This window comes from Equus caballus, chromosome 1 (genome assembly GCF_041296265.1).
Source record: "Equus caballus isolate H_3958 breed thoroughbred chromosome 1, TB-T2T, whole genome shotgun sequence".
NCBI classification, from domain to species: Eukaryota; Metazoa; Chordata; class Mammalia; order Perissodactyla; family Equidae; genus Equus; species Equus caballus.
This window is the reverse complement of record NC_091684.1, coordinates 103492594-103593671: the sequence shown is the minus strand read 5'-3', so window position 1 is coordinate 103593671 and position 101078 is coordinate 103492594. Positions and strand designations below refer to the sequence as shown.

At 48.1% G+C, this 101078-nt stretch overlaps 1 protein-coding gene and 1 long non-coding RNA gene across 7 annotated transcripts; both read right to left on the bottom strand.

Moving 5' to 3' along the window:
* Window positions 1-873: 873 nt before the first annotated feature.
* On the bottom strand, window positions 874-87101 carry HOMER2 (homer scaffold protein 2). Of its 6 annotated transcripts, none has more exons than XM_023626132.2 (9): window positions 86902-87101; window positions 41836-41992; window positions 28889-29020; window positions 14206-14298; window positions 10162-10268; window positions 6252-6408; window positions 3759-3869; window positions 2987-3067; window positions 874-1768 (listed from the first exon to the last, which is right to left on the bottom strand). In XM_023626132.2, the coding sequence occupies exons 1-9, from the start codon at window positions 86904-86906 to the stop codon at window positions 1580-1582; spliced, it is 1032 nt and encodes a 343-aa protein (XP_023481900.1). In that variant the 5' UTR covers window positions 86907-87101; the 3' UTR covers window positions 874-1579. The 6 variants fall into 6 exon arrangements, with proteins under 6 accessions (XP_023481900.1, XP_070086358.1, XP_023481847.1 ...); XM_070230257.1 differs by lacking the exon at window positions 86902-87101 and adding an exon at window positions 75511-80469; XM_023626079.2 differs by lacking the exon at window positions 86902-87101 and adding an exon at window positions 74562-74683.
* Window positions 63795-66783, bottom strand: LOC138916768 (uncharacterized). The gene is made up of 2 exons (XR_011424167.1): window positions 66647-66783; window positions 63795-64288 (listed from the first exon to the last, which is right to left on the bottom strand). It is a non-coding gene; the product is annotated as an uncharacterized lncRNA (long non-coding RNA).
* Window positions 87102-101078: the final 13977 nt, after the last annotated feature.

The window sequence follows — 101078 nt, the reverse complement described above, 5'->3', positions numbered from 1 at the left end:
CCCCCCCCCCCCCCCCCCCCCCCGCTCAGAGAGACAGGCTCAGCTAGAGGAAGGGGAGCAGCAGGACTTGTGAACTCGCCCTGCGGCCCGGGGCACTTCCGAGTGTACCCCAGGCCCCTCCTCTGGCTGTTTTATCGTGTACCCAAATTCAGCAGGGAGAAATTCTAACCAAGTGAGGAAATCTTTCCAGAGGGGGAAGTTCTCTTAGTGGTTCTCAAAGTGGGTAAGGGGGCACCGAAGCCATCCTGTCCCCTGAAGGCATTTAGAAATGCCTATGGCCTATGGGATTCAAACCATCGTGCCCTGCGCGGGGCACGCTGATGACCACGGGCCCCAGTGAGAAACTCTTACAAGGGGAGAGGCTACAGCTCCAGCCCCTTCCTTAGCAGGGACCAAGAGAGCCTGGAGCAGACCTGGGCAGACCTTCTCTGTCACTAAGGCCACGGCTCAGGCAGCCCGAGCTGACTCTCCCCTCGTGGGCCTGTGTGACTTCTTTCTCAATTGTCCAAACACATCATTGCATCCTACCCTGGATCTCAAGCCCTGGGCAGCCCCTATACCAAGGACAGCCAGTGGTCCTGGAACCCCCAGGCCACAGGCCTCCATGCCTGGAGAAGGGTGGGCCCAGCGTCAGAGATCCCCAGGGACAGAGCACCATGGATGGACTCCTGGGGGACCTCAGACCAGCTCCTGCTGCTTCCAGTGCCACCCTCCCTGCCCTGGGTCACCCAACCCAGTCTGTGAGTTTGACCACATAGTCCGTTGCATTCATGTCTGGTAATTACCCAGCGCACCAGGACGGTGGCCTGCTCCATGGGGGTGCGATGGACTCTGCTGGGCGGCTTGATTAAAACACTAAATTCTCTTCATATGTTTGATTGAACAAATATTTATTAAGCACCTACTTTGTGCCAGGCACTGCTAGGCACCCTCACTGCGTGCTGTTCCCACAGCACAGCCATCTGCTCAGAAATGAAAACCAAGGAAAGGAACATTGTCGCAACCCTACAAACTGGGGTGGGTGGAAGGGGGCGGAGCGGATGGGCGATTTCTGTGCCAAAAAACACACCCACCGGAAACTTGTTTTCTTTCCCTGGACAAGTCTCTACTAAGTGCTTGATGGAAGGCATCTCAGTATTTACTGAGAGCAAAGCTGTCACCTCATGCCCCACGCACTGGTGCCTGCCTTCCCGGTGGACATTCAAACACTCTGAACGCTATTCAGAAAAAGGAGGTGTCAAGGATTTTCGTGTTTGGATTAGAAAATACTTTTTCCAGTTCGTAGGGTTGCAACAGCCCTTAAGAAAGATATAAACATCCCTGCCCTGACTGCGTAAATGGTTAAGGTAGACCTAGTTCTGGATTCCTGAGTCAGAATCTTCCAGTTGTCCACAACCTCGCGAGGCCAGACAAGCGAGAGGAGACTTCTATTCTGGAGAGGAGAGTGGACGGCACAACTGGTTTGGAAACACGACAAACCGCGCCTGCATTTACAGAAGCAACGCACACAGGAGAATGTCCTAGTCCTACTTCGTGTCACACACGCACTGGGGACTCACGAGCGGGGCCCAGGGCCGCCCTAGTTGTCCGTGCCCAGCTTGGAGAGGCCGCGGCGGAAGTCGTGCAGGTCGTCAATCTTGCCGTCCAGCACCTCCAGGAAGTTCTTGAGCTCCACCTTCAGGTGGCGCTGTCGGTATTTACTCTCCTCAATGTCGGTCTTGAGAGAACGCACCTTGTCCTCCAGGTTTTGATTGTCTCTCTCTGCCGCCTGCAGCAAAACAAGGGAGAAGGGTCTGGAGAACAGTGATGGGAGCCGAGGTCCGCTGAGACCTGCTCCAGCTGACCGTCCACTCTCCTGTGAGCCTGCCTGCTAGATGTGCCAAGTCCCCCAGCGCACGAGCTGGGGACGCTGATGGCGGCACGGAAGCAGTGGGCATTCCCGGGTGCCCCTCATTTCTTGCCAACTCCCTGCAGAGATGCCCACAGGCAGAGTGTACGACCAACATCTGGTCTGGGAAACGAAGTCCCCACACAGAATGCAGAATGTGGAGTCCTGCCCGGAGGGAGCCTGATGCTAATTGAGCCTTTGACCAAGTGCCCTGCAGAGAAAGTCTGAAATCTAGGCAAAAGGGGTTTTCAGCCTCAGTCCTGGAGTGGTCAGCAGAGGCCACCTTTCAGTTCCATTCTGAGAGAGAAAGAGAACCAGTGAGAGAGTGACTTGCTTCTCTAGGTCCAGGGGGTAGGCCTCCTTGGCCCCAGGGGAGGACTGGCTGTGCCAGACTCAGGGACGGCGGGTCTGTGCACCATGCGGCTGTTGGTATCACCATGGAGACGCCCAAGCTCCCAAAGGCAGGATGGCTGTGAGTGCCTACACGAGGCTTAAGCTTTGCACTCTTCACATCAAATAAGAGCTTCCGTTTTATGGGTGTGAGGCTTCTCTGAACATCTGTACAGGAGCCGGCTACTAATACTGGGGCCGCGTACCCGAATGAAGTGCTCCTAAAGGGAAGGGACCCTGGGAGGTGAAGGAGGATGTGAAAACCCTCCTTCTGTGGACCAGAAATCCGAGGCCAGCGAGGGGGGCCTGCCCAAGGTCGTGTCCAAGGTTACTGGCTGGGGAGTGGCGAGGTGGAACAGCACCCGGGTTTGATGCTCTCAGTGCACCCGCCCCACCCCCCCCGTCCGCTCCCCCCGCCTCACTGCCTCTGTGGTTCTGCAGGGACTTCTGTGGGTGGGAAATAGTCACTGACACTACGGTTATGCACAGGACACTTTCATACAAGTGGGAACTCAAGGGACACGCACTGCTGCGTCTGCACCGGGGGGCAGAGATGGCAGCTGGCATGCAGTTACCACCGGCTGTTTATGAACAGAAAATCGCTCTTGTTTACCAAGCAAGGTATAAAAGGGAGACGCCTCGGAGAAACGAGCCACACAACAAACGCCTTCTTGTCTGAGCCAAGACAGACATGCTCCTGGCCCTTACCTCTAACTTTTCCGAGACGTATTCACACTCTGACATGAGCTGAGGTATGATTTCACTTTGTTTTCGGAGGTCTTTCAACTCCTACAGGAGACAGAAATTCAAAAAAGAATGTGAAAGCAAGTCAGATAAGATGTGCTCTTGAAAATCCCCAACTTGTGCATACTCCAAGAGAAGCAGCTTTTGCAACCTGTACTGTGTGCATCAATAATAATGGTGATGAGGTTAACACTTAACACACATCAGATAACTCTGAGGGCTGGGTATGTTACACGCACTATCGCATGAAGTCCGTCCACCACCAAAACAAGATGGGTATTCTTATGATCCTGTTTTGTAAATGGGGAAACTGAGGCTGAGAGAGGATTAGTAACTTGCCCATGGTCTCGTGTCTGTGTACTTAGCTGTCTTGCTCCCCAGAAAATAAAAGACTGTATGACTGGTGGCTTTTGCTGCATTAATTTGACAGCAGAACTCAACTTCCGATGATAGATCATTTATAAAAGTTTCTGAGCTTTTTGGAAGACGTTCAGCTCCCTCTTGGATGGAGTGACTGACCATGTGATAAACACAATGAGGCTGCAGAGGGGAATGGTCAGGCCTCTGCTCTGCAGAATTTGTGCCTTGGTGTGACTCCTGGCTCTCTCTGTGCTCTGGCCAGGCAGCTGCCAGGGCCGGTCACATGTCCCACAGCCGCCTGCTCTGTCCTGGAGTGGAGATCACCCCACGAGGCCCAGAGGAGGCCGAGGGCTCCACTCAGAGCACTGTTACTCACCGTCTCCTTTTCTCGGAGTTCCGATTCCAGCTCCTCAATTCTTCTCTTCAACTGGGTATTTTTCTCCTTCTCTCTGTTTATCTCACTGCATTGTTCTTCCAGCTCGTCAATCTTTAACAAATATCACATGTTAAGGCATGGATGCTGGTTTCCTTGAGTCATTAAACAAAAGATTGCCACAGCTCTGGTTAGCTTTCTTTTAGAATAAACCATAAACTAACCCACTTAGAAATTTTTCCTTGTTGCTATGAACAAAGACCATGTGGCCCCCGTGAGGGGCTGTCGGTCCCTGCCTGCACAAGATGCCTTACTTAAATAAGTCACAAACCCTGGCTTCAGAATGCTCTGGGCTTCTGGTTTTCTCTCACGGGCACAGGACAGTAACTTCAGGTTTGCTTGAAGGATCCATCATAAGCAGGTGTCAGGTGTTCCAGGAATCTATTTCCTTCTCCCCAGAATGATTTTTACATGATTTTAATCATCTCCTGAATTATTCTGCTTCATCTCAAGGGTTTAAGCCAGCAGGGTAGAGAAGCGAGCAACTCTGTGGGACAGTGGCCACCAAATGGGATGCGATGACATTTCAAACGTTTTAAATCAAGATGACCTTTCCCTACTGATGCATGCAGAAGGGGCCTGGCCTGTGGGCCTCTTTCTGGAGGGAGGAGAGGTCCAGGCTGAACTGGCAAATGCCCAGAGTGCATCTTTCTCTCCTTCTCAAGTGTGACCCCTCAGAAGGACGCAGAGGCCTGAGACCCCTGGCACTGCCATCTGATGCTGAGCATTTCCTGGGGGCCGAGGTGTGTGTGCAGAGTGGATAGGAGGAGCCGAACCAACATGTAACACAAAAGCACTACATTGGCGGGGTCCCCACGGGCATTACAGCAGCAGCCTTCAAGGTGAAGGGCACTGGGTGGTTGCCATGAAGACACTTCTCAGAGGTGGCCTGTGCCGACCCTCGGGGTCTGAACCCCCAGCCACAGGAGCTGCTGGACATCCACCAACTTCTACCTCCTCCCTGAAAACTAAGCTTTCAATGCTTCCCATCCAGGGACGCTGACGTGCCTCCCAGGGAGGAAGTTCTACGAGATGCACTTCCTCCAGCCCCCAGCACTGAGGGCGGGTTCTTATTCTCAGGCACAAAGTCAGAAACTCAGCTCTTTGCTTGGGGAAAAAAAAAAAAACAAAGGGCAATCGATCCCTCCAGCAGGCACATCGGCCAGGCCTCAGAAGGGAACGTGCAAAGTCAGCACTTGGCCCGGTGCCCCTCACTGTCGGCACTCTTGGCACTGAAATGAAAAAACGACACAAGGCACTTTCATATGCCATCCGTACCGAAGTAAGATGGTGAAAGAGAGGAGTGGACTCTGGGGGCTCCACGGGTCGGGCGGGCAGGTTATAAATAGGGAGCAAGGGAGAGTGAATACCCACCTTAATGTGACCTGTTCCACTGAGACCCTGGCCTTACAGAGCAGCCTGTGGAATAAACGTGCTGACTATCAAAACAGGGCACAGTGACCTCAGGACCTCAACTGAGAATTCTCTGGCCCCCCCAAAACCACCTCATCAACTCACCCTCTGGATCCCTCTTCTCCAACAAGATCACTGAACCACAGCAAGTGCTGGGGGGGAGGGGCGGGGGAGGCCCACCACAAGAAAAGGCTGACCCACAACAAGCATCAGACGGTGCTCTTTGTAAGAGAAAAAGCTGAAATCTCTCATTTACCTTTTTCTCCGTAACAGAAACTATAAAACCTGGTTCAATAAAAGTAATAAATCAGCTATTTGCTGCACGGTTGCATTCCTACCAAGAGAGGCAAGGAGACAGCAGGAAGCTTGAGGGGGAGGCAGTAGGTCTCACTCCTGCCCATGGGAGGAGGGCAGCAGGAGCAGGAGGAGGGCTGGGAGGGAAGGAAGAGGCGGGAGCGGGAGGAGGGACTGAAGAAGAGGAGCCTGGCAGCAGCAGGAAGAGGGGCCAGGAGAGGAGGAGCATGGAGGGAGTGGGAGGAGCACGGCAGGAGAGGGAGGAGGGCCAGGTGAGGAGGAGTGTGGCGGGAGAGGATAAGCGCGGCAAGAGAGGGAGGAGGACCAGGAGAGGAGGAACATGGCAGGAGAGGGAGGAGGGCCAGGAGAGGAGGAGTGTGGTGGGAGAGGAGGAGTGCAGCAGGAGAGGGAGGAGGGCTGGGAGAGGAGGAGTGTGGAGGGAGTGGGAGGAGGGGCCAGGAGAGGAGGAGTGTGGAGGGAGCGGGAGGAGGGGCTTGGAAAGGAGGAGGGCGGCGGGAGAGGAGGAGCACAGTGGGAGAGGGAGGAGGGCTGGGAGAGGAGGAGCATGGTGGGAGAGGGAAGAGGGCTGGGAGAGGAAGAGCACAGAGGGAGTGAGAGGAGGACCAAGAGAGGAGGAGCACGGCAGGAGCGGGAGGAGGGCCGGGAAAGGAGGAGCGCAGTGGGAGGAGCCTGGGGGAGGAGGAGCAGGGTGCCCTCTCCGGGGCCCACCTTGTGCCGGAGCCGGTCGTTCTCGTCGCGGCAGACGGAGAACTGCCTCTTCCACTGCTCCGCGCTGGCCGCCGACTCCTGCAGCGCCGCCGTCAGCCGCGCGTTGCTCTCCCGCAGCGTCTGCAGCTCCACCTCCCACTTCTTCACGTTGGCGGCGCTGTGGGGCAGCGGCCGCGGGGTGACCCAGATGTCGGGGCCACCGGCCCGCTGCACACCTGCGCCCCCCCACCCAACGCCTGCCCCAGGGAAAGGGGCCCTGCCACCCCCTAGCTCACCCCTAGGAGGACCACAACCTCTCCCACTGGCGGCCTGGCTGCCACCAATGCCAAGAGGGACAGGTGTCTCTCTCCAGGGCACACATGTCACCTTGCCGGGATATTTCCTTAAAGAATCGCTTTAGAAAAGAACAGAATTCTTTGAGAAGGAAGAGACAAAGCTAAGAATGAAGCCACAGAGCGTGGTGAGGCCCCCTCCCTTCTGCTCCCTGACCCCTGCCACAGAAGGTTCTGTCACACCCAGTTTGCTCCTGAAACCAGCTCGAGGACAGGGGCTCTGAAGTGCGGGCAGACCAGGCCTCTGAGAATCTCAGGAAAGCTCCACGGACCTTTCTGGAAGTTCCAGACACCCCTCTATGGAGCCCAAGGACCCCAGGTTCAACACACACACAGCCTGGCTCCAGGTGACAAGGGCCCCACTGTAACCTGTGCCTCCTCAGAGCCTTTAAAGGAACCAGAGTGGAGAGCTGAGGACTTGGGGACACAGGAGTCAGTGACCGGGAATCCCCTGAGGGCAGAACTGGGCTTCTAACCACAGCGTGTGCGAGGGAGCCCTGGCCACGCCTAAGTCACCTCATCAGTGTGGGAAGAACACAGGTCAGAGGGACACCTCCACAGAACCACAAAAACCTCGGATTTATCTCATCCTATATGTTCAGTGAAGAAGTTTTAAAAAACAAACTACAACCAGGTTCCCCTCAGTTGCTGTTCGCCTCCAGCACTCCTTTTGTTTCCTTGCTTGGAGCCCACGTGTCTGTGGTGTTGAACGTGGTCTGAGGTGATGGAGCCCACATATCTGTGGTGCAGAACGTGGCCTGAGGTGATGGAGCCCACGTGTCTGTGGTGCTGAATGCGGCCCAAGGTGATGGAGGCCACAGGTCTGTGGTGCTGAATGTGGCCCGAGGTGATGGAGCCCACGTGTCTGCGGTGCTGAACGTGGTCTGAGGTGATGAAGCCCACATGTCTGCAGTGCTGAACGTGGCCTGAGGTGATGGAGCCTATGTGTCTGCAGTGCTGAATGTGGCCTGAGGTAATGGAGCCTATGTGTGTGCAGTGCTGAATGTGGCCCAAGGTGATGGAGCCCACATGTCTGCAGTGCTGAACGTGGTCTGAGGTGATGGAGCCTATGTGTCTGCAGTGCTGAACATGGCTTGAGGTGATGGAGCCTATGTGTCTATGGTGCTGAATGTGGCCCAAGGTGATGGAGTCCATGTGTCTGTGGTGCTGAACGTGGCCTGAGGTGATGGAGCCCACATGTCTGCAGTGCTGAATGTGGCCTGAAGTGATAGAGCCTATGTGTCTGCAGTGCTGAACATGGTCTGAGGTGATGGAGCCCACATGTCTGTGGTGCTGAATGTGGCCTGAAGTGATAGAGCCTATGTGTCTGCAGTGCTGAACATGGTCTGAGGTGATGGAGCCTATGTGTCTGTGGTGCTGAATGTGGCCCAAGGTGATGGAGTCCATGTGTCTGTGGTGCTGAACATGGCCTGAGGTGATGGAGCCCACATGTCTGCAGTGCTGAACGTGGCCTGAGGTGATGGAGCCTATGTGTCTGTGGTACTGAATGTGGCCCGAGGTGATGAAGACCATGTGTCTGTGGTGCTGAACGTGGCCTGAGGTGACGGGCAGAGCTGGCACTACAAGCCCATGAGAAAGTTTCAGGCTTCTAACAACACTGCCTGGCTGAGGAGAATTCTGTTTCTAAAGGCTTTTTCAAGTAAATAAAACTGTATCTGAATAATCTGCGTTATTGTTCATCCTGCAGCCTCAAGGACTTAGGAACGTGATTGGGAAATATATACTTTCAGTTTCAAATACCACAGTCTGAAAAAATAGTAAAATATTATTACTTGATTAATTTTAGAGTTGATGATTGAGAATTTAAGCTGATTTAGGGAAACGGCTTCATACTCAATTCTTGTAACTCGCTTCTTCGTTAAATTGAGATTTAAAAACATTTATTTTTAGGGTTGAAACATTTTCATTCAGGCAGCTCACTGTGACTTAAAACAACCAAAAATAGTACTTATAATTGCCTGATGAGTAAGAAAAGAGACTGGTCACAGTTTTGTCCTTTGAAGTACCTGACAAAACCCACAATGCTAAGAAGCTGGCTGGAGCCAAGGGCCACGTGTTCTTTCTGGAATTTCCAGGTCAGATCACAGGAATTAAGCTCCAAGAACAGGCCAGGCCAGCTGAGCTGGAGAGGTGGGTGCCAACCCTGTGGTGCCTCCCACTGTGGAATGTGACTGGCCACGTCAGGACGGTTCCTGTGAGACTGCAGCTGCGGCTGTAAGTGAAAGGAAGGTAGTATGGGGTGGTGGAAAGATTTAGTAGCCAAGTGACCTTGGGCAAGGAAGGACTCACTTTACCTCTTGGGACTCAGTTTCCTCATCTGTAAAATGGAGGAATCAATATAACACACCTCTTAAATGGGGCAGCTCTGAGGAGAGCAGTTTTTCAGCCACAGAGAGGCTGGGGGAAGCCAGGGGAACCCCCTGCCAGGTGAGCAGAAGGATTCCAAAAGGCAGCAGCTCTGAGTGCGCTCACGGGGCGAGCCCACCCCATGAAGTCCAGCCTAGACTTTGGGAGATGGGCCACACCCTCAACATAAAAAAACACAAGCACAGCTTGTGTGGTCACTGAAATTAAAATCTTGTTATCATTATGAGAACTGCAGTAAATTTACAGATCAATTTGGGGGAAAGTGATACTTTTTAAAACATCAAGGCTTCCTACCCACTTCCCAATAGAATACATCTATTTCTTAAATCATTCATTTATGGTCCTCAAAATCATGTTTTTTTATAAACTTTTTTTTTTTCTGCTTTATCTCCCCAAATCCCCCCGGCACATAGTTGTATATGTTAGTTGCACGTCCTTTTAGTTGTGGCATGTGGGATGCCACCTCAACGTGGCCTGACGAGCAGTGCCATGTCCGTGACCAGGATCTCAACCAGCGAAACCCTGGGCCGCCGCAGCGGTGCACGGGAACTTAACCACTTGGTCACGGGGCCGGCCCCATCAAAATCATTTCAAAGTTTCCTTCACACAGATCTTGTGCATTTCTTAAGTTTATTCCTATGTATGTTATGGTTCTAGTTCATATTGTAAAGAAAATCTCTTCTTCAAATATATATTCTATGTGATGTTTGTATATAGAAAAGCCATTGATTTTTGTGAGATTTTCTACTATTTTTAATAGTTTCTTAGGTTTTCATATGTTTTTCTGGATGTTCAAGACCTAATCTTATCATACACAAACAAATGATAAATTTGGCTCCTCAAAAAACAAAACAAAACACAAGCAGAGGGACACATCTCTCTCACACACAGACACACTCCTTCACACACTCATGTACTCTGCCGCATCCTACTAACACACGTGCACACAGATACACACTGTCTCTCTCACGTGAACACACCCACATATATGAATTGTGTATGATGTGGTCAGTCAGACAGAACAGCCATGAAACCAGTTGGTCTTCCTTTGGCCAGGAGACAAGACTGGATGACACTTGGAACAGAACCCAGTCTCCTTTCTCAATTTCCCGAACCCCTGCCCAGCAGGAAAGTCATCCGGGCAGTGCTGAACTGGGAGAAAATAGCAGCTGGATTTTAAGCACCCTTACCTCTGTGTCAAAGCGATCTTCAGCTTGTCATTCTCAGACTTCAGGTGTGTGTCAGCAGGACCCGCATGAGAGGCCTTCTCATCGTCCGTCCCATTGATACTGGATGCCTGAGTGGAAGATGGGGTTTCACGCCCAGATTCCTCGCCAAAGTGAAGTGACTTCACACATTATTGCTCATCCTCATGGCGCAGCAAAGCAGCCATGAGAAAGTGTGTTTATGAGTGCGGGAGACCCAACTGATCCAACCAGAAGGCAGCTAAGACTAACAACAAAGACGACAATCAAGAGCAAACGAAAAGGCCCGGAAGAGAGCACACGGAGTTCAGAAAGTGTGCACCTCACTGACAACAGAGCCACTGGCTGTGACTCTCAGCCTTTTCACTCAAACTTGACAGACAAACCCAACAAGCCTGGGACCCTGATCTCCTTCAATGACAGAGGACAGAAGTCACAGATTAAAAGGGGAGGGATTTATAACAAGGAACAAGAAACAGTGAATGAGGAGAGGAAAGTACTAGAAGGTGAGACAACTTAAAAATCCTGGGGCTACTGAGAGTTAGAGCAACACACTCGTTAAAAACCCGGGATCAGATATGGATGTTTGCTGTCTCCATGACTATTTAGCATTGCTATGAATATGCTGAAACGTTTTCTGTAACAAGTCATACCACATGGAGGTGAAATCTCATCTGGTCTTGGATAAAATCTTAGAAAGATCTTATTCAGCCTCCAATCAGCACAGAGGCAAAGGAAGGAACCATGAAGGGAACGATGCATAAATTTGACTAAATTTCTTCATTGCAAAAAAAAAATGCCCATAAACAACATTAGAATGCAAACAAAAACTTGGAGAAAATATTTGCAGGAGATACTAATAAACAAAATGTTAGTATCTTTCCTATATTAAAAACTCTTAGAATCCTCATCTTTTAGAGCTACACACTGAAATATTTGTGGATGAGATGATAAGATGTCTGGGATTTGCTTTAAAATATAGCGGGGAGGTAAGAACCTGAAATCAGCAATTCCAAAAGTCCCATGCACCCCTATGTTCATCGCAGCATTATTCACAATAGCCAAGTCATGGAACCAACCTAGTGCCCAGCAACTGATGATTGGATAAAGAAGATATGGTATATACATACAATGGAATACTACTCAGCCATAAAAAAGGACAAAGTCGTCCCATTCACAACATGGATAGACCTTGAGGGTATTATGTTGAGTGAAATAAGCCAGACAGAGAAAGACGAACTCTGTATGACTCCACTCATAGGTGGAAGTTAACATATAGACAAAGAGAACTGATCGGTGGTTACCAGGGGAAAGGGGGGGGGGGTGGGGGGCAGGGCACTAGGGGTGAAGTGGTATACCTACAACATGACTAATAATGATGTACAACTGTAATTTCACAAGGTTGTTAACTATCATAATCTTAATACAAAAAAAATATAGCGGGGAGGGAGAGGGAGCATAGATGAAAAGTTGGGTCACAAATTCCTAATTGTTACAGCTGACCCATGGGTGCATGGGCTTCATTATACAAGTCTTCCTAGCTTGGCATATCTTCAAAAATATCTATTTTAAAAAATAAAGTTCTTGGAAATCAACACAAAAAGATTAACACAATTTTTTTAAAAAAGGAAAAGAATATGCAATTGACATTTACAGAAGAAGAAATGCATAGCATCAATAAACATAAAAAATATTTAATATCACTAGGAAAGAAATACAAAATGAAAAAAGCCAATAAGATACATTTTTCTTCTGTCAAATCAACAAGGCTTTGTTGGTAAGGCTGTGGGAGGAAAAATCGTTCTCATTCACTGCCAGTGGGAGTTAGAATTGTACATTTCTGTAGGCTAAGTTTGCAGAATTTATCAAAAGCTTTAAAAATGTTCCTACCTTTAACCCAATACTTTCACTTCAAGAATCTGTCCTGCAGAAACCATCAAATGCACAAAGATGTACAAGAACATTGATCACAGTGTTATTTATATTAATGAGAAATTGGAAACAACATAGATGTCCCAAATTATAGGAGGTTAATGGAATAATACGTGATTCGAACACTGGAACACTGTCTAGCCATTAATTTTGAAAAGGAGATATTTGAAATTATGAGAAAATGATCATAACATATAAGTAAAAAAAAGATTAAAAAGAATAACATAAAATATACTAGAAAACTACATTAGGAAGATACAACAAAATGTTAACAAAATAGCTTTGAGTGGTATAAAAGCAGGTAATTCTTATTCCCTTCTTTATAGTATGGCATATTTTTGATTTCTGCAATAAATCTGTATTGCTTTTATAGTCAGAAAAAAACCCACATCAAATGATTTGTAATGAAGTTGTTCAAAATCTTCAAATACTTGGAAAACTTGGCCAAAGTGTTCATTTCCTAAGAGATTCGGGAAACCAAGCAATTGTATGATTTCTAATAAAAAGAAAAATAAAAAAGTACAATGATCTCTACGCCCAGAGAAACACAGAGAAAAGTAAATAAAAACTAAAGCTTAGAGACAAAAAAACATTTTTATATAATTAATATATACATACACGATAATATCTTATGGGTATGCTTGATATTTTTAAGGTTTAAAATACTTCTGGGAGGAAGGCACACATTAAGACAAAAAAAGAAATCCAAATATTAAAGTTTAAAGATATCGCTATAATATGTGATTTTCACAAAAAGATTATATATTAGAAACCCTTTAGACCATGGACCATTTTGGGTGCCCAATTTTATAGATCCTCAGAGATTACTCAGTACCGTAATTGGTATACTAAATTAACAGTATCATTTAGATTATATTAAAGATTATTTATAAAGATTCAGGAAAGTTCCTGTTCACCTGTAGTCTAACATACATTCATTTCCATAAATCTCTATGGGGCATCTTTTACATGATTCAGCTTCAGCTATGGCTGCTGTGAGGCTGACGGTCAAGTGTGGAGTGTCGACTCTGACTGCTCTGTATGCTCAGGCCTCCAGGTCCTCTTCCTACCACCCATCCCTGACTTCATCCCTGTGGCTGCCCTGGCCCAGCCGTTCTCCACCTCCAGCCTCCATGCCACCAGTCTTCCTACCCTCCACCACTCCCTGACTTCCTTACCATCTACACTCAACCCTCATGTCAAGTCCTGATCAGTAGTCATAACGCCTCCAATGTCTGCCACTTACCAGCAATAAATAAATAAAAAACTAAGAAATAATAAACCATGCACTAAGGAAGAAGTCCAGGTCCTTCGCAGTATCTCCAGTGTATCTCTAGTCTTCCCACAGTGCACCTCAGCCCGTCAGGCAGACTCCTTGCTGTCTTGCTACCACACCATGCTTTTTCCTAACCCCAAACCTTTGCTCTTGATGTCTCCCTTTCCCTGCCTCTCCACATATGACCTTGTCACTAGGTCAAGCCTTCCGCCCACCACTACGTACACCAATCTAGACATCGGGAATGCAGGTGTTTTTATTTCAGGTTAAAACAGGTCCCTCTTAGTCAGTTATCACACTTTTAAGCAGATGGACTACTCAATTCCTGGAAACGCCACCTCTCCTTTGGCTAAGCCAGAGCTGCTGGAGGACCATCTCCCACCTGACTTTGTTAAGACGGGAGGACTGAGACGAGGGCTCCCTGGCATCAATGGAGTTTTCTCTCTCATGGGCACAAGGCATCTGCATTTGTCAATAAGCATCCTGCATATGGACCTCACCTCCCAACAGAGAAGGAAACAGGCTGCCTGTCACTGAGACTTAAACACAGTGACCAGAGAATGCCTCTCAGAGGCCAGGGCCATGTGTTAACTCTAATCTCGTCAACTGCTTTCCAGCAAAAATACATCACCAAATCCTGAAAAATTCAAGAGCCTCATAAAAACGTGTCACCTCCATCTCACTGTGGGCAGGCTAATAGTTGAAAAAGCCTTCAAAACGTCCCACTGCTAAAATTCGCTATCTCTTGTCAAAAGTGACAAGAAGCAAAGAGTCTCAATTACTGGTCACACTCAGACGTATTCCACGGACAAATTACTCACTTGGGAATGATTACTCGAGGTCTCGATTTTCTCCTGGGACTTGTCTCTGGCTAGTCTGGCAGCTTCTTTCACTTCTAGGAATTTCTCTGCAAACTAAACACAAAGAAGAGTTATTAAGGTTTTTCATAACCTTATACATAGCTGATATTCGGAACCTACCTTTATTATTCTGCATTCGTTTTAAGCCAATAAGTTCTGTATAAACCCAGAAGAAGAATCTTCTTTGAGATTAGAAAGAAATGAGTCTAAGGAATGCTTTTTCCAGGAAACACTGTTAGCCAAGGTCAGATGTGAATCAATTTCCAAGCTACTGAAGCCAGTTTGATGATGAAGTATTAAAAAAAAACACTCCTGGTTAACAGTACCTAATACAAAGGCAAGAAAACAAATTTAGCTGTACCACAAAAGGAATCCATGAAAAACTTCATAATCTCTAGCAAAAGATCCAAGAACTCTTACAAGTCACTGTCAAGAAAAACAAAATATCCAAAAAGTTGGAGAAAAGAAACTGTTCCAGATTTTAAAAGCTTAAGATATAAAAATAGTAAAATGGAACATAAAACTTATGATTTAATCCTGTTTTGAACAGACCAACTATAAAAGACTTCTGGGGAACAATCAGGGAAATCTGAACATGGACAAGCTTAGGTGACATGAAGGAATTACTATTAATTTTATCAGAAGTGATAATGAGGCTGTAGTTATAATGGAAAATGTCATTATTTTTTTAGAGATAAATACTGAAGATTTTAGGCATGAAATGTTTTGATGTCTGTAATTTACCTTAAAGTACTTCAACAATAATAAAATACATGAAGAAATGTGGCGAATGTTAACAATTGTTAAATCTAGGTGATGTGTACATGGGTGTTTATTATACTATGCTCTCTAGTTTTAAAAAAGGTTTTAATATTTTCATAATAAAAAAATTCCTTTTTAGCAGCTTTTAAAAAAATTTTATTGAGGTCATAATAGTTTATAACATTGTGAGATTCCAGTTGTACATTATTATCTGTCAGTCACCATACATTGTGCCCCTTTACCCCTTATGCCCACCCCTCAACCCCCCTCCCCTTGGTAACCACTAATCTGTTCTCTTTGTCCACAAGTTTATCTTGCACATATGAGTGAAATCATAAGTGTTTGTCTTTCTCTGTCTGTCTTATTTTGCTTAACATAATACCCTCAAGGTCCATCCATGTTGTTGCAAATGGGATGATTTTGTCCTTTTTAGTGGCTGAGTAGTATTCCATTATAGATAAATACCACATCTTCTTTATCCAGTTATCAGCTGATGGGCACTTGGGTTGCTTCCACCTCTTGACTATTGTGAATAATGCTGCAGTGAACATAGGGGTGCATAAGTCTCTTTGAATTGTTAATTTCATGTTCTTTGGATAAATAACCAGTAGTGGGATAGCTGGGTCATATGGTATTTCTATTTTTAGTTTTCTGAGAAATCTCCATACTGTTTTCCATAGTGGCTGTACCAGTTTGCCTTCCTACCAGCAGTGTATGACGGTTCCCTTTTCTCCACACCCTCTCCAACATTTGTTGTTTCTTTTCTTGGTCATTATAGTCATTCTGACAGGTGTAAGGTGATACTGTAGTTTTGATTTGCATTTCCCTAATTAGTGATGTTGAACATCTTTTCATGTGCCTGTTGAACATCTGTATGTCTTCTTTGGAAAAATATCTGTTCATATCCTCTGCCCCCCTTTTTTTTTGCAGAGGAAGATTTGCCCTGAGTTAACTTCTGTTGCCAACCTTCCTCCATTTTGTATGTGGGTCACCACCACACCATGAGTGCTGATGAGTGGTGTAGGTCTGTGTCCAGGAACTGAATCTGGGCCACCAAAGTGGACCACACCAAACTTAATCACTAGGCTATGGGGCCAGCCCTTCTCTGCCCATTTTTTTGTTTTTTTGAGGAAGATTAGCCATGAGCTAACATCTGCTGCCAATCCTCCTCTTTTTGCTGCAGAAGACTGGCCCTGAGCTAACATCTGTGCCCATCTTCCTCTACTTTGTATGTGGGACGCCTGCCACAGCATGGCTTGACAAGGGGTGTGTAGGTCCACATCTGGGATCCGAACTGGCGAACCCTGGGCAGCTGAAGCGGAATGTGTGAACTTAACCGCTCTGCCACTGGGCTGGCTCCTCCTCTGCCCATTTTTCAATCAGGTTGTTTTTGTTGTTGTTGTTGAGTTGTATGAGTTCTTTATTTACTTTGGAAATTAACCCCTTGTCAGATATATGATTTACAAATATTTTCTCCCAGTTGGTGGGTTGTCTTTTCATTTTGTTGATGGTCTCTTTTGCCATGCAGAAGCCCTTTAGTCTCATGCAGTCCTATCTGTTTATCTTTTCCTTTGCTTCCCTTGCCTGAGTAGACATGGTATTTGAAAAGATCCTTCTAAGACCAATGTCAAAGACGGTACTGCCTATACTTTCTTCTAGGAGTTTTATGGTTTCAGGTCTTACATTCAAGTCTTTCATCCATTTTGAGTTGATTTTTGTGCATGGTGTAAGGGAATGGTCTACTTTCATTCTTTTACATGTGGCTGCCCAGTTTTCCCAACACCATTTACTGAAGAGACTTTCCTTTATTATATGTTCTTGGCTCCTTTGTTGAAGATCAGCTGTTCAAAGATGTGTGGTTTTCTTTCTGGGCTTTCAATTCTGTTCCATTGATCTCTGTGTGTGTTTCTGTACCAGGACCATGCTGTTTTGATTACTATAGTTTTGTAGTATATTTTGAAGTCAGGGATCCTGATGACTCCAGGTTTGCTCTTTTTTCTCAGGATTGATGTTACTATTCGCGGTCTTTTGTTGTTCCACATAAATTTTAGGATTCTTTGTTCAATTTCCGTGAAGAGGTCATTGGGATTCTCGATAAATTTAAGAAGATTGAAATCATCTCAAGCATCTTTTCCAACCACAACGCTATGAAATTAGAAATCAACTACAAGAAAAAAGCTGGGAAAGTCAGAAATATGTGGAGACTAAACAACATGCTACTGAACAACAAATGGATCATTGAAGAAATTAAAGAAATCAAAATATCTGGAGACAAATGCAAATGAAAATACCACATATCAGCTCATATGGGATGCAGCAAATCGGTCCTAAGAGGGAAATTCATAGCAATACAGGCACACCTTAACAAACAAGAAAAATATCAAATAAACAATCTTAAACTAAACCTAATAGAATTAGAAAAAGAAGAACAAACAAAGCCCAAAGTCAGCAGAAGGAAGGAAATAACAAAAATTAGAGCAGAAATAAATGAAACTGAAACAAAAAAGACAGCAGAAAGGATCAATGAAATAAAGACCTGGTTCTTTGAGAAGATACACACAACTGACAAACTCTTAGCCAGACTCACTAAGAAAAAAAGAGAGAAGGCTCAAATAAATAAAATTAGAAATGAAAGAAGATAAATTACAATGGATACCACACAGAAATACAAAGGATTATAAGAGAATACTATGAAAACCTATATCCCAACAAATTGGACAATCTAGAAGAAATGGATAAATTCTTAGAGTCATACAACCTCCCAAAATGGAGTCAAGAAGAAATAGAGAATCTGAATAGACCAATCACAAGTAAAGAGATTGAAAGAGTAATCAAAAACCTCCCAAAAAATACAAGTCCATGAGGAAATGGCTTCTCTAAAGAATTCTATCAAACATTCAATGATTTAATACCTATCCTTCTCAAACTATTCCAAAAAACTGAGGAAGATAGAATGCTTCCTAATATATTCTAAGAGGCCGACATCACCTTGATATCAAAGTCAGACAAGGACAACACAAAGAAGGAAAATTATAGGCCAATATCTCTGATGAACATTGATGCAAAAACCCTCAACAAAATATTTGCAAACCGAATACAGCAACACATTAAAAAGATCATACACCATGATCAAGTGGGATTTATACCAGGAACACAGGGATGGTTTAACATCCACAAATCAATCAATGTGATATACCACATTAATAAAATGAGGAATAAGGATCACATGATTATCATATTAGACACAGAGAAAGTATCTGACAAAGTCCAACATCTATTTATGATAAAAACTCAATAAAATGAGTATAGAAGGAAAGTACCTCAACATAATAAAGGCCACGTATGACAAACCAACAGCCAACATCATATTCAATGGTGAAAAACTGAAAGCCATCCTTCTAAGAACAGGAACGAGACAAGGATGCCCATTCTCACTACTCTTATTCAAAATAGTACTGGAGGTTTTGGACAGAGCAATTAGGCAAGAAAAAGAAATAAAAGGAACCCAAATAGGCAAAGAAGAAGTGAAACTCTTGCTGTTTGCAGACAACATGATCTTATACATAGAAAACCTTAAATAATCCATCCAGAAACTATTAGAAATAATTAACAACTACAGCAAAGTAGCAGGGTACAAATCAACTTACAAAAATCAGTTGCATTTCTATACTCTAATAACAAACTGAAAGGAAGAGAACTCAAGAATACAATCCCACTTACAACAGCAACAAAAAAAAAATCTAGGAATAAGTTTAAGCAAGGAGGTGAAAGACCTATACAATAAAAACTATAAGACATTACTGAAAGAAATTGATAATGACATAAAGAAATAGAAAGATATTCCATGCACATGGATTGGAAGAACAAACATAGTTAAAATGTCCATACTACCTAAAGCAATCTACAGATTTCAACGTAAACCCAATGATAATCCCAATGACATTCTTCATGGAAACAGAACAAAGAATCCTAAAATTCATATGGGGCAAGATGAGACCCCAAACAGCCAAAGCAATCCTGAGAAAAAAGAACAAGGCTGGAGGCATCACAATCCTTGACTTCAAAATATACTACAAAGCCATAGTGATCAAAACAGTGGTACTGGTACAAAAACAGGCACACAGATCAATGGAACAGAATTGAAAGCCCAGAAATAAAACCACACATCTATGGACAGCTAATCCTCGACAAAGGTGCCAAGAACATACAATGGAGAAAGGAAAGTCTCTTCAATAAATGATGTTGGGAAAACTGGACAGCCACATGCAAAAGAATGAAAGTAGACTATTATCGAGGCTGGCCCTGTGGCCGAGTGGTTAAGTTTGCGCGCTCCACTTTGGCGGCCCAGGGTTTCGCTGGGTCGTATCCTGGGCACGGACATGGCACTGCTCGTCAGGCCATGTTGAAGCAGCGTCCCACATGCCACAACTAGAAGGACCCACAACTAAAAAAAAGTATACAACTATGTACTGGGGGGCTTTGGGGAGAAAAAAAGGAAAAGTAAAATCTTAGGGGAAAAAAAAAGAAAGTAGACCATTATCTTTTGCCATACACAAAAATTAACTCAAAATGGATTAAAGACTTGAATGTAAGACCTAAAACCATAAAACTCCCAGAAGAAAATACAGGCAGTACACTATTTGACATTGGTCTTAGAAGGACCTTTTCGAATACCATGTCCACTCGGGCAAGGGAAACAAAAGAAAAGATTAATAAGTAGGATTTCATCAGACTAAAGAGCTTCTGCAAAACAAAGGAAATCAGGATCAAAACAAAAGACAACCCATTAACTGGGAGAAAATATTTGCAAATCATATACCCGACAAGGGGTTTATCTCCATAATATATAAGGAACCCATACAACTGAACAACAAAGAAACAAACAACCCAATCAAAAAACGGACAGAGGATATGAACAGACATTTTTGCAAATATGATATACGGATGGCCAATAGGCACCATGAAGAGATGTTCAACATCACTAATGATCATGGAAATGCAAGTTAAAACTACAGTAAGATATCACACCTTATACCTGTTAGAGTGGCTATAATCACCAAGACAAAAAATAACAAATGTTGGAGAGGGTATGAAGAAAAGGGAACCCTCACACACTGCTGGTGGGAATGCAAACTGGTGCAGCCACTAAGGAAAACAGTATGGAGATTTCTCAAAAAATTAAAAACAGAAATACCATATGACCCAGCTATCCCACTACTGGGTATTTATCCAAAGAACTTGAAATCAACAATTCAAAGAGCCTTATGCACCCCTATGTTCACTGCAGCATTATTCACAATAGCCAAGACGTGGAAGCAACCTAAGTGCCCAACGTCTGATGATTGGATAAAGAAGATGTAGTATATATACACAACGGAATACTACTCAGCCATAAAAAAGACAAAATCGTCTCATTTGCAACAACCTGGGTGGACCTCGAGGGTATTATGTTAAGCGAAATAAGTCAGATAGACAAAGACAAACACTATATGATTTCACTCACATGTGGAAGATAAACTAACACACAGACAAAGAGAACACATTAGTGGTTACCAGGGGAAGGGGGATGGGTGAAAGGGGTGAAGTGGCACATTTAGATGGTGACTGACAAATAATAATGTACAACTGGAATCCCACAATGTTATAAACTATTATGACCTCAATAAAAAAAATAAAAGCCTAGAACATCTCAAAAAAGGGAACAAAAAGCCATGTATTCTTGGCTCATAGGGATGAAAGAGGAAGAGTGGTTAGAATGTGGAGTCTTACTATGTACTCACGGTGAGCCTTAGGGACACCTGCTACTGTCAATATACAGATGGGGCACAGATGGGTCTCGTAACTGACCGCGATCACACTGGCATTGAACACAGGCCATCTGATGCCAGCAGTGGACACTACGGTGTCTATGATTTACCTGCTTAACTGCTACCCCAACTAAGATGCCCAACTTTGATCCTTACCAGCCTTTCAAATGCAGGCAAATGAGCTCTGAACCCTGGTTTCTTCATCTGTAAAATGTGGATGATGCTATTCCTCTATGGGTCATTGGAGGATGAAAGACATGGCTTTGCTAGGTGTCTGACGGGTTCAATAAAGAGAAGCACGGCTCCTCTGGCCTTGATTTGACTTGTTTCTTCAAGTAAAATGACAGCGAAAGCCTTAAAACAATGACCTTTAGTAAAAGAGATCCACAAAAGGGCAAATTCATTCATTCAAAAATATTTACTAGGGGCTGGCCCTGTGGCCGAGTGGTTAAGTTCTCGTGCTCCGCTTCAGCGGCCCAGGGTTTTGCAGGTTCGAATCCTGGGCACGGACATGGCACCGCTCATCAGGCCATGCTAAGATGGCATCCCACATGCCACAACTAGAAGGACCCACAACTAAAAATATACAACTATGTACCGGAGGCCTTTGGGGAGAAAAAGGAAAAATAAAATCTTAAAAAAAAAAAAATTTACTAATTATCTCTATGAGCTAGGGACAATGCTGGGGACACTGAAATACTTAAGAAAGACTTGGTTCCTGTCCTCAAAGAAACTCTGAGTCTGTAGAGGATTTTGTTTTACATTCAAACAGGTGATAGTCCAAAAGAAAATGAGTTTAAAATGTAATGAAGTAGGATAATATCAGATAAATTTTAAATAACTACTCATCTAAAAAGATGAGGTACTATTAGATACATGACGGAAATAGGTCCTACCATTTATATAAAAATTAGCTTATGACAAAGGAGGAGTTGCAAACTAAGAGAGAAGATTATTCCACATATAATGATAGAGATCACTTTACTAAACTGGAGAAAATGAACTTAAATTCTACCACAAACCAGTAGCCTGATAAATTATTGATGAATTAAGGGGGTAAGTATTTTTTTAAAAAACAAACCTTAAAAAATCTGGGTGCAAACAGAACTGAACACTTATCAAACTCATGCTTGAGGAGCGAGAGGGTAATTTTCTAAACTTGGAAGAAATGAAAGAAAATCACAAAAGTGACAGATTCGACTATGTAACAATTTAAAGCTTTTGATTACAAAAGGAAAAAAACTAAATCAGAAAGGAAGCAATAGCCTGGGGGAATATCTACCACAGAAAAAAAGGCTGTTACCTTTAATGCAGAAAGAGTCTGTACAAATTGCAAAGGAAAATATGAAAACCCCAATAGATAAATGGCAAAACTCACAAATAAAAAATACAACGTGTAAACAACTTACAGAAAAGATCGTTCAGCCTTGCTGGAAATGCAAATCGAAATGATGAGGTACCATTCTCTGCCTGCTAAATTAGCAAACACTAAATATAATTATAATACCCAGTGCTGGTGAGATGTTTCCGCAGCATTGGGTATGGGTACAGCCCCCCTGAGAAGCAACTGGGAAATATGATCATAAGCGAAAGAAATGTTCACAGCCACTGACCTAGGGTTATTACTTCTGGGAAACTGTTCTATGAAAATAATTGAGAATATGAAAAAAAAAAGGCTTTCGATATAAAGATGTTAATCCTAGCATTATTTACAATAATGAAAAACTGGAAGCAATCCAGAAGGATGGGAGAACATTTCCCCTCACGGGCTCCAGCTGTTAGAACAGCACCAGTCACTGCAAGAGGGGTCAGACGACTGTCCCCTGCTGAAAAATCACCTCTGTGGCTTAGGTTTTCTAATATATCCCCCCTTATTATAAACAAGCACATATGCTTGTAAATTTAGAAAGTACAGTGTAGAAAAAAATATTTTTTTAAACCTATAGTCCCGTCAACCCAGAGATAAGCACTAACCACATAAACGTCTATTTTTCTATCTGTTCATATGCATTCCTTACACACATTTCTTTTTAAAAACGGAATGATATCGTACATCCCATTTTATAGCTACTTTTGCAGTTAACAAGACATTAATAATCTCATGCAATAATATGGTTTTCTACTACACCATCTGAATTGCTGCACAATATAACCCTGAGGGATGTACTGGAGTTTATTTAACTAATTTCCTTACTGCTGGACATTTAGGCTGGTGTTTCTGTTTTTGCTGTTATAAAAGATGCTGCAAGGAAAATCTTTGTAGCTAGATCTCTACTCAGTTACAATTATTTCCTTAGAATGGAGTCTATAAATGAAACCCATGGATCTAAGGATAGTCAAACCACAGAGGTTTCTGAAATACATGCCAGATTCTCATGTCTTCACTTATTAGAGTCATTTTCTGCAGTTTTTAAACCCTAGTAATAATCTTAATCAAAATCATCATCTTCTTCACGATTACCATGATAGAAAATGAAAGACTATTGTTTTATTTTACTTGTGGTTTTTGTTAGCCTTGGCCATTGAGGAACCTTGTGGCAGACAATATTTGCATCTTCAAAATCCATTTCTTTTTTTTCTCTTAGCTCAACAGAAGCTCAGATTCACCTGGAGCAGGAAATTTCCTACGCGTTAGAGAATGAGAACTGGTCTAAGCCCACTATGGCAAGCTACTTCCCTGCCTTTTTTTTTTTCTGGAGGTGAGTGTGGGAGGGTGGCCTAGGGATCCAAGACTGACGATGGGACCCAAGAAGAAGTCTGCCGAGGGAGTTTACAGGGAAGCATTGTGGCACCATCCTTTTACCTCCTCCCTCTTGCCATGAATGCAGATGTGATGGATAGAGCTTGAGAAGCCATCTTATCACCATGAGGGAAACACTGACAAAAGAAACAAACAAAACATGCAGAGCCCTTGGACCCAACTTTATGGAGCCACTGTACCAACAATGGAAACCACCCGCTCAGGACTTCTCTGTCGTATGAAGAGAATAACTCTATTCGTTTAAGCACTGGGATTAAGTTAGCTGTTACTTGCAGCCAAGAGCTTTCTAACTGAAACATATCAAAAGAATGATTAATATCCCCTATTAAAAAATACATTGACCCTTGAATCAGGAGACAGAAAGCTATGTGACAGGGCAATGTTCTCACAATTACACTGAGTTAATGAACTGAACACAAAGATACAAATTCCAATTACAGATGAAATCACTGAAATGGGCCAACAGCAAACGTCACATGTGTATCGGGTTTAGAAAGATCAGTCACAGAGCACCAGCAACCCCATCCCGGATCACTCCCCTTCATGGCAGAATGTGTTTCCTTCCGTCTGCAATGATTGAGATGGAGCCGAACTTAGAACAGTGACATCTCAAGGTCAGATGCCACAAAGAATCTAAACTTTAACAACTGGCTCATTCTTACGTTTGGTTCTCCTTCCTTTTGTTGTTTTTCAGAAACCCTTCATGTTATCAGAACATGCAAGTCCCTTTTCCACATCCTTCAGTGGGCTGAGGTATCTGTCCTCTCCAGTGGATGGACAGACGAGGCCCAGTTTACCTTTGGGAATACACAGCTTCTGTTATTTTTGGAAAGCCCATCTAAAGAGCATACTGTGATACTTCTTGGATGCTGGTGTGAAGTGGTCCTTAGAACGGAAGCAGTAAAGACTAAGGCATCTATTTTCCTTCCCGGGGGGTAGAGAGTGAAGTGTGTATAAAGTGTTCTTAAATGAGAATATCCACAGTGGTGCTCCTTTTTCTAGCATAGTTATAGTGTTTGATTACCAATTCCTCTTTCAGGTCTGTAGGTGGTTGCTCTGTGGAGTCAGAAATGTTCAGCCACAGCTGTCCCCTCAGCAACACGCCTTGGGAACCCTTTGGGCCCGAACTCCTCTTTGCCAGCTAATTGCCACTTGTCAAGAGTGTCAGCCTCCCTTCATAGTAATTGATCAGTGTGTGGTTAATCGTTCCTTCAAAGAGAAGGGGAAAAGCTGATTTGAACATTTTGAACAAAGGAGACATCTGAGGGCTTATTTGATACGCCTTTGTGACAATGGCAGGTCACAGTCACAGAGCGGAGACTCCCGCGCTGCCAGAGAAGACTGAGCGACTCAGAAAGATGGGCACTCCTCCTTAATGACAGGACATCTCCTTCTGTTTGGGAAAAATGAGAAGCGGCCACACTTGGAAGCAGACGCAGCTCAAGGTCTCTCCAGTTCTCAGAGGCACAAAGAATTGAACTTCAACAATTTCTTCTGATTTTTCTTTGAGTTCTCCCTTCTTTCGATTCTTTTCATTGCAACTTTCCCCCTTTATCCTTCCTAGCTGCTTTGAGTCCTCCAAAGATTGAAGAAATTGTTCCAGGCAGCTGGGAGTGATTCTCTCAAACCATCCGGGGCTTCAGTGAAGAACTCTGGCCCCGGGCGGGATCGGGGCAGTGATGGAGGCGGCCCAGCAACACCGTCTTCCCCAGCTATTGGAGGCTTCCGACCCTATGAGTCTGCATATGAGGCAGGTGTGGGAAGGGGCCACTTGGCAGGGGAGGGGGTGCTCCCGCCACCCCTCTCCCCCTACCAGGTGCTTCTTCAGAGGGAAAAGGCATGCAATTCCCGCTGCCCACTTCAGAGGCTCTGGCACCATCCTTTCAATAAATCGCCATCACACTTGCCTCCTCTTTGTCTAAATTCTCTCTGACCCTCACAGCAGCTGTTCCTCTTCCTCATTTCAGAAAACGGCAGCACCATCTGTCCGTCATCATCCCAGAGTCTCCGCCTCCCACATCTACTCCCCGAGTTCTGCCAGTTTAGCTCCTCAACATTTCCTAGATCTCTCCAACTCCTACTCAAGCCCTCATCCTCTCTGATCTGGACAAAAACAACCTAATCTGTCTTGATGCCAGAAAAATCTACCTAAAATGCAAATCTGATCATTTTCCTTCCTGACTTAAAATCCTTCACAGCCTATAGGATAAAGCCCAGCAACTGGCATGATACCCTTCCGAGAGCCGGCGTCTATCAGCTTTACCCACCCCCCCCAAAACCTGGACCCCCTGTTAACGTGAATCATCTGCAGCTTTCCTCACCCAGTGTCTCAATTTTGCTTGTGCTACTCCCGCTGTCTGGAGGATGGTGGAAAGGAGAAGCACCCGCTGTGGGCACGACTTGGAACTTCTCCTTGCCCAACGTGCACAGGGCAGGTGCCTTGAGAAGCAATCTAGACTGAACCCTGGGAAATGGTGAAGGGCTGAGCCACATGGACAGGGAGTGGGAACAAACAGAATTGGGGGGTTAGTGACAGAGATTTGGGAAATGGCCTTAACAATGGGCCCAAATGGAACCAGAGCCTGAAAACAGTCACGTTCCATATGAATGCCTGCAATGGACTGAATGTTTGCGTCCCCCCGCAATTCTTACGTTGTAATCCTAACCCTCAAAGTGATAGATTAGGAGATGGGGCCTTCGGGAGGTGATTAGGTCTTGAGGGCAGAGCCTCATGAAAGGGACAGTGCTCTCCCAGAGAGCTCTCTTGCTCTCTTTCCACCAGGTGAGGACGCGACGAGAAGTCGGCAGTCTGCAACCTGGAAGAGGGTCTTCGCCTGAACCTGACCATGCGGGCACCCCGACCTCAGGCTTCCAGCCTCCAGAACGGTGAGCAATCAACTTCTGTTGTTTCTAACACCCAGACTGCAGTGTTTTGTTGCAATAGCCTGAACGACTAGGACAATGCTCTTCCAAAGTCTCCACCCTCCACAGCAAAGAGAATCCTTAAAACCAGGGGGCAGCAAGGGCTGCTCTCTGCACACCCAGTCGCTCTCCTCCTGCGGGCAGCCTGGCGCGTGCTCAACAGGCTGAGTGACACACTGATTGGCGTTGGTGCCAGGAAGAGAGGTGCCATGTGGCCTTGACAACACATACTCCCACTGAGTGTCGACTACCAACAAGAGTGACCCACCCTAAGTCCCCAGTTCCGCCTCACACCTCTTACTGACCAGCCAGCTCCCTGGTGGAAAGCTGATCACATCAGGCTCCTTCTTCAGAGCAAAGAGTGACTTATCCTCATTAGAACAGACACTTCCCATGGACTGTCATGCCCCTGCCAGCCCCAACACCCAGAGAGTGACTCAATGCCTTCTACGGCACACAGCACTACCTTAAACCAACCAGCTCACTTCCTGCAAATGAAACGAAGCACAAGGCTGATCACCACGGGACGCCCTGTCCTCCCACGTCCCTTATCAGCAGAAGCAGCGGCCTTCCAGGACTCTGCTGTGCTGCTGTAGGAACGCCACATCCTCCAGAGCTGCGGGAAGTGACGCTTCTCAGAACCACAGTCCAGGGACCGCGGGATCAGGGATGGAGAGATGAATCCAAGAATGATGCCCGACGACCCACCCTCAAGACTGCTGCTTCCTGCCCCACGTTTCTGGTCCCTGGTGAACTGGAGGATTTATACCCACGAAAGAACGCTCATGAGAGCGATGTGCAGAGTGCCACCAGACCATTGTGGGTTTCCTGGGCATCTAAGGGAACAGCATCCTCATGGAAGCACCTGGGGACGCAGAGGAGGACAGCCTGTGGGGTGTCCTCTATTAGGGGCTCATTTATGGCTGGGTGTAGGATGACTGGATCAGGGGACTGGAAGCCTCCTTAGAAATGTGTGTGTGTGCATGTGTGTGTGTGTGTACACATGCATATGCACACATGCTGGAAAAATGAAAGGTGCAAATTAGTAGGCTCCTGTCGGTGTGCTTCCTGACTCATCTTACCCTCCCTTCTTTGAAAACCGTCCGCAGTATACACAGGGAACCCGAGCAGCAGAATCTGTACTAAGAAACCCTGCCAAGTTCCCAGGAATCTGGAATCTGTAAAGCCCTCAGGGGATAGGACCACATCTCTGCATGCTCAGTGCCCAGCACGACATCGGCACAGCGGGAGGGCAATAAATACCTGCCCAGCAGGCAGTCGCTCATGGCAACAGTCTGGAGAGAAACAACCCTCGGCCTGGTTCCAGCCTTTCCCGAGGCCTGGATCTCCAACTCCCCTGGGATTCCCGGAGCTACTGGGACATTCTACCAGTAAGTGTCTGTGTCACGTCAACTAGCCAGTCTTGCTTTCAACCAAGACCTTCTTAATACCTACACGGGGCTCTCCCACCACCCTAAAAGGAAACCGATTCTCGTAAAACAAGCTTTCAGCCCCTTCGACCAGCTGGGTGAGGCCCCTCAGAGGCCATCAATTTGTTCCCGCAGATCTTGGGGCTCTCCAAGACTCTACTCAGTTACGATCTGCTCCTCAACACCTTTCTACTCATCCACAGGTGTGGCCTAGACCTCAGAGAATCGAATCAAAACTATGACCCCTCTCCCTAGAAAAAAACAACACACGCACAACACTGTGCGACATTTTAAGGGGCGAGGGGACTCCAGGTTAAGAATGGCTATTAAGGGGCCGGCCCCGTGGCCGAGTGGTTAAGTTCGCGTGCTCCACTTCGGCGGCCCGGGGTTTCACCAGTTCAGATCCTGGGTGCGGACATGGCACAGCTCATTAGGCCATGCTGAGGCGGCGTCCCACATAGCACAACTGAAAAAATATACAACTATGTACTGGGGGGATTTGGGGGAAAAAAGCAGAAAAAAAAAAGATTGGCAACTGTTGTGAGCGCAGGTGCCAATCTTTAAAAAAAAAAAAAAGAACAGCTATTAAGCATCACCTTACTCCCTCTCTCTAAGGGCTCGAACCACAGAGTCAGTGACGTTGACGGCTGTCAGAGACGCCTGGGCACAGGGAGCAGAGGCTGACGGGTGGGGAACGATCGACTGGCCAAGCTGCTTCCTGCTGCAGCAACCTCAGGCTCCGAAGCTGCATCTGTCAGATAGGTTTTCCGTCCCCAAATGACGTCACCACTTTCAAGGAACCTGCTATTTCTAAAGGTCATCTGGTTTGACAGCCCTGCGGTGCCAGAAGGGGTGGAATCGAAGTCTGGAGAGGAATCCTGCTCCATCCCTCAGCAGGGACCACTGAACGAGGACGCCATCCCGCCGTGGCACTGACTGTACTGCGACAGGGACCACGTTACCTTTGTCAGCTGCTGCTCCGAGGAAAACCCCAAACCGAACACGGTGTTGGCTCTGCTGTCAGCCCACTGCCCGAACTTCTGCGACGTTTTGGTGAAAGTCATATTGGGTGTGATTGTGCTGTTTATGATCACCTACAGAAAAACAGCCCAAGGAGGAGAAATTTAAACACTGAATTAGACACCAAAGTAACCCCTTACAAAGTCTTCTGTCGGCAAAGCTGGCACCCAAAGCATGCATCCCCACTCATTATATTTGGTCCTTTCTTCCTCTTCTGGCATGTCCCATGCTGAGTCAGATACACAACCATGATAAGGGGTAATTTCAGAGACTTAAAAACAGACAGTCAGCCTAAAATAAGATCTTACAAGTTATCAGTGGGAGAAAGTCTCTCCTAAGCAGAGAATAGTTTCCAAAACTGCTATTTATTTCCCCAAAGCTGCCATGCATCCAACTGCCCTTAATGGCAAGCAACATCGCACATTCTCTGAAGAACTGCATTGCATACCTTTTTAAGCATCCGGGGCACCAGCGTCCAGCTCAAAAAACTTAAAATCTCCCTAAGTGGTTGGGGCCTGCTGCTTCCCAACAGGAAGGAAAAGGTGCAGCCCCACTAGGACAATTGGTGGAGGATTAATTTACAAACAGACCGATTATACAGGCATGAGGTAGGTGTAGAGAAACCAAGGGACGGTGCAGGGACCTGGTGCCAGCTGTCACCACTCCTTGGCCTTAAAGGATGAGGGGATGAAGAGGCTACAGAACAGGGAAGGAGAGAGTCATGGAGAACAGTTGTCTTGACAAGGGAGGTGATCTTCTGCTGAGGGACACACCAGCCAGCACATGGTGACCTCACAGGACGGGGAGCCAGCAGAACAAATACCCTTCCCTCTTTCCCTCTGACCTCCCGCCACTGGGCAAACCCAACCAGAAGCTGGAGGCCCTGGGAGCCCATTGACGTCATCTGCAGGTCAGCCTCTCAGGAACCAGAGCAGGGTGAAGAAGGGCAGAGAATGGGTCTGGAGGGTAAAAGAGTGATATCCCGCACATGGTACATTCATTCACTCAACAAACATTTACTGAGTAGTTACTATATGCCAGGCATTCTGCTAACCAAAGGTACGAAGATGAGTGAGTCAAGATTCCTGGTCTTCAAGATGCAGGTAGTCAGGAAGAGGACAGACACATGTGAATAAATAATCACCAAACAATTGGTAAGTGTTATAAAGAATCAACAAGAGGCTCACGCTGGCAGAAATCCTTGGAAGTTCTAAGACTCTAAGAAACACTCAAGAAAAATGTCCTTGGAAATAAGGCATTCTGGCATGTTTACTCACAGGCAAGGGTAGCATAACCCGCTGACTACTTCCTCATCCAACAGTTTCTGATGATCCGAGCAGGGAACAGCAGCAGTGTAAGCAAATGCAGTGTCTACTAGCAGTTTTACTTATTAGGGCGGTGTTTATTCTCAACAATCAAGTCAGAATCCCTTTCTTTGAAGTGATACAATAGAGAAGAGAAAACATTTTTGAATGACATAGGCCTTGCTGATCTTGGTAGGAATTTCAGTCCATTATTTTGCTAAAGGACAAACCTTGTGGACACAGATCCTCATCTGAACTAATAAAGAGATGGAGGCGGTCAGTTATAGCTGTCACTGGTAAGAGAAGTGTCATGGCTATGTACATGTGCAAGAGCCTATCGAGTTTGCCAATGACGCATCAGCTCAAGAATAAACTTTAACTCAGCTGGGAAAAAACTTTTAGGAGTTAATATTAATTGTAGCAACTACTATTTACGGAGTAACTACTATTTATCGAGTATCAATATCAGACTTGTATCAGCTCACCTAAACCTACAACAAGCCTGTGAGGTATGACTATCACCTTCATTTCACAGAAGGAGAAACTGAGCTGGTAAGTAGCTGAGCCCAGATTGTCTGACTCCAAAATTCGTGCTCTGAATTTCCATATTACATCCTTCTCATCTTAGAACATGAGAACTTCTCTTCTTCCCTCACCTGTGAAGTCCCGATGCCTTCACTGCAGTCCAGGTTTCTCTTCCTCCTTCTCTGATAACTCTTCCACAACTACAGAGTCCATGGGAATTAAGACACCTGATCAAGTGTTTTCCAGATAACTGAATGTGGCACAGTTAGTAAAGCGCTCTGCCTGCTGTCACTGGACACTATCAGAAAATGGGGGCAGGAGAGTGGAAGATGCAGACATAAACCAGGGGCAGGTAAAAAGGAATGCTCTGGGACCTTGGAGGCTGGCTGGGGTCTGGCTCAGTCTTAGGCAGGACTGATGCGGTGGAACCAGGGCAGGCCTAGGGAAAGTGTGTGGCTGGGTGGGAGTTGGATCAGAGTGGATCACAGGATGCCAGAAAGCCAACTCTGGTCATCTCTCATTTACCAGGCTCCTGGGAGGACAAGGCAACGACCAGACCCATCCAGAAGCTTGATTCCTTCTAAATCTTTCTGCTCCTTCACAGCAGACCTGTGCCTCTGAGTCAGCCTCCATTCCCCCTCCTCGAAGTCCCCTTGAAAGGCAGAGGACAGAAGCTCACCAGGGTATGGGACACACCTCTGAAGCTTGCCCCAAACAGGCTGTCCCAGTGTCAGTCAAGCCGGAATAACAATGGTAATGTCCCCTGGCATCTCTTTAGAACCTAACAGTTCCTAAGGTGCTTTTTCATAGTCTTTCATCTTATCTCCATTTTCGCAGATGTGGAAACTGAGGCTCAACAAGGTCAAAAGACTTGTTCAAGGTCATAAAACGAGTAACAGGTTAAAAAGAACCTAACGTATGTATTTCTTATACAAAGCAATGATTAACTGATTTCGAGAGCTAAATCTGTATTTAGCCTGCTTAAGGGTTCATTCAGCTGCTTAAATCTGGGAGCTCATCAATTTTGGAAAATTCTCAACCATTCTATGAATGTGGCTTCTGTTCCATTCTCTCTCCTCTCCTTCTGGGACTCCAATTACACATACGCTAGATCTTTTAAGAGTGTGAAACATGATTTATTCTTACCAGTTTTTTACCCCCTGATTCTTGGTTCTCTCTGTTTCAGTTTGGGTATTTTCTATGGATCTGGCCAGTCCACTAATATTGGCTATTGATACACCCAATCTACTGCTAAACCCATCCATTGAGTTCTTAATTTCAGACTTTGTATTTTTTAGTTCTAGAATGTCCACTTAATTCTTAAAAAAAGAAATTCTAAGTCTCTTGGAATATGCTCCCTCCTTTCATCCGTTTTGTCCATTTTGTCCTCTATTTCCTTGAATATATTAATCACAGTTATTTGAAAATCCTTGACGCCAACTCTAATGTCTGGCTTATCTTTGAATCTGTTTCTATTGTCTGGTCTTCGTCTCCTGATTCTGGGCATATGGTCTTGCCTTTCTGCATGCCTCATAATTTTTTATTGTATGTTAGAAAATGAGTATAAAAGAACTATCAGGGCTCCATGTGATGTTATCATCTACCAGAGAAACGTTCCCCTTTCCTCTGCTAGGTGATAGGGCAGACAGGGAGTCCCTAATTCACTCAGGGACTGAGGTCAGGGCGCAGTCTTCCTCTGGTTCACCCTGTTTTTAGGGCAGGCCCTCTAACGCTTTCAGTTGGGAGCATGACAGGTCCTTGAAAGACTGCAGGAGATTCAGTTCTGTAGCCTTCCAAGTCCATACATCTTCAAGACTGGGCAAATCTTGAGGGAGAAACTAGCCACGTGTCTGGGGCCACTCAAGTCTCCAATTTTGTCACTCAAGCTCCAAAGATCTTTGCTCACTTCTCTGTTCCTCAGCTGCTTTCCCCAAGGGCCCAGGCTGGATTTCCAGGCTCTAACAGCTCCTAGAAGCAGTGAGTGCCCCAGGTGAAGAGGGTGTGTAGACGCCCAGTGTCCATTTCCCACTCCCTCCGGGGTTTTCCCACCTTTACTGTTCTCTTTTCAGGCTCTTTGGCAGGTCTTTGCTTTCTAAGCACCCTAAATATGATGGAGATCATACTCTGACTTTCAGAATGTCCAGCCTAACTCTTTACACTGGCACAGACTTGGAATTCAGCAAATGTCTTGTGGGGAAAACCGGTGATGGGTTTGAAACCCCCAAGTCTCCACTTCTGACACTCTAGCCCTGGGCACTGCTAAATGCTCTGTTGGTTTCTCTTTCTCCCATCAGTACCCGACTACCCGGGCCAAGCCCAATCTTCAGCCTGCACCCGGAATTGGCAAACGTTCCCAAGAGAGAAAAGAGCTGTAGATTGTCATCTCTGAGTGGTCCTCGCCTCTCGAGAATTTTAGTCTCTCTAGTCCCCATGGTTTCTACAGTTCTCTGATGCCTTTCAGCTGTATTTATCCAGCTTTTTCTGGTTGCTGTCAGAGGGAACACTGGCCTGCTGGAAATTATATATCTTACTCGAAAGCAGAAGTGCTGAGTCTGTAAAAGTTCACAGAGACACAATTTACTATGCGTCTCAAATGACATTTTTCTGTAATGTTTACGGGAAGCAAGCAACCTCTCATAAGGCCGCTGTTTATATCAAGATGCAAAATTGTACTTCGATACGCCAATCTAGTTTATTAGTATGACCTCAAATGGTTAGCTAATATTAGCTGCAGATATTCCCCAAATTCTCTCACATCTGGTACCCACTCTAAGCGATGATTCCAGACTTCTAACCATCTGCTGTTTCTTTCTTCCCCTTTTACATCGTGTGTGTGTGGGGTGGGTAACGAAACACCCAGCCTACAATTTAGTCCATGAAGCCTACCCCACCTCATTGCCTCCAGTCTCACAAGAGAAGGGTCCATTCATCCGCCCAGAACTAAGGCTGCCCTGGTGCCCTAGCTCCCATCTCCTCACCTCCACCTCTAGGATGCCCCTCCTACCCACACCACTGCACTGGGCACTCACCACCTTACACCCAGAGCAGACAGAAGGTCTATTCACTGCTGGAACACAAGGCGCTCGTCTTGCAGGAACTCTTCTTCAGAACTTTGCAGTGGGGGTGCCTTTGCCCCCTCATTCCCTCTGACATGTCTGCTCTGCTGGGGTATTGCTTTGATCCTGGTTCAGCACGGCTACCTCCCGCTCTGTCACCAGTATCGAGGCATCCAGGGATTTACCAAACATAGCTTAAAGGATCCCACAAGCTGGAGGTCAGCCAGGAGGGAGAAAAAGGAAAGCCTGCTCCCTTCACAGTGTTGCTCTTGCAATCCCTCAGGCTGGCTCCCTGCAGGCTTTGCAGTGCCCTGGCAATATCCTGACAGCTTACCAAAGGCTCTGGGACTTCTGGAACTTCCAAGAACCAGAGGGGAGGAGGAAAGGGGAGGGGACAGAAGAAAGGGGAAGGCAAGCCTTATATTTGTAAAATGTCCTACATTGCCACGACTCACCAGAAGTAGCTGGTCTGAATAATCGCAAGGCCGTAACAGTAAACCCATCTCTACGACTAGTGAGAAAACTGGCTGCTCTCCCAGGAGCTCCAGTGCACTGACCTTCTTGAAAGCAGCCAGACCGAAAGCAGGAGCAATCACACCATCAAAATGGTCAACCCAAAGCCTTCTCCCTTCATTTCCCACTAACATGGGAACTCCACCTGTGCTACACCGGGCTCAGCCCACCAGGATGAAGTCGTCCTGCGAGTTAGGCAGATACAAGCTTCTAAGGATACGCTCCTTCTGTTTCTGCTCCTCTCGGGCCCCCAAATCACTTCTGGCTCACTGCTCTGGTACCCAGAGTCCACCTGAAGGCTTCTGTTTCCCTCTGAGGCTCTGATTCACTTCTGACCTTCACCCACCTCAGGCATGCAGGAAGCAGGGAGAGAAAGTGGACACACATGACAAAACCTTTTACTGCTCTGGGTCTGCGGTGGTGAGTGCCCGGAGCAGTGGCGTGGGCAGGAGGGCCCTGCTGGGGTGGGGTGAGGAGATGGGACGGAGGGCACTGAGGGAGGCTTAGTTCGGGTAACTGAACTCCCCTTGTGAGACTGGAGACAACGAGGTAGCCTGAGTCTGACGGACATATGCTAAAAGCTCAATCTCACTAGCAACGTGGAAACTGCATTACCACTATTACCGTTATATACTCACCAAATTCAAAATATGTCTGATGACACCAAAGGTTGGGGTGAGGACATGGGGCAATGGGAGCTCCCACATTGGTATAATCACATGAAAAACAATGTGGCTTTCTCTGATAAAGTTTAAAATGCAGCTTCCCTACCACCCAGCAATTCTACTCCTGAGTACATATCTGAGAGGAACCTTTGTGTAGGTACCAGGAGAAACGGACAAGAATGTTCACAGCAGGAGTGTCTGCAGAAACAAACGTCCAGCAGCAGCAAAATGGGTAAACTGGTATGGTCATACAATTAGAGACTATCCAGCAGTGAAAACAAACCAAGGCTCATCAACATGGAGGAATCACAAAACTTAACATTGGAAGGCAGTCAAAAGGTACAAACTCCAGTTGTAAGACAAATAATGTAATAACTAGGGATGCAAGGTACAACATGGGGACCATAGCTAACGCTGCTGTACGATGTATAGGAAAGCCATTAAGAGAGGAGATCCTAAGAGTTCTCATCACAAGGAGAAATTTTTTTTCTCTTCTTTTATTGTATATATGAGATGACGGATGTTAGCTAAACCTACTGTGGTAATCATTCCACAATAGAGTATGTAAATCAAATCATCACGTTGTACACCTTAAACTTACAAAGTGATGTATGTTAATTATTTCTCAATAAAACTGTGGAAAAGAAGTTAAGCAAAAAAATAAAAAGGAAGTCACAAAAGGAGACACACAGTATGGGTCTCCAGTATGATTCTATTTATATAGAGGTCAAAAACAGGCAAAACTACACAATGTATTATTTAGGGCAAGGGTCAACAAACTATAGTCCTCAAGCGAAATTCAGTCTTTAGTCTGTTTTTGTAAATAAAGTTTTATTGAGACACAGCCACACCCATTCATTTACATATTGGTCTATGGCTGTTTTCTCGCGACAAGAGAAAAGTTGAACAGCTGTGACAGAGGCTGTACGGCTCATAAAAAAAATTACTATAAGGCCCTTCAGAGAAAAAGTTGGCCAATCTCTGTTTAGGGATATATACAGACACAGGTGGAAAAACTATAAAGAAAAGTAAGGGAATGCTTAACACGAATTTAAAGAGTGACAACCTCTCACGGGGTGGCCAGGAGGAGCATATAATTAGGGAGAGGCCCAGAAAGGGACTTCCGAAGGATGAGTAAAGGACAGACTTCCTCAACTGGGTGGTGGGGACAGGAGTGTTTGCTTTATTATCAGACATGAAATGGTACAGAGAAAGGGTTAAAAATAAAGTACACAAAAGTATAACAAAGTTGTGTAACCTTCAGGAGGAGCAGAGGCGTGTGAAAAAAGCAGGTGGTGGCCTGCACACGAGGACACTGGGAAATCGTCTTGGGGGTAGAGAAAGTGGCCGGACCTGTGGGTTCCGGCCTCAGTGGGGAGGGGGCTCAGCAGACTACAGGGTGAGCAGTAAGGGGGTTAGAGTGGAGGATGTCACCAGCAGGAGGAGACAGAAGGACAAGAGAAGAGGGCTGGGCAGAGGCTGACTTAGGCAGTACCAAGAAAGAGCCATGAAGGGGTGCAGAAGGCGTGGGGACAGTCAGGAGGGAACAGGAGGAATGCGGTCCTGAGAGTCGAAGGCGAAGGCGAGGGTATGGGGAAGAAGGGTAGAGACTCAGCAGGATGAGACCCGGCGCCTCCCTGGGCAGTGGGGAAGGCGAGTCTCGGGGGAGAAAGGGAAGAAGCTTTAACTGAAGCATCCTGGGGCATCAGCTTTAATGTGGGCTCCTGGCTCCTGTGCACGTCCCGTTCCTCCTTCGTGAATTCTCTCTGAAACTTTCATGGAGGAAAAAAAAAAAAAGACTCCCCAGTCAAAAACCCAGTTCCTGCAGCTCACTGGAACCAAGTTTTCAGAAAATGCAGAAAAGCTCATGCAATCACGAGCTCCCTGGAAGAAGCAAAAGGCGAAGCTCCTTCAGGCTCCAGGCCTGCGCTGGACCTCAGAGGAAGCTGCTCATCAGAAAATGGGAGACAGGCGCCCAGGCTTCCCCTTCACGGAAGGTTCTTTCCCAAACCCAGGGAGAAGGCCGTTGGAGGAACTCGGAAGTTCTCCACAAGACTCTGGGGCCAAGTTACAGCAATTAAAAGACACGCTGCCTGTTTCCAGAGTTGGTATTAACAGATGCTTTTTTCCTTTTTTTCAAACCACAGTCAGGGAAGCAAAGAAACCAACATTCATCGGAACCCTACTGTGTGCCGTGCTCCTTCCGCACGCTCACTTCCTTAACAGGAAGCGCTCTGTTTCATCCAAAAGAGAAAACTGGAATGGCAGGCGGAGGAGGAGACCCTGACTGTGTTCTTGAAAGCAGTTTCACATTGCCAGGAGAAAATACCAAATGAGTCAGGGTTTCTGATGCTCATATCCTCCAAACCGTCACAACCAGGCAGTACTTGCTACACAGCGGGTGCTGCTAAATATGTGTGGAATGGATGACCTCTAAGGCCTCTTCCCAGATAGGTTTCTGTAATCCTATAAATAACTCAGAACGAAGGGCAGCAGAGCCATCCAGAGCGCCTGGGAGAAACACCTGCTCCAGGCAAGTCTTGTCCGCGGGCACAGGTGACTTCTCCTAAGGATGGCAGTGATGAACTCATCTGCAGAGTGCCAACAGCACAATGAACTCAAGTGCTGGGGTGGCTCCATTAATAAATGCTCTGGAAATAGAGTTCCTGTACAGTGGAGTTGGCTGTTCTGCCCAAATTTCGCCATAAATCACATGGCTGTCGGTGTGCGGCGGCTCACATCAGCGCTTCAGGGAGCCGGGCCTTGGGAGATGCCCTCACGGGGCTCCCATCTGTCCACGCACAGGGCTGACCTTGGGGGACATCCTGAGCTTTTGATCCTGTTTCCCTCTTGGCAGTGACTCTATCCCTGCCCCCAGTCTTTCTGTGGACATGCACACCTGCTGCAGGCCTGGAGAGCAAGTACCCAGCCTGACATCACCCACTCGCTCCCCCACCCACTTCTGTGGTGTTGCCCACTCTAGCTTGGTGCTGGGACTTCAAAAGCAGCTGGGCCTGGACCCCAGTCTTCAAGGAACACAGTCTCCTGGTAGCCACATGCACAGAAACGGGTCCACATAACCCCCTAGGGTTCAGGGAACGCCGGGGCAACGTGCCTCAGTATTCCCACCACTCATGTCTTCAGCAGCAGCTGGGACGGACACATGAACTATTTCCCCTGAGAAGGAAACACCTTAGTGTTTCAGGAAGAATGAAGAACAGGTCTGAGCACAGAGTCTTCCTATGATGAGCAGCACCAGTGGCTCGTAGGGGAAGGAGAAACGTCTCATGCATCTTCCCCAAGTAGAACAGGACAAATGCTGGACGGGGCAGAGGGGCTTGCTGTGTCCTGCTGAAGCTGCTGGCTGCACCTCCTCCTCTGTGGGGAGCCTGTGCTCTGCGGGCTGCCCATGGCTGACTCACTGGCTGAGAGTCTGCAGCGGCCTTTGCTCACAACCACCTCCAAGCCCCTTCCACACCAGCAACTTGTTACTGAAGCCTGTCCACTCCTTCACCTGGGAGGGGTCCAGCAGGCTTCCCCTTCCAGCCCACCACAGCCTCCTGCTTTGCGAGGGACCCACAAGCACCAAGCAGAGGCTCGAGGTCACGGATGTGTTGTGTCCAGGCCAACAGAGAGAGGCAGGACCCGAGCCCTAGGCCTGCCCAAGGTCAAAGGTGCAGCCCATGAACCAAGACACAGCCCCAAAGGCTCAAAGCACCTGACCATGTGTCATCTCAGGTTGGATCAGCATGTGGGATCAAAGGCCTAAATCAAAGTGGGGTTGTCCCAATGTGGTGGAACACAACGATGGGGAGGCCAGGGGCGGGGCTGTGGGTGGGCAAGGGCAACAGACAAGAGCCCTGTAAGGGGAGGTATTGGCATCAGCTCGGCATATGGCGCCCTCTCCCAGTCCCAGGAAGGAAGGAGACCCATCTGGATATTCAGGCAGGGTGGAAGCTGGGGCTGGGGAGATGAGGAACTCGGCCATGGGTAGGGAGGGGGACTGCATGAGACCAGGTGACAGCAACAGCTACCACCATCCTGGGGAAATCACTGTCCTGGGGCCCTTCTCCGTGCCCCACCCTACCTGTGGAGCAGCCCAAGGCACAGGATCCCACCTAGACCTGTGCTGTTGGTTTTACACTTTGCTCACCAGCTTGAGGGATGGTCCAGCAGGGCTGGGTGGCGTTGGGACCACTGTCGGGTGTTCTGTGCTCCAGTTCTCAGGGCAGGAAACTTGCCCCCAACCCTTGGCCCCCAAGTGCCAGTCACAGTCATCAAACCACTGAGACTCGTCCCCACCCCCTACTCCCCTGGACCTTCTGCTCCCTCATGGGACACCTCCTTTGGCAGAACGAGACCCTGCAACAGCTCTGGTGCCCCAGGGGTAAGGCAAGAGCTCGGTGGGCTCCAGGACATCAGGAGGCTGGCACCATAGGAGGAGTGGCCTGAGACTCTCGGGCTCCGTCTCGGAATTCCTGTGGCGCCCCATGGCCTGGGTTTCTGATTCCCACTTTTCAAGTAACTCCATAACTTGATGGAGCCCCACACGGAGCCTGAAGTAGCTCTCCTCTGCAGCCAGGGGTTAGCCCACCCTCCTACACCCACCTGATTTCTTACAGCTGGCTCATTTGGCTTGGACCCCACCACACTGTCACAGCCTTCAGGAGCTGCAGAGCCATACAATACAGCAGCTGACGCCTTGACAAATTACTAAAATCCCAGCTAATAGGACTAAAGCACTTTCTCAAAGGAAGTCGTTTTATCTATGTTTAAGCCCAATATATCCTCGGATAACTCAACTGACAAAAGCGCAGACCCATCTCAAGGATGGGAGATGAACTGACAGACTCTGTAGATAAAAGGAAGCAGGTCAGTCTATTCACCAGCCCTACAGAACATCCCGGCCAGAGCTGAGGAGCTTCGAGCTCCACAGCACAGAGGAGGGAAATGGTAATTACAGCTGGGCATCACCATGTCTCCCAGAAGACAGAAGACAATGCAGGCGCCTTTCAGAGATTCTCTCATCGCCGATTCGTGCCAGGTGCTTTCATACTCCCTTACTGGTCACCAGACCCCGCCACATCTATCCTCCTGCCGGCTTAGATGAAAAACCAGTTCCTGCGTCTCCTTAGACACGTTTGTCAGACCAGCTGTTGCCACCCGGACACGGAAGGAGATGACACGCTGCCTGCATGACGTCATGGCAAGACCTGCGCCTCACCAGCCGGGGGGAACCTACTCCAACCCAGAGCTGGCAGCGGGGGTCTGGAACACCGGTACAGGCCCCAGCCCGCTGAGCCTCACCGTAAGTGGGAGCTTGGCCAGGTCCCAGCCTCTGCATGACCTCAGCTGTACACTCAGGACTTCTGGGCTCCCCTCCCAAGGAGGAAGAGGTGTAGCGGTAAGGGGAAGGAAGAGAAAGAGGATGAGGGGGCCAGGCTGCCTTTGTGTGCAGTCTCCAGGGCGCCGAGAGAACACGGCTGAAGGGAGAATCCTGCCTGGAAACAGGGAGATCCCGAGGCAGCAGCAGGCTCTCACGCCCTTCCTGGGCGCTCTCTCAATGGAGACTTCTCCATCCTCTTGCTCTGCAGTTGTGGGGGCTGTGGAGGAAGAAGCCTACAACCAGGCCCCAGTCTACCGCCCGGCCCCTGATGCCCCTGCTTCCCACTGCCTAGGAGCGCTGACCTAGGGGCAGAGGGCAGGAGGGACTGCAGGTGGGAGAGGAGGTTGCCAGTCAGAAGGCTACTGCAAAAGTCCAAGTAAGACTGTACTGAGACAAGAGTTATGGCCTTCAAACGAAACATTAGGCATAAATGTGAGACACTTGAACGCAGATTCGTTTGACCAACTAAAAAAGGAATGACGCTGTGCTCTTCTGTTCTCCTTTTTTCTTTTTTTAAGCCCAAATGATTGGGCAATGAAAATGAAGAGGCGGTTTAGAGAGCAAATAGGTAATACAGCTTCAGATACATTGAATTTCAGGTGACAGCAGATAATCCATGTAAAAACGTCCAGCAGGATGAACAGAGATTAAAGACAGAAAAGAAATTATAAAGCATCGTCTACTGTTTTTTTTCTTTTACAAACCTGGCGATAATTCTTTTGATATCCCTTCTTTATTCCACTCCTATAATAAGGTGGTAAAAATATCGAGGAAGACAGCAGAATAATGAAAGTATCAGGAAAAAAGTTATTTCAGGAAATACTCTAAAACCATTTAATAAAATTCGACTCCTGCGTCTAATAACACCGAAACCAGACTACATATAATACCCAATGCTGCCAAGGGTACACTAATCTGGCATTCTCACACATGCTGGAAGAAAGAACACTTTGGAAAGCAATTCGGTAATACCCATCAAGAGCCATAAAGTGTTAATATCTTGACCTATAATATCACTTCCAGGAATCTACCCTAAGGAAATATCCAAAAGAAAGCAATAGGCAGGTGATGAACAAAGGAGGGTATCTGTTGCATGAAGATGGTCATTACCTGTAACAGTCAAAAATTGGAAGCCACTTAAATATCTAACCATAAGGGGAGAGATTAAGAACATTATAGGCCCTTGGTGGAATTATTACACAGGCATAAAATGCCATTTTATGAAGACAATGTGTTAACAGGGAAATCGTTTCTTTTTTTCATTTGTCATAACTTTAAATGAAAGAAAGAAAAGCAGCATATGTATTTATACACGCATTACAACAATTAAGGTGGCAAGATTTGGGGTGCATCCTTTTCCCCACACTTTTCAACAGACTGTATTGCTTTTGATGAAAAGTAAGTGACCGTGAATGTTAACATCAGCCGGCGGGGTGGTACCTTGGCTCCGTCCACACTGATGATCCGATAGCTGTTCCTGGTGACATCATAGAAGTAGGACACCGTGACGGCCTGCTTGCTCGCAGGCACCCAGTTCTTCTTGGTGTTGGGGTCAATCTGGAAGACATGTGCTCGGGTGGTGAAGATGGGCTGTTCTCTGCAAGAGGAGAGACGGGTGTGTGAGTTGATCGAACACGACTTTATGCATAATTTATGACTTCTAAGCCACCTACTGCCCCCAAAGATTTTAATAGCTTATAGGGAAAGATACATATGCATGAGGACAATTAAAATAAGAAAAGGGAAGAGAGAAGGAAAAAGGGACACCACTTGGGTTACCGAAACCCAACACCCTGAGGCTGCAGGGCAATTGGCCTAAGGAGCAATTTGCTTAAAATGCAGCTGGACTCCTTGTCCAATGTTTTTGCATCCCGTCAAGTGTCTCATTCTTTTCCTGAGATCCTGTGGGCATTTTTAGGATTTTGCAACAAATTTATCTTGGGGGATTCTGCAACAATTTTAGGATCGTGCAAACCATCTGCGACTTCATATTGTATTTCTGTTAAGTACTCCTCAAATTCGCATTTTATGAATGATGCATTCATTCATAATTGACTGAGCCTTAAAGTTTTATGTTTCCAACTTATAAACCTTTTGAGTTTTACGTAAAATTCATCAAATCTATCTCTGTTGCTATTCTGGCCTCTGTATTGTTGGTTTTTCACTCCACATGCCTGTAAATTTTTATTGTGACTATTAGCAAAATTAGCACATTATCTATGTTTCTTTTTGTTGAGTGGGGAATTAATTAGATTTTGACAATAAGCATTAAGAAATAAGGCAGGTGGATAAAAATTGTAATGGATTTCACTGCATTTCATATTTTAAGGGAACTACTTCACAAAGTAATACAAAATGAATCAGATTCATTACAAAATAGACTTATTTTTGAAGAAAGGGCCTTCAGGAAAACTGGCTCAAAAATCCTTTAAAGTGTTCAAAATAAGATAAAATAGGAAAAAATGGCACCAGGATGTACAAACAATCCCATCATTCATAAAAATGCTACAGATTTAATAAGCATTTATTAGAGATAAAAAAATGAAGTCAAAAGGTAACTTAGACAAATTAATTTTTTTAAGTCCTTACAATGTCAAAAGAGATGACATAAAAGGATACCCAAGTGGATACAAAAAAATCAAAAGGGGGGCTGGCCCGGTGGCTCAGCGGTTGTTCGCCCGTTCTGCTTCTCGGTGGCCCAGGGTTCGCTGGTTCGGATCCTGGGTGCAGACATGACACTGCTTGGCAAAAGCCATGCTGTGGTAGGCGTCCCACGTGTAAAATAGAGGAAGATGGGCATGGATGTTACCTCAGGGCCAGTATTCCTCAGCAAAAAGAGGAGGATTGGCAGTAGTTAGCTCAGGGCTAATCTTCCCTCCCCTCAAAAAAAAATCAAAAGGCAAAAGTGAATTTTAAGTTCTGGTCTCTAGATGGAGTGGTTTAGGGCAGTCTTTGAATGCATCCCGACTACAGAAGGCTAATTATGGGAAAGAAAGCTCTTTCTTAGGAGAGAAACTTTTTCCTAGAAAAGCAATTTACTATTTCAGCCTTACGTAAGGGATAGTGAACAATACCAAGAATACCAGCATCTGCCATCAACTGTGGTTGCAGAGAAACGCAGAAACCTTTTTCATGACTATTTCTCCCAATGAATAAAAATCAAAGGCATGCTCTTCATGCTACCAAAATGCAACTGTTTCTAGAGGCTGGCTTTCCGGAAGAAGGGACAAAGGCCAGCATTCCCTACCTCCTGAATTGTCCCTTCTAGACCCTGGGAGTAGGACAAGTGACTCCGAGGCTATGGATTACAAGGATGTTTCCTTTCTGTCAACACAGATCAACTTCGCCCACCCATTGAAGCCCAAACTGACACCCTTCCAGTGGCAGGGCGACAGCTGCAGAAACAAAAGGAGTATTCTCACTGTAATTTCTGGCACCTGTTGTCACGAGAGGCCAGGCTGTGGAAGAGCATGTGTGTGCACATGAATACGAGCCCTCCTAATCAACTCCAGATGGGGACGTCTCACATCTGGATGCCCCAGCTGTGCTCCTGCCAGCCCAGGCACCCTGTTTCGCTAACCATCTCAGTACACCACCATAAAGGAAAACACTCGCTCACATGGTATTCTCCTGCATCTGTAAGAGGAGAGAGTGACCGAAAGGACAGCAATGCAGAAAGGGATCCAAAAGAATTGAATTATGCTACAACCTCTGCCCTCCCTGTACAGAGCACTAACAAGCTGGGCAGGGGTCCACGGGGCAAGGAGGGGCCCTCCCCAAGGAAAGGCTGGCTTTCAGGCCTCATGTCCTCCACATGAGGCAATTGGGTTTTCGCCCCCTGAGACCAGTGTCTCCCAAACCTCCAACAGGAAGTAACTGGGGCACTTAAACTAAAAATACAAGTTCCCAGGCCCCAACCTAGCCCCCAGGACCCTGGCTCTCCAGGGATGGGGCCTGAGAAGCTCTATTTCTAACAAGAGCTCCAGGTGAGTTTTATCCTCACGGAAGCTGGGGAGACTCACATTAGACATCATCAGAGGATCTAGAAAACAATGGAAGGGACCCCTCCAGCCAGCATCTCTCCTCCAGAATGACAGCTGACTGTGAGTGACAGATAATGACTCCAGGATGTCCTCCCACAGCCTGAAGGGGACAACATTGGGACCAAGAACAGGATCTTTGGGTGCACAGGATGGGGTGAGGGGTGAGATGAGGCAGAGGTGCTCTGGTCAGGACAGAGGACAGCTTGTGATGGCCAAGCAGCGACCTTCTGGAAGTACTCGATGTCCCCAAAGCCAAGAGGAGTGAGTGAGTGAAGAAAGCGAAGCCAAAGGAGACAGAGGATGAGGGACAGAGACAAGAGAGGATGGTGGAGCTCTCTGACCAGGGATGAGCAAAAGCAGTGAGTCACCTGCTGGACACATTCAGGTCAAGGGAAGCATGCAGACACAACGGCCCATCTCCAAATCCGCCTGCTTGGCTCTGGGGATGGACTGAAGCCACCACAGGTTGCCCTCAAAACCCCAACTGGAAATACAATTTGTCGGGAGAGCATGGTGGGCTCAGCAGGCCACACTGTCAGTGGCTGCAGCCCTGGTCACCATAGTCAGGCCTCTGCAGGGGGAACTAGCTGCTCCATCATGGGGAGAGGAGCCCAGGAGGAGAGCTTCAGGCACTCCTGCCAGCCCCATTCCAAGGGAGGGCACCCCAGGGGGAGCCAGGGCCCTTCTGAGGGCAAAGACCTGTGTTCCTCAGTCCTGAGGCCCCAAGCAAGCCAGGAAGGACCTGCGCAGCCAGTGTGGCAGCAGCTCTGTGCCCAGGAAATGACCCAGAGGACTAGGGTATCCACATGAGACCAAGTTTGATACCACTGGGGGCTCGATTTTATTCTTCTAAAATCTAATGGTATTTAAAGAAAAAGCAAAAAAAAAAAAAAAAGACAAGGATAAAAAGAAAAGCCAGTAGCTTATATTTACTGACTATTTACCATTCCGCCAGCCTTCACATGTGACCTCTCATTTAGGATCACAAAGAGGGACAGGGTCATACAGGTGGGGAAATGGGGGCTCAGGGAGGCCAAGGACCTGCCTTGGATTACAAAGTTAGCAAATGGCAGATTGGCAGATCTGAGATCTGAAGTCAGTTCTAAGTGACATGGATGGACACCCACCCTCTTAACCATTATGCAATACTCTCTTCCTAAAATAATAGCTGCCTATAGGAGGCAGCCTCTGATCTGTCTCCCAATGATCCCCAACTCCTGGTGCTCACATCCTTGTGTAACACCCTCCCTCTGAGCATGGCGGGGACAGGGGACTTGCTTTTAACCAACAGAACGTGGCAAAGGTGATGGGGAGTCGCTGTGCAAGTAGGTTACATAGGATTGTGACTTCTGTCTTGCTAGCAGACGCTCTTGATTGACCCTCTCTTGCTGGCTTTGATGAAGCAAGTGGGCATGCTGGGGAGACCCAAACTGCAGGAACTGGGGGTGGCCCCTAGCCCCCAGCCACCAAAGAACTGAGGCCCTCGGTTCAACACACCTCGAGGAACTGAAATTTGTCAACAAATGCCTGGAAGCTTAGAAGTGGCTCTTTCCACAGCTGGGCCCTCAGATGAGACCCCAGCCCTGGGTGACACCTTGGTGACACCTTCTAAGAGGTCCTGAAGCCGAGGACCCAGCTAAGCCACGCCTCCACTCCTGACCCACAGAAATGTGTTTTGTTTTAAGCTGCTAAGTTTGTGGCAGTTTGTTATAAAGCAGTAGATAACTGGTACACTGACCTTCACAGAAAGTTTACTACCCAACAAGCAGACTGTATATATTCTCATTTAATCCTCTGGACAGGAGCGTGAGTGGGCAGCATCACCCGCACAGAAAACCGAGGATCAACAGGATGATTTCAGGCAAACCGGACAACAAATCTTCACATCTTTCTGGACAAAAATCAGAGTACTCTATCAACCTTGCCACAAAATTCAAAAGGCAGACCCCAACTCTGAAAGAGTATCCTGCCTCACCTGAGAAAGGAAAAGAGTTGGAACTAGGACACAGAAGTCAGTTTCTCTAAGTGTGCAAATCGGTATAAATAGAAAAATTCAAAAGAAGCAAAACTTTCCAAGCCACGAGGCCACCGTTCCCTCCCAGCAGGGAAAAGCTGAAAAGAGTACGTGTCAAAGAACCGAGACTACCTTCATACCCAATTTTATTCTCTTCCTTTGGTGCTCAATGCTTAGGGAGTCCATCTGAAATAGACTCCCATTCTTTCTTCAGTGCTTTAAATAGAAAGCAGATGTTTCCGGATGGCAAAACGTTTCTTGAGGCAGACAATATAACCTACTGTTCCCTTGCACAGTCTTTTTAGAGCTGAATAAACACCAATTGCCGCTCATTGAACATATTTTGGAACCTGACAGTAATTGTCCCCAAGAATAATTAGACACTCTGTGCAACATATGTATGTTTGGAACATGACAACCACTCAGCAGAGAGATCATTCCTGCTCTGAATGATTTTTGGCTCCATGGAAAAGGATTCTGCAGAGAACTGGCATGACTACGCTTTGCAAAAAAAAAAAAGAAAGAAAGAAAAAAAGAAAAATGATGTTTTAATTTATCATAATCCCGCACTTGCAATGCTTCGCTCCAGGCTTTTTCTGATATGAAACCGTAAAACTTCACAATTCTTAATATTTCTACTTCTATTCAGTTTGAATGAAAACAAACATTCAGACATAACTTTCTGCCATTTAAACAGGGTTTCAAAGTCTCATAGGATGCCCTAACTCATTTATCTGCCTTCAATCTTAAACTCCTTCAAACATCATTCCCACAGCACCAAGAGAATGGTCTTCCTCCAATCCCAATAGGTAATGCACCACCCCCACCCAGCTTCAAAGCCTTTCACGGCTCTATCCCCCACAGGACCAGCCCCAGGCGCATCAGAATGATCCTGGCCCTGCCCCCTCACCAGACAGGCTTTGCTGCTTTTCTGTTAGCACTTCCAAGTCACCTGCATTTTCACATGATCATGCACATGCCCCTTACTGAGCCTAAAACATCCTTCCCCCTTGGCTGCCAGAAGAGTTCCTATTAGCCTCTCAAGTCCCGCCCTAGCATCCTGAAGATCTAACCTGTGCTCTGAGGATGCAGGTGCTGGACCGAGCACCTGTCACAGAGACCAGAAGCATGGGCTCACCTGGCTCCTAGCCCTTGGTCAACAGGTCCCTCAGCTAGCAGGATCAAATCCCCAGTGCCTAGGACAGAGAGCTGGGGAAAAAAGGAGATACGGACAAAAGGTTCTTCTCTGTAAAGAATCTAACTCATGAGCAAATAGTGGTTGTACTTTCAAACAAAATCCTCCATAATAAAGTTACTGTGTTTGCAGGCAATATGATTGCACTTGTAGAACACCCAAGAAAATCAACTGAAGAAGTTAAATATGAATAATAAAATTCAGTAAGGTGGTTAGGTACAAAATTACTAATAAAAAATAAAATCAATAGCCTTCCTCTATACACAAACAAACAGAGAGACAATGTAAGGAACTTTTTAAAGATCCCATTTATAGGGGATGGCCCCGTGGCCGAGTGGTTAAGTTGTAGCGCACTGCTTCGGCGGCCCAGGGTTTCGCTGATTCGGATCCTGAGTGCGGACACGGCACCACTCATCGAGCCATGCTGAGGCGGCGTCCTGCATGCCACGACTGGAAGGACCCACAACTAGAGATACACAGCTGTGTACCGGGGGGCTTTGGGGAGAAAAAGGAAAACTAAAATCTTTAAAAAAAAGAAAAAGATCCCATTTATAGTAGCAGCCAAAAAGATACAATTTATAGGAATCTATTTAAGAAGTGTGCAAAATCTGTATTAAAAAAATAAAGATAAGACCTGCTAAAGTAGACAAAAGAAAACTTTAATAAATAATACATATCCTGTTCTTAAATGGGAAAAGTCAGTATAAAGATGTCAACTATTCTTGAATTAATAAATACATCTGACACAATACAAATATCAACAGGATAACGTTTAGAACTAGACAGCGTTATTTACAGGGAAAGCTTAACATGTGAAGACAGCCAAGAAAATTCTGAAAATGAAGAGCAATGAGGAGGTTTAGCCATATCAGACATTGAAATATATTATTATAAAGTTATAGTAAATGAAATGAAGTATTAGCAAATAAATAGATTGAAACAGAATTCAGAAATAGAAGCCCAAGGAATTAAGTATATGATGCAGGTGGTATTACCCATGCACGGGGACACAGAAATCATTCCATAAACCCTGTTCTAACAATGGATGAGCAACTCGCTGGGGAAAACTCACACTGGCTGGACCGCAGGCAGAAGGCCATCTCCTCACTTGGTCTGAGCCCTTCAAGTGGGTCACAGTGGACCCATTCTATTAAAGTTATTTCCACCTGCCCCAAAACTGCTCAGATTAACCAACCTGATAAATGAGAGACTTCACCTAAGTCACATTTGTCACAAATCCTCCTACTCCACTGACTGGGGATTCCCTTTTTGGGTCACATTTCCAACAGGGAACGGAACAAGGCAGGCATGAATGCTGACAGGCCTCCCAGATGACACTGCCTGGCATTCTAGAGGGCTTGACGGGTTTTCAGGAGCTCTCAGCACACATCCTTCTGTGAGTCTCCTGTGACGTGAGTCTCACTAACCTCCGGGACTGGTTCACAGGCTGAGGGCCACCCCACAGGCCTATCGGTCCGTTCCCATGTGCTTTGGGGAAGGGTCCATACTCTCCAAAAGGGGTGGTGGGTTTGGGGCATCGGGTGAGGGTCCCGACAGTCAGAAGGGGGAAAGGCAGAGTTTCAGAAAAGCAAAACTAGGATGGAAGGCAAATATTTGCATGGGGTGGGGCAGGGGGCTTTTCTGAGGAAGCAGGATGGGTAAACGGATTACAGGAGGACGAGACCAAGAACAGGATCGAGAGAGAAAACACAACGAAACTCTCCAGCAATACTGCAATGCCATCTCATGTTCAAACGGCACCCTTTACCACACATAGAAACCCTCTCCACACACACAAGCCCCTCCACCCCAGCCCAGAGCCCAGCAAACAGGCGAGAGGGCAATGACTCTAGACCCGAGTGAGCGGTGAGCTCGGAGACCAGCAAGTGCTACCTGTGGCTACAGGAGGGGGATGGCAAGAGATGAGGCCCGAGGGAGGGCGAAAGCCAGATGGTCACGAACTCCAAATGCCATGCTGAGGAAATGGGTCTTTATCTTGGGGGCCACCATCTCCCAACCGTGCTCTGTGGAAAATCTATGTCAAAGCCATTTTCCCTTTCAAATACATTCCAAGAAATATAGGAAAAATGTTAAATGCACTTGGATAGTTGTTCTCATAATTATGTGATATCACCTTTAAGAAATTGTGTTCTCTAGCCAAGACTGCTGGGAGATCCCATAGAAGCTGTGTGACACACCAAGGTCCGTCATTCGAGCCGCACACAGGCGTGTGACTCGCACGTACACACTAGGCATCGTGTCGATGGGCACCTTCTCTTCCTGATGTTTCGTCTGTGGAAGGGATCTTGTCTTAGGATTTTCACATACATTCATGATTTTATTCCTTATGTGGCATATTGAACATTTATGCTAAAAAACTCATTTCCCCTGAATCAATGATGAAAAACGGGAGTTTTAAACAAAACAACAGTTTTATGAGTCACATACCGTGAGCACCAAAAGCCAAGAAACAGAATACAGCCAAGTGATGATTTCTAAAAAAACCAGGTGGCAAGCTGCCCAAGTAATAAGGATTAATGATCCCCAGGACAGCTAATTCAAGAGCACAAAGTATTGCCGAAGGAGCCGTCTGAGCTCTTCCTTTTGCTATGACATGTCTGCGCACAGAGATTTTCCTATTACACTGCAATGAAAACAGAATAAAGAAGACTTTATGCCATACCTGATATGAGTCTATGACTTGGCAACATCATTCCTAATACCAACCAGACATGATTTCCTTAGAGGACTGGAAAAACAATGTTCTCAATTTAAAATGTTGAGGGCTTCTGTATTCATCTATAATAAAAATAAAACGGGGAAAATGAGGAGTGACTGCTAATGGGTTCTGGGTTTCTTTGAGGAAGAATAAAAATGTTCCAGGGGCCTGCCCTATGGCTGAATGGTTAAGTTCGTGCACTCTGCTTCGGCGGCCCGGGGTTCGCTGGTTCGGATCCTGGGCGCAGACCTACACACCACTCATCCAGCCATGCTGTGGGGTTCCACATAGAAGAGCTAGAAGGACTCACAACTAGGATACAACTATGTATTGGGGCTTTGGGGAGAAAACAAAAACAAAAAGGAAGACTGGCAACAGATGTTGGCTCAGGGCCAATCTTTCTCACCAAAAAAAGCAAAAAAAAAAAGAAATGTTCTAAAATTAGACTGTGTTGATGGTTGCACAAGCTCTGAATATAGTTAAAAAAAAAACCAATGAGTTGTATATTTTATATAAGAGAATTGTGCAGTATGTGAGTTATATCTTAGTAGAGCTGCTTTTTTCCCCCTTTTTTCCCTCCAAGATCAAATGTGGACAAGGATAAGGGGAAAACAAGGCTCGATGAGTAAGTTTTCTGGCTTGGGCAGTGGAGAGGACATCTGGGTCACTCTGAGTGGGCCTTGCCTATAGACCATCTAGAGATGTTGGAAGGCAGGTGCGATCGTCCCTTTTTGGGGTGACACTGCTGGGTTAGAAGGCTACACTGGGGAGCCCATGGCAGCTGTTGAGTAGAAATCACAGACAGATGAAACCACTCAGGGCGAGTCAGCAGGGAGAAAGGAAGAGAGAGACGACAGAAGCAGAGAGACAACCAGGACAGGGGCAGGAAGAGGAGCTGGGAGACAGCGCTGGAACTCAAGAGTCTCAGGATCACTCAGGCTGACGGATCGTTCCAAAAACCACGTGACTACGTGTTATCTTTAAAGGCACTGCTTCACCCTGCCTTTCCTGGGAAAGGACAACAGTGTGAAGAGTCTCTGACACATACACATGCTGAAAAGATGTAACAGTCCTCATTTTGTCTCAGGAACATAACAGGGTTTGTTTTAACTCTAGTTTCTGTCGGGGCTCTTTCTACCCGTCAGAGACAAGTTGAAGAAGAGGAGGGCCGTTCCCCAAAACTGTGCTGTTTCTCTTCTTTAAGACTAAGGAAGGAACGGGGTCAGCACCCCGGAATAGTGGATGCGCAAGGTCCACAAGTCACTTCACTCTGTGAAGTGGGGACATTAATATAATCACCTCAAGGGGCTGTTAAGATTAAAAGTGATAGGGGCTGGTCCAGTGGTGCAGCAGTTAAGTGCACACATTCCACTTTGGTGGCCCGGATCCCAGGTTCGGATCCCTGGTGTGGACATGGTGCTGCTTGGCAAGCCATGCTGTGGTAGGCATCCCACATATAAAGTAGAGGAAGATGGGCACGGATGTTAGCTCAGGGCCAGCCTTCCTCCCCAAAAAGGAGAATTGGCAGCAGATGTTAGCTCAGGGCTAATCTTCCTCCAAAAAAAAAAAAAGATTAAAAGTGATAATGTGTACAAAATGTTTTGTTCTTAATAGCAATCTGTTAAAGGAATATTATGTTAATTACAGGTATAAGATGCCACTGCAGGGAAGACTGTCCCTTTTCCACCTTAGACAGCCCCACTACTCGCCCAAAGGCAGTCTAGCTCTCTCTCCCTGTTATCATCAGCCAATTAAAGAAAAAATCTTCAAAAAAGAATAACTGTATGATTTCACAATTTAAAAAAATTTTTCAAAAATTTAGAAGTCTGGGACTTGTTTTCTCCTTTACTGGTAAATTAGAACCAGTTGTGGCAAACTGGTTTCGAGGCTCACTTCTCCCTTCTGAGTTCCCGGGTGGCAGCAAGGGGAATTCTAGTTCAAGTTCTAGAAGCCCAGGCTTGTCAACTGTACGGCTACTGCTCGGAATTTGGGTTTGGGGGGGAAAAGCTATTTTTGTTTTCCTAAGAATCACTCTTGTTTAAAATTAGAAGTGCCTGGAGTGAAGAGGCTGGTAACTTGCCAAGTCAATTGCAGAAGGAGCAAAACACAAAACAAAGGTGCAGACGAACCTCAAAAGAGGACTTGAGAGGCTTGTATTACACTGTCAGTTGCTCTCTCAGGCTAAGTAAGTGACATTTCGTGTGTGTTTTACAATAAAACTTTATTTGTAAAAACAGGCAGTAAGGATAGACTTGCCAGATTTGGCAGAAAGAAAATAGAAGACTTCCAGCTAAAATTAAATTTCATGTAAACAATGGACAATTATAAAACTGTCTTTATTAAGTTATAATTCATACACCATTAAATTCACCCTTTTAAAGTATACAATTCGGTAGGTTTTAGTTTATTCAAAGAACTGTGCAACCATCACCACTATTGAATGGATACACTACATTTTGTTTCTCCATTCATCAGTTGACGGGCATCTGTACTATTTCCACCTTTTGGCCGTTATAGGTAAAGCTGCTGTGAACATCTGCACACTTGATTTATGTGGTCATATGCTTTCTTGGCTCTTGGCTATACGCCTAGAAGTAGAACTGCTGGGTCACATGGGAACTCCACGGGTAACTTTTAGCGGAATGCCAGGTGGTTTCCAAAGAGGAAAGGCCATTCTGCATTCCCACCAGCAATGTATGAGGGTTCCAACCTGTCCACATCCTCGCCAACATTTGCTATCGTCTGTCTTTTTGATTATAGCCTTCCCAGTGGACGTGAAGCGGAGACTAATGGACACTGAACTTAGCACATCTCCAGAGGAACGATCTTTACCTACCTGAAGGTGACCTACACCCCAAATAGACAGACAGAAAGTGTCCCCACTCTGGGCCTCCACTCACTTTCCCGGGTTGCCGAGGCCCAAGGAAGGAACCCCACCTCACACTAGGTGCCTATTTCAAGGTCTCTTATTAACAGGGGAATTTTTTAAATGCCTTAATAAATATCGAAAACACAGAGAACTGGGGTTTAGAAAGAAGCAAGAAAGGAGTCTGGTAAATAGCGAAGCAAGTGGTTTTGATGTAAGGCAACCTTGGGACAAACAAGCAAATCTGCAGACCATGGGGGAGCCACATTTCAAAGCCTAGGAAGATGCCCAGCGGGCTCTGCCATTCTGCGTGTCTGGAGCGGCCTGGACAGACTTAAAGCTCAGTATCCCTGTGCCCTGGGGAGAGGTGCTTATAGAAGCCCTCGGCGCCCAAGGATCACATCCATTTTGCTTACTTTCCCTCTAAGATACTCTGACCATCCCGCAGAAGCTTGGGCTACACGGAAAGGAGAGCTCTGGATCCTTCTAGAACTTCTCTTGTGCAGCTGGAAACCCTCCGGCTGCTCCTGGCCAACGGTGCCTGCAGGCAGCACCTGAAAGTCTGACCTCGTGCCCAGCACCCAGAGCACACAGCCTTTCCGCCCCCTCATCTTGGCCACTGTCCTTGCTTCTGTTCAGTTCATCCCAACAGCAGCATCCTCTCAGGGCACCTTCCCTGAGACCGCAGGAGCCACCGCTCAGAAGAGTAAACTACAGACAGGCAGACAGTCCATTACACAGCCAAGCTTTGCATGCCTTCGGAATGCCCTCGCCCCAGTCCCTCTGCCCGGATCCCTTTCTCCAGGCTCCCAGGTTCAAGGTCCTCGCAGGGCAATATTGAAAGAAGGGATTCACGCAGACACTGTACACTAATCTTCACAGCAGCACTATTCCCAAGAGCCAAAAGGTAGAAACAACCCAAGTGTCCACCAACAGATGAATGGATAAACAAAATACATATACATATGACGGAATAGTATTCAGACATAAACAGGAATGAAGTTCTGATATGGATAAACTTTGGAAATATTCTGTTAAATGGCATAAGCCAGACACAAAAGGACAAACATCATGTGATTCCACTTACAGAATCCAATGGTCAAATTCAGAGACAGAAAGTAGAAGGGCGATCACCAGGGGCTGGGGCAGCACGGAATGGGGAGTTATTGCTTAATGGGTACAAAGTTTCTGTTTGGGAAGATGAGAAAGCTCTGGAAATGGGTAGTGCAACATTGTGAATGTTCTTAATGCCACTGATTTGCAAATACATTTAAAAACTATTAAAATGATAAATTTTATGTCGTGTATATTTTACAGTAATAACAGTAGAGTGTGTGCGGAGCAGCTCTGGGGGTGGTAAGGATGGAGCCAGCCTCAGAAGGACAAGGCAGGAAGAGCAACCTTAACAAACAGCTTCACGGCGCCAGACAGAAAACTGCCAACGGTGCGCCCTGGAAGGGCAGGTGGAGCAGAGGAGGAGGGGAAGGTGGGCAGGGAGGAGGAAAACCAGTGAAGGGTGCTGACACCGGAGCTGGGGACAGGCAGAGCTCAAGGAGGGGGCGTCCACAGCGGCAAACGGCTCAAGGGAGCCAAGGAGGCTGAGCACTGAAGAGCACCCAAATTAACAAAACTGTCCACAGCACTTGACGGTAGGTTACACCTTCTCAGTAAAAAAGAAATGGGAACTAAAACAATGAGAGCCTTTTCAGCATCCAACTGCGAAGACCGGAAAAAAATCAACTGCCTACCGAAGCCGTTCTGGAGGTGGATGGTGGGACGACGCGAATGCACTTAAGGCCACTGAACTGTACACTTAAAATGGTTAAGATGGTGCATTTTATGCTATGTACATTTCACCACAATAAAAAAAGATTTAAAGAAACCCAGTCTGCTAGAGTGGAAAGCATCTGTCTCTTTTGCACTAGTAATGGGGTACAACTTTATAGGATTCTCTAGAAGGCAATTTATCATTACATATCAAAAGCCTTAAAACTTCATACTCCTGAAGCCAACAACTCCACTTCGAGGAGTCTATTAAAGGGCAAAAAATGAGGATATGCAAACATACTTAGGGAAAAGGACAGTCACTAAAGAGCTGTTTAGACAGCCCCACTACTCGCCCAAAGGCAGTCTAGCTCTCTCTCCCTGTTATCATCAGCAAATAAAGAAAAAATCTTCAAAAAAGAATAACTGTATGCTTTCACAATTTTAAAAATTTTTTCAAAAATTTAGAAGTCTGGGACTTGTTTTCTCCTTTACTGGTAAATTAGAACTAGTCGTGGCAAACTGGTTTCAAGGCTCACTTCTCCCTTCTGAGTTCCTGGGTGGCAGCAAGGGGAATTCTAGTTCAAGTTCTAGAAGCCCACGCTTGTCAAGTGTATGGCTACTGCTCCGAATTTGGGTCAGGGCCAGCCAGTGGCATAGTGGTTAGGTTCATGTGTTCCACTTTGGTGGGACGGGGTTTACAGGTTTGGATCCTGGGCACGGACCTACACACCGCTCATCAAGCCATGCTGTGGTAGTGTCCCACATACAAAACTGAGGAAGACTGGCACAGATGTTAGCTCAGGGCCAATCTTCTTCACTACAAAAACAAAACAAAAACACACAAACATACACACACACAAAGAAATACCTTGTAAATAATCTAAATGCTCCAAGGTGAGGGACTGGTTAAATAAAGTATAATATATCCACACAAGAAATACCATTCAGCCTTTAAAAATTACCACTATATATTACTAACATGGAAAGATGTTCTTTTTTTCTTTACCTACTATCACTTATTCTCTACTTCATTACATTATAGTTCAATGATTTACATCCAGAAGTTACCAAATAAGGAGGCCAACAAGTGTCTGTGTCCCCTTTCCTTCTTAAGAGAACTAGTTAGACCCTGAAGGATTTGAATGTCCACTCAAAATCTCTTGGTTCAGATTCAAAAAACAAACAAAAAGAAAAAAACTCATAGGTTCCACAATTCCAACAAAAACTAGCCAACACTAGGACTGTGGATATTAAGGATATAGTATTAAGTGAAGAGAGAAGGTTACAAAATAGCACCATACCGTGCGCCCATCCTTACCAATATGTATACTAATATAAATATACATTAACTCAACAAATATCCACTGTGCAACTATATAGAGAGCCGTGCTGGGCACTGAGAACACCCCAGGACACACACAGCCACAGCCTCTGCCTCAGCATCCAGGGAGCCCTGTGTGTGCACGGGAAACAGGATGGAAGGTGACCATACAACTGGGGTTTTCTCTGGCAGGGGAGAGAATAGGTTTGTCAAATGCCTGAGGCAAAGACGGCAAACCTTGCTTCAATGTGAAATTGTGTCTAGGCAAGGGAGAGGCCAGCGTCACCTGCTTCCCAAGCCAAAGGTCAAATGCAGAACCATCTGCACTACATAAGACAGGTGTCAGAGGTCCCCAACACCACAGCTGACAGAGGGAGAGTGGGAGGTGCTCTCAAGAACTTCACACAGCATGGTGCCCACACTTAGGACTATTACATTGTCTACTTAAAAACTTGCAAAGAGGGTAGATCTTATGTTAAGTGTCCTTATCATACACACACACACACACACACAAATAATAAGTAAGGGAGGGCAGGAGGAAGCATTTGAGAGAACGGATGTATTTATGGCATACACTGTGGTTGGTGATGGTTTCACGGGTGTGTACTTACCTCCAAACTCATTAAGTTGTATACATTAAATATGTACAGCTTTTTGCATGTCAAAAACCACTCAATAAAGTGGTTTAAAAAAAAAAAGTTTAGGGTCCGGCCCTGTGGCCGAATGGTTAAGTTCGCATGCTCCGCTGCAGGCAGCCCAATGCTTCATCACTTCGAATCCTGGGCGCGGACATGGCGACGTGGACATGGCACCACTCATCGAGCCACGCTGAGGCAGTGTCCCACATGCCACAACTAGAAGGACCCACAACTAAGAATATACAACTATGTACCGGGGGGGGGGGGGGTTTGGGGAGAAAAAGGAAAAAAATAAAATCTTAAAAAAAGAGTTTAGATAGCAAGGGAACAAAGATGACAGAAGCTGGATAGAGATTTGGTACCAACGGAACTGAGCCCCCAAGGTGCGCTCTCAGCACCCAGATGCGTGGCTGGATATCTCCGAACCACGGCTGCTCTGGGAAGAGCCAAGGCCCTCAGTTTTAGGTTTGTTTTTTTTTTTCTTTTTTTTGGGAAGATTAGCCTTGAGCTAACTGCTGCCAATCCTCCTGTTTTTGCTGAGGAAGACTGGCCCTGAGCTAACATCCATGCCCATCTTCCTCTGCTTTATACGTGGGACACCTGCCACAGCATGGCTTGCCAAGCAGTACCACGTCCACACCCGGGATCTGAACCGGCGAACCCCGGCTGCTGAAGCAGAACGTGCGAACTTAACTGCTGCGCCACCGGGCCAGCCCCAGTTTTAGTTGTTTTTTGGGCTTGTTTCTAACCCACAGTTAACCCACTGGTTTCCAAGATAGTGACCAAGAAGTAGGCATTTATTATTCATATCTTCCCCGTGGACCCCATTTATTAAAAGATTTTGGCCTTCTAGGCAGTATTTCTGGAAAAATAATTTTTCTCATTTCTTTATTGATCAAAGTCACGTATAACTGCCAAACAGCTTTCTAATCAGCAGAATTTCACCAAGGTGGCCTCAAGAATTGATAGGATTCCAGCCAAAGACGAAGGTGCCTTAGTTACCAGCTCAAGCAGCCTGGGAGCAAAACAACTGCCCTCTGTCTTGGAGGAAATAACGAATAGCCTGGGCAGCTGTCCCTGCTTGCCTAGGCCCCTGGGTGGGAACAGCTGGAACAGCCATTTCCTCTGCACCCAACGACATGGCACATGACATCGAGACACACAGGAGGGCGCAGCCAGGGAGGATCTGCCTGGTGGGGACAGCAACAAGTCCCAGCGCACACATAAGGGAGACATGACGTGTTCAAAATTTAATATGATGAAGTCAAAGCACCATATGTCTTAAGGGAAGGAAACTTAGTAAATAAAAATAAATCCATTGTTCTAGAGGCACAAGCAGTTTACACTGACAGGCAGAAATAGGGCATCTCCCACTAGCCCTTTATTTGCTGCAGTCCCATGCACACACTAGGTCCAAAATATCTGCTAAACAATTATTTGTCTTTGACGTAATGTGGAAATTATATCTCATGAGCCCAGCACGGCAAAACTCCTTTCTATTATTTCCCACAATGTGAAGGGCAAAAGTGTAACCAGCTCATCTGGTCCAAAAGCACAGGTGTGGGGCCCCAATGCAGGCCTTCTTGGGTCCCTGGCAGTGTCCCGGGGACAGGTGCTGAGGCCAGAGCTCTGCAGGACCAGGCCAGCCTGGGCCTGGCTGGACGATACACTTTGTGGAGCAGCTAAGAGTGGGATCACAGGGAACATCTGGGCAGCGAATGTCACAAAGGAAACCCGGGCAGAGAGCAGGCAGGGCTCATGTGTCCACTCACACATCCAAGTCCCAACCTCCATCCACACTCCTAAGAGCCCTTCAAAAATCCAACACTTGGCCCTAGGGACAGAGGGATGAAGGAGACACAGCCCCTCCCCAACAGCACTCACCAGCAGTGACCCTGGGTGAGTACTGGGCACAGAAAGGCAGCACCTAGGGGCAGACACTCAGGCCGCAGTGCTGTCAGGCTCAGGTACGGCAGCCAGACATCTCTGGCACAGATCCTCTCAGGCAACACGAACTTGTTGGGACAGTGTCCATAAGCCATGGGACAGGACACCATGGTGCAGAGAGTCCCCTCACACTGGGACCTCATTTCCACGTTCTTGCTTGAGTATCAGGCCCCACCTCAGTGGGGGAATTGGGTGGTCCACAGGGGCTGGCTCCAGAGTTCTTTTCCACGGAGTTTTTCTACACACTCACTTCCACAGCTTCAAGAACCATCTCTATGTGATGATGCCCAAATGACACTCCAGCCCAGGCATCTCTCCTGAACTCGGTGCCCACACCTATCCTCCATACCACTGCTCTCCCTGCAGCCCTATTCCAGCGACTCCCACCATTGGATCTGTCACCAGCAGAAACCTGAGCGTCTCATGCCAGCATACGGCAGGAATGTCTCTCGTCTCTGTCCTCTCCCTCAGCCTCCTTCCTGGCAGCACCCTCAAACGGGCCACAGGTGTGCTGAGCCGGGGTCCTGCGAATGGCTGTGCAGCACAGAACTCTGAGGGCATCCATCACAGTGTGCTCATGAAAGATTTGCATACCTATTCTGTCAAATAATATCTGGCAGGCAGCGGACATCCGGAAGGTGTCTTGAGAAAGAAGTGGCTTTTTCTCATTTGTACAAAGATGTCATTGGACTGGGAGCAAGTAGCCTGTTGACAAGGGGATCTCTTTAACCCTCTGGGTGCAAAGCAGAGCGTGGGGCAACTGGAATGCCCTGAAGGGTCACTTCTGACCATGGGCAGTCTCATCCATTTACTCATGTGCTGTATAAATATTTTCCATGTGTCCATGACATTCAAAAGAATAGGAAACACCAACCTCAATTACAACAATAGCCCCTCTCAGTTTCTGGATCCTCACTCTTGGCATGTAAACAAGCTCAGCTTTCTCCCATTTGTACCAGACCTGTAAGTCAGCATGCCCGCCCCACCCACACACTCCCTCTGCCCACAGGCCTCTGCTCAGGGACGTGGCACCAGGCTGCTCAGCCATACAGGATCGGGCAGGACCAAGAGCAAGCTGGCCTGCTGGGCTAATGCCCAGCACAGCAAGGGAGATAGTCTAGATGAGCCATTCACCACCTCCCTTCAGAATTCAGCCACATTCTTGCACTTGGGGGGCACCCCCCCCAATAAAGAATTACACATTACCAGTCTAACAATTCAGTTCGCCAACTCTGCCAACAAAAGAGGCTTCATGGATCAAACTGACGTCAGATTCTACCGTTATTTACAGAAAAGTCAACCGGGTATAAATAGAATGTCCAGTACCAGGAGGAGTTAAGTCAATAAATTAACACAATAAAGTACTATGTAACCATTTAAAAAAGAGAACATTATTATGACTATATAAATATTGCTCCCCGCAGACCCAAGACATGTGCCAGAATTATATTTCTTCCTGTATGGTTCCAGTGTCAGGAGCCAAGCGTTCCCCAAAGGAACAAGTTCCCAGCAAAGGTCACGGAGCAGCCTCTCCTCTCCAGCCCTCTCCCAGTTGTTCAAAAGCAGGTGGTCCCTCACTGTGCTTCGTATTTGAAATGCAACATGCTTGTGATCATCTTTATTTTTTGTGGAGCTTTTCTACTGCCTTCTTTTTCCTACTGAGAAGACAAACACAGCCCATCTTCCCGGAACCCTGGTGTCTTCCAGCTTCCTGTTCATTCTGTCTGAATCCATTCCAGTCTCTGTCCTGAAGATATTATTCTGAGAGCCAATGACTTCCAGTTCCAATCTGGACTGGGTGCTTCTGAGGCCCACTCCTGGCCGTCTGTCTAAGAGTTCTTTTCTTTAGACTCCCAGGAGCCACCAAGTCTCTTTTGGTCCCCAACTGCCTTCTCCATAGTCTTCACCCTTGTTCTGCAGGTGTAGACCCTCAAAAGGAGCGAGAAGTAAACTTTAGGTCCTTGTATCTATAATTCCCCTTACTCTCCCCCTACACTTGACTGGTTTGGCTATATGGATCAGTGTCCTGGGCTACTGTAACAAATGACCCCAAACTCGTGGCTTAAAACAACAGGAACTCGTTCTCTCACCTCTGAAATCACTTTCACTGGGCTGAAACCAAAGTGTCAGGAGGGCCCCGCTCCTCTGCAGGCTCTAGGGAAGAACCCGTTTCCTGGCTTTTCCAGCTTCCAGAGCTGTATTCCTTGGCCTCTTCCTCCATCGTCGAAGCCTGCAGCTTAGCATCTTCAAATCTCTCCATCTGCTGAGGCCCTCACATCCCTTCTCTCTTCTGTTCACGTGTAGTAAAATCTCCCTCTGCCTCCCCCTCATAAAGACAGTTGTGATCGCATTTAAGGTCTCCCAGCATAATTCGGGATAATCTCTCCACCTCGAGATCCTCACCTTAATCACATCTGCAAAGACTTTTACCAAATAAGGTAAATTGACAGGCTCCGGAGTTTAGGACATAACATCTAAGGGGGACATTTTTTAGACGTAAAATTTTTTTTCAATGGTTAAAAAATGCTCTTCCCTCAGAACCTTAAAGGCCTTGCTTTACTCTTTTGTCTTGCATCCACTTTATCTGATGAGAAGTTTATTCTGCTGGCTCTTCCTCTTCCTGACTCCTCAGGGTCAGTCAGAGAACTCCAAGATCTCTCCTTCGCTGGTCTTACCTAGTACCATGGCTTCAAATACCACCCACCTATCCAGGATCCACACCAGGCCAAGGAAGACTTTATTCTAGAATGCCAATGCCCACACTCCCTGCCTTGCCTCTGCCAGTGACGTTCACTTGTCCTCATTCTCCCTAATAAACACGGAGTCCCTAAGACCTTCGATTCAAGCTCCAGCTTTCAGCACCACTTCTCATTCTGGCCCTGGGCTGGACCTGTGGGCTTGGTTAAGAGGCTCTCTGGAGTTCTCCAGGGCAGCCTGGCCCCCTCCTCCCACCCCCACGGCCCCCTTCCACTTGGACTTTGGCCTCTGGTCTCCTCTGCCGTATTTCTGACATCGCCATTCCTCCACTGCTTTCTATTAGCCAGAAATTTGTTGCAATCTCTCAGGGGCTGCTAATTCCCTCCCATTCACTTTGCTGCCGTAGGATTATACTCCTAACAATCTCTTTATTATCATTTTAATGAGTTCTGGGGAGGAAAGGTATAAAGAGCACATGTGCTGAATCCTCCAGTCTTGAACTCTAAATTAATCTCATTAATTTTCAGTTATAACTCGCATATGCTTAAAAGGTAACAGACCTTCTCTGCTAAGCCCCTTGTCCACGGGCTCCTATTGGTGGGAGGTGGGCTGGGGGAGGCAGGGTTCAGACTACCCCCACCAGCTTGTCCCCACCCGCCCCATCTCTGACGCACGCAGACCTCTTTCTTGTCTGAGCACCAGTGTTCACAATACAGATCTGCCAGCACAAGTTAAGAAAGTGGCCAACTGCATGAGGGTTTCCTCTTTCCAGGATTTTCTTTAAAAGCAAATTACTTCTGTGGCCCTTCCTATAACACCGGAATATATGCATGGAGGCATTAAATGAAAAGAATGTCCAACTTTAAATCAAGAACATCTTTTTGCTGGTTCCATTGGCCCAAGAGAGCCTTTTTACTCAAAAGCAAAGCCTGAATGATACATACCTGCTTTACAAAGGCTCGAGTTTAAAAATAAACACAGGCATTTGAAGGAGCACGAAAATAGCTTGTGCCCGCAGCTCTAAAGAGCCCCACGGCACTAGGTGTATGCTGGCTCTGGAAGGGCCAAGAGAGGCCACGTTCAATCGAAAGCTACCCTTGTGGACCTCAAACAAGCAATCCAGGAGTGGAGGGAGACTTTCTGTGCTCGATTCCCTTGTACTACACTGTGTCAACCGCGTCCCATTCAAACCAACCCCAGGTGTCCACCCTGTCCAGCTATTCATGTACGGGCTGTGAAGGCAGCCCCCGGAGCCGAAATCCGAGTCCACACCCAGCCTACGCCTCCACCCGGCTCTGCGGCCTCCTCCCCATCAATTCCTGTACCAAACCTACAGGCTCATCAAAACGGAAGTGCCCGCTCACCCCAGACCCATGCCTTCAGATGGGCTGTGCCCTCCTCCTTGAATGCCTCTTACTCATATCCACCCCCAGACTCAGCCCACCCTTGCTGGTCAGAATCCTACATCCTTTAAGGCAAAGCGCAAATCGGTCACCTCTTCCATCAGGGGCACCCGGCTCCCCCGCTAGACCAGATTCTCGCCCCGGAACCCAGCTTTCTGTACCTCCTTTGTGGTCCTCATATTTTGCCTTGTCTTAGGGTAGCTACAGGTGTGTTGTACCCCCCAAACTGGGCCACAAGCCCCCTCGAAGTGAAGATCAGCTCTTCACTTCTGGAGCCCCTGCAGCACCTTAACGGAGAAAGCGCTCAAATTTGTGGCCAGAAACTTTTGAGTGAACCCAAGTCACAGAGGACCCAGGGTCACCAGCTGCCAGCTAATGGGACCCTGCAAAATTCCACAAGGCAAACAAGCAGATGGTTGTTAGACAGCAGTGGGAATCCCTCTCTCCAGCAGGACTGCTAGGTCATGTTTTACACAGACACACACACTCACATGCACACACCGGCGTGTTGAGACGCACTGACCCTCTCAGTTCCAGGAAGCCCAGATTATGGCTTCCCCACCTGCCACCTCCCCCCACTCCCCAGTGTGTGCACAATGACCTTTCCCAGTGTGCCCCACTGGGCCTGAAAGAGGCTAGAAAGCACAGTTCTGCCAGGGTGAGCTCAGGGGCCGTGACGACATCTGACGCGCCAGGTCACAACCAGAGCCTGGCACCCAGAAAACATGTCTCGACACAGGAGTGAGAGAAAGGTGTCCAGAAAGAGAATGGAGAGGGAAGGGACAAATATCCAGTAGAGTTTCTTTATGCTTCTTTGGGTTTGGAAGGAAATGTACAGAGTATTGGTAGGTGTTCGGCAGACAGAATAAATGACTAATAGAAGAATGACATGTTTGCCCGTCACTCCATGGAGAGCTCTCACTGCTGTGTGGGCAACAGGTTATGATGAATCAAAATGTGGGGTACGGTACTGGATCTTCTACAGTTTCTTCTCCCTTCTGGAAAAGGTCTGCTGCTCGACCTTTAGCAGAGCGAGGTAGCCAGCCAGTGTCAGCCAGCCGGGGCCCATGCGTGCTGGCCTGGCATCCGGCCCCAGAACAGCCCGTCCTTGTTCCCAGGCACCAGGGACACGGTGCCGTCTCCTCCAAAGGGCCAGATGGCTCGTGTGTGGACTTGTCCCCACTGCATCTTTATCTTCTCCACGTGCTCTGCTTCGAGCTTCCATCCGCGGATACGCGGGGTTCCGTGCACGTGTATGTCTTCAGGATAATTGTCTTCCTCTCCTGAAAGATCCAATTTTTAAATAGGAAATGCCTTTCCACGGTCATAGCAACACTGAGATCCCCTCCACCCCTGTCTCAGCAGCACCTCAGAAAAGGCCTTTCCTGGAGGTCCTGGCAGGTATTGATCACCTGCCCTGTGCTGCTGTCCTGCTGGGCACTGACAGACACAGCTCACCTACTTTTCCCAACAGCCTTGAGAAATCAGAGTCTGTGTCTTCATTTTACAGAGGAAAACAGAAAGGGGGGAAAGATTAAATAACTTGCCCAAGGCCACACACACAGCTCTTAAGTGGAGTTCCCTAAGCCACACAAGCCCAGCACACACACGCCTCAGGCTGCCTCCAGTTGTCCCACCACCACGTCACCAGGGATCTCCCACACTGCGTTCTCTCACCCTCCTCCCCAGCGCCTCGGCCGCTTTCCTCCCCCTCCCCACCACGTGCAGGGGAAAGCCCCCTTGAGGAGCTCAGCCGGTCTCTGGGCAAACAGGTCCATCCTTATCCAGCCCTTACCAAGGCCGTCATCCCAGGGCTTAAGGAATGATTCAGAAATCAAAATCCTGCTCATCAGCAGCATCCTCACAGCCATTCCCAGAGTCCCAACAGTCAGCAGAGAGCCCAGAAAATACCTTGTGAGTTCCCCAAACCTTCAGGTTCCTGACCTAGGGCTCACAACCCCCAAAGCTGCCTCTCGGGCCTGTTTGGCCCATGTTGATCAATCAACCACCAGATCAATAGGATAGGGCAGCAAGCAGCAGCTGGCTGACATGGTGCTTCAACAGCCCGCCTCCTAGGTGGCCACAGAGAATCCATCTGGCCCCTGTGGGTTTCTCCACAGCTTCCAACTACCAGAACAGGCCTCCTCCTACTGCAGCACTCAACAAATACCCTGGGGAGCCCCCTTTTCTCTCAAGCTCCTCATCCACCCTCACCCCACCCGTGAGTCAGGCCTCCTCCTGACTGTGTAGCCCCAGAGAGTTCCTGCTCCCTCCTGACAGCCTCTGGACCACATCTACCCACGTGCCACCCTCTCGAATCACACTTTCTCAGGGAAGCTGAGATTCTGCACTCAGTTCTAATTCTCCGAGACACCAGCTGGGTGTCCTACAACTCAACTCAATTCTGACACTATCTACCCGGAGATAGCGTCAGATCCCACAGGCTGAGGGCTCAGTCCTACAAGACTGCCTCCACTTCAGATGCCAATCCCAAGTCCAGGTTGTCACCAGTGCTTCTGACAGACCGGCTACAGATTGGAGGTTCCCCAAACCTCCTCCTTGGGTTGGATTAATTTGCTAGAGTGGCTCACAGAACTCAGGGAAACATTCTGGTTACTAGATCACCAGTTTACTATAAAAGAATATAACTCAAAACAGCCAGATGGGAGAGATGCACAGGGAAAGGGCACAGAGCTTCCATGCTCTCTGGGTGCACCGCTTTCCCCAAGTCTCCACGTGTTCACCAAGCCAGAAGCTCTCTGAACCTCATCCTTTTGGGTTTTCATGAGGCTTCACCATATAGGCGTGACTGATTTAAATCCACTGGCGATGGATTAGACCTCCAGCCCCTCTCCCCTCCATGGAGTGGGGCTGGGGACACTGAAAGTTCCAACCTTCTAATCACAGGATGGCTTCCCTGGCAACCAGCCCCCATCCTTAGGTGCTTTCCAAAAGTCGCTTCATTAACATAACAAAAGACACCTTCCCAGGAGACTCCAAGGATTTTTAGGAGCCCTGTGCCAGGAAGGAAAGGAAGTCCAAATACGTAATTCTTATTCTAAATCACAATCTCACAAGAGCTTCCCAGCCTCTCCACTCCAGGACAGACACTATCCCCTATGACCCGCCCTCATGGCCCCCTGTGACTCTCCATCAGAGCACTTTTCACAGCCAGACCAGTAGGCTCCTCACCGCCCCCTCCAGACAATTCTCTCCCCTCCTCCCTAAGATTCCTGGGCTTTGCATCTCTTGTCATCAGACTCTGTCAGCTACTACCCCTCACTACTGCCACCCAGCCCCCGTGTCACTCCCCCTCATTTCTCGATGACTGTAGCTCCCTGATCACAGTCCCTCTCTCCTACACTACTGTCTCAAGTCTCAGTCATTTCAACACACACATACATGATCCTTCCAGCCGGCTCTCAGCTGCCTAAACTTCCCTTCTCTCCCCCTGCCTCAGCCTCCCCAACTGTCATAACCTGTCATTTCTCAATAACTCCAACCACCCACAATCTTCATTTCATGCATCCCGCACTCTGCAGATGACACCCCCCCACCCGGCCCAACCCATACTCTCAGTCACCTTCACCTGCCTCTGCTTCCCACTTTTTGCCTTGTAACACGCCCTAAGATTTACTTACCTGTTACATTTTGATTTACTGTGTGTCTTATTAGAATGTAAGCTTCAAGAAGGCAGCAACTCTTCTCCGTCTGGTCCACTGATACCCCAACACCATGAACAATGCCCAGCACACACCAGATACTCAACAAACACTAGCTGAATGAATACAGTATAATTAATTACTTTTGTAATCATTCAATATCCATTTGGTCTGCTATACCGTAAGCTCTGCAAGGACAGGGGCGAGCCCATCTTAGTCACCCTGGAAGGACTCAGGAAATATTACTGAATTGAGTGAGTGAAAGAGCAAATTTAGGATGTGAGAAGTGCACTGCTGGGCTAAATCTGCTGTCTGCAAGGGTAACACCCCCTGGACCGCTGGGATGCAGTTCTGTCGCGACTGGCTGCCACCTGAACGCAAGGGGACCCACAGAAAGCCGCAGGTTCTGATCAGCCCAAGCGCGAAGTGCCACGAGCCTTTAGACACAGGTCTGAGCACATGCAGTGGTTTCCGCCTCCACCATGCAAATATCTGATCCCATGCGTGTGGACGAAACTGATTTCACCTGTTAGCAAGAACCGTTCCAGAGCCTACCTGAAAATTTTCATTCTAAAAACAGATGACCGAGAAGACCCTTAACCACGAACTTCTGCCTGCAAAGGACACCTAACCAGATCCTTTCCAGGTTTCAGATCGTCATCTCAGGCTGTGGCTTCCTCTTCGAGGTGCACGCACAATCCGCTGGGTGCTTCAGCCCTTAGCGGGTAAGAGATTTGCTCTAGGAAAGCCAAAGAACCGCTTTTTGCAAGATGCGCAGAGAGAACCTAAGTTCACTACTTCAGACTTAGTCTGACCTCTCACCCAGGCGGCAGGGGCTCGAGACCCCCAACTTCTACAGAACTAAAGTGCTGTTTGATTGGGAAACCGGTGCTGAAAACCACTTCACTAAAGCATCCTCCCCCACATCCCCAACAGGCAGGTCCCTGTCACAGCCAGGAGAGCCCCGGCTCCATCACACGGCCAAAAAAGAAAGGGCTCTTGTGCATCTCTGAGACACACAGCACAGGCCACCCCCGAAAGCAGGCACCACTGAGGAGGGTGGGGAAGATTCTGACTCACGGCCAAAAACAGCGAGCGAGGTGCGCTCTGGGGCACTTATGACCCTGCTGCGTCAAGATTAACATCGATGTGACTAACCACACGAGACCCAGCCTAACAGGCTTACTCATTCTCGATTCAGATTTCTATCGCGGGACCTGAATGATGTCTTAATAGATGCGATCGCATCGCACAATTCAACAAGACTGCGAACTTAAGTCATTCCGAGAACTTCTACTGAAATCTGAGAAAAAGAACCAGGGAGAAGCTGGGAGATGGAAGGAGAGAGGGAGGATGAAGGAATGGCTCAGCGGATTTGGGGCGAAAGAAATCTGTAGAAAACTCAGACAGACAGCTGTGTGAAGGGCCGGGCGTCCACATGAGAGAAAATCCCTGCTTTTAGCCCCCACCCTTTGAAAGGTGTGCTCACAGAGCTGCCTGGAGGTATATCTTTGGCTCTTCTTTTAGACCTCCAGCTGTACTTTTGAAACGAAGGCTGTTTTTCTCATGGAATTGTAAAAGTCTTAAAGAATGTGGACCTCAAAGTCGGACAGCACATATAACCACCAGCCCCACTCTGTCCTGACTGTGTGACCTTAACCAAGTAACTCAGCCTCTCTGAACTCCAGTTTCCTTATCCATAAAACATGAAGCTTAAATGAAATAATGTGTATTAATAATCAATAAATATCAGTTCCCTTCCCCCTAACAGAACTCACTCTTCTACAGAAACCAAGGAAGACACCAAAATGACCATCTGGCGTGACCCTATGTCTGTCCAGCATACCATCTTGTGGCCTCTGTGTAAAGACCCTGTGTAAGCACAGAACAGGCAAACAGCTGGGAAACAACTGGCCACTTCTGCGATGCCACTGTTGCTCCTGAGGGGAAGGTCTTCTGCTTGAAGATAAAGTGGCCTTGTCTTCCCTGCACAGATTCTCCAGAAACTTCCACCAAGTACATACAGAAAGCAGCGCCAATGCTATCAGACCTGGCTCGAGGCCACAGTCGTCTCGGGTGGGCAGTCCCATGGCAGTGAAGGGACAAATAAGACCCACTAAGAATTCCCAGGGCTGATACAAACAGCCGACGGCTGCAGCCTCTCGGGGGGGAAAACTCGCATCCTATCCCACGCCACCTTCGTCCTCTTTCGTGACATTTCCAGGGTTGTGCCAACTTCACCAAATGCTTGCGAGGCAGCTGTTTGAAGCTGCATCCATTTTTCTACAAGGACAACCTCCCTGGGCACCCACCCGAGCTCTCCCCTTGAGAGAGGGGGTCCCAGGGGCCACAGTGTGACCAGAGTGGGCGATATCACCATTCTCGATGCACTGTACTTAATTATCTAAGGAATAAGATATTGTTTCCTTTGTGGGCAAAGCTTTCAGAACACTTAAAATTCAGGGGAGAAGCCAAGCAGTGGCTTTTTTTAGCTCCCTCCCTGGAAGCAAGTGACATGGCTTTCAATCAGGCTGCGGGATTCCAATTCCAGTTTTCCAGAATATTCCATCCTTGGTGAGGCATGCCTGCATTTAAAAAAAACTGAGAGAAAGGGTGGAAAAAAAACGGAGGAAGCTCTGACATAGCCAAACTCGATTAATCATCAGTTGTGTCCCAAGGGAGACACTTTTAAATTTAGCAGATCAGACTTGGTTGGTGCCAAAGGCAGGCAGGAGCCCAGCCACCACGCGGGAACACACTGGGTGCGGGGGCGTACGGGGCCCGCTCTGCGAGCGAAGCTGCACTCACCCCCAGGCCTGCCAGCCCCGTTCAGGGCTTGTCTCACCCACTCCACATCACAGGCAGGAATCCAGGGCCATAGACCATCTTGGTGGGTGACTGAGGGCCCATGGAGGTGGGCTTCTCACCCTGAATGAGGAGCAATGCCATAAGGAACGTCGTTCCCATACCACAGAGGACTCAACGGAGGCCCCAAGACAGGTGGAGGGCCCACCCCCAAGGACGATAGTTAATGCACTGTCTCCAGAAAGGCGAGGAGGCCTCCAGCAGCTTCTGCACCCCAGGGCTGCAAACCTAAGTACCTGCAGGGGCTCATCGCTCCCCAGGCAACTCAGCCCACAAGACAGTCTCCCTGAGGACGAGGAAAGCCTGGCAAGATCCAAAGTTCATTACCCCTCAGAACAAGGTTTGGACAAAGCTTTGGCATCAAAAGCATCCTGGGCCACCTCCTTCTGTCACCTGCCCTGGGCATCCCCCACCTGTGATAGGTGCTCTCAGGCTCCCTCAGATATTCACAAGGTCAAATCCGGGCTCCCTGCACCTCCCTCCACGGATCTGAGTCCCACCAGCTGAGTCGACAGAGCAAACCCTCCTCCCCAGAACGGCAGCTGGCCAGGGAAACAGCTCTTTCCTCACCCTGCCCTCAGCTCTTGGCCCAGGTTCTCCCTTCTCTAAGATAAATATGGCCAAGTCCTTTAAACAAGTGGTTCTAGTCACTTTGGGGTCAAAGACTCCCTTGAAAATCTAAGGACATCCTCCGGAGAAAAGCACACACATACATACAATTCTCTGTAGAGTTTGGGGGGAGGGGTCTATGAATAGACCCCTGAACTGCATCTAGAGACACTTTCCTTCAAATCATCCTCTCGGAATATGTGTCCCGACTCCTCCTGCTCTGCTCCCCCTCCTCCAAGCATCCTTCCACACATCTAAATTGGATGGGGGCTGGCCCCGTGGCCGAGTGGTTAAGTTCGCATGCTCCACTTCGGCGGCCCAGGGTTTCCCTGGTTCGGATCCTGGGCGCAGACCTAGCACCACTTATCAGGCCATGTTGAGGCGGCATCCAACATGCCACAACTAGAAGGACTCACAACTGAAATGTACAATTATGGCAGGCTGGCCCCGTGGCACAGCAGTTAAGTTCACACGTTCCGCTTCTCGGCGGCCCGGGGTTTGACAGTTTGGATCCCGGGTGCGGACACGGCACTGCTTGGCAAAAGCCATGCTGTGGCAGGTGTCCCACATATAAAGTAGAGGAAGAGGGGCATGGATGTTACCTCAGGGCCAGTCTTCCTCAGCAAAAAAAAAGAGGAGGATTGGCAACAGATGTTAGCTCAGGGCTAATCTTCCTCAAAAAAATAAAATAAATAAAATAAAAGGTACAACTATGTACTAGGGGGATTTGGGGAGAGAAAGCAGAAAAAAAAGATTGGCAACAGTTGTTAGCTCAGGTGCCAATCTTTGAAATAAATAAATAAATAAATAAATTTGGATGAACTGTGGCACCCATAACCAAATACAACATCAGAGACGCAGAGCGAGGCAGACCCATTGCCTCCTTTATTACAGCTACTTGATATTGCAACTAAGGTCTTCAAAGTTTGTCGGCATTTGGAACCACCACATCGCCAGGGTTGACCTACACGGAACTCACCATCGACTCGAAATCCCCAAGTCTTTTGCACGCTCAGGGACATCCGTCCCACTCCCCACACAAGACAGGAACACTTCCCATTCCTCCACCATGGGGAGAGCCAGGAGACCACCCCTTCCTCGTCACCCAGCATCACTCAGGCTCCTGGGTCCTCGCTACTCTGGTTCATTCACTAATCTGAGCCCGTCCCTCCCTCCTTCCTACAGTCTCACATCCTCCATGGGCTCGCTGAAATCTCTGAGGTCAGCAGGCACCAGCAGCCCAGCCAGTGTCCCCTTCACCTTTATGCCTCAACTGAAAGCAGGCTGGGCCCTGAGCACACCACCTCCCCCACAACACACACAGGCAACGTGTTCCTCTTACCTCCCACATAAGCAGAACACAAGGGGAGAAGGGCCACTGGTGTCCTTGTGGGCTCCGCCAGCCCCCACATGTGGCTCTTTCCATGCCCTTGGTGGCCAGGCCATTCCAGCCACCTGCCTCCCCCTAGCCTCCAACTCACTTCCTGCCATTGATCAGGGGCTTCAGCTCCAGGCCCAGCTTCTTCCTCCGCCCGCCTCCCATCACTGTCACCATCCACACTCCAGGCTCAGTCACTTGACCTCCTCCACTGAAATGCCTTCTCCCCCTCGCCCCTTCAGTGACGCTCTCCCACAGCCTTACTTGGGACCCCTCATCGCCAGGAATATAGCACCTCAGAATGTGACTTTCCTATCCTTGGCTTCCTGCCCACACCATCCATCCTTCCAGCTCACTCAGTCTTTCCCATCTCCAATCCACTGACTTACCCACTCGCCACCAGCCACCTCCTGGCTTCACTCTCTTGCTTTACAGCCCATGCCCATCCCATGGCCTCTTGCTGTCACCAATCCCAAGAGAATACCCTGCCTCCCCAACCTGGCAAAACCCCAACCTGATACGCCGAGCCGTCTGCCTCCTCCACGCCCACACTCAAGCAACAGGGTAACATCACAAAACTGGGTGGACAAGTTTTACTTCAAATTCACGTTCTCTGACCTCAAACTGTCACTCTGCAACAGCCCACAAGCCGGGTTTCTCTAGTAGGCTTGCCACCCATTCCCAGACAACTTCACACCTTCTTCTCCTCTGATTCGCACACGGTCCTCCGCCCTTGCTCTCCACTGATGGCCCTACCTCATCTTCATGGAGAAAACAGGAGCCACGGACTGGAACTCAGGCATCTTCCACCACACCCCAACCTGCCTGCATCTGTTCCCGCTGTGGCCTCTCTCCTTCCTTTCCAGGAGGGGGTGCCTCCCTCTCCCCCTCCAAGGGACAGTCCTTCCCCTGGTGCCCAGAACCCCATCCCTGTCCCCTTCTCAAGGCCTTGGCTCCTCAGTCATTCCCCCCTCTCAGGCAGCACTCCCACCAGCATCCACACACGCTGGAGTCCTATCTTAACTACATTCTCCTCTACCTACAGACTCGCATGTTATTGTCCTATTTCTCTGCTCCCTTAACACTCAACATCTTGAAAAAGCAGTCCACTCATCCCCACAAGACCCCCTTCCCAGCTTGCCATTCATCTTCCAACCCACCTCGCTCCTGGCTCCACCTCACCACTGACCGGGCTCAGGTCAGGGCCACCAGCAGCCGCCATGCTGCCTTGTTCTGGGCCATTTGTGAGCAGTGCTCAACACCAACGCCTGAGCCCTCCTCCTTCAGCGACTTCTCCATCAGCCACCCTGAGGCCACCATCCCAGTTTCCTCCTCCCTCACTGGCCACTCCCCCTCCATCCTCTGCTGGCTCCTCCTCCTCTACTGCCACCTCAACAATGGGGCATTCCAGGCTCGATCCTGAGCCCTTGCCTCCCCTGCCCACTCTCCCTCGATCCTGATCTAGCCCAATCTCTCTCCACGCTGACCTCTGCTGAACCCCAGATGCATATAATTAACTGCCTCCTCCCCACTCCACTCACCCCCTCAAGCTTAATTTGACCTTGACTCTCCCGCCTCACTCCTAACCTCCCCCTCCTCCAGGCTTTCCTACATCTACTAGTTGCTTAAATCAAAACCCAAAGGGATCCTCTTTATTTCCCCCCTTGCCCTCATCCCTTCCCCCATAGCTAATCCCTCTGGAAGTTCTAGCAAACCCACATCCAAACCATCCGTGGAAGCCGTCTACTTCTCTCCTTCTCCTCCGTGACCTTCGTGGCCTTGGTCACAGGTAGCATCCCCTGTGACCTGAACCCTAGGAATCCTGTCTCTGGTCTCCTCGCTTCAGTTCTTGCTCCCCTCCAATCTCCTCTCTGCAGAGCACCAGAGCAGTCTTCTTAATACAGAAGGATTGTGTCGCAGCCCTGTCAAAATCCTTCCACCTTATTCAACCTCACTGCACCTCAGATAAAGGCCACAGTCGATGCCACAGCCAACCTCGACCCGCCTACTTCCCCTCAGCCCCAGATCGGGTTCCTCCCCTCGCTCGCCGCCATCCAGCCACACCGGTCTGATTTCGATTTCTCAAACATTCCGGGCAGCTCCTTCCCACTCTCGGTCTTTTCCACCTGCTCCTGCCTCCACCTAGAACGCTCCGTTCCCGTTCTTCATATGAAGCAGCAGCTTAAATGTCACCTCTTCAGAGAGGCATCTCAGAACCATACATTCTAAAGTCAGCCTCGGCGTCTGCTTCTTTGCCTCATGGCACTGAGCACAACCTGCAGTTACTTTATTTGCGGGTCTATTTACAGGTTGGTTGTTTTTCTTTATGGGGGGGGGAGGTGGGCAGAGACAAGTGGAGTCTGTCACCCTCACTGGAATGTAAATTCCATGAGAAAAGAGACCCTGTCTGAGCTCCTCACCCCTGATTACATGTTGAAATCATAATATCTTGGATATACTGGGTTAAAATACATTAGAATTTGTTTCACCTGTCTCTTTTTGCTTTTTTAATGTGAACCCTAGAAATGTAAAATTACAGACGTGGCACTCATATTTCTATTGGACAGCGACGGTCTGGTTGGCAAGGGCGGGGGAGATGCAGAGGATGATAAAATGTGGACATAACATTGTATTGCAATTAAATGTTTTATGTGATAAACAACATAGAGGGGCATGGGCTAAGCATTCTGGGTACACAGAAGACAGGCAAGTCAGACTAGGTTACAGCAGGCTTGAAATGCCAATAATGAAGATGAAGTCATGAATCATGGCTGTTTAGCTGGATGCCTTGCAAGCAGCTTACGTCAACTACCCAACACGTGCAGATTTGAAGGCCAGCATTGGGACAACAGGGGATATGTCTCCACACGGTCATACAGAAAATATCCTAACATCCCTCCCAACCCTAGTGGATTCCGAGGCCTCTGTGCATGGACACACAGTTTAGACATTCTTATCTGTATAAGACTCAATACTCTCATCTCCTTTCCCCTTCTCAGACTGAAAGAATCAGACTCATTGAAAGAAACAAGGGTTTGTTACCGTTTGAGTTCTCCGATCATCTCAGCTCTGGGCCGCTGCGGGACTCACCGAGTGGGGCGGAGGGGAGAGTGACGTGCAGAGTAATCAGCCCGTCTTCCAGCGGACCCACACTAAGTCAGATGACTGCGGGGAGAGGGCACAGATAAGCCGCCCCCACCCTGCCTCTGGAGCGTAGAGCTCACCCCGAGGTCAGCACATTAATGTTCATTCCCTCCCAGAGATTATCTGCTCCCATGGAGCGAGGAAATCCACTTCTCACAGAGGTTAATAAACTTACAGATCTCATTACCCAAAGAGGTGGTGCTGGTAAGAATTTTAATGCATTTCTTAGAAAGGGTCTGGAAGAATTATTAACAACCGAACAATGACTGACTACTCGGAGAAGCGAGGGCAGAAAGGTGACCGATGGCAATGCAGCAGGCTCTCCCTCCTCCCACGTGGTGTCCCCCAGGGCCACAGATGGCAAAGCGCTCAGAGTCCGACGGGGTAGCCATCTCTGCATGTCCACCATCTGGGTCTGGGACTGTTTACCTGTGCTCCCACTCCCAGGTCACTTGGCATGTTGGTAAGTTATCCAGCTGTGGTGACTAGCATATTTATAGACTCACATTCTTGAATCTCCAACTGGCCCCTAAAGGCTGCCCACGAACCTGTATTTGCCCCAGCTGAGTCCACACCCCAACTCCCACAACCAGCTGTGCCAATCCACCTCCTTCCTTCCTGATCTCCTTCCTCCCTGGTTCTCAGATCAATTCCTTAGGTCAGGCTGAGAAAGCAAAGGCCGCCAACACAGCTCCCTCCTTCCCATTCCTGCCACAGCCTCAAAACACCTCTGTACCTGCACGCTGCCTGGTCTCTGAGGACGACCCTCCCGGCCGCCTTCTGGAGATTTACTGCTCCAAAGCTCTTGCTCTCTTTCCCTCCTGCCTCCGATCTTATTGCTTCTCACCTTTCTCTAATATCTTCAATCTCCGCCTTTTCTTTGTCCTCGGTCTCCCAACAGGCTCGACTTATGAAACGATGATGAACCTTCCATCTACTCTCACTCACACTCCAGCTCACCTTCATCTTCAGCCAGGCTTCTCTACTCCTTTACCACACGCTCACTCCTTAGGTCACCTGCAAATGGATCTGTGCACACTCGGCTGAAGCTGCTCTTAAAGTCCATCAGTGGCCTAACACGGCCACACCCACAGCGTTAACGGCGTGCACTTTGGTTCCCCACCCTTCTCAGAGCTTGCTGAGGCCTCTCCCCTTCTGGTATGCCCTGTTCAGCCTCCTCACCCTGGCTTCTGCGACGCTTCTCTCCTCCAGCCTTCCTCTCACTCTCACCAGCTCTCAGTCTCATCCACTGACTTCTTTTCCTCTCCCTTTAGTTGTAGTCCTTTCCCGGAGTTCCATCTTTTCGATCCACTCTCTCCTTGGGTCTTGAGGGTGATCAGATCCATCTCAGGGGTGATGACTCCCACATCTGTGTCTCGACTCCATCCCAATTGCCTAGCGCTAGAGCTGAATTGCTACTTACAGATGCCACCCCATGGATGACCCACCACAAGTGGAAATTCACCATATCCACCCAAAACTAAGCTCTCATCATTTCCCCCCCAAAAAAGGCATCTCCTCTTGCAACCTCAGGCAATGGCACCACTATCAATCAGCTCAGTGACACAGTCAGGAATATCCCAAGTGCTGGCAACTCAGCCTCTCCCTTTCTCTCATTCCAACCATCCACAGCTGTGGTCCACCTCCCACATGATGCTATGGGGGCCTTGGCCCCCAGAAAGTGCATCTTAAGGACCTGAATTTTGCTCTCAAACAGGCTTGAGCTTGATTCTCAACTCTGCCCCTTCCTGGCTGGGCACCACCTGAGCAGATTCTTAAATCTCTCAAGGCCTGTTTCTCCCAACTACAAAAGTGGGGGTTGCTGTCAGGATTAAAGGAAATATTGTATAGACAGCACCCCGCAGCGTAACTCCAACCCACTAAGTTCTCATTAAATGATAGCTTAATTTGCGTCCTAATTTAGCAACTACACAGGGAAGAATTTCAAGCTTTTTACCTCTCATGCCCAGCGAGATGCCTTCCATATGTTTTTCTATTTGATTGTATTATGCACATTCCTGGAAGCTGCCTTAGACCCACTCCAGCACAGGGCAAGGTTTACGTTACAGAAACCCGTGCCACATCTGCTTTCTCCTCTCCTCCATTCCTTCTGCTCTCAATATGTCTTGCCTAGACTGTGTCTAGTTCCCATGAGTCCTCTTCTCCCCAATCTTTCAACTCTCCACGCTCCCCTTCATTACCATCTCTGGAATAATTTTCCTAATACAAGTATTATTCTCCTCTTCAAAACTGCAGATGCTCTCTCATTGCCTATAGACTGAAGCCCCAATTCCTTGGCACATAGCATGTTTCTTTCTGCCTCCTACCCCAGGTCATCTCTCCCTCTCTGAGCACAGTGCCTGCCATTGCCCCGTCAGGCCTCATTCTTTGACACCAGGACTAACTTCTCCCCTTCCTCCAGTCTCACCCGTGGCTGGCTTCCTGCCACCCACAGGATTAAGTCCTAACACCTTGGCACAAAGGCCTTTTCTTCATGCCTATATCTTCCTGACGCTGTGGACTCCACAATCCTTCTCACCTCCCTGCCCACTATTAACAGCTAATGCACATCACAATCTGTGCTTCATTTAATCTTCACAACCACTCTATGACACCGATGCTATTAATAGTCCCATTTCACAGCTCAGTGAAGGTCAGCTCTTGCTCCAGGTCACACAGCTTGTGAATGGTCAAGCAAGGACTGAGTCCAAGGGCCCTATTCTTCATCTCCAAACTTCACTGCTTACCACGGGCAGCTGTCTCCAGCTAAATGTCTCCCCCGCCCCTCATTCTGTCCGCCTAGGAAACTTGCAGTCTCCTTCGAGACTCAGTTCCAGACTCCCTTCCTTCAAGAAGCCTTCTCTAGCTTCTTGCCGAGTTAAGCATTTTATCCCTGTTCATATTTCAGTAACAAGGCTTATCTCATTGCCCTAATTCCCTGCTTACCACCCATCTCCCTCAAGAGGGCAGGGACCCCGTTCTAACAATCCTTCTTCCTGGTGCCTGGCCCAGAGAAGGTGCTCGACAGCCAGGTGATGGTCATTGGTCAAAGGGTCAAGAGAGGTACAGGAGCTGATGAAGGGTGACCAGCAAGGAATTCAGATCCATATGAGCAGTGGGGTCTAGAGATGTGAGAACCTGAAACCTACTAGAGTATAGTTCATGGGCCCTGGTCCCATATGCCCCCATGTTGATCCATTAGGTAATGTTTAGTTGATGTCCACCTCCCCCACTTCTGTAAGCCTCATGGGGCCACGGATGTTCATCCCTGTGTCCTTGGCACTTACAGCAGTGCTTGACGCAAGGTAGAAGGTCACTAATTCTTGAATGAAGGAGTGAAGGAATATACAAATAATCAGATTAAGATCTCCCTGACCAACAAAACAAATGCCTAGTCTGATACCCACAATGGGGAGAAACTCCTCTTTTATTTGGTCCACACTTGCACCTCTCTGTGAAAGCAACTGACTGGAAGACCGGTTTCTTGTTGTCACAAGTGGGTCGGCTCTGCTGACCTTCCCGGCCCTCAGGCTGGTAATATTCTTCCAGCCACTACCCAAGACGCTTAGTGACACGAAGCAAGGCTTCAGGGGGCAAAACTCATATTGTCTGGGTCACCTGATGACAGGGAACAACTCTGGCAATGCTCAGACCAGCCAAGGACTCGGGGAGTGCCGAGGATTACAGATGAGGGATGGACCATCCTTGACCATGTACCCCAGCCTCCCACCCAAAGCAGAAAGGATCATGGTGACGATGATGATAAACTGAGCCACCATTTATTGAGGACTTATGCGTCAGTGCTAAATGCTAAAGGCTGTATGCACATTTTCTTATCTCAGCATCTCAGTAATTTCACAGATGAAGACAGTGAGGCTTAGAGAGAGAAGACGACTTGTCCAAGCTCACACAGCCAGCCAAGGGGGCTAGGAATTGACCTGCCTATACCTAATCGTCTATCTCAGGCTCCCGGCCCGGTGGCTCTCCATGACAATGAACTCACACTTGGTGAGACAGTCAGTTCCACCTTCAGTCCACTCGGAGCTAGAGAGCTCTTCCTCATACCCCCTGAGCTGAAATGTGCCTCGATGCCACCACCACTGGGAACTCCTTTTCCTATCCCTTGGAACCTCCCAGAACAGGCTCCATTCCTTTTCCCCATGAGGACTTTCTCCGTCACCCTCCTCCCCCAGGACAACAGAAACCAAAGCAACTCTCCTATTCTCTATTTATCTGAACAACTCCAATTAAAAGCTTTTCCAATTAAAGATCCCAAAAGAGAGCCAGCCAATGCCCAGGCAGTGGGGTCTGTAATACGCCTCAGTAATTGGGTCCCTGGGGCCACCCACACCCCAAGACCCACAGACAACATTCACCCCAAGAGCCGAAGGAGGACAAAGGGCTTGCTGGCCTCCGCCGGCCCCTCACTGGTGACCTGGACCAAGATTTCCCAGGGCAAGGAGAACAGCAAGGAGCCTGCCAGAGCCCCTCCCGTAGCTGGGACCCAGCCTCAGCTCGGCCCTCCTTTGGCTGGCAGGCACCTGTATACTAAAGGTTTCTCAATGCACAGCTCTCAGGCTAACTGCTCTGGCTGGTGGCAATGCCTTATCCTAAGCTTTTCTGCATGGGGTGTGGACGCCACAGTCCCCAGTTCCTCAGAGGAATAATAATACGACTATCAACCAGGCTTGTGAATAAAAATGTTTTTTAAAAAAAAAAATCTCTCTAGTCATTGACAAATGTCTAAATGTGTTCCCCACAGCATATTTTTATTCTAACAAGCTAATTTGAAATATAATTTAAATAAATTCTACCAGAATGATACCATATGACTAACAGCCCCCAGCGACAGAATTACTGGGGACTTCACATGGTACATCCAGCAGAGGCTTCCCACATGGAGCGCACCCCGCGAGGAAACCGGATCATGGAGCCGGCGCTCACCTCCAAACCTATAAATACAACTCGGAGGCAGCCTGCGTGTGCAAATACCTCGAGATGCAGACCCATAACAAGCAACGCTTGGAGACCAGTGTACCCAAACCAACGCAAACTGCAAGCTTTTTGCCCCATTTCCTTACCAAGCCTCTTTGTGCTCAATTTGTTTTCACACTGGAAAAAAACAAGGTGTTAACTCTCAAGACCTAGAAGGTCAGGACTTGGAACATCTGAGATTTCTAGCAGCCTAAAAAAATGCTTTTCTCTATTGTAAATCTGTCTTTGATGGCTGTTCACTTCACTTTTGACAAAGGTGAAGGAAGTTTTTCTTTTCAAATAGAAAAGAAGCTCCCATCCCCACTCCTTGTACTAAAGGGAAGTCTTTTTCCAAAGGTTTTAGATGCTGATGCTGGCTGAGGTGACATGCACAGAATTTATCTGCGTGTTCTTTTTTTTAATTGCTTTATAGCTAAAGCAGGAAATATAACATTCTTCCTGTATATATGTCCCTGCCAATCCTCTCACCGAGGGAACTGTGTGAAGGAGGGGGTGTGATCCCCACCAGACAAAGGGCTTTGAAGCAGAAGGGGTGCTCAGGTGTGGCCAGGGGTGCCTTCTGCTGGCAGAGATGCTCATCCAGGTCTGAGTGCAGAATCCCCCTGCCCTGATGTTTCCAAACAAGCAGAAACAATTCAAGCAGCTGGGTCCTGCTGCTCCACGCTGGACCACCCTTAGCAACCAGGATGAAGCCTTGATGTTCTTACCAAGATTCACTGAAGAGTAGTGACTCACCCAAAATTACACAGTCACCGCAATTTATCCAACATTAATTGTGATCTTCGTCTCCTCCACCATTTCTTTCCTTTAGTAATTCATCTAAAGCAAACAACTGCTTTAAGGGATTGTCGAAAAGTCTTTTTCACTTTCTTAAAATGTACCCTGCCTCGTTCTAGAAAGGATTTAAGCAGGTTTACAAAGATGTATAAAATTCAGCAAAATGACAAGTGAGAAGTAGGCATGGATTTAAATGATGATATATATTTATAATTACTGGCATGGAAAGATGTCCACTCAAGGTATTTTAAGTTGAAAAACTCACGTTACAAAATAGATGTATATGATTCCATTTTGTTAAAAGTCTATTTGCTCTATGTGGATGTACAACTAGACACAGAGACATACAGACACAGGAAAAAGTCTGCAAAGACAGACAGACTGCTGGTGGAGTTTATCCCTGACACAGGAGACGACAAGTAATTTTCACTTCCTTCTTTATGCTGTTATTGTTTAGCATGAACATGTAACATCTTTATAATTAGAAAAAAAGCAAAGATATTTTCATTTTGCTTAAAAAAAAAAAAAGGTAGATGAGAAGGTGAAGGCAAACAAGGGCAGGGCCATAAAACGGAGTGAGGAACAGAGGTAATGGACGAGGTCTGATAAATCTGCTAAGGGTGACCACACACTTGACTCTAAGTCCCCCAGGAGCCATTACCGAAAAGAAACCTAATAATTTACACAAATCACTGAGCCCATTAGACAAAAATAAACCACCTGCTCTGCTCTGGGTCCGCCTTCGGGGGACTGTGTACAAGCAAATGTGCCCTTGACTCCATCCCAAAATGCTCAAGGCCAGGAGTTTCAGGGTAGTTTCCAATAAGAATGATGGCATCACCCCAAAGTAAAAGTCAGCCCAAAGAGAGTATTCACTCATTCCTATTCACTCGCTCATTTGGTGCATATCTATTTAGTGCCTCCCCCATTCCAAGTAATTCCAACCCCATTTTCCAACTCTGACCCTAACGGAGATGAATGTCTAGATAATGAGGGTGATCCTAAATGCTAACAGCCCCCAGGCACCTCCCCCTAGTGTACGGGGGTGTCTTTCCTAAGTTCCCCAAATAGATGGGCATCCCCACCACCCTGACACTCCATGGATTATGACATTTTGTTTAAACTCACAGCATTTCACACATAAAGCTGGCACTTGTGACAGGGCTTATCTAGCTTTCTGAAACAGAAACTTCACAAGGGCAGGAACTAACTAGTAGGTCTGCTCATCTTGGATCCCCGACAGCACTCACCAGTTGCCTGACAGATGAAAGGACTGAATGAACCTGAGAAAGTGAAGTTTAAAAAACCCCGAACGGGACCAAAAGAAGACAAATCTACCTCAATCTATCTGAAACACTCGAGCTACTTTAGTCAACACAAACCCCAAAGCAAAGCTCGTAGTTTGTAAGAACTACGTGGCTTAGCGTGACTCAGAAGGGATGGAAAATTCAAGAAGGAATGAACATCGAAAGAAAGTTAATCGGTGTAGATTACTGAGAGAAGGCCCAAGGTTTTAGATAACCAAGATTGTGGCACCCACACATTGCAACATAATCTTGGCAGAACAAAATAAATGAGTGTAAACTGAAGCCAAACAGAAATACAGTAGATGGTGTTTGTAAACGCTGACGAAATCAGCTAAAAGTCACAACAGCAGACATGCTGGGTTTTCTCTTAGCCTTTTGCAGGCAGGTAAAAAGATAATTTACAACCCCAATACTCGAGACGACAGCCAAGGGCCGGAATATTAACCCAAGACACAATAAAAGCTAAATGGCTTGCTTTAGCCTTAAAAGAAAGCTGCATCCAAATGTAATTCTTCCTCTCTTGGCCCATGCCACTCTCAATTAAGCAAGACATAAAGAAGGCAATCCAAAAATTATCACAACTTCCGGGCCAGCATCCAAGCAAGGCTGCCCACCCCATTCAAGCACTAACTCAATCAAAAAATATTTTTTAGGTGCGAGACACCATGCTAAGTGTTGGGACACACTGGTGACAAAGGTAAGACCTATCCTTGCCGGATGCTCCTGGAGAAGACAGATTATAAATATGTAAACAAAGGCCAGATGACTGCAGGTGTGCTGTGGCAGACGACTGGTGGGCAGCGGCGTGGCTATGTTAGCGAGCAGGAGTGGCAGGCTGGAAGGACTCTGAGCAGAGGACCCTGATGTCGAGACCCACAGGATGAGAAGGAGGAAGGTAGCTGCAGAGCCACGGCAAGAGCATTCCAGGCAGAGGGAACAGCAAGTTCAAAGACCTCCAGGCAGGGCAAGAAGCAGAAAGGAGGCTCCTGTGAGCAGATGGCAGTGAGGGCCAGGCAGAGCGGCTGGCACAGCTGGAGACGGGACCAGGCCAGCCCCTGCCGGGTGTCCAAGGAAGAGAGCAATGTGATCTGATTTGCAGCTTTGAAAGCTGGTCACGCAGGCTTCCGCGTGGAGAAGAGTGACAGCCCAGGGTGGAAGCTGAGAGCCTGTTAGGAAGCTAGTCCAGGAAGGAGGGGACAGTGGTCAGAACCAGAATGGGAGGTAGGATTATGGGGAGAGGCGAATACACTCCAGACAGAGCACAGAAGTACAGCCCACAGGACCCACTGACAGCCCGGACATGGGAGCCGAGGGAGTGCTGGTTCTCAAACTGGCCCCTTACACGGAGGGCAAGGAGAGACCAGGGGGAGACTCCAGATGGGAAGGTGGCAGGCTTAATAATTATTAAGCAAGGGAACTTCCTTACAAGGCTTATCTTGGGCGGCCACAAGACGAGGAGATCGCTACACCTACCCACTAGAATCTTAAAAGTTTAGACAGAGGCCTTCACTGGGTTCAGTCACATGTTCAGTCCAGATGGCCTCAACACCTTACTCTCTCAAGGCTGTGACCATGGAACACTTCGCACCGTGGGAACGGTGGGCAGAAGGCACATTCCAAGGACAGAGGAGGAGACGAGGAGCATCTGACTGCCCAGGTCCAGCTCATGGGTGGACCGGTGGTCACGTCCTCCCATGACCTCCTCCAACTGAGACAGAAGAATCAAGGATGACTCTGAGCAGGGAGGTGGAGGGTGGGCCACTGACTCGGAGGGGAAGACGGAGGGGAAGGAAGGAGCGAACTGGAAGGAGCAGCAAGAGCTCCATGCACGGACAAGGGTCAGAAGCCCTGAGAAAGGGCTGTGTTGGAAATGACAGCATGGGCGTCACCAGCATACAGGTGGCACTTAAAGCCATGGGTGGGGGGGCTAGGGCAAGGAGGTGGATGGGATAGCATTATCTAGGAAGAGTACTGAAGCGAAAAGGAACCAGAACCAGTCCCTGAGCAGCCCCACCATTCAGAGGCCAGGCAGAGGAGCAACCAGCAGGGAGACTGGAAAAGAATTGTCAGGAAGGTAAGAGGAAAACCAGAAGAGGGTGGTGGCGAGAAGATGGGAGGGGAGCTGTTCCCAGGAGGAGGGCGTGGCTGTTGGTGAGGACCGCTCTGAGAGGTGGATTAAGAAAGGGCAGAGACCTGGCAACCTGCAGGTCACCAGTGACCCTGGCAGTTCGGTGGAGAGGCAGGGGCGGAAGCCAGACTGGAGGGTGAACGAGGCACCTGCAGGCCAAGAAAACGAATGGAGACAGTGGGTTTGGACAGACCTTTTCAGGGGAAGGGGGAGCAAAGAAGTGGAACAGGAGCAGGAGACGGATGTAAGATGAGAGACTGTGCTGTCCCAAACAGCAGCCGCTAGTCCCACGTGGCTATTCAAATGTAAATTAAATTAAAATTTCAAGTCCTCAGTTGCTCTAGCCACATTTCAAGGGCCCAAGAGCCACAGGTGGCTAGTGGCAGCCATACTGGACATGCAGATATAGAACATTTCCATCAGCACAGAAAGTTCTGTTGGGCAGCACTGAACTAAAGCATGTTTGCAAAAGACCCTGGAGAGACAGGGAGGTGAAAGAAGGAGAGACGTTCCCTGACATGGTGAGAGGGGATGGGAAGGACCGTCCCCCAGGCAGGGCGGGCCTCTGGTAGGACAAGAGGAGGGACTGGCCATCCAGGGAGACAGGAGGGAAGGAAAACACAAGGGAACCTGCACAATGGACTGTAGGCGTGCTGGGAGGTGAGGCTGGCCGTGGTCCGTGGCTCCTCTCTTGTCAATGAAAAGGGAGGCAAAGTGCGCGTGGGGAGGAGAAAGAGGGGAGGAGGGGAGTGGCTATGAAACAACTGCCTTGGGGAGTGAGGACACAAACTTACCAGGGGAACCACACACTTAATGCAAAACACTTCGCAGGAGAGAAGCGGGAAACAGCAGTGAACATCCGAATGAGGAAAAGTGTCGGAAGTGGGGAGCGGTAAACTCAGATATTCTTTTTCTTAAATCCTGGCTCTGTCTACACGTTAGAGCCATGACAAAGCTGTAGGACCACACTGAGGTTTCCCACTGGCTGCTCTTTCTGGGTTCTTCCTCCTCCATCGTACTCAACTCTCGGAAAGGATGACATTGGTTCTATTTTCGGGTAAAATGGCTCCCTCCACCCTCCTCTGTCTGAACTGCTTACCCAGCCCTTAGCTCCATCTCAATTTACAGCCATGGTTTGTATGTTCACATAAATTATAGAAGAAGTGGACATATTAAAAGTGGCAGAGGTGGTAGGAGGTACAAACCAGCCCTCACCTACAACAAGTGAGTAATAGACATTACGGGATGATGTTAAAATCACATGAAAGGCACATTCCATGTTCAAACAAAATCCCCAAGCCCTCCTCCCCACTTCTCCACAAACAAAAATTATTTTCCGACATTTTCTTCAAGCTTTTACGAGTAAACATTTTCATTCCCACAGAACTATTTGATTTCAACACCGTCGGAGTTTCAATATTTGTTTTTCATCAGGCAAACGGGTTGGGTTGGTGTTGGCTGGGGAGTGGGGGGGACAGAGAAAGTTAAAATGACCAGATCGCTTTTATCTTCCATCTTGAGACCTACATTTGCCAACTCCTTCTTCCTGTACACATTTTCTTTTTTTTAAAGAATGAAATCTGAGAGCCTCAAAGGTTCCCACTGCTCCAAGAGCAGCCCTTTCATAATCCAAGGGGTCAGTGGAAATGTTACAGGAAAACTGCTTGCTGGCCAAGCTGCCTCTGGCGTAATCACCCACGGCTTCTGGATGTGTGAAATCTCCTGGATGGGCACTGACGTCATAAGCCAATCTCCCGGACCCTTTCTGTCCCCTGCCCTGCTCCTGTTGACCCACAGCCCTCATACTTCCCTTCCTCACAGTTTCTCTTGGTCTGCGTCTGGTCCCTCCAAACACTTTGCAGACCCGACAGATAAGGCTCAGTGGGTGAAATGACTCCAGAAACTTACCGGAAGTAACTCACAAGAAAGCCACTGACAGGCCACCAGGATGACCTAGCCCCTTTCCACTCCTAGCCAGTCCCAAACAGGAAAGCAAGGTCTCTGGATCCCCCAAGCAGAAGGCTTTGGGCCATGAAGACTGTTTGAAGATGCTAAGCTCAGCAGCAGGGGACACAGAGATTCAGGAACTCTGGTTCACTTACCAGCCCACCCCATCCCCCAGGGCCACGGTCAGGCTGTGGGTGCCCCTCTGCCTACACACACAGTGTCCCCCTTCCACAAACGCGCATCAGCTGCCCAATCTGGCAGAAGTCACCGAACCTCTCCAGGCCTCAGTTTCCTCATCTGTAAAAATGGGCATGATAACCGTTCCCTGAGTAGGGATGGGCACCTGATCCACAGCGTGTGCTGACACCGGGTGAGCAGATGTGAGGAGTTAATTGTGTTATTAGCACCGCGGCGCCCTGACTCACAGAGCCTACTGCTCGGAGAGACGCCGAGGAGAAATCAATCCCGCTTTCTAAATTACTTTATGTGCTCAGAAGCATTAGTCACTTCGACAGAGTATTGCAACTTCTCTCCTGAGCATCCACTCAGTCGGTTCAAAGGCTGAAGCCTCATCTCTGCTTGGCACAGACTTCCATCACCCTCAGCCATCTCAAGGCAGGCTCCGAGTCCACTATCCCTACGCTGGGGGGCTACTATTATCGGGCGCACCCCCTTTCCAGGAAAACTTCGATTTCCATGCTGTTTGCGATAAACCCAATCGCGGAGAACGACCAACTGCCTCTCCCGCTCCCAAACACAGGCCCCGGAGTCGGTCGCGCCCGGGCGCGTGGGGACCGCGGAATGGCCGAAGCACGGAGGCCGGCCAGGGCGCCTGTGCCCGCCCGGTGCCCGCGCGCCCGGCGGGCTCGGAGGGGAAGCGCCGCCGCACGCGCGGCCCCAAGTCCGCGCCCAGGCCGCGCGCAGGGGGAGCCGGGGGCGCGGGCCGGCGGCCCCGGGCGCTCCGGCGCCGGCTGCGGGCTCCCTCCAGGCTCCAGGCTCCGGGCTCCGGGCGCAGGGACGGAGCGGCGGCCGCAGCCCCTTGGGGTCCCCGGGAGCCCCGGTAGCGCGGCGCGGGCTCACTCACCCCATCTCCGGCGCTGCTCTGCGGCCGCTCCGACGGGGCCTCTGGCGCTCGCCCTGCGCGCGCTCGGCAGGAGCTGCCCGCGGCACATGCGGCGGCCCGTGCGCGCCGGCTCAGCCCCGGCGCCGCTCCATGCCGCGGGCTGCGCGGGCGCTGCTGCTGCCGCCGCCGCCGGGCGCGGGGGGCGGGGGCGGGAGGCGGGCGGGGCCACGGCGCTCGGACAGCCCCGCCCCCCTCCGCCGCCCCCCGCCCCCCGCGCGGCCCTTACGTAACCGCGGGCCCGGGCCCGGAGCGGGGGGCGCGGCCGCCTGCGCGCAGCCCGTGCCCTGCCACCCGGCGGCCGCGCGCCCCGGGACCCCCGCGGGGCTTGGCGCAGCGTCGCGCGCGAGCGTGCCGGTCGCGGCTGGAAGGGACTTGGGGACCACCCCTAGTTTGCAGACGGGGGCACCGAGGCCGCGGGAGGGGAAGTGATTTGCCCAAGGTCGCACGTTCAGAGCGGAGGTCGAGCATGCAGGCTCTGAGATGCGCACGGCGCTGCCGCCCCTCGAGGCCCTCCTGCATCCGCCTCCCCAGGGCCAGGATTTCGGAAGCCAGCGTGGCGGGGAGGATCTTACGCTCGCAGCAGGTGCTCCGGGCCCTTCCCTGGGTAAAGACGGGACGGGGGCTACCCGCTAGAGGGTGGTTGCTTCGAAGGAGGCTTCATCAAGCTTGGCCGTATTCTTAGAGCAAAGGAAATTGAGATGGCAAAAGTGGAACTTAAGGGCAAGCGGCATCTCCATCCCCTTTCCACCTCTCAGGTCCTGATTCCCTACCAAAGGCTGGCCTTGCGACTAACCTGACCTCCACGCCCCCTCTGCGCCTCCCACAGTATCAGCGTTTGCTGAGAACACCCTACCCGCATGAGCCTGGCCTCTCAGGACAGTAAAAAGCCAAGAACAGCAGACGGAGCAGGGCCACCGCCCCAACCCTACCCGTATCCCTTCCGGAACCACAACTTCACTTGCTAAGCTCCAGTCTTCTCACGGGGGTACCCACCTTCTTCTAATCCGTGCTTCACACTGTGGTCAGGAATTTTCTCAATTACAAGTCTGATCCTATCACTCTTCTTAAAATCCTTCAATAGCTTCCTTCCCGCTGTCCTTGGGATGAGGACCAAGTTACTGAACACGCCTACAAGGACGTAACCCATTGCACCTCCACTACCCTCTCCAGCCTTTTGTCTTCCTCTCATTCTCTCCCTTGCTTTTGGCACTCTAACCAATTGGCCATCCTTTCTGCCCCAGGACCTTTGCACATGCCATTCTCTCATTCTGGGAAGATTTTCTCCACATTCTGGGAAGATTTTCTCCTCTTCTGTCTCCATTACCCCGACTCCCTTGTCAAGTCAATTCCTACTCATTCTTCAGATTTCAAACTGTCATTTCTTTGTGGAAGCTTTACCTAACACCCCAGAAAAGACCGTGAACTTCTGTACTTTTGCTTCATTGCACTTATCATTTGTATTATATAGTTGTGAAACTATTGATTTAATGTCTGTCTCCTAGGCACATCTGCAAACTCAATGAAGTCATGTCTTTTTGCTCATCATTGTATCTCCAGTGCCTAGAACTGGGCCTGAAAGTCATCTGTAAATATTTGTTGAATGAATAAGTGAATAGGCTGGGCCACAGATGCACAAAATTGGCCAGAGTCTGTAAGCACAGGTGAGTCTGTTTAGAGCCAGGACCTGATAAGCACTTGGTCCTAGAGGAAATTTATCTGTCACAAGCTGAATTCCAAAGACGGAAGTCTGGGGTGGGGTTCCCTAGCTGTGTCAAAGAGAGAAGTCAGCAGAGAGGAAATAAATGGCAGGAGCTGGCTCTGCTGGAGTAGGGGTAGAAGAAAACAGACTCACAGTGCATGGGGCCAAGTAATGCCCCAAACCCCAAAGGGAGTTTCCTTCGTTCCGCTGATGGAAAGGGCACACCCGCGTCACCTCGCGGAGATGCAGCGGGGCCAGGCAGGTGGGGCCGGTGAATCACCTGGCCTGCTTCGCACAGTCAGCAGGAAGCAGGGCAATGCTGCAAGTGTGGGCCCACTCAAAGTCAAGGCTCCAGAAGGAAGCGGCTGTCCCTCTGGGTAAAGGCTCTCGCCCCGGGGAGAGGAGTGGAAAGGGTGGATCGGAAAGATTTTGAAATGGATGCCCCTCCTGTCCTCCAACTTCGGGCTGCCACCCTGTGGGGAGTGGCCTCCGCTCCTCTCCCTCCACCCCAGCTCCAGGCCCAGGTCAGGTCCTGCGTGTCAGGAGCTCTCCCAGACACCCAGAGCCTCCTCTGAGCTTCCTGGGTAGTCCTAGCTGGCAGGATGTCATCATCCTAGAGTCTTCCCTGGAGAGAGTCTAATGTGTCTATCAGTGCCTCCCCCGTCGAAGCCAATACAGTCACCCTTTTTCTGTGGGACTTTCCGTCAACATGGTCTCCGGGGCCTCAGCTGTCAAGGGACATGATTGGTGATGTCTCTACTTTCAAGAGGCCTGAAATGAAGGGGAGAGAGATTCCGTGCTGCTGGGGGCTGGGGCAAGGCCAAGAAGGGTCTTTCTAGATCAAGAGCCTTGAGTATCCTTTTAGGCTGAGCAAGAGGAGCCAGCGAGGGGGACGAGACTGGAGGTGTGAGAAAGGAGGGGAGGTCCTGGGGAAAGCGGGAAAGCTTGGGATCCAGGCCCAGGTGCAGGGGTTAGCCTTGGAGCAGGGAGGAGGGCCCAGAGGGGAAGGTTGAGGGAACACTGTCTGGGGGGCGACTTTTTCTGAAGGAAGCAATGACACCTACTGAAGACGCATGAGAGGGAGGAGTGGGGCAGAAGCCAATGTTGACAACAGCCCTGAGAAAATTAAAACTGGTGTTCAGAGAGATCCAGACTTGGGAACAAGCAGGGCAGAGGTGCCCCAGGAGTCTGGGAGGCCAGACCTGGACCAGCACAAGCTCGGGGACCAGAATTCCTGCCATTCTGTCTTGGCAGCAGAGCCCCCCAGAATCTGACCAGGCGTGGACAGTGGGTCTGAGGAAGCTTCTGCACTCCAACCCGGGCAGATCAGATAACCGTGGGTGGCTCACCAGAGAGCTGTATAAGCTTGAGCAACTAAGGAAACAGGGAGCAGGTTCACATGTGCCCTTCCTCTGTATTGTCAACTAGTTCTCCCAAGCATCTGGGGTGGACAAGTGCTGTGCAGCCCCTGTGCCTAAGAGAGTAACACTCCACGTCTCTGACTTCCCATCTCTCAAAGGCTAGCACCTGGAGAAATGGCTGGCCTTAGTCCGGGGCAGGGAAAATACAAATGAGCCTAGAGCATCTTGTAGTACTAGAAAGCAAGGAAGGGCTCAAAACAACAAAAGGATGGGGGCATGTGAAAGGGACACCGGAGACAACTGTAAGAGTTTCCAATGGCCAAAGCTGGAACAATTTGAACGACAAAATCAATAACATTGCACAGGATTATAATGCAAGACATAAAATAAACACACATGAGTCCTTACTGATATAAATGATTAAATGAGTACGTGGAGAAGAGACGGATCTTCCCCACAGAGGAATTGCAAATGATGTATGTAGACTTCTTCCCCACAGAGGAATTGCAAATGATGTATGTAGACTTCTTCCCCACAGAGGAATTGCAAATGATGTATGTAGACACGGCCCACTCCAGGAGGTGGAGTTTAACCCCTTCATTCCCCCACCTCCATGAGAGGAGGCCAATCTCAGTGTCGCAGCGATTTGCTTCTAAAGAATAGAGCATGGAAAGGGACAAACAGTAACTTGACAGTGGAGAAACCTGGCAGACGCCACCTTGACTGAGTGATGCAGGTTAGCATCACCGTGAGGAGCTGGGGTGACATCACGGACCCTCTCCCAGCACGTGATGAGAAGTGTGCTTCACCTGTGTGATATTTTGTCCCTAAACCCATAACCCCAGTGTAATCAGGAGAAACACAGACAAATCCACGCTGAGGAACATTCTACAAAATCCCTGACCGGTACTCCTCCAAACTGTCAAGGTCACGAAAACAAGGAGAGACTGAGAAACGGTCTCAGACAGAGGAGACAAAGGAGACACGAGGACTAAATGCATGTGGGATCCTGGATTCGATCCTGGAGGAGAAAGAGGAAAGTCTGGTGGAATCCAGATAGCGTCTGGAGCTCCGTTAGTGGCAACGTACCAGCGTTGATTCCTTCCCACGCCACGTGTTCCCTGTGATGTCAGATGTTAACAGTGGGGGAGACTGGGTGTGGGGTATGGGAGAGCTCTCTGTATTTTCTTTGCAACTCTTCTGTAAATCTAAAATTGGTCCAAAATAAAAAGTTTATTAAAAGAGAAAGTAGCCTTGAGCGTCTCCTGTATACTACACCCTCCGAGCGATCTGGCCATTGGCCACGCCGGAAAGGTAAGCATGCGGAAGGCTAAGAGCAGCTCTTCAGGTGAGCCCTGGGACTTGAAACTGTTGGCATAATTCCAAAAGCGAGCCATCAAAATCCATGCTTTTCAATTTTTTTAACTGCAACCCACAGGAAGAAATATGTTTTACACTGCAACCCAGCACAGACTTCAACTACATAGCTGTAGTCACAGCCATATACAAGGGAAACAGAAGTTAGATATATTAGCGAAAGTTATGCAGAACAATTCTTATCCCCTCACCTGCAAAGCATGCAGACATTTTCTGTCCTGTTCTATTTTTAAAAGCAGTGCTGCACTGCACAGCCCACTAAGTTGATTTCAAAACCTGTAATCTATATGTTTTTCTTTCAGTAGCAAGATGAGGCTCACCACGTACATATAGAATGTTAGTATTAGTGTGTTCGGATTTCTGATATTGCTGATCCAGGGACCATAAAAGGTCAGTTCTCTCAACGCCATAGGAAACAAATGTCTTATTAAAGCCACTAATTAAATGGATAACTATCAGATTTTATGAAACTACTAGATTATATTTCTGAAAACTATATAGTAACATAGAAAAATATTTATGCTTTCAACAAATACGGATCACATACTCTGCATCTCATACCGTGCTAGGCGTTACGGGTAAGGTGCTCAGCAAAAGAGACACGGTTCTTCCATCGTGGATCTGTAGGATTGGGTGAAAGATATTAATCAAATGATCACACAAATACATAATTACACACTGTGATCCGTGTGAATAAAAGGGACGTAAATTAGGTTGGGAGAGGTGGTCAGGAATGGTCTCTCTGAAGAGCCGTTTAAGAAGAAGTCTCAAGAACAAAGAGGCTCCAGCCAGGGACGGTGCAGAGGGAAGAGGTCCCAGGCAGAGGACACTGTGCAGAGGCCTTGAGGGGTACAGGGCAGGGCAGTGTTGAGGAGCTGGAGGAAGGTGAGCCTGGTGGGAATACATGAGCTTAGCAAGGCCTGAGATATGGTGGGAGAGCTACTCAGAGCCCTGCGGCCGGGTTAAGAATTGGGGATTTATCCAAATGCACCGACAGGCTGGGGAATGCCATGATCTGGTTTATATTTTTAAAAGATCACTCTGGCTCCTGGAAGGAGGAGAGATAAGAAAGGGAGAAGAGGGGTTGGCCCAGTGGCGCAGCGGTTAAGTGCGCACGTTCCACTTTGGTGGCCTGGGGTTCACTGGTTCAGATCCCGAGTGCGGACATGGCACCGCTTGGCAAGCCATGCTGTGGTAGGCCACATATAAAGTAGAGGAAGATGGGCACGGATGTTAGCTCAGGGCCCGGCTTCCTCAGCAAAAAGAGGAGGATTAGCAGCAAACGTTAGCTCAGGGCTAAACTTCCTCAAAAAAAAAAAAAAAGAAAGAAAGAAAGAAAGAAAAGGAGAAGAATAAATGTAAGGAGACCAGTTAAGAGGCTCTAGCAGAAGCCCAGAGCAGAGACAATGTTAGAGATGATGGCTCGAGATATATACTGGAGAAACACTCACCAGGACGTGGTGATGGACTGGACATGTATTATGATATAAAGTTAAGTTCAGAGAGTAATCCATGTTATAGCTGTGCTTTGAGTATAATTATGTAAAAACTCTTAGTATGTAGGGACAAGGCCTGGAAGCATAGAAAGTGAAAAGTTTGATTTGCTGGGACTGCAGGAGGAATATAGGATAAAAGCACAAACGCTGGAGTCGGACAGACCTGGGCTACGTCTCAGCTCTGCTGTTGACTATCTCTGTGACCTGGGGCAAGTTTCTTAACCTCTCTGAGCCTCAGTTCTCTCATATGTAAAATGGGCATCCCTCACAGGACTGTTAAGAAGATTAAGTGAGATAATACATCTAAAGTGCCCAGCTCAGCCCCAGGTATAATACCTTCTCAATACTACAAGTATTATTATTATTATCACTGGCTATGATGGTGGAACTGGGGTGAAATTTCCATTCTTTATTGTGACTGAATTAATACTATTATGATGGAATTTATATAGTCAACATCTTAAAACTCAGTAGTGTTGGTGTGAGTATTCTGGAACTATATGGAAAGAGCCATCTGCTCTCTACTGGGTAACACTTTGCTAACCTGTGTCTGAAGCTCTCCACAGTGTCGGGATTCCTCTGCAGGGCACCTGAGGGTCAGAGGAGACTATGGGGCATCTCTTTAAGATGAAGCCAGATCAGCATGGGACCACCAGCCCCAGCCTCTTCTGTTTCCAATCTAGCAGAGGATCTGCCCTTAGAAAGGGAAGCTGTAAAGCATTTCCAACAGTCCCTACCGTCCTCTACTCTTCCCATCCAGGGCTTCCCAAAGTCTGTCCCAGATGCCTCTGGGGATTCTGACAACATTCCTTCATCCATTTAACCTTAACTGAGCCAGTCTGTGTTCTCAAACAACCCAATAAGCCAAATATAATGCAACCAAGGCATGAATAAAATTCCATGAGATACTGACTCTGCCTGGGGAAGGCGTCAAAAGGGGGATATCTCAGCTGGATCTTAAAGGACGTATGGGAGAGAAGGCCACTTTCAGCAAATAGACCAGCACTTGCTAAGGCATGGGGCATCAAAAGGCTTGACTCAAGTGGGGAATGACAGGGAGTGTCCACGCGGTTGCTCAATAGTGTGTGGCGGGAAGTGCCAGGCATGAGAGGTAAGTTGGGACCCCATCGTGGAAGACCTCAAGGGCATGTTGAGGAGTTTGGACTTGATCCTGAGGGCCACAGGAGCGAGTGGAAGTTGTGAAGAGGATGGCAGGATCTAATTTGCATCTTAGATCCTCTGGCAGGAGTAGGGAATGGTGGAGAGGCAGAGGCTGGAGGCAGGAGAAGTTCGTTAGGAGGGTCTGAGTGAGACAGGTTTCAGCCAAGGCCAGGGAAGGAGAGGAGGTGATCAGCCTCCAGGAGGGAGGGGAGCCTGAAGTAAGACGGGGAGCCAGGGAGGTCCTGCGATGCAGGGTCCTGGGAAGCTGCAGGTGCTGGGCAGAAGGATCAGTCATCAACAAACCAGCAACCTTGAGGAGAGGCTGGACCTCACTGGCTGCCTCCCAGCAGAATTCAACTCTAAGGGGCAAAACTGGAAATGACCACATGCGCAGGCTAGCCAGCGGCAAGTGTCCCCGGGAGCATCCAGGTTATGCTGCTCTGCTGCCCGGAGCTAGGACGCTGTCACTTTTACTGCTCCTTTTGGAAGTGTCAGCAGGTGAGTCTCCTCTATTAGACGGTGATCTTTAAGGGCAGGGTCCCTCCCTGGGTTTTCCTTGCTCTGTTTGGGCTCCATCCTCACACAAGCACTTTTCTTGGCTCTTGGCTCACATTCATATCTAGCAAGAGATGAGCAAATTCCCAAACAATTCACACCAAAGTCCCAGAATCCAGTTGCTCTGTGTCTCACTGGCCTGCCTTGGGGTTCGGGTCCATCCCTGAGCCAATTTCTGTGGCCAGGAGGATGGAATGCCTTAGTGAATGGCTTAGTTTGGGTCACATGCAGCCCTGGAGTGAGGTACGGGGGCACCTTCTTGCAGAGGACCATGGACTGGAAGTAGGACTGGAGCAGACACCCAGAGGAAGATCATGGGCTGGGAAAGTCAAAGTAAATGGATACAGGGTGGTGGGCAAAAGGTAATAGATGCCCAGCATAAGTACATAGTTCTATTGTGCTGCAGTGCCCAGTACAGCGTAGATGGATGAATTGTTGGATGGAAGATGGTTCGGGACCTAGTAGAGTCATTCCAAGGTAAGCTATTCCTGGAGAAAAACTTGAAAGGGCAGGTGTGGAGAGCTGGAGAGTGGGCACAGTTCTGAGAACCTAAGGCAGAGAGAGTGGGACTAGATGCTTTAAACCAGTCACTCTCAACCCTGGCTGAAGATTAAAATCACCTAGAGAGGCTCAACAAGATGCCACGGCCAGGGCCCCACCTCCAGAGAGAATGATTTAATTGGTCTGGGTGATGCCCAGACATCAGTAATCCTTTAAACTCCCCAGGTGATTCCAGTGTTCTGCCAAGGCTGAGAACCATTGCTCCAAGCCTTATGGTGCTCAAAGAGAAGTAGATATGAGCCCCAGAGGCCCGGGAGTTTGGGAACCGGTAGGAACAAAAAGGAACAAACAAACCCTAGTTCACTGGCTAGGTTTTCTTGAGACTTAGGGCTCTGGACCGGAACCAGGAAACCCAAGGAATTTGCGGGGCCAAGGAGGTGCAGTGCCTCGTCTGAGCACAGGGCAGAAGCTATTCACTCTAAAGGCTGTTGGCTCTCTCTGAGAGGGGCTGGAGTTATACAGGTCAGTCGCCTCTGAACCACAGTAGCAGAAAGCTGGGCACCTGTTTGCACATCTGGAGTAGCTGGGACGGGGCAGGCTCAGACAAGTGAGGTGAGATTCCAGAGCCGTGACTGAGGAAGACCCAACAAGACTGGGATGAGTTAAGAAGATGGTAAAGCCCTGTGTAGCACTCCAGCTGGAGACGCTGAGCAGATGGTGATGCTTCTTAAGGACATATGGAATCCTGAGGGAGGGGACCAGCAGTGAACCAGAGAGGAGAGAGGATGAGTGCCATTCTGGACAAGCTGAGACGCAGGAACCTGAGGAACACACAAGAGGAGCATCCAGTGGGCAGGTAGATATAGCGGGTATAGAGCTTGGAAGGAAGATGTGGGAGCCATCGGCAAGACAGTATCAGAACTCAGGAAGAGCAGGTTGAAGGAGCAGAGATAGAAGGCATAGATGGACTCACCAGGGGAGGAGAGGGAGCCTGTGAGGACCAAAGTGTGGCCGTTAGCACCCAGGGGCCATCCTGTTCTAGACGTGGATCAACCTCCTTTCGGCTTGATCCAGCTGAATCAAATATCTTCTTTTTAAAAAAATGAAATAACTCTTTACCAGCAAACTAAGAGCAAAACAAAAACAAACAAAAAGCAAATAATGCAAAATAGAAACAAGTGGGTTTTCAGTTCATTTCAACATAGCAAATATTTACTGAACGCCTACTACGTGCCAGACTAGCCCCAGATGGCTCAGCTGGCATGGACCGCTTATCAGACACAGCCCCACTCCTACTCTCTTTCCAGCCCCATCTGGGAGGCCACAGTGGCCTCCTGGTTCCTAGGATCTTTGCCTCCCATGAAGCTCAGTTCATCCACCAGTTGTTCTAAGTGAGGTCCCCCTGCAAATCTGGGGTCCTCATGGCAGGTGATACCTTTCCTGAAAGCCACCTGTTTCACATCAGCTGCCCCGTGGGTTTTTGGCTCTCTCTGTTCCACAAAGCCCTTGCCTATGCTGGGCTCTCCAGTAAGAGCTGGCTTCTGCTCCAAGGCCCACCTCCAGCTCTTTTCCAGCTCCTGTGCAGGGCAGAGATGCATGATCTGGCAGTCGGCCCAGAAATGAGTACACCTTTTCTGGCTATATCTGGCCATCTCCAATACTTGCCCCTTTCTGTAAGTTCAGAGTCATAATACCAGAATAGTTAGCAGAAAATCCCTTTGAATCAAGATAATACCTCAAAGCAAGAGGCCAGTGGATCCCTCACAGTCACCAACCGCTCACAAGAGACTTCTCCTTTCGCCCTTTTCTTTGCCATTCCTCATCCCCTCGTTCCCCCAGCAAACACTTCCCTCACCCAGGTTGGTAGTTGAGGGCTGCGTCTTCAACGGACCCTTCCCTTTAGAAATTTGCTTTTTATTAGACACGATCTATTGTTCTCTTTGCACACACCATCTCTTTTATTTGCATAATTCTCCAATCTACCAATTCTTTACCTCCTTGTAAACCACTACAAAGCTGTCTGAGCGTCTGGTCTGCTTTACTCAACTACCCTTTTAAATTCATGTGCTTTTTTATATTTGCTGGTTTATCACTTTGTAAATATCTTCCTCAGTTGGTTTTCGGGTACATTGTCTCCCAAACATGTTATTTTTTTCTAATTGTAGTAAAGTATACATAACATAAAATTTACTATTTTAATCATTTTTAAGTATATGGTTCAGTGGAATTAAGTGCAGTCATGTGCCACATAAGATTTCGGTCAGCAGCAAACCACATATATGACAGTGGTCCCATAAGATTAGTACCATCTGGCTTAGGTGTATGGAGGGCTGTAGCAACAACATTTGTGTAAGTGCACCCTATGATGTCCGCACAACGAAACTGCCTAACGACACATTTCTCAGAACACATGCCCGTTGTTAGGAAATGCATGACTGGACGCTCACATTGTTATGCAACCATCACCACTATCCCTCTCCAGACCTTTTTGTTATCCCTAATCTGGACGAGTTTTTCAATGCCTAGAAAGTATGGACATGTTCAACTTACTTTTTTCCCTAGCTCTGTGCATAGTATGTGCTCCATAAATAATCTTGGCTAATTAGAGCAGGGAAGAGGTTCAGTAGAAAAGGCACCAAATGGGCACCCACAGCCCACCAGGCCGCCTCTTCTAAGATTACTTCTCATTAGAACAAGAAGGGGAAGGCTGACCCAAGAAAAGGGAGAAAACATATATACACGTACTCTAGCTGGGGCCCCACATCAGGCTACGAGCTGGCCTTGACTACAGTCTAGGAGTCTGAGGCCCCTGAAGAAGGCCCCTGTCATTTCTTCTGAGAGGACATGAGACCCTCATGGAGTCCCAAGTCGGGCCAAGAAAAAAACAGACAGGGAACAAAAGGACTTGGAGGAATGGACTGAGCCCATTGCCACAAAGACACCTTGAACAACCACAGCAGTGTTTCCCAAACTTGCCTCATCGTATTGATCACTCAGGGCGTTTATTAAACAGACCAGTTCAGTACTTCTGGGGTGGAGTACGGGAATCCACATGTTTAATAAGTGCCTGGAGTGATTCTTACGAAAGGCAAATTTGGGAAAGAATAAACTAGCCCGTTCCATCAGCAAGGTGGGGCAAACCTAGCCTCCTGGGGCTGTGCAGACAGAGGCTCCCGGCCAGACTGACTTCATGCTCCCAGTGTTAGCGCCACAAACACACGTTCTTTTACACGCCACACAAGAGAGAGAGACCAAAATAAAAACTGGAACGCCAGGCTTATGACAAGGAATGGGTTTATTGAAAGGCAGCCAGATGAAGAGATGGGGGTTCGTGAGAACTCAGATCCACTTCCCGGAAGGAAAAAAGGCAGGGGTTTTTATTTGAGGTTTTAGGTAGGGAGGGGGAGCCTGTGGCCTTGCTGGTGGCGCTTTCCCACCAGCCTGTGTTTGGCCTTGTGAGGGTGCTTACAGCAGGGGGATGGTGAGATGAGGGAACCCGCAGGTGGGTGTCCTTGGCTGTCAGCCTCCCTGGTGGACGGTGGATTCTGGCACCAGGAAGGCAAGGAGTTGGGACCTGGGAAGCTTCAGCTTCCTGATATTCTCTGCACATCAGTTTCTCAGTGATAAACTGCAAAGGAGCAGTAATTAGCCAACACTTCAGTGTGAGCCCAGCATGAGGCCACCTGGGCTCTAACGATTTGTAACTTCTATTTGCCCTGTGGAGCTCAGGGATAGGAAGGTTTTAAAACCCAATATTTACATAGGAATCTAACTTGAAGAAGCGGGGAAAAGGGACGGTGCTTTTGGTTTTAGTCCCACATATGCTGGGTTCAATGTTGGGGAACCAATATCAGGGCCGGCATCACTGGGAGCTAGTCAGACCCTTGGGCTGCTTTCTGGAACCCTCCCAGGCCTAGTGGGCCCCGAGACTCCTGTGGGCCTGCTGCCTCTGCACATTTGGCCCCTCTTCCTTCAACATCCTTCACGCAGGGCCCATGTACACACAGCCTCTTACTTCTGCCTCTACTGCTGAAGGCCTTGGATGATCCCAAGTCCTGGCAGCCCTGTCCCCTGGCTCGGTCCCCTGGCTGAGGGATGACAGTGAGGTGCAGTCCTAATTTAGAACAAAAGAGCTAGGTATTCGTTGGCCAGGTATTAATTAGGGAATGACTATAGATGTCTGGTGACATCATCTTCTACCTTTAGATCCAGCTGGGTCATTGTATGGAAACAAGTCAGGAAGTTTGTATCTATCAAATCTGAGGACACTGTTTACAGAGGGAGACACTGGATACCAGCTCTGAAATTTCACCTTGGGGCCCTTCTGGCACAAGCCTGCCGAGAGGAGCTGGGAAGCTCATTCACATTCAGGTTGCTCCAGGCCTTCCACCGCCCCCCTGTGCCTACAGACAGCACAACCACCCCAGAGTACAATGGGTCAGGGGGTGATGGCAAGACAGGCTAGACATTCAGCAGTCTTTTAATAAAGCCAGTTAGGCTTTTTAAATTAAAATGCAATTTTTTTAAAAGATTGGCCCTGAGCTAACATCTGTTGCCAATCTTTTTTTTTTTCTCCTTCTTCTTCTTCTCCCCAAAGCAGCAGTACATAGTTGTATATTCCAGTTGTAGGTCCTTCTGGTTGTGTTACATGGGACGCTGCCTCAGCGTGGCCCGATGAGTGGTGCCATGTCCACACTCAGCATCAGAACTGGCAAAACCTGGGCTGCTGAAGTGGAGTGCATGAACTTAACCACTTGGCCATGGGGCTGGCCCCACTAAAGGCAATTTCTGAAATAGCTCCTTATTTATCTTTACTCCAGAAAGTTTACATAAAGCAGTGTTTCCATGGAATGTCAACAGGTGTTATGTAGCAGGGAAAGGTTCCATACTCCACAGGTTTGGGAAATAGTGGGCTAAACGAAGTGAAATAGGTTTCTTTACTGGTCTGTTTTTTTTTTTTTTAGGAAACTTTAATATGTCCATTAGACTTAAGAAACTTTAAGAAATGAGTACAATGTACTGTATTTTCTAAATTAAAAGAATTTGTTAACAAAGCCTTAAGTAGTTTTTCAGAGCACACATTTTGGAAATGCTGAAATAAAGGATACTGTTACCCAGAGCCTGCTCGAACTATAAGAAACAAGCAGTTGCTCTTGTGATTGCTCACAGGGGAATGTCGCCTCCCTCTGAGGTAGGTTCCCTTCGCAGGGTCATGAGGTAGAGCAGAGCGGTTCAGTGAGCGGCTGTCTGGAGTCTCGCCTGGGCTCCCCCACTTGTTAGCCTCAGGCATGTTATCTCACTTCCCTGTGCCTCAGGTTCCCCATCTGTAAAATGGGCAACACTGGTACCGCCTCTTGAAGGCTGTGGTGAGGGTTAGATAAAGCACACATTGAGCTATTATTATTAAGCAACAGAGGCATCTCTGGAAGGAGGGTGGGTCCTCCAGCCCACCTCTGGGCTTGATTTTCCATTAGACAACCAGCAGTCACTTAGAGGGTATAGCACACTTGGCACTGGGAGTAGAGCAGAATCGAGGGACGAATGAAAGGAGTAAGAATAAACTGAAGAGAGCCATTGTGCCAAAGCTCAGAGCATCTGGGAGGCAATACGGAGGTACAGGCAGGGCGATGGGCACAGGATGAAGAGAAGCGGGCATTAAAAGGTGGAGAAAGAGGGAAATAAAAGAATCAGGTCAACCTTGTAGCAGGTTATATAGAAATACGTACTTATGTGGGTCAGTAAATGCATTATAAACACAAAAAAGGGAAAACAGGTAGAGGAGGAAACGAAAAGAGTCAAAACCTCACAATTTCTCTTAAGACAGCATTACCTGTAACCTGTGATGCCCTTGAGAACCCCATCACTGCCTGAATCTCTGTGATATTTGTCTGGACAATGTGGAAAAGTGAATTCTACTAAGAAGCCTCCAGAGGGTGAAGGATGTATGAAACAAAGATGCAGAAAAGAGAAGATACTAAAAGCCCAGAG

Bases quoted from the DNA above. Each gene is read 5' to 3' on its own strand.
- HOMER2 (XM_070230257.1), bottom strand. From the start codon at position 75,629: ATGAAGGTGAGCTGGAGTGTGAGTGAGAGTAGATGGAAGGTTCATCAT. The intron at 6,409-10,161 runs GTAAGGGTGCTT...GCTGCCCCACAG, and splicing joins AAGATCGCTTTGACACAGAG to CGCCGCCAACGTGAAGAAGT. The intron at 3,870-6,251 runs GTGGGCCCCGGA...TATTTGTTAAAG, and splicing joins ACGACCGGCTCCGGCACAAG to ATTGACGAGCTGGAAGAACA.